At 37.6% G+C, this 103830-nt stretch overlaps 3 protein-coding genes and 1 long non-coding RNA gene across 10 annotated transcripts; 2 read left to right on the top strand and 2 right to left on the bottom strand.

The window, feature by feature from the left end:
- Positions 1-1054: 1054 nt before the first annotated feature.
- Positions 1055-7175, top strand: LOC121958221 (uncharacterized). The gene is made up of 2 exons (XM_088090079.1): positions 1055-1214; positions 2707-7175. The coding sequence occupies exon 2, from the start codon at positions 2748-2750 to the stop codon at positions 4092-4094; it is 1347 nt and encodes a 448-aa protein (XP_087946205.1). The 5' UTR covers positions 1055-1214; positions 2707-2747; the 3' UTR covers positions 4095-7175.
- Positions 7176-8589: 1414 nt separating this feature from the next.
- On the top strand, positions 8590-20028 carry LOC121958283 (uncharacterized). The gene is made up of 5 exons (XM_042507172.2): positions 8590-8748; positions 11955-12744; positions 15036-15230; positions 15363-15585; positions 18502-20028. Exons 2-5 carry the CDS (start codon positions 12057-12059, stop codon positions 18692-18694), a joined length of 1299 nt encoding a protein of 432 aa, XP_042363106.1. The 5' UTR covers positions 8590-8748; positions 11955-12056; the 3' UTR covers positions 18695-20028.
- A 19294-nt stretch (positions 20029-39322) lies between these two features.
- Positions 39323-48873, bottom strand: LOC148186646 (uncharacterized). The gene is made up of 2 exons (XR_015779384.1): positions 48623-48873; positions 39323-39582 (listed from the first exon to the last, which is right to left on the bottom strand). It is a non-coding gene; the product is annotated as an uncharacterized LOC148186646 (long non-coding RNA).
- Positions 48874-50098: 1225 nt separating this feature from the next.
- Positions 50099-91846, bottom strand: LOC121958192 (myocyte-specific enhancer factor 2D homolog). Of its 7 annotated transcripts, none has more exons than XM_088089990.1 (13): positions 91640-91846; positions 78903-79297; positions 76083-76286; positions 74134-74271; positions 71275-71491; positions 70052-70108; positions 69179-69360; positions 66025-66054; positions 61791-61920; positions 60243-60453; positions 58590-58658; positions 56326-56376; positions 50099-55821 (listed from the first exon to the last, which is right to left on the bottom strand). In XM_088089990.1, the coding sequence occupies exons 2-13, from the start codon at positions 78954-78956 to the stop codon at positions 55350-55352; spliced, it is 1815 nt and encodes a 604-aa protein (XP_087946116.1). In that variant the 5' UTR covers positions 78957-79297; positions 91640-91846; the 3' UTR covers positions 50099-55349. The 7 variants fall into 7 exon arrangements, with proteins under 7 accessions (XP_087946116.1, XP_087946117.1, XP_087946118.1 ...); XM_088089991.1 differs by having other exon boundaries at positions 71275-71488; XM_088089992.1 differs by lacking the exon at positions 56326-56376.
- Between the last annotated feature and the right edge of the window lie 11984 nt (positions 91847-103830).

Here is a 103830-nt window from a genome sequence, read left to right as displayed (position 1 = left end):
ATTCTGTACTCAGTACTAATTACTATCAACTTGTGTTATTTTTGTCATAACAAATTGTAACTAATCTGGAAAGAAATTAATAAATAAAATTAGGAATAAAAAATGAATGCCAGAGTGCACTTAAAAAGCATCACAATAGAGCTTGCACATTGAAAAACAATTCCAAGGAAGGATCCCCCTTGACCCCCCTGAGGTCCTCATGTCCTCATAGAAAAGCCCCTACTTTTAATCAGCGGTGGATAAAGTACCTGAAAGTCATAGAGTAAAAGTACCCTGCAGATTTCTGACCAAAATATTACTTAAGAAGTTAAAATCACCTATTAGAATATCACTTGAGTAAAAAATCTGAAGTATCTTATATTTATATAATTAATATCAAAATTTAATTTTACCATATTAAATTAACTTAAGCACTGAAAATAAAAGGGAGGGTAAATGCTGTGAATAAATTTGCAAATAATCCGAAATTTTAAAATTATTAACTTTACTTCTTCTTAACAAATAAGTGGAATGTACGTTACACTTGAAAAAAATATTGTTTTATTTTTTTTATTTATTTATAGATTTATGGATTTAAAGAACAAAATCCAGTTTTTCTCTCCCTCCCCCATTTTTTCCTTTGTTCGTCCATCCGTCCGTCCCTCATTCCCTCCTTCCATTTTGTATGAAGTTGCCTAAACATAAGGGGAATGTACAGGAGTAAACGTATACATTTTTATGTAGGAAATGTAGTGGAGTAAAACTGAAAGTTGACAAAAATAAAAAAAAACTCAAGTTAAGTACAAATACTCCACAAAAATACCCAGTTAAAGTACTGTAACATCGTGTAATTATCCTTCTTTGTTACATAACACCACTGCTTAAAATGAAGCATGTAAAAAGAAAATCCAACTGCATTAATTACTACACACACCAACATAAAGTCTGCAGATAGCGGTGTGAAATGCTTGAAAAAAAGCAGATATAAATATGCTGCGATGCAGAATACGAGTGATAAATCACAGTATCAGCCCGGGACTCAGCGGAGAGGCGGAACCAAAGTTCGCGCTGCAGTTTCCTTCAGAGCCTCCTTAACTTTAAGGACGGCGGAAGTGGTCTTAAATTTAAACAGCCATCACAGCAACAATAAGCGCGGACTTTCACTTTGCGGGCGGTCTGATGAACCAACAATTTACGAAAAAATAAGCTCAACTGTTACACGGGATTTCTTTAAGGTGAGAAATCCACTCTGATTTTTTGCACTATTTTACCCGCTGCACGCCGCGCGCCACTCTTTTCATCGCCGTCGATTTTGAGGCTGACTATTACCTGGAAAACAATCTGGTCCATAGTCGTAGCGATTGTACAAGGCCTTAAAATTCACCAAAGTGATTTTGATTCAGTTTCATTTAAGAAAAACAGCATTTGGGCTTTAGCGATTTTTAAAAATAATTTGCAATTGTCCAAACTTGAAAATATGCAGCCGAATAATAAGAAATGATTATATTTTGCATGTTATTGCTAGCCTCATATGCGCCTGTGTATCGCTGCGCCTTCCCGCCGTTGCAAGATTGTGATCCAGGAAGTAGACGCAGCCGTCCGAAAACCTATCGTTTTAATTTCGATTAAACTATAAAAATTCAGCAATCGCTTTCTAAATAATATTTAAAAATATGCACATATGTGTGCTATTTTACTCCGCAGACTAGGTTATTCATGCAGATGAACAATTTTATTTCTTCGCTCCGTTTTTTTTTTCCGCCATAGAGGAGCAATGTTATTTTGCAGCCAGAAATGTGTTTTTGTTTCTCTGAAATGGAAAACATTTATAAGCTGTTATAAGTGGATCTGTGAAACATTTTACGTGTTTAAACCTCGGATACTGATAAAATGCACATTTTATAAACACAATCTAAATTAAGATTGTAATTATTGTGCTTTGTTATAAGTAATAAGTTTGTAACGTAAGTGCATTAGTGTATATGCTTAAGCACGTTAGAAACAGACACGATTTGGAAAAAAAGTATATTTTAACGTATTATTTCAGCAGCACTAAAACTTGCAATAAATATTTTTTGATTACAGGTTTATTATTTAATTTAACCCTTTGTCTGTGAAACAATGCAAAAATGTGGAACAAACAAACAAAAAGAGAAAGAAAACATGCCCTTCAGTATATGTGAGAGCACAAGGTGACATCAGTAGGTGTTACCAAAACAAACATAAACAATACAATACACACACACATTTATAAGGCGCTTTTCAGGAAACTAAAAGACACTTTGCAAAAGTCAAGAAAGATCAAACAATAAAACACATTTAAATACATAAATAAAAATAAAATACACACATTATAATGTAATCAATCATCTAGTCAATATATGCCCCTGAATATAGAAACATTTTTCATTTTATCATTGCTTCGCCTTGCTATTATACAATGCACACACATATACGTGAGTGTGTAAGTAAAGTGTACTGTGGGATGCTCAGTGGCTCACCTGGTAGAGCGAGCGCCCCACGTACAAAAAGACTGTCCTGCCTGCAGCAGCAGCAAGTTGAGTGTTGATCAGGGGCCTTTAACCGCAGGTCATCCTCTCTCATTCCCCATTTTATGTGTAATTGATGCTAGGAAAAAAAAGGCAAACGCCAAAAAATAATCTTCAAAAGACAGTTGAATGTATACATCATCAATTTAATTTTTGATTGTGAATGTTTCATTTGCAGATACAACCCTAACAGAAGCAGTCCAAGCTGACGGCAGCAGGATGGAAGAAGAGATAAGGACGACTGAGTCGGAACAAGCAGACGTGGTGAGCAATGAGGCGGAGCCCAGTGCAGAAGTGCCCAACAACAGTCCCGTTAAAAGAGGAAGGGGGAGGCCAGCAAGCGCAAAGAAAGCGAAGGGGACAGACGAGCCGGTTTCCAACGGTGGGTCCACAGATCCTCCGAGGAGAAGAGGGCGTCCAAAGCTCCAAAAGAACACTGAGGAGCAGGGATCAGGAGAGGACGACGCTGCGCAGGAGTCGAAGGAACAGGCCAGTGATGAAGACGGTCAGACAACAGACCAGTCTCCGAAGAAAAGAGGCAGGCCAAGAAAGTCTGAAGCTAAAGACTTACCTAACGGTGGCGCCGATGCACCAAAAGGGAAAAGGGGTCGTCCAAAAGGATCCACGAAGCGCAAGTTAGAAAGTTCAGAGGATGACGGCAGTTCGGCAACACCTCAGAAACGAAGACGCTCTGTCAATAAGGTGGAGGGCAGCAGCGAGGGGGAAAATGGAACCCTAGTCTCAGGAAAAAAGAAGAGAGGTCGTCCCAGGAAGGTGCAGGATGAGAACGGTATCTCGAAGCCTCGTAGAGGGAGGGGAAGGCCAAGAAAAATTGTAGCGGAGGGGGATGGCGCCCAGGTAGTTAAGAGGGGAAGAGGCCGCCCCAAAGGCTCCTCAAACAAGAAACCCCGTGCATTAAAGCTGCACGTTAAGTTGGGCCGGCCTAAGAGAAGCAAGCCTGGAAAAGGGAAACGTGGTCGACCAAGACTTCAACCAGCCAAAAGAGGAAGACCCAGGAAGCACCCTCTGCCGTCACCCGAGGAGCTGAAAAAGCCACGAGTATGGAAGCCGCTGGGAAGGCCGAGGAAATACCCACGCCCTGATCCACCAGAGGGCGTTCCAGATGCCCCTCGCAGAAGCCGCGGTCGCCCTCGCAAGTCAGAGTCCAAGAAAGGCGCTCACTTACGCAAGAGTCTGTCGCCCTCTTCAGCGCTCGACCCCGACAACGCAGTCCCGAGAAAAAGAGGCCGCCCCCCAAGTGCTCAGAAAAGTGACACCGGCGCCCCGCGTAAAAGAGGCCGCCCTAAGGGTTCGGGCAACAAAAATAAAGGCGAAAAGCCGCTCGAAGGCGCACTCAACCATTCTGAGGTGGAGCAGGAAGGAGAGCTGGTAGAGGAGATGCAGCATGACGGAGAAGTGGTGGAAGAGGAGGTGGAGCAGGAGGAGCAGGTAGAAGAGGAAGTCGAGCAAGAGGAAGAAGAGGTGGAGCAAGTCACGTCCATCGAAAATACTGAAGAGTCCCTCATCGATCAGGATGCAAGCTATGAAGTTAGTAACCAGGCTTGATGAACCATCCCGGTCTGACCAAAAAGTTGCTGTAGTAGTTGCTGTTTAAATCATAGAATACAATCTTGTCGATGAGAACACGTTTTTAACATTTTGTCAGTCAGGTAGGCTAGATATTCAGCAGCTCTTCTGTTTTCCTGACTAACTTGTCCATCTTGTTTTATTGTGTTTTTCTTTTTTTTTTTTATAAACTACTTTATTTCTGTCATTTGAGTAAGCAGTAGTACTAATAATCTTTTACTAGAACTGGCATGTAGAGTTTATTATTCTAGACTGATTGTTCCAGTTTTCATTTAGCTTTCAGATGTAGTGTTTGTCAGTTTAACTGTAACTGTAAAACGGTTGCTGGGGAATGACTTGGAAGGGGGGGAAAAAAAGTCCAAAAAAAATGTTGAAAAGATGGAAAAATTGAAATTAAAAAAACAAAAAAAAAAAAAACAAAACAAAACAAAAAACTGCAATTTTAGAGAGCCGAAGTCTTGACGTCACATCCGGGCGAGCCTCTACTCCACTAGTTTCTGTAACTCAGTAAAGGTTGCAGTTATATACCGATTTCGAGGTATACTGTGGAATTAAAATTGAAGGTTATCATACCATTGCTTATCTACGGTATTGGAAAAAATGCAAATGGATGGAAAATCTCACCTTTATTAGTTATTTTCAAAAGGGAGACTTTTTACTCACTTTCATCAAGAAAAAATGTCTCAAGTTTCAATTATAGTAATAAAACTTTTAACTAAAAAAGCCCTTCTGTTTTCATTTCTCTTAAGGTAATCGTAAGTGATAGTGATAATTCTGATACCGCAATAATTTCCGAATTTAAAGTAATTTTTAATTGAGGTGTTTTGACCTTTTATTCAGTGTTGGGGAGTAACTCATTGCATCTAACAGTGTTCCCTAATTTCAGGGTTCAGACAAACGTAATGAAGATGGATGTGTCTCCACCGTGCAAAAATGAAGCCGAAATATCCCGGATATGGCCGCTGCCAACTTGCGCTGGTGACATCATTTTTTTTAAAATTTTGTGTGCGTCCCCTTTTATCATTCTGTGTCCAGTCTGTAAATTAAGACATTTTCGCGAGACCGCAGAGCAGGCAGAGCTCGTCTCGAGTTATTTTTTTCAAAGCAGAATAATTGATGTCAGAGATAATGAGATTGAGATTTTTTTCTTTTTTACGGTTAAGATTTACTATTAATGCACCTTTGTGTTCTGCTGCTCTGTCTGTGTCCAGAGCGCGCTCTGCTCTGCACTCCGAGATCATGGATTAATGCATAATTGAATTGCGAATATACTCCCAACAGTGCTTTTAATGAACGATCCAGCTCCAAAAATACATAATCAATGTGTGGCAGCAGTTTTTTTGTTCGTGGCGGGCCACCACAAATAAATGGGACTCTGACTGTTGTTAAAGCTGTAATTCGATCGCTGCTCAATTGGGAAAAATTGCATTGGTAAAAAAAAAAAAAAGACTTTGAGCAAATAGATTTCTGCCAAAACTGAGTTACAAAATAAATGTAAGCAATGCAATTAAATGATTTACTGATCAAAATGTTGGTAATTATGAAAGGGTAACATCCGACAGTTATTTTGCTAAGAAGCTGATGTGGAAAATAACATTTATCATGCTGTGCTGCATTTCTTCACTGTGCAGAAATGCCTTTTTTTTGGTGTATTTCTGGACAACGTGGGTCAGCAAAGCCATTTGGACGCTCCCTGGTTTAAACTGATGTTTGTTTGCTTTTTTTAAAAAGAATTTTCAGCTATATTAGCCAGTTTTAAAACAATTAAAACATTTTTTTAAAAACGTAATCGAAAAAAAAACAAGTTACATTACTTTGATGAAGTAATTAAAAAAAAATAGTTTTTGCATTTTTAACAGGATATCTAGTAATCTGTAACCTGCTTAATTTCAAAAGTAACCTTCCCAGTACTGCATGTTTTCGGCATATAACACGAGGTAGTTTGACCCAAGCACACGGGATTAGAATTTGGAGTTTTTTTGTTATGTTTTATTGATAACAAATTGTCGACGGCTGCTTTAAACAGGATACAGAATAAACCACAGCATTAAAACCACACATACTGGGGCGCCCAGTAGTTGAGTTGGTAGAGCGGGCGTCCCATGTACGGAGGCTGTTTCCTCGCCGCAGCGGCTGCACGTTCAACTCTGGCCTCAGTCTTTAGCTGCATGTCACCCCGTCTCTCTGCTTTCACTGTTACTCTGTCCTGTCAATTAAAGGCTTACACCCCCCCCCCTAAAAAATCTATTTAAAAAACCCTACCCACATTGTTGTCCTGTTGACTAAGGTTTGATTTTTAGTCTTTTGTGTTATTCCAAAACCTGGATGTTGTGATTTCACTTCGGCTCTCTAATGAGAATCTGTGAGGAGATCTTGAGGGCTTGTGAGAGAAAATACGTCTAAGTGATGTCACAGTTGTCTTTATGCCATTTCACAGTTTTATTATGTCTTTTTATTTTGCCTTAATTGCCAAAGCTTTGAATGTACCATCAGTTAGTCGAATGAGTTGTCCTGCTTTTCATACATTCCTCGACAGGACGTAAAGCTCGGTATCAAACATCTTCCCGCCACTCACAGTCGCCCAAAAGATTTCCTCCTCCACTTTTACTTTTTTTTAGTTTCAGCTGTCGCTATAGTTATTTCACTCGTTTCTCTTAATGTTTACATGTAGCTGTGAAGCCCTTTCATTTTTGTTTTTATAACTTGGGACTGTCATGAGATTAAGTTCAAGTGATTGGATTGATTTCACAAACATTCATTTACTTGTTTTTTTGTTGTTGTTTTTTTTTTTCCCAGCACCTTTTGTTAAACTTGTGTGACATGAATTATTCACCATTATTACTTATATTAACATCTCTCTAGGGTTTGGGTCAAACAATTGAAGTTTCTAAATGCCAAGTTGTGCTTCGGTGTGTCAAGTTATCAAAATCAGAATTCGATCCGGCATTGTGACGTCAAATCATTTTCAGTGGACATATTTGGATTTTGTGTGTTTTGAACAAGAAGTCAATAATTTGTGACATTTTGCTCTTGAAATAAAATGTTGATCTTGCTGTTTTATTTTCCAGCGTGGTGTGATGTTTGTATCAATGTACCTTTCTATTCCTGTTTGTTTACCTCCAGACAGTTTACATAACTTAATGATGTAGGCAAATATGTTGGCAGTATTATTTATTTGTTTATTTGTGTTTGTAGGTAGAAGCTCCACCCTCATCAGTCCTGTTTGATGACTTGACTTGATATGTGATGCACCTGAGTCAAAGACTGTGTGTTTTGACAGATGATCACTCCAAACTGGAAAACTTTGCAGCTCAATGTGCGTATATTGATTTAAAAAGAACATATTCTGCTAAATATTTCACAGGGAGCATCAGCATTATTTGTTAGTTGTGATGACCAACCCGAAACAACTGAGTTTGGTTTAATTTAGCTAATTTTACATTTTATTGTAGTATGGTATATATAGTTTATGCTATATGTACCTAGCTGTATAGTCTGTTAGTTCTTCCCCCACAAATATTCAAAATGTGCATTTGTCCCCCCTTACCACCACTGAAACCATGAAAGTAGCAAAAGAGTTTAATTTTGACAAATTCAAAGACATCTCACCATAAAGCAGGAAACTCTGTTTGATTTTTTTCTGCAAGAGGACCCCCCATGCAAACCTGCAGTCTCGCTTATTCAACCATTAAGTTGCAAGCACTAACTGATTAAAAAAATGTGAGTGATTATTTTTTCAACTTAGAGCAGAAATTATTAAATCAAGGGTGCTCTCATATTGACACCCTTAATGCTAGTTTGAGAACACAAATAATTTAATTGAAAGCATGTATTATGAAATCACGAATACAAATTACTAGCCTGATTCAAGAACACAAATGATTAAATTGTGAGCACAAATGATTTGAAGCACACAAATAATTAAATCTTGAATGCAAACTATTGAAATGAAAGAACTATTAAATCAAGAACATGGTTTATTAAATCAAAAAGCGCATGTATTTAAAAGAAGAGAAATAATAATAAGAAATTATTAAATCGAAAGCACATACTATTAAATCGGGAGCACAAGTCATTAAATAAAAACACATCCTGCTATTGGGGGCACAAATTATTGGATCAAAAACACTATCGGGAGCACAAATTATTAAATCAAAAGCATACTTTTACACTGGGGCCACATATTATTTGATCAAAAGCTAAAGAGCACAAATTACTAATTCAAGACTTTAAATTATTAAATTGTGAGCCAAAATCATTAGACTACTTTGAGTAGACTAAGTTATGAAACTGATAGCTACTAATTCAAGATTACAAATCAGAGGTATTTTCTCCATGACACCTTCTGGCTCCCAGAATAAGAGCCTTGAAAAGACGACCAGACGTTTGTGAACGTTGTGACAAAAAGACTACAACCCGACGTCACATGGTGACGTTTTTCTGTCCGTGGGGGGGAAAAAAAGCAGAGTGACACCTCTTTCCTGTAACATACTCCCCGTGCACCAGGAACCTGCTGGTCTCACCTGTCAAGTTAGTTTGTGTTGTATCTGTGAGAAACACATTGAAATAGTGAGCTCGCTATTTTAAGACAAAGTTACGGGTTGTTTCGATGATGTGACCGGAGGAAAAACAGGTACGTCAGCCAGTAACGTTTAACATTTTTATCTGTTTGAGTGTGACAGTACTGGGTCGACTTTAAAAAGTCGCTGAACAAGTTTTAGCTTCAGCCTGAAACTACATTCCTCTGTGCTCGGTCTGAAGCAGGCCGGATTAGCTTTACCTACAAGTGTATACAGTTAAAAAGCTTTGTGAAACCTTCACTCGTCAAAAAAAACAAAAAAACAAAACAAAACTCTGAACAACACAGCTGACAAACAAAATCTGTTTTTAAAGTGAAAAATCAGCTGACAGTTTAGACTGAATAACAGGCTGAAAGTGTTGCTCTCGCTGAAGAGTTTCAGTGTTAAGTTTTGCGTTATTTAGGCCTCATTCAAACTGAAAAATTAGACTGTAAAGTTAAGTTACTAAAGTAGACACCGAGGAGGAAATACAAAAGAAAATCGGGCATTTCCATGTTGCAATCCTCTTTTTTAAACATGTACAAATCTCTCCTGAAACCAGACTCAACACAGTGATTGAACAGAGCTTTCTTTCTGAGGGACTGAAAATATAAAATCTACCATTGAAAACCCCAAATCTCACTTAACTTTGAATTTACAACAAATCAAGCCATGTTTGATACCTGTATCTCACATTCACAACAACACATCACCTTCATTTGAAGGATATTTCAGCTGCTGTTAAAGTGGTAGGTGTATGTGTGTACTCGTCCCGTAGCAGACAGGCAAAGTCCACACTGTCTCATGTGTTTTCAGAGAGCTGGAATTCAGCCGTGTTTAAATAGCAAGTTACTCACTTTATGGCTGAAATGAATGTGTTTTCTGTTAATTATTGACCAGGTAGAATAATAAGAAGCTTATAAGAATAAGCTCTTTGATATTCAAAAGCACGCGTGAATTTTAGATGTAGTAGTTTGCAGTGGTGGATGAAGTGCCTAAAAGCCATACTTGAAAGTACAGATATCTTACAAATGATGACTTTGGCAGAAGTTAAAATCACCTATTAGATAAATAGTTGAATAAAAGTCTTACAGTATCAGATATTTATTGTCACTTTTTCTTCCCTTCCATTTCTTCATTCATTCATCCGTCCATCCCCTCCTCCCTCCTTTCCTGTGTTGTAGAAACTAAGATGCATAAAGGGAATATATTAGAATAAAAGTATATATTTTAGTTAGGAATTGTAGTGGTGTAAAAATGAAAGCTGACAGGCAAATAAAACTCAAGTTAAGTGCAGATACTCCCAAAAAATGCTGAAGTACTGTAGAAAAAAAAGTATTATTACTTCATTACGTTACACCACTGGGACTTTGTGCAGCAAGGCTGGTGTGAAAGCATTAATAGGGGAGTTTATGTCTGATTTAGTAAATAATCATTACTGAATTGTAAAATATTGTAAAATAAATAAATAAATAAATAAATAAATAAATAAAAATTAAAGAGGCTAAATGTTCAACATACTGTTGACAACCTGGGGTGTCAGTTTTAGAGAAATGTTTTTGTTGGTATGTTAAACTTTTAAAGGTGTAGTCATGTCCTGTATGTAACATTTTTTATTGTCTTTGCAGTATTTTATGTCTGTGATTTGTGCCTATTGAATTTCTAAGAGCAGAGCCAAGACAAATCCTCCAAAATGTGGAATTGAATTGATCAATTACAAGCCAATAATTTAAGTTATGTTTCAAGCAAAAATGCCCTATTTAGCTCCTGTAGAGATTTTTTTAATAATGTCTTTTGTTATAGTTAACTGAATGTCTTTGGGTTTTAAACTTAACAAAACAAGCAGTTTAAAGATGTTGTATATACAAGATATAGATATCAACTGGTTAATTGTTGAAGGTAGTTGTATCCCTTTTCTGTTTTAAAGGGATTGCTCACCCCAGACAGAGTTTATGCAATATATTTGTGCAGCTGTTAGCCCTGTGTGAGTGTGTGTCACAAAATGAGACAAATTCCACTCAAACATTGTATTTGTAACACACATTGTAAATATGCATCATCTGTGTCTTTGATTTAAGTCCCACCTAAACAAGTATGACAAACAAGAAATCCAGTGAGAGTGAATAACAACAACAACATTGTGTTAACAGAATGGCATCTTTTTACCACTTAATAAAGTCCAAATCATACACTTTAAAGGCAGAGTTCAGCCCAAAATCGAACCAACGTATTTTTCCTCTTACCTGTAGTGGTATTTATCAGTCTAGATAGTTCTGATGTGAGATGCAGAGTTATTGGACACACAGATGTCTGCTTTTTTCACCAATATATTAGGAACTAGATGGCACTCAGCATAAAAAAAAATACATTTTCAAGACTCAGTCACAATGTCTCTCTTCAGAAATCATTACCTGCTATATCTACTCATTTACATTTACCTGGTGCATCCACTCATGGATGAGAGGCTCATGTTTAGGAGATGTAAACATTAATTCAGTTCACTGGTGCTAGGTGAGCTAGTAATAGATGCACGCTTCCATCTGCACAGTGATAAAGCTGGTGTAGTTTGGTAGAGAGAAAATAGTTCCTACATGAAAACACCCACAACAAGGTTTGTAGATTATCCTGAGTAACCGGGTCATGATTTCTAGAAAGAGACATTGCTGGTGAGTTCTTAAAAAATTTTTTTTTTTTTTTTTTTTTTTTGCGCTTTAAGCACATAGACTGGAGTTGGTGGACCCACACAGCTGTCAAACAAGGCAGAAAAATCCACTTTTTGTTGAATTAAAACCTAAATTATCAGAAAAAAATGATCACTTGAACAAACATCAGGGTTTTAAGAACTACCTTAAATGATAGAAACTATCAGAAATGACAGAAATTTATTTGGAGGGTAATTTGAGTTTCTAGTTCAGCCTTCACTTACAACTTATCTCCTTAAAATAGCTGGACATAATGCTGATATATCCACAAGGTTGTTATTCAGTCTCACTGGATTTATAGTTTGTAATATTTGTTTTGATGTTAGGGGATCAGAGATTAAATACTTAAATTGAGGTCACAGGTGTAGAATATTTACAGCAATCTGACATACACTCAAACAGCCACAGACATGTTGTATACACTGCATAGCCTATGCAGAGTCAAGGCAAGCCATGCAAGGCAACACACCCATGACAAACAGTGAACTTTGATTTTTTTTTGTTAAGCTGGAGGCGGAGCAGGATGTTGTTTTAAACATTGTTGTTTTTAACTTTTATTCTCCCTCCCTCTCACACAGAAATCAACAAATGTGGCCCAAAATGACTTCGAGCAGCTGGAAAAAGCTTTGCTAACAGACTCTTGACATTGCAGTTATTGACTGAACAGAGAGATTTTAAAAATGTCTGGAGTAGGTGGTGTAATCACAGATTTACCTGAAGAGGTGGCACTTTCACCTGCAGAGCCTCAAATAGCAGGAAGTAAAAAGCCAGAAGAGAGCAACAGTGTCGAGGAAAGATGGGAGGACGGAGGAGATGATTCAAAGGAGGAGGAGGGGGAGGAGGAGGACGAGGAGGAAGTGACCAGCTCTGCTCATCTGGAGCCGAGCACTCTGCCGTGGCCTGGAGACAAAGACAAGAGGCCCCAGACGGCCACCGATGATGGAGTCCGGTCAGATAAAGGAGTCTCTGAGCCTGAAGAGAGAGACACAGGGATGAGCGGAGGAAGCCAGGACCTGTCAGAGCCGGCAGAGAGCGACAGAAAGAGCAAGTGGAGGGAGAGCATGCCTGAAGGCGAGAAGTGGAGGGATGATGAGATCGAGGTGCAGCGGGAAGGTAAAGAGGATGGCTCACTGGCAGATGATGAAGAGGAGGAGGAGGAGGAGGAAGAAGAAGAAGAGTCGAAATGGATCTCAGAGAAAGCTGCTCTGGGTTTCACTCCACGAGTCACGATTGTGCGTCCGACAAGCAAAGAGATTCCAGATGAGAGCAAGCTGTTCATAGATGGAGACGACGAGAAGGAGCCGCAGACGGAGCCTGACTCGGCAGCACAGTTTTATCCAGAGTGGACAGAACAGGACGACAAATACTGTGAGTACTAGACTTTACTGCGTCTGGGCTCATGTTGAAAAAAAGTTGTTCTTCTGAGTGTTAACTTAACTGTGAGTGTAGGAGTAAGATTTTAAGAGTCAAAACATGACATCTTATGTTTGCCTTGAGCAGGAGCAGCCAGTCAGAGACAGATTGACATCATCTGCACATTGTCCCAAAAGAATCCCTAAAATTGTGATTGTGATGTTATTCTAGATATTCTTATTCTCTTATTGTATGCCCTTGCTGGTGGTAGTCGAGGCCAGAGGGATTTTGTTTTTTCAAGTTGTGTGTTCGTCTGGCCATCCATCCCATTCCAGTGAACATAATATCTCAAGAACGCCTCGAGGGAATTTCTTGAACTGATAAGATTTTGGTGATGATAGGTTGTTGTTGTGTTGGTTTATTCATTAGGATAAACCCTTAAGATGAACCATCATGTTTTCGATATACATACAAATAAAATGAATAACAAGAAACAAAACAAAGACTTTAACGAAAGGAAAAGAAAATACAAAAATCAAGAATTCAACAGACACTGCAACAATCAACTCAAAATAATCAGAGAGAAGAGTAAATGTACACAACGCCTTGATGGCCACATGTTTGACCAGCGAAATATGATAGATACAGTCACAAGTCACATGTCACTATAGGGCTGTCTCTTAAAAATCAGAGATTCAAATCAGCAGTCGAAGGCCCCAGTTGATCTGATTTATGTTGTTTTGCTACTTAGTGCTGTGGGGGGGATGTTTGGGTTCCCAGCCTTTGCTGTGGAGTGAGTGCTCTTGACTTTCATGCTTCTCTTTGGTAGAGGCTTCAGCGGACGCGATGCAGCAGCACAGGGGAAGAGAAATTAGAAATATTACACTATCGTACCAGCGACTCAAAATAATTGCATTTTGAGAGAAATTATCGGATGCCTGTCACAATTACGAGAACGAATAGGTTAAATTTATAACCTCAAAGGACCATCATTGGTCTCATTTGGATACAGACGATGCTCCTTTGAGGTTATAAATTTAAGGTCGAGGTCACTTTGACATCATCAGTCTCATTCTTGTGAATACAATATCTCAATAAGGTCTGAGAGGAATTTCCTCAAATTTGCCAAAACGTCCACTTGACCTCATGTTTGTAAGATTCTCATGAACGCAAACCTGGAAGGCTTTATGGGAATCTCTTCAAATTTGGCACAAACGTCCACTTGGACTCAAGAATGAGTGTGAATAAAGGAGAATGAATAAAATCTGGTGATTAAAGGTCACTGTACTATACAAAACATGTTTTTGGCCATAAGTCAAGAATTCCTAACTTAAATATGACAAAATTGCAAACAAATATCTAATAGGATAGAATGATAAAGTGATGACATTATGTATCCAAAAGTTTAAAGGTCTTCACTTCACTGTGACATCATAATGCTCTGCAAAAACATTTTTCTTTGCAGTAACATTTGAAACATTGTCAGCTGTCATGGCTACATTTGAGTCTCGACAGAACTGGATGTAAACTGTAAGTGCACTTTGACTGGTTTACGGAGGCATACAACTGGCAGGCTGTAATTCTAGTTTGGGGTTTTTATTAGTGGGACAGTAGAGAGATGAGGGCAGAGAGATAAAGGAGTGACAAAGGTCTCTGTTTGGACTCAAACCAGGGCGTTGTGGCTCATGATTGGCGCCTTAAACCACGCGGCCCACCCAAGCATCAGATTTCTTAATCCAATAATCCGTCTTTACTAACTGTTTAGTCATTTCTTGGCCAAATATCCTATTTTAACGGCTTTTAGATCAAATTAAGGCCAGATTAAGTAAGATTATCATTAAGACAGATGCTCATAAACTACTCTGTCATTGTGGTTCAAATCCTGTTTTATTCTTTTTGAGAGGAAGAGAGGAACATAATCTCCTTGTCTCCAAATGTGTGTTCGCTGTGCTGTGGATTTTAAATCATTTTGTGCATGCAGCCTGGCGCAGATATGATTTTGAGTATTTTCCTAGAAGGAAGGGGTTTTAAATTAAGAACTTTAATTCGATTAACTGGTCACATCAGATTGCTGTGTTTGTTCTTGCAAAGGCAGTTTAATCTATTTTTCTGAAGCACATTTTCACTCGGGAAGTAAGTGATTCATTGCGTTATGATCTCTTTTCTCCTTAATCAGATGTAATTACATGTCTTGAGATGACTCGTGCTGTGATTACCGTCTCATTCTCTTTGTCTCGCTGTCACTGTGCTGTCCCAATAAGGACAGAAATGAGTGACTTCGTATTGAAATGATTTTTTTCCCTCAGACTTGTGTGAGCATCTGTGTAGTGAAAAACTAAGGCTGGCTCTGGCGACGGCGGCCGCTGCGATCCTTTTCCCTCTCCTGGTGTGGGGAGGTTACGCCCTCCTTCCTTTTGAATCCCCGATGCTGCAGAGCACCCCCCTCAGGGTGGTGTATACTCTACGCTGCTCCTTCTTCGCCACCATCCCCATCCTGCTCGGTGAGACCTCGTGTGTTTATCAGACATTGAAACAAACGCTTAAAATAATCCACAACAAACACTGTAAGCACTACCACATAAAAACTTCCCACAGAATATAACCTGCTAATACAGACGCTCGTCTCCCTGCAGGTGTGGTGGTGCAGGGCGTGGCCCGGCTGCGCTACAGCTCCCTGAAGCCCCTGTACCAAAGTAAAGGGGTGAACACAGAGGTGGCGGTGCACTGGCACTACATCAACGAATCACTGGCCCTCTTCCTCTTCTACTTCCTTCAGCTTGCTGTCATGGCAACCTACATCAGCCAGGACCTGGTCAAACTGGTGCCGCTGCTCACCATCATCTTTGTTTTTGGCAGGTATGTATAATAGCTGTCACACTTTAAATGTTTAGCATCAAGATCAGGGATGAGTGAAGGTGAACATTATTGTGAATTGTATTTTGGTTATATGTCTGATAAACTAATCATACTTTAATAATGCAGTTTATGGTAATAATAACAACAACAACAACAACAGATAGGACTTATATAGTGCTTTTCTAAGTGCTCAGATGCTTTACATGAAATGCAAAAAGAAAACAAATGCAATTACAAAATAAGGTGTAAAGACACTTACATTAAACAGCAGAACAAATACAAAACAGAATTTTGAGGATGTGGCAGTTCAGATTTGGGGAGGCAGGTTTTGTAGGCGTTTTGAAAAGGTGGGTTTTGAGTTTTTTAGTGTTTTACAAATTCTGGGCATAGGAGCGACTTTTCCAGTGTAACAGGGCTCGTCACTTGCAGTGACCATACTTCCCAGACTTTTCAGGTGAAATGAAAACAATAAATTACATCAGTGCTAAGTTGGTGCTTTAAGATAAATGCTAACATCAGCATGCTAACTTGCTCACAACAATAACAACATGTTGAGCATGACAATGTTCAGCATCTTAGTTTAGTGCATTAGCATGCTAACTTTTGTTAAAGCACGACTGAGGCTGATGGGAATGTCGATAGTTTTGTCACAAACCAGAATAGTTGACAAAAATTGCATTTTGTTATAATGATGCAAAGCCTCAGTGAGCCAGAGTTTTTATTTCCCTTAATGTGATGATATTTGACTATCTAAAGGTTTTTAGTGTTTCCTCCCTGCCCTGACTGAGTTGCCGTTTGATGCCTTAATCAGTTTTGTTTTTGGTTGCACTTTGGCTTAAACAACCTCTGAAGGAAATGTACTGTAAGTCTTCAGATCATTGAAACAGCTGTCTAGCTTGTGAAATCCTCCTGTAAACGCTGGCTTACTTTGATGTGGTTAAAACAGGCCAATGAATGTCAGCGATGGATACAATGTTGTTTCCTGCAGACTGCTCACGCTGAGTTTGTCAGTCAAATGAATGAGTCACTTAACTTGCCTGGCTGCATATTTGCTTTCTAACTGGTAAAGGAATGTATTTTTGTATTTTTAGTTGTTCATTTATAATGAACTTGGTAACACAATACACAGTAAAACCACACAACTGATCAGAGAGGATGAGAAAAATCCCCAGTTTACCCATACTATCTTAACATCTCACTGTGTGGGGGAGTTATAGCTACTTCCTGTTCTAACTTTCTATGCATGGCTACAGATCAAAGTTTCACAGTGCTAACGGACAGATGCAGCAGTCATTTTGAATACAGCCACCTTTTCCGCTTCCGCATAAACTGGTTAAACTGGGGATGTATTTTCAACCTGAGCTCATAGGGTTACATGGCCAAGCAGTTTTCAAATTCTATTCTTTTCCAGTTTGTAGTTACACAGGATTATATTTAAGCAATATCACACGAGGGGGAATGATGTTGTACTGTATATTATAACGCAGATAATCACAACCGTGATGATATTATTTCTCCGGTCTAAGGCTCAGTACTCAGTCCCAACAGACAGCCCTTTTCTAACGGGGAACAGTATTAAAAATTAAACTTATTTATGCTCTCCACAAAGCCAGACTCCATTGATAAATACAGTAATTTTACCTCGCTGAACACATGAGCTGCCTTGATCAGTGAATTAGTTTGTGTTATTCTGTGACTTTGGTGTTTTAAAGGGATAGCTCAAATTCATCAAAGTAATTGACCTACAAATGATCATTCAGGGGGTGATGAATTGATAAACTTCTACAACCTAAGTATTGAGGTATTAATATTGGTCAGAACTTGTCTTGAAATCCTTGTTTCCAAGCTAAAACTTAAATTAAGTGTTTTTTTCAGGAATAAATTCTGTTTCTCCCTCCAGGCAAGGAAACACTTGATGTCTGCAACTTTTTTTACCTTTATTGGACTGCGGTGATCTGCTCTTTATGAATGCATTGACCGGTGCCTAAAGAAGTCGTTTACCATTGTGCTTTACGTTTTATTACTGGCTGTGGAAATTGTGAACATCACTTAAAACTGTATGTTACTGCTAAATGGCTTTCTCTGTCCATCAGCAGGTTTTCACATTGGTTGGTTTTCATATATAAAAGTCTGCTTGGGCTGATTCCTTATTTTCTTTGTACGTACACATGAAAAAGCCAACACGGCCTGCGCTCTCACAATAATTTCTTGATGTTGGTACTGAAAGCTTTTAAATATGCTGTCCACTCTTCTTGGAATAACTTGCAGAAGAACCTGACATTGTCTGAGCTGATTACTATGGGGGAATTTAGGACATTTTTTCGAGATTGTTAAATTGGTACTCTTGGTCAGTACAGTACCACATACTTAAGAATTTTATTTAGGTATATACATTGCCAATCAGGTACCAAAACCATCTCTGATACTGACTCAAAAACAGTGTTTGTCATATTGCTTTAAACAAAAACACACTTTTAAAAAAGATTTTAACAAAAAGTTATTAATCCGTAAACCTTTCTCAATTGAATCCCATCCCTCAGACCTCTTTGAATGAGTGGACAGAAGCCAGTAGAGTAATGAAACCATAGAAATGTATGGGAAAAATTAAATAAAATGATGCGAATAATGCATACATGTTGTACAAACCATAAAGTAAACCTTATTTTCAGGTTTCACAGAACACACAAAGAAGTATCTATTAATGTGTTAATCTAGATCCTTTGAGTCTTCGAGAATTTGACACACAAACTGATGAAAAGCATGAAGAAGCTGATGTGAGAGAGGATGTCTGGACTGATGGGGGTTGCGATCAGATCTTTTTCTCATTATTTATCCAAATCAAGCTGATTATAAATCTACGTCAGACAGAAATGATGGAGTACATTTTAATAATTTGTGTGATTTTCTGTGCTGCAGGCTGATCTACTGGCTCTGCCTCTCGCTGGGCAGCAGCATCAGGGGCCTCGGCTTTGGCTTCTCCTTCTTCCCCATACTGGTCATGCTGGGGACCAACCTGTACTTCGTCTGCTCATCAGTCGGACAAGGGGCAATTTTTGACGTGGAACCTCCCACGACAGCTCCTCCTCCCAGGCAGCGCTTTTGGGGTTAAAGGCCGATGTCCAAAAAGCTGGTGAGGAGCTCAGAGACGAACAACTGCAAAACATTTTTTTTACAATCATGACACAACACTAAGACAGACAGCGAGGCTCGTTCGTTTGGTTTCCTTTAACGTTATAATCCTTCAAATTTCCATCCTAGTTGATTTGGTGACACCTGTGGTAGCCATGGTAACAGCAAATGCAGTTTAATACCTAGGCAAACTCCTTCAGCAGCTATTCGTAGATCTAAATTAATAATGTAAAAAAACCCCAAAAACAACAACAACAAAAAAACACTATGGCAAATACTTTGCATTTCCTGTGACTGTGTCACAATAAAAGCTACGCATGATTCTCCAGATGAGCGCTTTTAATTTGAAACAGCAGTCGGAATTGTTCAGTTTGCATCTGCAGTTGAAACAGCGACGCTTTTATCAATGACATGAAATTATATTGGATTAAACAGATGCATAATTTCCTGTGAATCCCTTTTGTTTATGAAGACAATCAGGAATGGCGGCCTCTGTCACCACAAAAATAAATAATACCAGAAGTTAGGATTTCATGAAGATCCTTAAGGATTATATCTTTAAATGTTCGATAATTTCTTTGGCCTTTGTTTACAAAAAATCTAAACATGAAGCAGGTTGTGGGTTGACTTGTAAGTTGAATCTTTGTATACATAAATGAAGAAATGCAACAACATTTACATGCTAGTTAAGAGAAGAAAAAGAAGAAAAAGTTTACATACAACAAAAAGTCTTCATGTGCATGCAAATTTTTTTAAAAAAGAGGTAGTCTGAAGAAGGGCTCTTTTTACAGTTTGTTTACAGTTTCTTCCAGATCTTTAAACATTACAAATCTTCCTTATCTTGGCTGATAAAATCAGGTTAGTGAGCGAGAAAAGTTTACGTGTGAAGCATCCAGTGTTAATATGTGATGCAATAAAATGAGACATAAAAGTAAGACATGAAAGTTGAAAAGTGTCAGTTTGTATGACAGATTAAAGTCAGTCGAATATCAAAATTAAACTTGAGAGCACTGTTTTGAATACATGATTTATTAAGTTGTTTTAGGAATTTCCTATTTTTATTTTGTTGTCATGCATCTGGCACTAATGGTAATCTTTAAACTTTATATTTATACTTGAGGCTGTTAAATGCATCTTTGTTTTACTGATCAAAAGCGTTTCTTTTGTTTATAGCATCATGAGCTGTTGGTCTGTTTTTGGATAGTCTACTTTCTTTCCTTCGAAGGAGCATTTTTCAGTGTATGAGTGAAATACTAAACCAATATTTGGGACTTTGAATGAGTTCAATAAAGCAACAACAAATATGATAATCAACATTGTGCAGCAGCTGATGATTCAAATCCAAATCATTGAGGAACAAGTTACTTTTCGCAGATTATCTCTCAGATAAAAACACAAAATTGTTATAATTAAAGTTATTAATAAAGTTAGAATTAAGTTGATGTGTTGATGAGCCATCAGGCAAGTTTCAACAAGATCAAATAGTCAGGGTCCAAATTCAAAACCTTAAAATGCAGTTAGTCTTGAACAACAAATGTGAGCAAACTGCGGAGGTGAAGAAACTGCTATGTCGAGGAAAAACTGAAAAAAATTAATCAGTCAACGGTGCTATCTGTTGTCATTTCCTAAAGTTTAAGTTTTGGAGAAACATGAAATGTGGCGAAATCCCACACCATTAACCTTTTACAATCCATGGTTTAACTACTGGTGAGACAAAAAGTAACATTATCATTAAAATTGAATATATGAATAAACAGATTAGACTCATCTTTTAGATTATTGTAGTTATTTACAAAACACAACAACACAAAAACCAACATGTGATGAAAAAAGTGGAGGTCGTATGAAGATGAAATCTTTAAAAATGGTGTCTCCAAACTTTTGACACGGCCTGAAAACATCTTAAACTTTTAAAAACTTTACCTCCAAATTCACTGCGACTGTCTGACAGTGACTCCAATAACATGCACTATATTCAGCTCAACATTTTATTACATACCACATTAATACCTTTGTTAAAAATTTAAGACATAGTAAAATACTAATTAAAAAAAAAACTTTTCAAGACATGACACTGCAGTTTTTATTGCATGCTGTGTTACAGTGCTGTGAACCACCATACTAAGATGTTTCTGTGACATTTGTTATCCTGTTCTCTTCTTTAACTTTTTAATAAATGAAATATTACATTATATGACATACTATACTATGATTTTTAAAAGCATTTTATGACAAACTATACAATAACTTTTAAAAAATGTTTTCATGTCACACTACAATGACTTCATTATTTCTATGTAAAACTATCCTATGATGTTTTTGTGACATTATTTATGCTATTATTCTAAAACTTTTTAATGCTCTTTTGGAGGACATAATATACTATGACTTTTTTATTTTATTTTGGAGGACATATAATATTTTCATGCCTTTTTGGGAGGTATACTTTAATATTTCAATTAGGAGAGACATATGTTTTAGAGGGAAAAATAATTTATTACAAAGTGGACGAATAATGGAAAGCTCTTGGATGATCAGACCCCATCCTGACATGTATTTTTAGGGGGTTTGAAATGCCTTGGATAGTTTGGGTATTTTCCCCACACTGAAGGCTCGACACAGGTGGTGGAGGTTAGAAGAAGAGTGGCTGAATGACGAGGATGATCGGATGAGTGAACTGAGCAGTGGATGAGGTGAGGGCTGGAGGTGAATGGGGTGGAAAAGTTCACATTTATTCATCCTGAAATGGAAACTGACAGCAGCAGAGAGGACATGTTTTATTTGAACTTTGATGGCAACAATATGCTTGGCTTAGGAAGATCATGACAAAATGTGGTTAGATTAATTTACAGTGATGCTCATGATCAGGGAAAAATACATTAAGCTTTATTTATGCCAAATGTGATGCTTTTATCACAAGCTATACCGCCCCACTAAATGTTCTTCAAAATGCAATACTATGACTTTTTCTTTGACATTTGGAATGATGAATTTTTCTACTGTACTGTTTTCTCCACTGTAAACTTCTTCAAAATGCTGTACCTTAAGTTTTATCGACATCTGGAACGTTGACTTTTTTGAACATTTTTAACATATGCTATAGTATCACTTTTTTCAACATTTTAAACGTTGACTTTTTGGACTGTTCTTTTGAAATTACACAAAAAAACTTCTTCAAAATGCCATACTATAAATTTTTTTTGTCATTTGGAGTGATTGATTTTTCAAACATTTTTTCACATATGCTATAGTATGGCATTTTGCAACATACTATAGTAGGACTTTTTTTAAAAATTTTAAATGTTGACGATTTGGACCATTCTCATGAAATTCTACACTAAACTTCTTCAATATGCTGTAACATAAGTTTTATCAACATCTGGGCGATGACTTTTTTTGACCATTTTTACCACATGCTATAGTATGACGTTTTTCAACATTTTAGTTGTTGACTTTTTGGTCCGTTTCTTCCACATTTTATATTATAATGTTCTTCAAAATGCTATACTATGACTTTTTCCGACATTTTAAATTTTGACTATATAGATTGTTCTTGTTCGGCACAGTGGCGTCGTGGTTAGCACTGTTGCCTCACAGCAAGAGGATCCCTGGTTCAATACCCGGTTGGAATGGGGTTCAATCTGTGGGGGGGGGCCCTTCTGTGTGGAGTTTGAGCGTGTGTGGTTGTCAGTCTATATGTGTCAGCCCTGTGATAGTCTGGCAACCTATCCAGGGTGAAGCCCGCATTCTGCCCGATGACAGCTGGGATTGGCTCCATTTTGGCCATTTTTGCAACATACTATGCCATGGTGTGTTTCGGGAAGCTATTTAATTCACTTTTTAGTTGTTTAAAGCTGTTTTTGGGACGTGCCATTTTTTGACATTTTTGTAAGACTATAGCCTTGCCTTTTGGGTCATTTTTTCCACATGCTGTATTACAGTGTTTTGTTGTGTTTTCGCAATATTCTATGCCATGGCGTGTTTCGGGAGGGTATTTAATTCACTTTTAATTTGTTTAAAGCTGTGTTTTGGACGTGCCATTTTTAAAAAAATTTTTGCCATACTATAGCCTTACCTTTTGAGTCATTTTTTCCACATTCTATATTATGGTGTTTTTGTGCGTTTTCGCAATATTCTATGCCATGGCGTGTTTCGGGAGGGTATTTAATTCACTTTTAATTTGTTTAAAGCTGTTTTTGGGACGTGCAGTTTTTTTTACCATTTTTGCAAGACTATAGCCTTGCCTTTTGGGTCATTTTTTTCCACATGCTGTATTATAGTGTTTTGGGGTGTTTTTACAATATTCTATGCCATGGCGTGTTTCGGGAGGCTATTTAATCCGTTTTCTAGTTGTTTAATACTGTTTTTGGGATGTGCCATTTTTGGCATTTTTGCAAGACTATAGCCTTGCCTTTTGGGTCATTTTTTCCACATGCTGTATTATAGTATTTTGGGGCGTTTTTGCAATATTCTATGCCATGGCGTGTTTCGGGAGGCTATTTAATTCACTTTTTAGTTGTTTAAAGCTGTTTTTGGGACGTGCCATTTTTTGACATTTTTGCAAGACTATAGCCTTGCCTTTTGGGTCATTTTTTCCACATGCTGTATTATAGTGTTTTGTTGTATTTTTCGCAATATTCTATGCCATGGCGTGTTTCGGGAGGCTGTTTAATTCACTTTTTAGTTGTTTAAAGCTGTTTTTGGGACGTGCCATTTTTTGACATTTTTGCAAGACTATAGCCTTGCCTTTTGGATCATTTTTTTCCACATGCCATATTATAGTGTTTTGGGGTGTTTTCGCAATATTCCATGCCATGGCATGTTTCGGGAGGCTATTTAATTCACTTTTTAGTTGTTTAAAGCTGTTTTTGGGAAGTGCCATTTTTTGACATTTTTGCCAAACTATAGCCTTGCCTTTTGGGTCATTTTTTCCACATGCTAGATTATGGTGTTTTTGTACGTTTTCGCAATATTCTATGCCATGGCGTGTTTCGGGAGGCTGTTTAACTCACTTTTTAGTTGTTTAAAGCTGTTTTTGGGATGTGCCATTTTTGGCATTTTTGCAAGACTATAGCCTTGCCTTTTGGGTCATTTTTTCCACATGCTGTATTATAGTGTTTTGGGGCGTTTTACAATATTCTATGCCATGGCGTGTTTCGGGAGAGTATTTAATTCACTTTTAAGGTGTTTACAGCTGTTTTTGGGACGTGCCATTTTTTGACATTTTTGCTAGACTATAGCCTTGCCTTTTGGGTCATTTTTTTCCACATGCCAGATTATGGTGTTTTTGTGCGTTTTTGCAATATTCTATGCCATGGCGTGTTTCAGGAGGCTGTTTAATTCACTTTTTAGTTGTTTAAAGCTGTTTTTGGGACGTGCCATTTTTTGACATTTTTGCAAGACTATAGCCTTGCCTTTTGGGTCATTTTATCCACATGCTAGATAATGGTGTTTTTGTACGTTTTCGCAATATTCTATGCCATGGCGTGTTTCGGGAGGCTATTTAATTCACTTTTTAGTTGTTTAAAGCTGTTTTTGGGACGTGCCATTTTTTGACATTTTTGCAAGACTATAGCCTTGCCTTTCCGGTCATTTTTTTCCACATGCCATATTATGGTGTTTTGGGGCGTTTTTACAATATTCTATGCCATGGCGTGTTTCGGGAGAGTATTTAATTCACTTTTTAGTTGTTTAAAGCTGTTTTTGGGACGTGCCATTTTTTGACATTTTTGCAAGACTATAGCCTTGCCTTTTGGGTCATTTTTTCCACATGCTGTATTATAGTGTTTTGTTGCGTTTTCGCAATATTCTATGCCATGGCGTGTTTTCGGGAGGGTATTTAATTCACTTTTAATTTGTTTAAAGCTGTTTTTGGGACGTGCCATTTTTTGACATTTTTGCAAGACTATAGCCTTGCCTTTTGAGTCATTTTTTTCCACATGCTAGATTATGGTGTTTTTGTGCGTTTTCGCAATATTCTATGCCATGGTGTGTTTCGGGAGGCTGTTTAATTCACTTTTTAGTTGTTTAAAGCTGTTTTTGGGACGTGCCATTTTTTGACATTTTTGCAAGACTATAGCCTTGCCTTTTGGGTCATTTTTTCCACATGCTGTATTATAGTGTTTTGGGGCATTTTTACAATATTCTTTGCCATGGCGTGTTTTGGGAGGCTATTTAATTCACTTTTTAGTTGTTTAAAGCTGTTTTTGGGACGTGCCATTTTTTGACATTTTTGCAAGACTATAGCCTTGCCTTTTGGGTCATTTTTTTCCACATGCTGTATTATAGTGTTTTGGGGTGTTTTTACAATATTCTATGCCATGGCGTGTTTTAGGAGGCTATTTAATTCACTTTTTAGTTGTTTAAAGCTGTTTTTGGGACGTGCCATTTTTTGACATTTTTGCAAGACTATAGCCTTGCCTTTTGGGTCATTTTTTCCACATGCTGTATTATAGTGTTTTGGGGTGTTTTTACAATATTCTATGCCATGGCGTGTTTTAGGAGGCTATTTAATTCACTTTTTAGTTGTTTAAAGCTGTTTTGGGATGTGCCATTTTTGGCATTTTTGCAAGACTATAGCCTTGCCTTTTGGGTCATTTTTTCCACATGCTGTATTATAGTGTTTTGGGGCGTTTTTACAATATTCTATGCCATGGCGTGTTTCGGGAGGCTATTTAATTCACTTTTTAGTTGTTTAAAGCTGTTTTTGGGACGTGCCATTTTTTGACATTTTTGCCATACTATAGCCTTGCCTTTTGAGTCATTTTTTTCCACATGCTAGATTATGGTGTTTTTGTGCGTTTTCGCAATATTCTATGCCATGGTGTGTTTCGGGAGGCTGTTTAATTCACTTTTTAGTTGTTTAAAGCTGTTTTTGGGACGTGCCATTTTTTGACATTTTTGCAAGACTATAGCCTTGCCTTTTGGGTCATTTTTTCCACATGCTGTATTATAGTGTTTTGGGGTGTTTTTACAATATTCTTTGCCATGGCGTGTTTTGGGAGGCTATTTAATTCACTTTTTAGTTGTTTAAAGCTGTTTTTGGGACGTGCCATTTTTTGACATTTTTGCAAGACTATAGCCTTGCCTTTTGGGTCATTTTTTCCACATGCTGTATTATAGTGTTTTGGGGTGTTTTTACAATATTCTATGCCATGGCGTGTTTTAGGAGGCTATTTAATTCACTTTTTAGTTGTTTAAAGCTGTTTTGGGATGTGCCATTTTTGGCATTTTTGCAAGACTATAGCCTTGCCTTTTGGGTCATTTTTTCCACATGCTTTATTATAGTGTTTTGGGGCGTTTTTACAATATTCTATGCCATGGCGTGTTTCGGGAGGCTATTTAATTCACTTTTTAGTTGTTTAAAGCTGTTTTGGGATGTGCCATTTTTGGCATTTTTGCAAGACTATAGCCTTGCCTTTTGGGTCATTTTTTCCACATGCTGTATTATAGTGTTTTGGGGTGTTTTTACAATATTCTATGCCATGGCGTGTTTTAGGAGGCTATTTAATTCACTTTTTAGTTGTTTAAAGCTGTTTTGGGATGTGCCATTTTTGGCATTTTTGCAAGACTATAGCCTTGCCTTTCCGGTCATTTTTTTCCACATGCCATATTATGGTGTTTTGGGGCGTTTTTGCAACATTCTATGCCATGGCGTGTTTCGGGAGGCTATTTAATTCACTTTTTAGTTGTTTAAAGCTGTTTTTGGGACGTGCCATTTTTTGACATTTTTGCCATACTATAGCCTTGCCTTTTGAGTCATTTTTTTCCACATGCTAGATTATGGTGTTTTTGTGCGTTTTCGCAATATTCTATGCCATGGTGTGTTTCGGGAGGCTGTTTAATTCACTTTTTAGTTGTTTAAAGCTGTTTTTGGGACGTGCCATTTTTTGACATTTTTGCAAGACTATAGCCTTGCCTTTTGGGTCATTTTTTTCCACATGCTGTATTATAGTGTTTTGGGGTGTTTTTACAATATTCTATGCCATGGCGTGTTTTAGGAGGCTATTTAATTCACTTTTTAGTTGTTTAAAGCTGTTTTTGGGACGTGCCATTTTTTGACATTTTTGCAAGACTATAGCCTTGCCTTTTGGGTCATTTTTTCCACATGCTGTATTATAGTGTTTTGGGGTGTTTTTACAATATTCTATGCCATGGCGTGTTTTAGGAGGCTATTTAATTCACTTTTTAGTTGTTTAAAGCTGTTTTGGGATGTGCCATTTTTGGCATTTTTGCAAGACTATAGCCTTGCCTTTTGGGTCATTTTTTCCACATGCTTTATTATAGTGTTTTGGGGCGTTTTTACAATATTCTATGCCATGGCGTGTTTTAGGAGGCTATTTAATTCACTTTTTAGTTGTTTAAAGCTGTTTTTGGGACGTGCCATTTTTTGACATTTTTGCAAGACTATAGCCTTGCCTTTTGGGTCATTTTTTCCACATGCTGTATTATAGTGTTTTGGGGTGTTTTTACAATATTCTTTGCCATGGCGTGTTTTGGGAGGCTATTTAATTCACTTTTTAGTTGTTTAAAGCTGTTTTTGGGACGTGCCATTTTTTGACATTTTTGCAAGACTATAGCCTTGCCTTTTGGGTCATTTTTTTCCACATGCTGTATTATAGTGTTTTGGGGTGTTTTTACAATATTCTATGCCATGGCGTGTTTTAGGAGGCTATTTAATTCACTTTTTAGTTGTTTAAAGCTGTTTTGGGATGTGCCATTTTTGGCATTTTTGCAAGACTATAGCCTTGCCTTTTGGGTCATTTTTTCCACATGCTTTATTATAGTGTTTTGGGGCGTTTTTACAATATTCTATGCCATGGCGTGTTTCGGGAGGCTATTTAATTCACTTTTTAGTTGTTTAAAGCTGTTTTTGGGACGTGCCATTTTTTGACATTTTTGCAAGACTATAGCCTTGCCATTTGGGTCATTTTTTCCACATGCTAGATTATGATGTTTTTGTGCGTTTTTGCAATATTCTATGCCATGGCGTGTTTCGGGAGGCTATTTAATTCACTTTTTAGTTGTTTAAAGCTGTTTTTGGGAAGTGCCATTTTTTGACATTTTTGCCAAACTATAGCCTTGCCTTTTGGGTCATTTTTTCCACATGCTAGATTATGGTGTTTTTGTACGTTTTCGCAATATTCTATGCCATGGCGTGTTTCGGGAGGCTGTTTAACTCACTTTTTAGTTGTTTAAAGCTGTTTTTGGGATGTGCCATTTTTGGCATTTTTGCAAGACTATAGCCTTGCCTTTTGGGTCATTTTTTCCACATGCTGTATTATAGTGTTTTGGGGCGTTTTTACAATATTCTATGCCATGGCGTGTTTCGGGAGAGTATTTAATTCACTTTTTAGTTGTTTACAGCTGTTTTTGGGACGTGCCATTTTTTGACATTTTTGCAAGACTATAGCCTTGCCTTTTGGGTCATTTTTTTCCACATGCCAGATTATGGTGTTTTTGTGCGTTTTTGCAATATTCTATGCCATGGCGTGTTTCAGGAGGCTGTTTAATTCACTTTTTAGTTGTTTAAAGCTGTTTTTGGGACGTGCCATTTTTTGACATTTTTGCAAGACTATAGCCTTGCCTTTTGGGTCATTTTATCCACATGCTAGATAATGGTGTTTTTGTACGTTTTCGCAATATTCTATGCCATGGCGTGTTTCGGGAGGCTATTTAATTCACTTTTTAGTTGTTTAAAGCTGTTTTTGGGACGTGCCATTTTTTGACATTTTTGCAAGACTATAGCCTTGCCTTTTGGGTCATTTTTTTCCACATGCCATATTATGGTGTTTTGGGGCGTTTTTGCAATATTCTATGCCATGGCGTGTTTCGGGAGAGTATTTAATTCACTTTTTAGTTGTTTAAAGCTGTTTTTGGGACGTGCCATTTTTTGACATTTTTGCAAGACTATAGCCTTGCCTTTTGGGTCATTTTTTTCCACATGCTAGATTATGGTGTTTTGTGCGTTTTACAATATTCTATGCCATGGCGTGTTTCAGGAGGCTATTTAATTCACTTTTTAGTTGTTTAAAGCTGTTTTGGGATGTGCCATTTTTGACATTTTGCAAGACTATAGCCTTGCCTTTTTGGTCATTTTTTTCCACATGCTAGATTATGGTGTTTTTGTGCGTTTTCGCAATATTCTATGCCATGGCGTGTTTTAGGAGGCTAATTAATTCACTTTTTAGTTGTTTAAAGCTGTTTTTGGGACGTGCCCTTTTTGACATTTTGCAAGACTATAGCCTTGCCTTTTGGGTCATTTTTCCACATGCTGTATTATAGTGTTTTGTTGCGTTTTACAATATTCTTTGCCATGGCGTGTTTTGGGAGGCTATTTAATTCACTTTTTAGTTGTTTAAAGCTGTTTTTGGGACGTGCCATTTTTTGACATTTTTGCAAGACTATAGCCTTGCCTTTTGGGTCATTTTTTTCCACATGCTGTATTATAGTGTTTTGGGGTGTTTTTACAATATTCTATGCCATGGCGTGTTTTAGGAGGCTATTTAATTCACTTTTTAGTTGTTTAAAGCTGTTTTTGGGACGTGCCATGTGGGTCATTTTTTCCACATGCTGTATTATAGTGTTTTGGGGCGTTTTTACAATATTCTATGCCATGGCGTGTTTTAGGAGGCTATTTAATTCACTTTTTAGTTGTTTAAAGCTGTTTTTGGGACGTGCCATTTTTGGCATTTTTGCAAGACTATAGCCTTGCCTTTTGGGTCATTTTTTCCACATGCTGTATTATAGTGTTTTGGGGTGTTTTTACAATATTCTATGCCATGGCGTGTTTTAGGAGGCTATTTAATTCACTTTTTAGTTGTTTAAAGCTGTTTTTGGGACGTGACATTGTTTGACTTTTTTGCAAGACTATAGCCTTGCCTTTTGGGTCATTTTTTCCACATGCTGTATTATAGTGTTTTGGGGTGTTTTTACAATATTCTATGCCATGGCGTGTTTTAGGAGGCTATTTAATTCACTTTTTAGTTGTTTAAAGCTGTTTTTGGGACGTGCCATTTTTTGACATTTTTGCAAGACTATAGCCTTGCCATTTGGGTCATTTTTTCCACATGCTAGATTATGGTGTTTTTGTAAGTTTTCGCAATATTCTATGCCATGGCGTGTTTCGGGAGAGTATTTAATTCACTTTAGTTGTTTACAGCTGTTTTTGGGACGTGCCATTTTTTGACATTTTTGCAAGACTATAGCCTTGCCTTTTGGGTCATTTTTTCCACATGCTAGATTATGGTGTTTTTGTACGTTTTTGCAATATTCTATGCCATGGTGTGTTTCGGGAGGCTGTTTATTTCACTTTTTAGTTGTTTAAAGCTGTTTTTGGGACGTGCCATTTTTGGCATTTTTGCAAGACTATAGCCTTGCCTTTTGGGTCATTTTTTCCACATGCTGTATTATAGTGTTTTGGGGCGTTTTTACAATATTCTATGCCATGGCGTGTTTTGGGAGGCTATTTAATTCACTTTTTAGTTGTTTAAAGCTGTTTTTGGGACGTGACATTTTTTGACATTTTTGCAAGACTATAGCCTTGCCTTTTGGGTCATTTTTTCCACATGCTGTATTATAGTGTTTTGGGGTGTTTTTACAATATTCTATGCCATGGCGTGTTTTAGGAGGCTATTTAATTCACTTTTTAGTTGTTTAAAGCTGTTTTGGGATGTGCCATTTTTGGCATTTTTGCAAGACTATAGCCTTGCCTTTTGGGTCATTTTTTCCACATGCTGTATTATAGTGTTTTGGGGTGTTTTTACAATATTCTATGCCATGGCGTGTTTTAGGAGGCTATTTAATTCACTTTTTAGTTGTTTAAAGCTGTTTTTGGGACGTGCCATTTTTTGACATTTTTGCAAGACTATAGCCTTGCCTTTTGGGTCATTTTTTCCACATGCTGTATTATAGTGTTTTGGGGTGTTTTTACAATATTCTATGCCATGGCGTGTTTTAGGAGGCTATTTAATTCACTTTTTAGTTGTTTAAAGCTGTTTTGGGATGTGCCGTTTTTGACATTTTGCAAGACTATAGCCTTGCCTTTTGGGTCATTTTTTCCACATGCTGTATTATGGTGTTTTGGGGCGTTTTACAATATTCTATGCCATGGCGTGTTTCAGGCTATTTAATTCACTTTTTAGTTGTTTAAAGCTGTTTTTGGGACGTGCCATTTTTTGACATTTTTGCAAGACTATAGCCTTGCCTTTTGGGTCATTTTTTCCACATGCTAGATTATGGTGTTTTTGTACGTTTTCGCAATATTCTATGCCATGGTGTGTTTCGGGAGGCTGTTTAATTCACTTTTTAGTTGTTTAAAGCTGTTTTTGGGACGTGCCATTTTTTGACATTTTTGCAAGACTATAGCCTTGCCTTTTGGGTCATTTTTTCCACATGCTGTATTATAGTGTTTTGGGGTGTTTTTACAATATTCTATGCCATGGCGTGTTTTAGGAGGCTATTTAATTCACTTTTTAGTTGTTTAAAGCTGTTTTTGGGACGTGCCATTTTTTGACATTTTTGCAAGACTATAGCCTTGCCTTTTGGGTCATTTTTTTCCACATGCTGTATTATAGTGTTTTGGGGTGTTTTTACAATATTCTATGCCATGGCGTGTTTTAGGAGGCTATTTAATTCACTTTTTAGTTGTTTAAAGCTGTTTTTGGGACGTGCCATTTTTGACATTTTGCAAGACTATAGCCTTGCCTTTTGGGTCATTTTTTCCACATGCTGTATTATAGTGTTTTGGGGTGTTTTTACAATATTCTATGCCATGGCGTGTTTTAGGAGGCTATTTAATTCACTTTTTAGTTGTTTAAAGCTGTTTTTGGGACGTGCCATTTTTTGACATTTTTGCAAGACTATAGCCTTGCCTTTTGGGTCATTTTTTCCACATGCTAGATTATGGTGTTTTTGTAAGTTTTCGCAATATTCTATGCCATGGCGTGTTTTAGGAGGCTAATTAATTCACTTTTTAGTTGTTTAAAGCTGTTTTTGGGACGTGCCCTTTTTGACATTTTTGCAAGACTATAGCCTTGCCTTTTGGGTCATTTTTTTCCACATGCTAGATTATGGTGTTTTTGTGCGTTTTCGCAATAGTCTATACCATGGTGTGTTTCAGGAGGCTGTTTAATTCACTTTTTAGTTGTTTAAAGCTGTTTTTGGGACGTGCCATTTTTTGACATTTTTGCAAGACTATAGCCTTGCCTTTTGGGTCATTTTTTCCACATGCTGTATTATAGTGTTTGGGGGCGTTTTTACAATATTCTATGCCATGGCGTGTTTCGGGAGAGTATTTAATTCACTTTAGTTGTTTACAGCTGTTTTTGGGACGTGCCATTTTTTGACATTTTTGCAAGACTATAGCCTTGCCTTTTGGGTCATTTTTTTCCACATGCCAGATTATGATGTTTTTGTGCGTTTTTGCAATATTCTATGCCATGGCGTGTTTCAGGAGGCTGTTTAATTCACTTTTTAGTTGTTTAAAGCTGTTTTTGGGACATTCCATTTTTTGACATTTTTGCAAGACTATAGCCTTCCCTTTTGAGTCATTTTTTTCCACATGCTAGATTATGGTGTTTTTGTGTTTTACAATATTCTATGCCATGGCGTGTTTTAGGAGGCTATTTAATTCACTTTTTAGTTGTTTAAAGCTGTTTTTGGGACGTGCCATTTTTTGACATTTTTGCAAGACTATAGCCTTGCCTTTTGGGTCATTTTTTTCCACATGCCAGATTATGGTGTTTTTGTGCGTTTTTGCAATATTCTATGCCATGGCGTGTTTCAGGAGGCTGTTTAATTCACTTTTTAGTTGTTTAAAGCTGTTTTTGGGACGTGCCATTTTTTGACATTTTTGCAAGACTATAGCCTTGCCTTTTGGGTCATTTTTTCCACATGCTAGATTATGGTGTTTTTGTACGTTTTTGCAATATTCTATGCCATGGTGTGTTTCGGGAGACTGTTTAATTCACTTTTTAGTTGTTTAAAGCTGTTTTTGGGACGTGCCATTTTTGGCATTTTTGCAAGACTATAGCCTTGCCTTTTGGGTCATTTTTTCCACATGCTGTATTATAGTGTTTTGGGGTGTTTTTACAATATTCTATGCCATGGCGTGTTTTAGGAGGCTATTTAATTCACTTTTTAGTTGTTTAAAGCTGTTTTTGGGACGTGCCATTTTTTGACATTTTTGCAAGACTATAGCCTTGCCTTTTGGGTCATTTTTTCCACATGCTGTATTATAGTGTTTTGGGGTGTTTTTACAATATTCTATGCCATGGCGTGTTTTAGGAGGCTATTTAATTCACTTTTTAGTTGTTTAAAGCTGTTTTTGGGACGTGCCATTTTTGGCATTTTTGCAAGACTATAGCCTTGCCATTTGGGTCATTTTTTCCACATGCTAGATTATAGTGTTTTGGGGTGTTTTACAATATTTTATGCCATGGCGTGTTTTAGGAGGCTAATTAATTCACTTTTTAGTTGTTTAAAGCTGTTTTTGGGACGTGCCATTTTTTGACATTTTTGCAAGACTATAGCCTTGCCTTTTGGGTCATTTTTTCCACATGCTGTATTATGGTGTTTTGGGGTGTTTTTACAATATTCTATGCCATGGCGTGTTTTAGGAGGCTATTTAATTCACTTTTTAGTTGTTTAAAGCTGTTTTTGGGACGTGCCATTTTTTGACATTTTTGCAAGACTATAGCCTTGCCTTTTGGGTCATTTTTTCCACATGCTAGATTATGGTGTTTTTGTACGTTTTCGCAATATTCTATGCCATGGCGTGTTTCAGGAGGCTGTTTAATTCACTTTTTAGTTGTTTAAAGCTGTTTTTGGGACGTGCCATTTTTTGACATTTTTGCAAGACTATAGCCTTGCCTTTTGGGTCATTTTTTTCCACATGCTAGATTATGGTGTTTTTGTGCGTTTTCGCAATAGTCTATACCATGGTGTGTTTCAGGAGGCTGTTTAATTCACTTTTTAGTTGTTTAAAGCTGTTTTTGGGACGTGCCATTTTTGGCATTTTTGCAAGACTATAGCCTTGCCTTTTGGGTCATTTTTTCCACATGCTGTATTATAGTGTTTTGGGGCGTTTTACAATATTCTATGCCATGGCGTGTTTTAGGAGGCTATTTAATTCACTTTTTAGTTGTTTAAAGCTGTTTTTGGGACGTGCCATTTTTTGACATTTTTGCAAGACTATAGCCTTGCCTTTTGGGTCATTTTTTCCACATGCTAGATTATGGTGTTTTTGTGCGTTTTTGCAATATTCTATGCCATGGCGTGTTTCAGGAGGCTGTTTAATTCACTTTTTAGTTGTTTAAAGCTGTTTTTGGGACGTGCCATTTTTTGACATTTTTGCAAGACTATAGCCTTGCCTTTTGGGTCATTTTTTCCACATGCTGTATTATAGTGTTTTGGGGTGTTTTTACAATATTCTATGCCATGGCGTGTTTTAGGAGGCTATTTAATTCACTTTTTAGTTGTTTAAAGCTGTTTTTGGGACGTGCCATTTTTTGACATTTTTGCAAGACTATAGCCTTGCCTTTTGGGTCATTTTTTCCACATGCTGTATTATAGTGTTTTGGGGTGTTTTTACAATATTCTATGCCATGGCGTGTTTTAGGAGGCTATTTAATTCACTGTTTAGTTGTTTAAAGCTGTTTTTGGGACGTGCCATTTTTGGCATTTTTGCAAGACTATAGCCTTGCCTTTTGGGTCATTTTTTCCACATGCTGTATTATAGTGTTTTGGGGTGTTTTTACAATATTCTATGCCATGGCGTGTTTTAGGAGGCTATTTAATTCACTTTTTAGTTGTTTAAAGCTGTTTTTGGGACGTGCCATTTTTTGACATTTTTGCAAGACTATAGCCTTGCCTTTTGGGTCATTTTTTCCACATGCTAGATTATGGTGTTTTTGTGCGTTTTCGCAATAGTCTATACCATGGTGTGTTTCAGGAGGCTGTTTAATTCACTTTTTAGTTGTTTAAAGCTGTTTTTGGGACGTGCCATTTTTTGACATTTTTGCAAGACTATAGCCTTGCCTTTCCGGTCATTTTTTTCCACATGCTGTATTATAGTGTTTTGTTGCGTTTTCGCAATATTCTATGCCATGGCGTGTTTCGGGAGGCTGTTTAATTCACTTTTTAGTTGTTTAAAGCTGTTTTTGGGACGTGCCATTTTTTGACATTTTTGCAAGACTATAGCCTTGCCTTTTGGGTCATTTTTTTCCACATGCTGTATTATAGTGTTTTGGGGGTTTTACAATATTCTATGCCATGGCGTGTTTCGGGAGGCTATTTAATTCACTTTTTAGTTGTTTAAAGCTGTTTTTGGGACGTGCCATTTTTTGACATTTTTGCAAGACTATAGCCTTGCCTTTTGGGTCATTTTTTCCACATGCTGTATTATAGTGTTTTGGGGTGTTTTTACAATATTCTATGCCATGGCGTGTTTTAGGAGGCTATTTAATTCACTTTTTAGTTGTTTAAAGCTGTTTTTGGGACGTGCCATTTTTGACATTTTGCAAGACTATAGCCTTGCCTTTTGGGTCATTTTTTCCACATGCTGTATTATAGTGTTTTGGGGTGTTTTTACAATATTCTATGCCATGGCGTGTTTTAGGAGGCTATTTAATTCACTGTTTAGTTGTTTAAAGCTGTTTTTGGGACGTGCCATTTTTGGCATTTTTGCAAGACTATAGCCTTGCCTTTTGGGTCATTTTTTCCACATGCTAGATCATGGTGTTTTTGTAAGTTTTTGCAATATTCTATGCCATGGTGTGTTTCAGGAGGCTGTTTAATTCACTTTTTAGTTGTTTAAAGCTGTTTTTGGGACGTGCCATTTTTGGCATTTTTGCAAGACTATAGCCTTGCCTTTTGGGTCATTTTTTTCCACATGCTGTATTATGGTGTTTTGGGGTGTTTTTACAATATTCTATGCCATGGCGTGTTTTAGGAGGCTAATTAATTCACTTTTTAGTTGTTTAAAGCTGTTTTTGGGACGTGCCATTTTTTGACATTTTTGCAAGACTATAGCCTTGCCTTTTGGGTCATTTTTTCCACATGCTGTATTATAGTGTTTTGGGGTGTTTTTACAATATTCTATGCCATGGCGTGTTTTAGGAGGCTATTTAATTCACTTTTTAGTTGTTTAAAGCTGTTTTTGGGACGTGCCATTTTTTGACATTTTTGCAAGACTATAGCCTTGCCTTTTGGGTCATTTTTTCCACATGCTAGATTATGGTGTTTTTGTAAGTTTTCGCAATATTCTATGCCATGGCGTGTTTCGGGAGGCTGTTTAATTCACTTTTTAGTTGTTTAAAGCTGTTTTTGGGACGTGCCATTTTTTGACATTTTTGCAAGACTATAGCCTTGCCTTTTGGGTCATTTTTTTCCACATGCTAGATTATGGTGTTTTGGGGCGTTTTTACAATATTCTATGCCATGGTGTGTTTAGGAGGCTGTTTATTTCACTTTTTAGTTGTTTAAAGCTGTTTTTGGGACGTGCCATTTTTGACATTTTTGCAAGACTATAGCCTTGCCTTTTGGGTCATTTTTTCCACATGCTGTATTATAGTGTTTTGGGGTGTTTTTACAATATTCTATGCCATGGCGTGTTTTAGGAGGCTATTTAATTCACTTTTTAGTTGTTTAAAGCTGTTTTTGGGACGTGCCATTTTTTGACATTTTTGCAAGACTATAGCCTTGCCTTTTGGGTCATTTTTTCCACATGCTGGATAATGGTGTTTTTGTACGTTTTTGCAATATTCTATGCCATGGTGTGTTTCGGGAGACTGTTTAATTCACTTTTTAGTTGTTTAAAGCTGTTTTTGGGACGTGCCATTTTTTGACATTTTTGCAAGACTATAGCCTTGCCTTTTGGGTCATTTTTTCCACATGCTGTATTATAGTGTTTTGGGGTGTTTTTACAATATTCTATGCCATGGCGTGTTTTAGGAGGCTATTTAATTCACTTTTTAGTTGTTTAAAGCTGTTTTTGGGACGTGCCATTTTTTGACATTTTTGCAAGACTATAGCCTTGCCTTTTGGGTCATTTTTTCCACATGCTGTATTATAGTGTTTTGGGGTGTTTTTACAATATTCTATGCCATGGCGTGTTTTGGGAGGCTATTTAATTCACTTTTTAGTTGTTTAAAGCTGTTTTTGGGACGTGCCATTTTTGGCATTTTTGCAAGACTATAGCCTTGCCTTTTGGGTCATTTTTTCCACATGCTAGATTATGGTGTTTTTGTAAGTTTTCGCAATATTCTATGCCATGGCGTGTTTAGGAGGCTGTTTAATTCACTTTTTAGTTGTTTAAAGCTGTTTTTGGGACGTGCCATTTTTGGCATTTTTGCAAGACTATAGCCTTGCCTTTTGGGTCATTTTTTCCACATGCTGTATTATAGTGTTTTGGGGCGTTTTTACAATATTCTATGCCATGGCGTGTTTCGGGAGGCTATTTAATTCACTTTTTAGTTGTTTAAAGCTGTTTTTGGGACGTGCCATTTTTGGCATTTTTGCAAGACTATAGCCTTGCCATTTGGGTCATTTTTTCCACATGCTAGATTATGGTGTTTTTGTTCGTTTTCGCAATATTCTATGCCATGGTGTGTTTCGGGAGGCTGTTTATTTCACTTTTTAGTTGTTTAAAGCTGTTTTTGGGACGTGCCATTTTTGGCATTTTTGCAAGACTATAGCCTTGCCTTTTGGGTCATTTTTTTCCACATGCTGTATTATGGTGTTTTGGGGTGTTTTTACAATATTCTATGCCATGGCGTGTTTTAGGAGGCTATTTAATTCACTTTTTAGTTGTTTAAAGCTGTTTTTGGGACGTGCCATTTTTTGACATTTTTGCAAGACTATAGCCTTGCCTTTTGGGTCATTTTTTCCACATGCTGTATTATAGTGTTTTGGGGTGTTTTTACAATATTCTATGCCATGGCGTGTTTTAGGAGGCTATTTAATTCACTTTTTAGTTGTTTAAAGCTGTTTTTGGGACGTGCCATTTTTTGACATTTTTGCAAGACTATAGCCTTGCCTTTTGGGTCATTTTTTCCACATGCTAGATTATGGTGTTTTTGTAAGTTTTCGCAATATTCTATGCCATGGCGTGTTTTAGGAGGCTATTTAATTCACTTTTTAGTTGTTTAAAGCTGTTTTTGGGACGTGCCATTTTTTGACATTTTTGCAAGACTATAGCCTTGCCTTTTGGGTCATTTTTTCCACATGCTAGATTATGGTGTTTTTGTACGTTTTCGCAATATTCTATGCCATGGTGTGTTTCGGGAGGCTGTTTATTTCACTTTTTAGTTGTTTAAAGCTGTTTTTGGGACGTGCCATTTTTGGCATTTTTGCAAGACTATAGCCTTGCCTTTTGGGTCATTTTTTCCACATGCTGTATTATAGTGTTTTGGGGCGTTTTTACAATATTCTATGCCATGGCGTGTTTCGGGAGAGTATTTAATTCACTTTTTAGTTGTTTACAGCTGTTTTTGGGACGTGCCATTTTTTGACATTTTTGCAAGACTATAGCCTTGCCTTTTGGGTCATTTTTTCCACATGCTAGATTATGGTGTTTTTGTAAGTTTTCGCAATATTCTATGCCATGGCGTGTTTCGGGAGGCTGTTTAATTCACTTTTTAGTTGTTTAAAGCTGTTTTTGGGACGTGCCATTTTTGGCATTTTTGCAAGACTATAGCCTTGCCTTTTGGGTCATTTTTTTCCACATGCTGTATTATGGTGTTTTGGGGTGTTTTTACAATATTCTATGCCATGGCGTGTTTTAGGAGGCTAATTAATTCACTTTTTAGTTGTTTAAAGCTGTTTTTGGGACGTGCCATTTTTTGACATTTTTGCAAGACTATAGCCTTGCCTTTTGGGTCATTTTTTCCACATGCTGTATTATAGTGTTTTGGGGTGTTTTTACAATATTCTATGCCATGGCGTGTTTTAGGAGGCTATTTAATTCACTTTTTAGTTGTTTAAAGCTGTTTTTGGGACGTGCCATTTTTTGACATTTTTGCAAGACTATAGCCTTGCCTTTTGGGTCATTTTTTCCACATGCTAGATTATGGTGTTTTTGTAAGTTTTCGCAATATTCTATGCCATGGCGTGTTTCGGGAGGCTGTTTAATTCACTTTTTAGTTGTTTAAAGCTGTTTTTGGGACGTGCCATTTTTTGACATTTTTGCAAGACTATAGCCTTGCCTTTTGGGTCATTTTTTCCACATGCTGTATTATAGTGTTTTGTTGCGTTTTCGCAATATTCTATGCCATGGTGTGTTTCGGGAGGGTATTTAATTCACTTTTTAGTTGTTTAAAGCTGTTTTTGGGACGTGCCATTTTTTGACATTTTTGCAAGACTATAGCCTTGCCTTTTGGGTCATTTTTTCCACATGCTGTATTATAGTGATTTGGTGCGTTTTCGCAATATTCTATGCCATGGCGTGTTTCGGGAAGCTGTTTAATTCACTTTTTAGTTGTTTAAAGCTGTTTTTGGGACATGCCATTTATTAACGCTTTTGTCACACTATAGCCTTGCCTTTTGGGCGTGTTGTGACGGGTTGGACACATTCTGACCCAAGCGCTGACATAAGACACAGACGAGGATGCACGTGAAACAATAGTGCAATTTATTTACAATGGTAATAGAGCTGAGTGGGGGAAGGTTGGGTGTGGTCGAACTGTCTTTCGGTAGTGATGTCAGGGGGAAGCTCCATGCCATCTCCACGTGTAGGACATATCCAGTCTAAAACCAAGGCCAGGATCCCTTTTGTGAGGCGTTGAGTGCTCGGATGAAGGTGGGAAGTGAGCGGGCAGGAACAGAGATGAGTGCACACCACGATGGCAGGAACAGGGAGCTGCGGTGACTCTGAGACAGGAGGTAAAAAGACACAAGAGAATGAGCCCAGCTGGCAACTGCTAGATAAAACTCCAAAACAACAGATAAGGCCATTTTTTGACATTTTTGCAAGACTATAGCCTTGCCTTTTGGGTCATTTTTTCCACATGCTGTATTATAGTGTTTTAGGGCGTTTATACAATATTCTATGCCATGGTGTGTTTCGGGAGGCTATATAATCCACTTTTTAGTTGTTTAAAGCTGTTTTTGGGACGTGCCATTTTTTGAATTTTTTGCAAGACTATAGCCTTGCCGTTTGGGTCATTTTTTCCACATGCTGTATTATAGTGTTTTGGGGCGTTTTTACAATATTCTATGCCATGGCGTGTTTCGGGAGACTATTTAATTCACTTTTTAGTTGTTTAAAGCTGTTTTTGGGATGTGCCATTTTTGGCATTTTTGCAAGACTATAGCCTTGCCTTTTGGGTCATTTTTTCGACATGCTGTATTATAGTGTTTTGGGGCGTTTTTACAATATTCTATGCCATGGCGTGTTTCGAGACGCTGTTTAATTCACTATTTAGTTGTTTAAAGCTGTTTTTGGGACATGCCATTTTTTGACATTTTTGCAAGACTATAGCCTTGCCTTTTGGGTCATTTTTTTCCACATGCTGTATTATAGTGTTTTGGGGCGTTTTACAATATTCTATGCCATGGCGTGTTTCGGGAGGCTGTTTAATTCACTTTTTAGTTGTTTAAAGCTGTTTTTGGGACGTGCCATTTTTGGCATTTTTGCAAGACTATAGCCTTGCCTTTTGGGTCATTTTTTCGACATGCTGTATTATAGTGTTTTGGGGCGTTTTTACAATATTCTATGCCATGGTGTGTTTCGAGACGCTGTTTAATTCACTTTTTAGCTGTTTAAAGCTGTTTTTGGGATGTGTCATTTTTTGACATTTTTGCCATACTATAGCCTTGCCTTTTGGGTCATTTTTTCCACATGCTGTATTATAGTGTTTTGGGGCGTTTTTACAATATTCTATGCCATGGCATGTTTCGGGAGGTTATTTAATCCACTTTTTAGTTGTTTAAAGCTGTTTTTGGGACATGCCATTTTTTGAATTTTTTGCAAGACTATAGCCTTGCCTTTTGGGTCATTTTTTCCACATGCTGTATTATAGTGTTTTAGGGCGTTTTTACAATATTCTATGCCATGGCGTGTTTTGGGAGACTATTTAATTCACTTTTTAGTTGTTTAAAGCTGTTTTTGGGACGTGCCATTTTTGGCATTTTTGCAAGACTATAGCCTTGCCTTTTGGGTCATTTTTTCCACATGCTGTATTATAGTGTTTTGGGGCGTTTTTACAATATTCTATGCCATGGCGTGTTTTGGGAGGCTATTTAATTCACTTTTTAGTTGTTTAAAGCTGTTTTTGGGACGTGCCATTTTTTGACATTTTTGCAAGACTATAGCCTTGCCTTTTGGGTCATTTTTTCCACATGCTGTATTATAGTGTTTTAGGGCGTTTTTACAATATTCTATGCCATGGCGTGTTTTGGGAGACTATTTAATTCACTTTTTAGTTGTTTAAAGCTGTTTTTGGGACGTGCCATTTTTGGCATTTTTGCAAGACTATAGCCTTGCCTTTTGGGTCATTTTTTCCACATGCTGTATTATAGTGTTTTGGGGCGTTTTTACAATATTCTATGCCATGGCGTGTTTTAGGAGGCTATTTAATTCACTTTTTAGTTGTTTAAAGCTGTTTTTGGGACGTGCCATTTTTTGACATTTTTGCAAGACTATAGCCTTGCCTTTTGGGTCATTTTTTCCACATGCTGTATTATAGTATTTTAGGGCATTTTTACAATATTCTATGCCATGGCATGTTTCAGGAGGCTATTTGATTCACTTTTTAGTTGTTTAAAGCTGTTTTTGGGACGTGCCATTTTTGGCATTTTTGCAAGACTATAGCCTTGCCTTTTGGGTCATTTTTTACACATGCTATATTGTGGTGTTTTGGGGTGTTTTCGCAATATTCTATGCCATGGCGTGTTTCGGGAGGCTATTTAATTCATTTTTTAGTTGTTGAAAGCTGTTTTTGGGACGTGCCATTTTTTGAAATTTTTCGCCATACTATAGCCTTGCCTTTTGGGTCATTTTTTCCACATGCTGTATTATAGTATTTTAGGGCATTTTTACAATATTCTATGCCATGGCGTGTTTCAGGAGGCTATTTGATTCACTTTTTAGTTGTTTAAAGCTGTTTTTGGGACGTGCCATTTTTGGCATTTTTGCAAGACTATAGCCTTGCCTTTTGGGTCATTTTTTCGACATGCTGTATTATAGTGTTTTGGGGCGTTTTTACGATATTCCATGCCATGGCGTGTTTCGAGACGCTGTTTAATTCACTTTTTAGCTGTTTAAAGCTGTTTTTGGGATGTGTCATTTTTTGAAATTTTTGCAAGACTATAGCCTTGCCTTTTGGGTCATTTTTTCCACATGCTGTATTATAGTGTTTTGGGGCGTTTTTACAATATTCTATGCCATGGCGTGTTTTGGGAGGCTATTTAATTCACTTTTTAGTTGTTTAAAGCTGTTTTTGGGACGTGCCATTTTTTGACATTTTTGCAAGACTATAGCCTTGCCTTTTGGGTCATTTTTTACACATGCTATATTGTGGTGTTTTGGGGCGTTTTTACAATATTCTATGCCATGGCGTGTTTCGGGAGACTATTTAATTCACTTTTTAGTTGTTTAAAGCTGTTTTTGGGACGTGCCATTTTTTGACATTTTTGCAAGACTATAGCCTTGCCTTTTGGGTCATTTTTTTCCACATGCTGTATTATAGTGTTTTGGGGCGTTTTTACAATATTCTATGCCATGGCGTGTTTTAGGAGGCTATTTAATCCACTTTTTAGTTGTTGAAAGCTGTTTTTGGGACGTGCCATTTTTTGAAATTTTTCGCCATACTATAGCCTTGCCTTTTGGGTCATTTTTTTCCACATGCTGTATTATAGTGTTTTGGGGCGTTTTTACAATATTATATGCCATGGCGTGTTTCGAGACGCTGTTTAATTCACTATTTAGTAGTTTAAATCTGTTTTTGGGACATGCCAATTTTTGACATTTTTGCAAGACTATAGCCTTGCCTTTTGGGTCATTTTTTCCACATGCTGTATTATAGTGTTTTGGGGCGTTTTTACAATATTCTATGCCATGGCGTGTTTCAGGAGGCTATTTAATTCACTTTTTAGTTGTTTAAAGCTGTTTTTGGGACGTGCCATTTTTGGCATTTTTGCAAGACTATAGCCTTGCCTTTTGGGTCATTTTTTTCCACATGCTGTATTATGGTGTTTTGGTGCGTTTTCGCAATATTCTATGCCATGGCGTGTTTCGGGAGGCTATTTAATTCATTTTTTAGTTGTTTAAAGCTGTTTTTGGGATGTGCCATTTTTGGCATTTTTGCAAGACTATAGCCTTGCCTTTTGGGTCATTTTTTCCACATGCTGTATTATAGTATTTTAGGGCATTTTTACAATATTCTATGCCATGGCGTGTTTCAGGAGGCTATTTGATTCACTTTTTAGTTGTTTAAAGCTGTTTTTGGGACGTGCCATTTTTGGCATTTTTGCAAGACTATAGCCTTGCCTTTTGGGTCATTTTTTCGACATGCTGTATTATAGTGTTTTGGGGCGTTTTTACAATATTCTATGCCATGGCGTGTTTTAGGAGGCTATTTAATTCACTTTTTAGTTGTTTAAAGCTGTTTTTGGGACGTGCCATTTTTGGCATTTTTTGCAAGACTATAGCCTTGCCTTTTGGGTCATTTTTTCCCCATGCTGTATTATAGTGTTTTGTAAGTTTTCGCAATATTCTATGCCATGGCGTGTTTCGGGAGGCTGTTTAATTCACTTTTTAGTTGTTTAAAGCTGTTTTTGGGACGTGCCATTTTTTGACATTTTTGCAAGACTATAGCCTTGCCTTTTGGGTCATTTTTTCCACATGCTGTATTATAGTGTTTTAGGGCGTTTTTACAATATTCTATGCCATGGCGTGTTTCGGGAGACTATTTAATTCACTTTTTAGTTGTTTAAAGCTGTTTTTGGGACGTGCCATTTTTTGACATTTTTGCAAGGCTATAGCCTAGCCTTTTGGGTCATTTTTTTCCACATGCTGTATTATGGTGTTCTGGGGCGTTTTCGCAATATTCTATGCCATGGCGTGTTTCGGGAGGCTATTTAATTCATTTTTTAGTTGTTTAAAGCTGTTTTTGGGATGTGCCATTTTTGGCATTTTTGCAAGACTATAGCCTTGCCTTTTGGGTCATTTTTCACACATGCTATATTGTGGTGTTTTGGGGTGTTTTTGCAATATTCTATGCAATGGCGTGTTTCGGGAGGCTATTTAATTCATTTTTTAGTTGTTTAAAGCTGTTTTTGGGATGTGTCATTTTTGGCATTTTTGCAAGACTATAGCCTTGCCTTTTGGGTCATTTTTTCCACATGCTGTATTATAGTGTTTTGGGGCGTTTTTACAATATTATATGCCATGGCGTGTTTCGGGAGGCTATTTAATCCACTTTTTAGTTGTTTAAAGCTGTTTTTGGGACGTGCCATTTTTTGACATTTTTTACAAGACTATAGCCTTGCCTTTTGGGTCATTTTTTCCACATGCTGTATTATAGTATTTTAGGGCTTTTTTACAATATTCTATGCCATGGCGTGTTTCGGGAGGCTATTTGATTCACTTTTTAGTTGTTTAAAGCTTTTTTTTTGGGATGTGCCATTTTTGGCATTTTTGCAAGACTATAGCCTTGCCTTTTGGGTCATTTTTTCCACATGCTGTATTATAGTGTTTTGGGGCGTTTTTACAATATTCCATGCCATGGCGTGTTTCGAGACGCTGTTTAATTCACTATTTAGTTGTTTAAAGCTGTTTTTGGGACGTGCCACTTTTTGAATTTTTTGCAAGACTATAGCCTTGCCTTTTGGGTCATTTTTTCCACATGCTGTATTATAGTGTTTTGGGGCGTTTTTACAATATTCTATGCCATGGCATGTTTCGGGAGGCTATTTAATCCACTTTTTAGTTGTTTAAAGCTGTTTTTGGGACGTGCCATTTTTTGACATTTTTGCAAGACTATAGCCTTGCCTTTTGGGTCATTTTTTACACATGCTGTATTATGGTGTTTTGGGGCGTTTTCGCAATATTCTATGCCATGGCGTGTTTCGGGAGGCTATTTAATTCATTTTTTAGTTGTTTAAAGCTGTTTTTGGGATGTGCCATTTTTGGCATTTTTGCAAGTCTATAGCCTTGCCATTTGGGTCATTTTTTCCATATGCTGTATTATAGTGTTTTGGTGAGCTTTCGCAATGTTCTATGTCATGGCGTGTTACGGGAGGCTATTTAATTCACTTTTTAGTTGTTGAAAGCTGTTTTTGGGATGTGTCATTTTTTTAAATTTTTGCAAGACTATAGCCTTGCCTTTTGGGTCATTTTTTCCATATGCTGTATTATAGTGTTTTGGTGAGCTTTCGCAATGTTCTATGCCATGGCGTGTTTCGGGAGGCTATTTAATTCACTTTTTAGTTGTTGAAAGCTGTTTTTGGGATGTGTCATTTTTTAAAATTTTTGCAAGACTATAGCCTTGCCTTTTGGGTCATTTTTTCTATATGCTGTATTATAGTGTTTTGGTGAGCTTTCGCAATGTTCTATGCCATGGCGTGTTTCGGGAGGCTATTTAATTCAATTTTTAGTTGTTTAAAGCTTTTTTTTGGGATGTGCCATTTTTGGCATTTTTGCAAGACTATAGCCTTGCCTTTTGGGTCATTTTTTCGACATGCTGTATTATAGTGTTTTGGGGCGTTTTTCCAATATTATATGCCATGGCGTGTTTCGAGACGCTGTTTAATTCACTATTTAGTTGTTTAAATCTGTTTTTGGGACATGCCATTTTTTGACATTTTTGCAAGACTATAGCCTTGCCTTTTGGGTCATTTTTTACACATGCTATATTGTGGTGTTTTGGGGTGTTTTCTCAATATTCTATGCCATGGCGTGTTTCGGGAGGCTACTTAATTCATTTTTTAGTTGTTTAAAGCTGTTTTTGGGATGTGCCATTTTTGGCATTTTTGCAAGACTATAGCCTTGCCTTTTGGGTCATTTTTTCCACATGCTGTATTATAGTGTTTTGGGGCGTTTTTACAATATTATATGCCATGGCGTGTTTCGAGACGCTGTTTAATTCACTATTTAGTTGTTTAAATCTGTTTTTGGGACATGTCATTTTTTGACATTTTTGCAAGACTATAGCCTTGCCTTTTGGGTCATTTTTTACACATGCTATATTGTGGTGTTTTGGGGTGTTTTCTCAATATTCTATGCCATGGCGTGTTTCGGGAGGCTACTTAATTCATTTTTTAGTTGTTTAAAGCTGTTTTTGGGATGTGCCATTTTTGGCATTTTTGCAAGACTATAGCCTTGCCTTTTGGGTCATTTTTTCCACATGCTGTATTATAGTGTTTTGGGGCGTTTTTACAATATTATATGCCATGGAGTGTTTCGGGAGGCTATTTAATCCACTTTTTAGTTGTTTAAAGCTGTTTTTGGGACGTGCCATTTTTGGCATTTTTTGCAAGACTATAGCCTTGCCTTTTGGGTCATTTTTTCCATATGCTGTATTATAGTGTTTTGGTGAGCTTTTGCAATGTTCTATGCCATGGCGTGTTTCGGGAGGCTATTTAATTCACTTTTTAGTTGTTTAAAGCTGTTTTTGGGATGTGCCATTTTTGGCATTTTTGCAAGACTATAGCCTTGCCTTTTGGTCATTTTTTCCACATGCTGTATTATAGTGTTTTGGGGCGTTTTTACAATATTCTATGCCATGGCGTAAACAGGGTTAATAAACTGTTTGCATATGTGTTCTACCACTAACAAAGTTTGATTCTTATTTAAGCTTACATGTTTTTAATATTTCTTTTTTCCATGTGTCAAAAACAACCAAAAGCATCACCTCGACAATGCTGGAGGGCTATATTACAACATTATAACATGACTCAGAAAAGCTGCAGCCCAGATTTCAGCTTTCAGACGCTGTTTAATTCACTTTTTAGTTGTTTAAAGCTGTTTTTGGGACGTGCCATTTTTTTACATTTTTGCAAGACTATAGCCTTGCCTTTTGGGTCATTTTTTCCACATGCTGTATTATAGTGTTTTGGGGCGTTTTTACAATATTCTTTGCCATGGCGTGTTTCGGGAGGCTATTTAATTCACTTTTTAGTTGTTTAAAGCTGTTTTTGGGACGTGCCATTTTTTGACATTTTTGCAAGACTATAGCCTTGCCTTTTGGGTCATTTTTTTCCACATGCTAGATTATGGTGTTTTTGTGCGTTTTCGCAATAGTCTATACCATGGTGTGTTTCGGGAGGCTGTTTAATTCACTTTTTAGTTGTTTAAAGCCGTTTTTGGGATGTGCCATTTTTGGCATTTTTGCAAGACTATAGCCTTGCCTTTTGGGTCATTTTTTCCACATGCTGTATTATAGTGTTTTGGGGTGTTTTTACAATATTCTATGCCATGGCGTGTTTCGGGAGAGTATTTAATTCACTTTTTAGTTGTTCACAGCTGTTTTTGGGACGTGCCATTTTTTGACATTTTTGCAAGACTATAGCCTTGCCTTTTGGGTCATTTTTTTCCACATGCCAGATTATGGTGTTTTTGTGCGTTTTTGCAATATTCTATGCCATGGCGTGTTTCAGGAGGCTGTTTAATTCATTTTTTAGTTGTTTAAAGCTGTTTTTGGGACGTGCCATTTTTTGACATTTTTGCAAGACTATAGCCTTGCCTTTTGGGTCATTTTTTCCACATGCTGTATTATAGTGTTTTGGGGCGTTTTTACAATATTCTATGCCATGGTGTGTTTCGGGAGGCTATTTAATTCACTTTTTAGTTGTTTAAAGCTGTTTTTGGGACGTGCCATTTTTTGACATTTTTGCAAGACTATAGCCTTGCCTTTTGAGTCATTTTTTTCCACATGCTAGATTATGGTTTTTTTGTTCGTTTTCGCAATATTCTATGCCATGGCGTGTTTCAGGAGGCTGTTTAATTCATTTTTTAGTTGTTTAAAGCTGTTTTTGGGACGTGCCATTTTTTGACATTTTTGCAAGACTATAGCCTTGCCTTTTGGGCCGTTTTCTCCACATGCCATATTGTGGTGTTTTTGGCCATTTTTGCTGCTTTTTATGCTGTGGGGTGTTTAGTGAAGCTATTTTATGTAGTTTTCAGCGGTTTAAAGCTGTTTTTGGGACATGCCATTTTTGACATTTTGCCATACTATAGCCTTGCCTTTTTGGTCATTTTTTCCACATGCTATATATTTACTATTTTTGGCCATGATTGCAATTTTTTTTTTGCTGTGGTGTGTTTCAGGAAGCTATTTCATGCAGTTTTCAGTTGTTTAAAGCTGTTTTTGGGGCATGCCATTTTTTGACATTTTTGCCATACTAAAGCCTTGCCTTTTGCGCCGTTTTTTCGACATGCCATGTTATGGTGTTAATGGCCTTTTTTGCATTATTCTATGTCATGGCGTGTATCGAGAGGTTATTCAATTCACTTTTTAGTTGTTTAAAGCTGTTTCTATGACGTGTCATTTTTTGACATCTTTGCCATACTATAGCCTTTTTTTCACATGCCATATTTTAGAGTTTACTGTTTTTGCAACAAACTATGCCATGGCATGTCTTGGCAAGCTATTTCATGCAGTTTAACTGTCTCATGGTATTGTCCGAATCTGCACCTGTGTTGTTGGTCTTTTTTGCGCCGATTCCTGCTCAACACGACCTTTTGCTGCCTTTATAATGAGTCATGCCTCCACTATCAATATATACATGGGACTGTTAGCAACACTTAGGATATTTACATGTAACATGAAATACTATCAGAAATTGCATTCAATTATTTAATGTCTATCACTTTTGTTATATGATATTGTTGTTACCATTATTGCTGTACATCTCTCCCTTTCTCTCTCTTTCCTTTATGAGAACATAATGTAATTTAATAGTTATTTACCTTTATATGTCTGTTGCACGTATGTCAGTACTGGAAGCGGGATCCCTCATCAGTCACTCTTCCTGAAGGTTCTACCATTTAGTAGAGTAAAAATAACAAGAGACTTTCACAAAAAAATGTACTGGAGTTAACATAGAAAACTGCAAGAAAAGAAAACACTCAAGTTAAGTCAGTTACAATCCACCAGTGGAAAATGATACAATCAAGGACAGAGCAGCAACCATTTTCCATTATCTTGTCACAACACTGATACCTACCACAGATACAAGCAGGTTCAATGTCTATAAAAGCAACAGAGAAGTGACCTGAATATGAGCTGTCACACATATTGACTGTCACTCTTGATCTCAATGAAAAAATCTGAAGTTTGACTCTTCTGTAATTCTAAGCGTTATATAAATGTTGTACTTTTAGACAAGCTTCTAATTTTAGACTGTAAACAAAACCATACATCTATATGAAAATGTTTACCAACCATCAGCAGTGGAATCTTAATACGCTCACTCACACACACACACACACACACGCACACACACACACACAGGCACATAGAGAGAGATTAGAGTGAGGACAGATTAGACAGATTAAGATTTTAAATAGAGACCCGTGATCACCTAAGTAATATTTATTTCTTTAACCTTATGTAGCCAAAGGTACTTAAAATTGGCACCAACAACAGTAAAAGGCGTGCACAGTCATGCTTTTATAGTAATAATCAAAAAAGGGGCTCACTATTATTTTCCTATCCATATTTGAATTCTGAGTAATTGGTTTGTAGCGTAGAAAAGAAAAAGACACAACAGAAAATCTTCACATTTGAGATGCAGAAACAGAAAATATGTCCTAGTACCTAAAAAAAAAAAAAGAGACTTTAAAGATTAATTGAGATATCAAAACAGTAGTTATATAATGCTCTCAGGGGTCTTTTCTTTTACTATTTATACATTAAGTAAATCTTACTTAAATATTAATCTTAATATTTAATACTTTAGTAATGTAAAAAAAAATGTACTGTATAAAGTGTTTTTCCTTTCATTTTATAATCTGTTGTTTCTTGTCACAGTTACAAACACGTGCGATGAAGCTTCATTTCACACATTCGGTGATAACTACACGGCTATATTTAGCCGATCTCTCATGACCTCCTGTGAGGATAAACAGCAACTGTGAGGCAACGACAAAGCAATAACAATCTTCCTCATGTTGTCTTTAACCAAACTTTCAAATTATGTTTTTGTCTGGTGGTGTCTTTTTTTAGTCTTTTTTGTTTTGTTTTAATAAAATTTGTTTGGGTTGAGATCCTGCACTTAAATAAAAGTAGCAATCTTACACTTCTGAAATGGATTGAATTAAATTTTGGTGAATTAAAAAAGATTTGTAGAGATTTTACTTATCTGATTTCATCTTCATGAATTATATTCGGGGTACTTTTGCTTTGCTACACAGTCAACGGAAAAATAAATTGACAAACTCAAATTAATTTCACTCAGTTTGTCTATTTAATATATAAAATACGGTAAAACATACGCAAAAAGGGTAAGGTTTCAAGGGACTTGGATACTTTGGTACAACAAACACTTTTTTGTAAAAGCGGTATAGAATTTCAATAACATATCAGTGCATACTTTGTATATGAAAATATACACAAATTGTATATCATTCTCAAAAAAAGAAACCAACAAAAAGAAATATTTTCTTTACAACAAAACCCAAAGCAGACTAGCTCAACACAATATATTAGCTATAAATTTCATCTTTAGTATTTCATATGCTACATTATTCTGAGTTGTTTAAAAACTCATTTGTGATGCATGTCCTTTATCATTACTGTACGTAACATAAGTTTTGTTGTTACCTGTATCCCATGCATTTACTTTTTTTTTTTTCAAATTTCATGAATTACTAATTTCAGTTGTTTCCCATTTTTATAAATATATTCTATATCTTAATTAAAATTGCAGCATTTAACTGGTATTTCCTTCATTGCATTTGCTAATACCACAATAACTGATCGTGCAATTTTCAGCAAGTTGTTTTAAAAAAAGGAAACCAGTACTATATGTTTATGATAAGGAAGATAAAATAAGAAAGAAAATAAAAACTATCCTACACAAAAATAGCAATAAAATAAAAGCTCCATAATAATATCATTATAATAATAGACAATGGAACTGTCACCAGCACAAATTAATCCAAAAATAGTGAGATTCTAAAAAACATTGTACACAACAAGTAACAGGGGTGCAGGTTTTCATTTCTCATATAGATTGTCTTGTGACTACACTGCTAGATTGGACAGAGAACCTTTTTGTACATGAACAAACCTGCACGAGGCAGGAAGCCAATCGGTGTGGTGTCACATTTCAGTCAACCATCAGCGCCCACAAACACAAAGAGTTTCCATGGAAATACGTTTTTGTAAAAATGCAAATGACTCATTAGCTTTGCCTGAGGGCTGGTAACTCTCATCAGTTGGATCTTTAAATGAAAAGTTTGACATTTGGAAAATGCGCTTTCTTAAAGAAAGTAAGGGTCGGGATACATGTCGCTTTTTTAACCGTCTGGAAAGCACAAGGTTGGACGCTGGGTGCTACCCTTGTCCTTCTCTGTGCCAACTTTCAAGAGCACAAAGGCAGGTTGTGTCTGAGGTCGCTAAGCAACCATAACCAGCATCGTATCATAGCCTTAAATGTGTTTTGCTAAAATTTAGCAAAATTTCTAAACAGAAATGGTGGTGCGTTAAACATCCTGTTCTGTTACGCAGATGCAGTGACTTTTTAATACTGTGGTGGAAACACATGTTTTGTTTGAAATGTAAACATATAAGTATAATAAGGAAAGGTCTACTAGGCATTTATTTACATAACTGTCGTTGCCGATTGGTGTGTGTGTGTGTGTGTGTGTGTGTGTGTGTGTGTGTGTGTGTGTGTGTGTGTGTGTGTGTGTGTGTGAGAGGTCTAACCCAAACAGGACAAAACATTCCTCAAAGCCTGTTTTACACCGCTGTGAACAGCTTTTAGGAAACACGTCAGTCAATCCCGAAACTGTAACAAAACGGTGCAGAACATTTTGTAATTTAACATGTACGAAGTGTAGTTTTTCTAAGTGTGTATTAGGCCTAAAGTATTTTTCATGGGACAGATGACAAGCTTTTGGTAGCACTAAAATCATCAACTTCTACTCTATATTTACGGAAGAAAGGGAAGATATGTGCTGGCTATGATTGGTTGTTTCCCGTCACCTGACGTGTAGTTAACACTTCTGCTTTCCTAAAGTTGAACTCTCAAAGTCTTTGCACAATTAATCCATTTTTTTCATCCGAAATTGTTGCATGTCTAAGACCTCACGTCATGTCAATCATGGTTTCACACCGAGTCCAAAACTTTTGTCTGTCAATCAAGTTTTCGGAACAGGTTCAATTTCCGGTTTTTCACATCCGTCAAAAGCCTAGAAAGAGTTGTTTTACCAAGAATCAAGAAAATGTGGCGGTGCGACACATCCGCGAGTACTCTTTCATAACTGAGATAGCTCACTTACAGCAGGTCAGAGAGTAATATTCAAGCGAATGATGATGAAGAGGGGGAGGATGTGGACCGCACACGCACATAAAAAGAGCAAAAGTTTGCAGAAAGAGAGGAAGACGTCTCACTCCCCTTCACGCAGCAGCTGCGTCAAATACAAGATACATGTAGAGCGCTGACAGAGTCACTTCCAAGGGAGACGTGCAAGTGTGCAAATGTCTCTTTAAATTTTGGGTCGTATCGCAAAATTCACAATGAATAGAACAATAAATGCATCGGACTCAGTGGATTTTTTTTTTTTTTTTTTGGATGACGGATCAAGAAAAAACATTTGAAAAAAATGGACTCAGGATGCAGCACTTGCGTCCTGAAAAATAGGCGCTCGGGAACACTTGCGCCTCACTCTGCCTTTGAGCGCCTGCCACGGATCTTTATCAAAAATAGTGGATTTGTGGGCGCAAAAAAACGCTGCATATGTACAGCCCCTTAGATGAGAAGCTTCGCATAAAGACCAGAAAAAGGGGCAAACAACAAGCATGGCTCTGTCAGGCTGTTTTTCAATTTTTTTTGCAGATTTTCTGAAAAATAAGGTAAAATTTTGAATTAAAATTATTCATTTATAACAGTCTTAACATTTCCTGAATGCAGCATTTGACCGAGCTTCAGTGGTGGTGGACGGCGAGTTTTGTTAGCTTTGCACAGAGCCAGGCCAGCTGTTTGCCCGATTCACTGCAGATTTACTGCACAAATGCAACTATCGAGCTTCTCATCTGACTCTCTTTAAGAAAGCGACAAAAGCGAATTTCCCAAAATTTTTAACTAGTCCTTTCACACAATTTTCTCCAACATGAGTTAATTGAAAGTGTTGGCTGTAGAATTTATGACTGAAAGAAGACAACAGTAATAACCTGAAATCATCAGAGTGAAAATCTGCCCACCACACTGTCGAGGGACGGAAAAAATGACCTGATCAAGGAAAACAAACAACAACACTGGCATGAAACTTTCACACACCACGATGATGTTTTTTCCGGACACTCTTCACAAACCCACAATGTTGTTGACAAACGCTGGTTTCACACTCTGCAGTGGGTTGCGACTAATCACACCAAAAATGGAACCAATTCATAAAAACCGTCTTGTCCACTTTGCCTACACTGAGTTTAAGTGTAGATTAGTTTAAGTAGATAATAAACAGTCAACAGCTGACACACCAGTCTGCACTTTGAGCATCGTCTTAAGGTAAAAAAAAAAAAAAGTTAGGCTATCTTGAAAAACTTTCTATTTGTGGGCTATAAACTACCTGTGTACACATACTCATACACACAACTTGAAATGGTTCAGACTAAACAAATTTGTACTAGAAAACATACAATTAAACAACCAACACAGCACTTGGTAGCCAATTTCTTGACTTAATTCTAAAGTGGAAAAAGGCATAATCTGTGTCTGCTTAACGTGGAAAATATTCTGTCAATCAAAATATGCGTCAAAGAAGTGCGTCTTAACTCTTAACTACACTATACGTGAATGGCAGTGTCCTAATCATGTTCAGGTGGTTATGGACAATTTCACTTTGATCGTGTTTTTTTTTTTTTCTTTTTTTTTAATGTGTGTGGTAAGAGAATATGATGACACCACAACCAAGCAGGCCTCTGTGAGTGAGACAGAAAGTGCACACACCATCAACACTAGCATAAAATAGGTTTACTGAAACAAGTCCGATCCGCCAACACTACCTAGTGTGGCGTAACCCCTGCACCTTAGCTCGAAACATATCAAATTCACACTCATATATGCAAACAGATCCACTGAGAATCAACACATTGCTTGTTTTTAGGGATACCTAGCAAAGTCTATGCAAATATAGTCATATGTACATACACGTCGTTGAAGCTGAAAAGCTATTTTACTTTGTCGCCAACTGAAGCGGTAGAAATATAGAAAATGTCTTTTTCCTTTCACTTTTTGAAACACGGCAAGGAGCTAAGGAGAGCTAGAGAGAGCTAAAGAGGACATCAAAGCTTTTGTATAAGGAGTGATTTTTATACAAAGTCAGAATTCCTACTTCTGGACAACTAACGGACCTTCAAAACAGTTTTTTTTCTTTTTTTAAATACCAACAGATAAAGAACACTTGGACTCAAAGAACCAAATACTTTCCCTACCCCCCAAAAAAGCCACCAGAGAGGCTCATAAAACTCATACTATGCATTTAACTGGATGGCATCTACTCCTGGTAATAAGCTGAGTGGCTGGCTGGATTTCTGGTGCAACAATTTCCATCCAGAGGAGATGAGGTGAGAGGACGGGAGGAGCGACCCCGTCTGAGGAGAGAGTGACGGCCAATTCAAAGCCTGAAAATGGACAGTTTTAGTTCTCGTGACAGTGCGAGTGCTAATTCATCAGTGTCCCTGCACCGTGTGCAAGAGGCATTTGGCATGTTTTTGTTGTTGTTGCAGAGAGGTTGGCACTCTGGCAAAGTGCTGAGCTCCACCTGAGGGGCCTGCCTGGGTGTATGAGGTTGGAAAATGTGGCAGCGAAATTCACGGTGAAGTATTTTACCTAAAGGACCCTGTTTGAGTCTGTTTGCTCAGTGCCAGATAGATGCTCAGTCCTAAAACTCGTCCAGATTAAGTTCTATCCAAAAGTGCAGTTTGGAAGTGATTTATGGAAGAATGGACAGCACACGATCCAAGCGGCGTTCAAAGAGCAGGAAGTGGTGAGTCATACAAGTCCCATAATGTCGACAAGCCACCAATCATATCGTGAACAATGTAGCAGAGCTCAATGTAAATACATGACGGTGAAACCATTTAAATGTTTTTATGGTTTTGTCAGATTGCAAAAAAGGTTCAACACCTCATTTCTACCAAAAGTAATTACTATACGGGAGTCCATTCAAGCAAGAAGGCTTTAAAAATCTACTGTCCCTCTATTTGTCGGATAAAATATCCAGCTGAGTCATCCTCTCCTCACTCAGAGTGTGATCCCCGAAGGATTTTTATTAATATTTTTTAAATGTTTTTTTGGCAAAGCCTCATAAGTCTGCAGCTGAGTTGTATAATTTTGGACAGAGGCAGATGTGTGATGATAGTGTCACATGGCAGTGGGGTCGGGGCAGTGGGGGGTTTAAGGATGAGTGCGAGTGTGTGTTGGGATCACCTAAACTTCACCTTGGGTGCAGAGAGGCGTGGCGGGTGACTTTATGTGACCCAGGCGTCCAATCTCATGCGCTTGATGTTACCTCCCTCTTGCTCCGGTTCGTTCGATGCCCTGAGGAGCTCCGCCGAGGGGCTGAAGTCAGGGCGGCTGCCGGGACCTACGCTACCTGTAGCACCAGCTGCGCTGCCACCACCGCTGCCGCCTCCACCTGCGCCTCCACCGCCAGCTGCGGTGGCATCATCACGATCGCTGCCTTCAAAGGAACTGGCGTTGCTGCTGACGCTGTCTGCAGGCGAGCGGCCAGTCGGGGGCTCCAGGCACAGCAGGGAGCCGGGGTACTGCGGCGGTGCGGTCAGGATGGCTCCCCCAGAAGTTGAGGACGGCGTGGTGGAAGATGGAGGAGGGCATGGGGTGCTGCGATCCCGGCCGGGCGATACGGGCTCCGACTTGATGCTCACGCTGGAGTTTGTGTTGACGGTCAGCATGGCGCCTTGAGGTATATGAGTCACAGGCCTGAGGACAGGGTCAGAGAGGACAGAGAGAGGGAGACAATGGAAGATAAGGGACAGAACAAAGAGGAAAGACGACAAAACAAACATATAAATGATTTGCAACTTCACAAACAGCGTGTGAGAAACTGGAATCGCGTCAAGACAAAAACCAACATTACAAGGCACAGCACCAACAGGGAAAAGCCACATTCGATTAATCAATAATCCAATCAACTCTGAGCCTTCAAAGCAGAAGTAACCCCTCCACTGCTCCCAAAAAGATCAACACAACAGCCCAGGAAGCATGAAATGATTCGTGTGACAGGGTGGTTCGCAGTGAGTCAGCTATGATGTGAAGAAGAAACCACAGATGACAAACAGAAAAAATAATCTCGGGTTAGAGAACATGGTGGAAACCGGAACTACGTCTCTTTCCTGTTTGACTGCAGACAGCACCAGACATGCTAAGGGGGAAGCCAGCCAAAAGCGCACAGACACACAGGAAAAAGGAAGTGTGATACAGTACCGGCCCAACCACTCATCTCTACCCAAGAGCAGGTTGGACGGAGAGCCAACACTGTGGGGAGAAAACAAAATGTTGGAGCCCAAACCAAAGGGAAGATGTGGGTTAGAAGGCATGTGTGGAGAAAAGTGTGACACATTATTGCGAGCAAAGTCTCTTCATCAACAGCAATAATGTTAATGTCTTAGCATCAGAAACACAAAGACCCTAAGCTGCTGAATTTTTGTTCCAGCACACAAAAAATCCAGACATGAAAATCTTGTTTTCTGATCTAAAAACAGAAGAATAAATGTGTTCATCACGACAAGGACGCTTTTTGAAATTTTGTCTTACTACAGGGTGCATACGGTTGCCCCTAGGGATAAAAAATGCATTAAAGACTCAATGCAAAAAACATTAACATCTTGCCCAGGTTTGTACAGTGAAGGACCTCAAAGGTTGCAAATACTAAAACACAAATAACATAAATGTGTAGCAAGAGAGGGAACACGGGGAAGGAATTAAAGTAAAAAATATTGAACCTCATTGTTTTGATATTTATATTGCTTCTAATCTCAGAGTGCGTTAGGGCCTTTGCACATCAGGTGCTTATTTTTGTAAGAAACGGTCTAACATTTAAATATAAATATGACCTCATGTTGTGTCCATCACATTTATGTGCTTTGAAACTTTCTTTCACAACTTTCACAGTTTTCAGGTTTCAGCTCAACAAAGAGAAGGCAGTGTTTTAGGGAACCTAGAAATGTGCAACAGCAATGGGAAACGCTTCGAGAGTGCAATTTACTATCTGCACAGTATCATAAAATAACTGTGCCAAATGCAAGACGCAGAGTGGCGACTGCCAGGGAGGTAGGAGAAGCAAGGGAGTAAATATGTGTTTCCAATTTTCCTTATTGCAAAGTTTTGCAATGACAAGAACAATAAAGCACCGGCGTTCAAGGTTTGTGTGTGACAAGATTTTTATCAGATGATGGACTAAAACATTGCATGCGAAAAATACGGACTTGAAGTTCAAAGACCTTTACACTTCATGTTTTTGTCTTTTGTATACATTTTGGCATTTGCAGCGTTTCATGATGAGAGCCACCATATTTACTGGTGTTCCAGGGCTGAAGCAGGAGGGGAAACTACAGAAATCAGGTAATTTTACATTTGATTTCTCAAAGCTAAGACTTGTAATTATTCATTAAGTGCACCCATGCGGGAAAAACATGCAAAATTCTAAAAACCCTGCATAGAATCGACCTTTGCGTCAGTGTTACAAAGTTATGATTAAATGGTTTGGCTGCAGAAGAAACTTTTACTTCTTGCTTCTTGTTATTTGTGCTACATAGAAGTAACATAGATTACTATAAAAAGAAGTTAGTACTTGATCCATCACAAAAACTACGCTGATTGCATGCAGTTATTTTTATATTTTTAAGTTTCTTTGAACCATTAAGTATTGGTACAAGTATTGTAAACTACCTTACAAGTTCTTGGAATACTTGCATGTATTATAGCTCTTTTACAACTTAAATGTACTAATGTTAAACAAATTACAAAACTGTTTATACTGTTTAAAGTACTTATTTGTAAAATGTTATTCAGTAAAATACAGCAGAAATATTTACAAAACATGCCGAATTGCACTTTCAGGCTGCTTACTCATTTTTTAAAGTTGATTTGTTTAGCATCAAACCTCAGATGTACCTTATTAAAAGATTGTGTCTCTATAATATTACTGTGTAATACCGTTGAAACCATTGATTACTCTTTACATCTAGCTTTCTCTCAGCATTATGAGAACTTTTTGAAGTTGACAAAAATCCTTGGATCACAATTATTTGCCCAGGGATTTAGAATAAATGTTAGTTTTTAATTAAAGGGGGGTGAGAACAGCTGGCGGTTATTCAAGATATATGTATGTAAAAGTATACTTAAAACAAATACATGCAGTGGATTTTAATAAGAAAAGTCAATGGCCTCTCATCTTTTATTAAAACCAAATATTCATATTTGATCTTGTCTGTGCAATTGTTGCAACAAAAAAGTCTGAATATTCTTTTGGAGTCAGCACAATTAATGATGACCTTAATTATTTGAAGGTTTAGAAAGTTTACATTTACTGCCAGTTCTTTCTTAACTAAATAAATGGCTGCCAACAATTACTGTCTTTAGTTTTGTTTCAGACAAATGCTTTTAAAATGCAAAGTGGACGACAAATCCCCCCCAACAGACAAGGTCATGACACTTCACACACGCACACACTAGTAGTGGCTGTTCACCTCAGATTGGCAGCCAGACTGGACACCTGGCTAGACAGCTCGCTGCTCTGTTTGTCCACGCCCCACATGCTGTGGACAAGAGGAGAGAACACACTTCAAGGATCTGGTGTTCACGCTACCAAAGACACAACTCGAACTCTCGCAGCTCTCGTCACACTGCAACTGCACTCAACAAGTCCTATAATCTCACACAGAGGCCTCTTTGTCTTACTCCTTATATAAAAGCTTTGATAAAAGAAGAAAAAAAGTGAAAAATATCAGGATGTTCTCAAAAAAACTAAACTTTAATAAACATTTTCTTCTATAACTAAAGGTTTCTCTTTGCGTCTCATTTCTATGAAATCCCCACATGCTGTGTCCACACAGCAAATAACATTACAGTTAATCGAAATTGTTGCGCACCAGTGGCAGAATATTTCACCTCTCCAGAGAAAAGTTACGTTTTAATTCTGAATATCTTCATGAATGTCTTTAAAAGTTGTCATCTCAAAGATTTCTGTCCTGGTCGTTGTGGCGACACGCGCAGATACTGATGGTAACAGAAATCGAGGTCACAGAGTTCTGGGGCAGCAAAATAAACTATTGTTGTCTTAATATGGAAGTCAGGCAATAATTGGGATTTATCCAAAATTCTGTGAGCAACTTTGATCTCATTAAATGCGGCACGAGGCATGATTCTGCAGACAGCAGAGGACAGTGAAAAGAGCCGGTCACCTCACCAAGTTGGAGGTGTGCAGCCTGTAGCTCTGTATCTAAAAACTTACTGTGGCTGCTACCGTACTCTGCTGCTGCAATATTTCAAGCTGATTCCCTGTCTTGTGAGTACTTCATAATAAAAGTAAACTCATGTTCTACCAGTTAAATGCTTAAAATGTTCAGCTGCAGTATGAGGAAGCAGCATTTTTTTCCAAAAATGTCACCTTTGACACCCTTAAAACCACAAATACATAAATAATGCAATACTTTCATCAGTGAGCCATATGCTCAATCACCTATGCGTTTAATTTGTTCATAGGAGTGTTGCAAATAATTGTACTTTAATAAAAATTAAAAAACTGAGTACACTCACTCTAATATCTGTCTATTTATTGGCAGTAAAATCCTTATTTGTGCGATGTTTTCGCATGTTTAGTGCAGCCCTAGTTGCCAGGTAGAAAAACATCTCTTGCTGGAGTCACTGAGGGCAAGTCATTAATAAAAGATGTTGATAAATTCTGCAGTTACAAATGTGTTATTATTGAAGGATCTTTAAGACGGTGAAATATTTTCATATAACTTAAATGCATAAACTCCAGAAAATACAAGAGATTGATGTTATGAAGAGGCTGAGATGGTGAGATGCTGGTGAGACACCAATTCACTAAAGAGAAATGTGAATTGCTTTCATATAAAGGTCATGGTATGGATATCATGCAAGCTGACTGGGAAGGTCAGTAGGAAAGTATTTCAGTGTTAAAGAGGGTTAAACTGAGAGCTTTTACACCACAAATACACCCGCCGCCATCATCATCATCATCATCATCATCATCATCATCATCATCATCACCATCATCATCATCATCATCAGACGCTGGATGTGAGTGATGGAGCTTTAAGGAAACAGATTTAAAACAAAAGACGCAGCACTGATGAGAAACTGAAGAAAAGACTTACACCAAGTTGCTGAGTGACGCAAGATTAAGTTGTTGCTGCTGCTGCTGTTGTTGGTGTTGCTGTGCTTGCTGTTGTTGCTGCTGCTGCTGCTGTTGCTGTTGCTGGGAAACAGCCTGCTGCTGTTGCCATGTTGACACACTGGTTGGCAACAAGCCACCAGGTGACGCCAGAGCGTGTAAAGCAGTGATGTCTGCACTGGTCAGCTGGTACTCTGAGAGAGAGCAAAGAATAAAAAATGTTAGAAAATAAAGCTCACATTTTAAAAATGTCAAACATATTTTTTTTTAAGTTTTTCAGTTTTTACATTTTTTTATCTTTATAGAACCATGGAGGTAAAACAACACACCCATGACTTTCTTAGAGCCAGTTTTTGTTTTCCCCGTTAGCTGAAAAGGATATTTTATATGAAAGAAGTGGACAGAGCTACCATGATGTCACCCTTGGGTTTGTGGACTACCGTGTTGAAAACTCGTTTTGACTGTTGCCATTATGTTTTTTGAGGTAAGAAAAGACCATATTTGGACAAGAGTGGATTTGTGGTAGCTGTGGCAGATACTTGTCAATCACAAAGTAGCCACAACTTAGAGTAGCATTGTAGTCAAGACCACCATAACTTTGGTACGTATCGTGCCAAAGTACGATTCCACCCCCCATTATTAAGGTTTCAAATGAATAAAAAGCCAGGGTGTGCTTGCGTTGTCATTTATTTGATATTTTTGTTGTGCTACAGGGTAGAAAAGGGCGCCACAGACAGATACTTCCATCTCAGGGACCGTCATTCACCAGGACTAGTGCTCTGAAGTCGGCCAAAAAAAATCAGATCTGACCTTACATGGATGCGCCCAGTTTCTGTCCAAACCGAGCCTGAACCTTAGCAGCAGTTTTGGACCCAAACTAAACACAAAAATTTCTACTGTACAAAACTCTATATTATATTTTATGTATTATATTTTCTAAATATCAAAACATTTATTGAAAGCAGCTAAGGGCTGACTTGTGTCCTCACACCACTTTTCTTGCTTCTTTTCCTCATTTTAACAGTTGACGTCACGCGAACAACATGTTCAGCAGAGTGGGCTGAGCCCGACAATCCGTCTATTGAACACAGTGGTCAATGGTGATGCAGCATACAGATGATAATCACCACTGTTCTCACATCTCTCCCACATCTGGGTTGAGTGTGCTTGGATCTCGCTTACCAAGACAGATCTTGAGTACTACAACACTGCCCAAGAGTCTACCATGTTGGTGTTTTACTTTACATGGGGGCATAACTTATAAAATGAACATCATGCTGTATTAAAGAAGATTCAAAACTAGCAATTGAGGCAAAAATTACTCAGAAAAATATTTGCTGAGGTAATACATCAAGTGAGAAGTAGGTTCGTTTTCTAAAAAGACTTGTATAAAATCTGACTTCTTTATAAACCAGTGGAGTCCTGCTGGCCATTCGTGAGAAAGCAAGTTTAAGGCACTTCTGCATTGTATTCACTCTTCACACCTCAAAGCTTCATCTGTGATATTTTCGCTGCTGTGTGTTCAGTTCACCTGTGTTGTACGCTGTGGGCATGGCGGAGAAGGGCAGCCCCTGTGCCAGGAGGCTCGGTGTGGCCACGGAGACCACCGGTGTGGTGAGGGTTTGTGCCACCTGGGCTCCGGCTGCCAGCCGCTGGGCGTTCTGTCAGAGGACACAGACATGTTATTCACCGCAGACACAACTTCTTCACATGTGGCCTCAAACTGAAGGACTTGTCTCGATAATGTGACTTCTGACATGCTGGGAATGGCGATGTGCATATGGCTGGATTCATCATGATGTTGTGAGTAAATCTCAAAGTCAAGTGGATTTACTGTGAGGAGACTTCTGATGTCATGCATCCTTCTTCTGAGTATATTACATTAAAGGCAATTTATTCAACCTTGAGATATTTTTATGTATCAGGGTGTCTGTGTTCAGGGATTTTTTTTAGGCCTTTATTAAACGATGACAGCAAGTGATGACAGGAAATTAGAGAGAAAGACACTAACCAGAGATATTGCAGTTAATAGTCAATGCCTTAACACTAGGACCCCTGGGTTTCTTTTTTAAAAAATCATTAAATAGGCAATGCTGTAACAGAACTGTGATTCATATTTGATCAGCACAGGTTTGACCACTGCAGTGACTGACATGATTGACCATTGTGTTAGAGACTCTTTTTTTTTTTTTTTAGAGATTATCTGTCTAATGTAGAGCTGTGTGGGTGAAGTGACTCTTTTAGCAAATATGATATAACTACAGCTTTAAGAAGGAAGAAATCAGCAAATGTTTTGCTTTTTTGCTTTAAAAAAAGGCAATAATTTGATGATCAAATAGTTGTATGGCTGTAGAATAATGGAAGTACCATGACACTATTTAGAAACAATATCATGATAGTTTTTAACCACCATGATAACATTTGTAAGGGCTATTTTGATTTTGACTTATAGTAAGTCAAAGTCTGCTCAAAAACTACAACCCAGTAATGACAAATCTTTAATTCTGTATCTCTGTAAAGGACCTTTGCTTTTGGTTTTACTAAACAGATCTAGGTCCTGTGTGGTGTTGTATGTTTTTTGTGAGTATTTACTGTCGTGTATAGAAGGTTGTATTTGGTATGGACGCCAGAAAAAGCAGCTGCTGCTTCGGCTACAGCTAATGGGGATTCTAATAAATGAGAAATAAGTTGCCAATCAAGGAAGTTGCCAAGTGATCAGGAGGGGAATTGCTGAGTCTGTAGATTAAAATGTATGGTCTAGAAGTGCTCTAAATAAAAAGTGTCGTTGTTGTTGTTGTTAGGCACATCATAAATGAAACTGACTTAAATTTCTGTCAAGCAACTAATCGACTGACTAATTGTTGCAGGTCTAAATGAGTTCATTGATCATTTCAGCTCTAATACAGTCTATTATACTCTATGACCAGTACAGGGTGCATTTTTAAACTCCTTTTATGAGATTAAAAACATTTCAGAATAAATTCAAATTCATATTCAGTCCTTATACAGTAAATTAAAAATTGTCAAGTCATCTATGCAGACTAAAACAAGCACTGTACAATCTCCCACCATGGTGACCCAGATGTAGTTTGACCTTTAACTGAATGTGCAGCTCATCTCATGTTTCTCCAGTGGATGTCACTACAGCCCTTATAGTACATTGCTTGGGTGCACTCCTGTTAAACATGCTGTTTAGGTTTCAATCACTCATTTTTAGAGAACAGGGTACATACCTGCTGTCTGCTCAGTGTTTGTACATTAACGCTGTCATTTAGATAAAAAATCCAGTGTTTCTGCAACACGTGCAACAGCACGCTGCTAAATCTATGAAACTGCTACAGTGAGGGTTTTATTATCATGTACTGTACCTGCACTGAAAGTTACAAATCTCTGAAGGGGCACAACACTCCAGAGTCTGGTTAAGCTGAATCATAACACAGATAAAAGCAAACTGAGGTCCCTTTGTTAGAGAAAAAAAATAAAAGGCCCCGCATACTAAAAGCCAAAGATGCAATAATTCTGGTCTGAAATTACTCTTCTGAATTGTTAGACCATGTGAATGCAGATCATACTGAGAGGAAACATTGGCTGAATTTACAGGGAGAGAGAGAAGAGATAGACCAGAGAGAGCGGCCAGATTCAATTAACTGCCTTTGTGAAGAAGTGTGGAGGGGCGGCAGGGTGAGAGTGATGAAAATGAATCACTATCCTCTGGAAAATGAGATTCTTGCCTGTCAACTTTGAGTGGAATTGTAAAAAGGGGGGCGAATGACAATCAGCACCAGCAGCACGAAGCAGCAGCCGTCATCCCTCTCTCTGAGTAAATTCAGCTTAAAATGTGGTTTCATTGGATAAGAAGTTCTTTTAATCAGAAAAAAAATTAAAATTTGATCTGTTGCAAATGATAATGTAGTTCTCTTTTGTTATATATCAGGACAAGCATCATATGTAGAGTTGTAAACTAAAGATTCGTATCATTACTGATTAATTGGTCCATTATTTTAGCAATTAATCAATAAATGTGAGAAAATAGTGAAAAAATGGCCATTATAATTTCCCCCCCAAAAAAACAAGGTGAACTATTAAATTGCTTGTTGTGTCTAGACATTTTCAAATGCAAAAGAGATTTAGTTTATTCTCAAAAATAACAGATAGAAGCGTCAAATCATCACATCTGAGAGGATAAAATGAAAACATTTTAAAAAGGCATTTTTGCTTAAAATTTGCAGACAAACTCCCACACACTGTCTTACTCGCATAAGACGTTAATTTACCATGAACAGACCTCCATCAGGCGGTTTGCAGTTTGTCTGCAAATTGTGTCCTACTTGTCCCTCTCCTATGCTCCTAGTTTGAAACAGATGTGCAAAGTATTTATCTGTTTCTTAAAAATTTAAAAACAGATTCAATTTTTGTTGATTTACTACTACTGAATAACAAAATGCTAGTTTAAACATGTATTATTTGATTTGAAAATAGAAGATTAGGAGGCACACAATCCTGAAATATTAAACTCTTCTAGTGACATCATTTCTGATTAGTTTAAGATTTAGAGATACATATAAAGACGTGACTGAGGAAAACTTGAGTGAAATGCCTTTAATGTAATGCCAGTTAGTATTTCAAACATCTCTAATTGACAATTTATGTGGAAGGTGAAAATGAGTGTCAGTGAACGGGGGAAACATGCGCCGCGGCACTCTGAACCACAATGTCAAGTGAAGAGACACCCATGCTTTAAAGTGATAGTTCAGATTTTTTGAAGTGGGATTGTATGATTAACTTTTCCAAAGTCAGTGTATAACCTACAATACATGGCGGTCAGCACAGTCCAAATTTGGAGATGCAGAAGCTCAGCAATATACTGCTGTGGATTGGGGCCAAAGCAAAATACATTATAGCCACCTAAAAAAAAAAATTAACATTAGTTTAAGTGCACACTGCATTTAGAGTGTTTTTACCACTTTTCCTTGGTTTCAGACAGCGAAACCCAACAGGGAACTGAAAACCTTATCTGTGCTCTCTTCAATGCCAGACACTATTAACAAAAAAAAGTCATACCTTACAGAGCACTACTTAAGCTGCCTTGATAATTACTTTGCGTTATTGTGTGACTTTGAGGAATTTGAACTAACCCTTTCAAAGAGCAAAATCACAAACTAGCCAAAAAAGGCAGCAATCAACCAACAACTTCTGTGTTCTGCAAGGTAAAATTATTGTTTTTGTTAATGGAGTCGAGAGCATTGATTACGATTTCAGTTTCCAGTTGGGAGGGGCTGTCTGAAAGCAACATAAAGCAGTTAGTTGACATTGCTTAGCTTCTGTGATAGTACTTCTGCATGTTTCTCCAAACTGGGGCTGTGCTGTCGCCATCTACTGTATCTGATACACTGACTGTGGATAAGTACCTCATCCAACCCCACTTCAAAAATTCAAAACTATCCCTTTAAGTGGTATCATATGATGAAATAAATGAGCCTGGTTCAAAACTGATTCACTCAAAGATAATTAATTAATTCTGCTAAAACACTGACAACGTGGAGGTCGGTTTTTCTAGATTATAACTGCAAAGATCATGATCCTAACAACACAACCATGAGCCCTGAACCACATGCAGTCAAGTGGGAACGAAAAATCCCAAGAAATGTCAGTGGAGCAAAACCAAAACAATGAGAAACTCTTGTACAGTATTGTAACCATGCTAATAATGTGCGGACAGTCGATAGCCATCGACTCATGCGAGTGACTGACGCGGGGAAAATCACCTCGTTTACCAATTCCAGCTCATCCTCTGTCTGCAAAGGGTGGTAACAGAGAGAGTTACAACTCTGATTCATACTTGTAACTAAAAGTAAAGAGAGCAACTGAAAAAATACACAAATAATGGCAGACTACTTTAAAGGACCAGTGTATAAGATTTAGGGGGATATATTGGCAGGAAATGAAATAAAATATAATGAGTTCGTTTGCTTTAGTGTATAATCACCTGAAAATAGGAATCATTTTGTTCTCCTTACCTTAGAATGAGCTATTTATGTCAACATAGGGAGCGAGTCCCAGGTTTATGAAGATCAACGTGTTGCACTGTGATGTTTCTACAGTAGCCCAGAACGATCAAGCCTATATTCCAGATTCGGCCATTGACGTTTTCATCAGCTTTTTATCAGCCACCATGATAAGAAGCTGCAGCTGCAATGAGCAGCTCTGGAATAACACTCTTTGTTACGTGAAAGTGCTTTATTCAGTGATCCTGGTGGTTTAAATCATCACATCCATTTGTTTTGGAGTGGAAGCAAAAAAAGGTAAAAACCTCCTGGACAGTTGAATCTTAATTTATCAGAGAATTAAGGTGACTTCAAATTAGCATGTGTTGGACTAGCCGCTTGCAGCAAAATGCCAAAGTCCATTGGAAGTACATGGATTTTTAAAATGAAACTGCTTTATTTGGGTTTTTGATCCGTTTAAGGTCTGTTTAGTTGCAAAGGAAAGGAGGAGACCCCGAAGAAAAATTCGGCTCACTGTAAAAACCTAAACGTCTGGATCAGAAAAAGATAAGCACACGCTAACTTAGAGCATGTGTTTGAGTAGCAGCCCGTCCCCAAGATGCCAAACCACATCTAGTATTAACAGACTTTTGTATATATATGTGTATAGCTGTTTCAATCTCCTGCTTTGTTTGTACTAGAGTGGAAAGGACCTCTGTGGATAATTCGGCCCTCATTAAAAAACATAATGAAAACTGAAGAAATTCTAACCGGAAGAAGTTTAAACTGGTTACAATCTACAATTCACCTCTATATGCCAACAAATCCCTCTAAATTTTACACATTTCACCTTTAAATTACCTATAATATATAAATGAACGTATGCTAATTGTTACAGCAAAGGTGTGGGACCAGATATCACAGGAGGGGCCATCACTCTGCCTCCAGCCATCAGAGGACAGCGCAAATCTAACCAAAAGGTCAATATAGTAGCTGCTCTGAAGCCTGATCATATCACAAGATCTTCCTCTGCAGTTTTCTATTGTCAATGAAAAACTTTAAAGCCAAAATGGACAACAAGCCCTTAAATCTGCAATAACTGTAACAGAGTGCAGTACTTTAATACATTTTTAATCTAGTTTGAAAACATGCCTAAAGGACAATCAGGTCTCTGAGCGAGGAGACACTGAGGGTGGTCAGCTTTGATACTGAGCGTCTGGTTGGAAATGTCTTGTATTAATGAACTGTCTGTTTTTTGTTAGCAGTAATTGCTTCTGGTGTGCTCCCCGTTGGGAATTTAGTATTGTTCTTCTGTTGTTTGTTTCGGGTTAGATGTTATTTCTTGTCTTGTTTTTAGTTTTTTGTGTATGTTTGTGTGTCTGACAAAGTGTAAAATTTTGATTTACCACAATATTTTTTTTTTCTCTACTATTTGCATTACTAGTGGCCTCGGGCAGATGAAACGACTATATATGAAAATTAGCTTTTAACTTATCAATACATACATTGCACAATGCCCATGCTAAATAAATAATTGAATAAATGAAATAAAATAAATCGTACAAGAGCTGTAAGCACAACACCAACATATTTTTTCTTATCAAGCTGATTTGCTGGCATCTTAATACAGCTAGCAAAAACAGAGCAACATTCGCATTCAGGTTTCTGGTTGTAAGCCCAGAATCTGCTTTCCTTTAAGCTCTCTTTTTTTTTTTTTGTCTTGGCCAACTCTGGAGGGAGTAATCAGGCTTTTTAGCTTCTAAGTGCCCTTCTATGTTTTTAGATGCTAGCTGCCAACTGTGTCTGTCAGCTGTTTGGGGCTGGGCAGGTAGAATTCAGCGTTTAAGTCATTTCTAACGTCCTTTTAATTCAACATCCTGAATCGGCTGAAAAAAAAGCTTACGAGGGCTGACTAGTACCAACAGTGCTGGTCACCCTGTAAATACTATGGCAATAAAAGCTCATCAAAAGCCCGACAGCCGTCAACTTGGTGAGTCAGAGCCCTTAGTTGTTTGGGGTTTGTGGTCTTGTCTTGCATTCTCTCTATTACGGCTTTATTGTATTACAATATGTATACCTTTTATATAACTTGTATTTCTTTAAGCTGTATTGAGGCTGATGCTTTCCCCTCTGCCTCGACTGAAAGACATTTGTTGTAGTTAAAAATGCTATATAAATAAAACAGACTTGATCTCACTTACAGGGAGTTTATAGGAGCTGTCTGCTGAAAAAATGACCCTGCCAAGTGCTGTTAGACTGAATCAAAACAGTAAAATTGTGGGCCGTAAAACCAAAATGTATACTATAGATATATTGCAGGTTTAAAGAGTTCATAAAAATGCAAATCTGTTGTGGGCAAGTCCATCTGTAGAGGAAGATTGTTTGATATGATCAAAAAGCTCCTGAGCCTGAAGTTATAGCTATAAGTTAACATGGGTGCATGTTTAGTTAAAAGGTTATGAGAAATCTCATCAGTATGTCAGTGGGAGTCGGCTGATTCATCCGAGACTTCACTAACTTTGCCAGAGTAAATAATGAGATGTTGAAGAAGAGCACAAGACTTACTGGTCTTTACTAAAAACACAAAAATTATGGCAAACAGCCTTAAACAGTTTGAACTGTTTTTATTCCATACAAACAATATGATTTGTAATAAAACTATGAATATATTAATTCCCGATGTTTTGCATTGTTTTCCATCTCATTCATTGGCTAGTGAAGGCGTGCATTTCTGAGAAAATTAAAATAATTTCTATCCCCTCGTGTTCTTCAACAAATCTTCTGGGTTTCAGGTGTCTTGGTTTTGTTATTGTTTGTAAGATCCTTACTCTTTTTCTAATCTTAAGTGTAAACTGAGGTATAACGTGCCGTTTTTCGGGTTCGAATGTTAACTAAAGGGACCCAGACGACACAAGTTCGGCTTGGTTAAGCTCACCATCTGCATGAGGCTCTTTCCGCCCTGTGAGGTGATGACTCGGAGGTCTGGCTTGCGGCTGTTGACCATCTGGGGGCTCGGAGGTGGGGGTGGAGACTTGGCCGGAACTACTTTCCCCAGACTGTTGCCGTTGGAAACGGTGAGGAGGCCTGGGGAGGCCCTGGCACTGGTGTATCCATTAGCTGCATGGAGAAAGGGGTGCACATGGTCAGAAATCAATAGGAAAATCAAACAGGTGAAAGCAGACGGCGGGGTACAGACACTGTGTGCTCGCAAAAGTTGTGTCAAAATAATCCTCAGCAGCTTTTCTTTCAAAACTCTTTTTCTATTCTAAGACGCTCTTATTTAAAGGCATGTTAAAGTCGACAAAGTAAAGTTGTTTGTAAAAGCAAATGTCACCTCATCTTGAGTAAACATCTGATCTCATCAAAGATTATTTTTGTGTTGATGATTATTGGACATGATGTGGAAAAAAAAAATCCTCACACTGAAATCTCTGTCTTTGATATTCAAATAATAGATATGATTTTGGAGCCAAAAGACTTCAAAAAGGTGTTCATTTTTCATTGAATATCAGATCTCATGCAAACATTTAAAATACAGAACCACGAAAAATGAATGGGCTATAACGTGCCATATTGTTAAACAAAAGAGCTACAAAGCTGCTGGGAATCCTGTGCATGTTTGTGGATGTTACTGGTGGCATCCGCTGATGCCTCAAACCACAGAGGGTGCAGAGGAGGAAAGAAAAAACCTTGGAAAGGATCTGAGATAAATACTGTAATACACACCAGATACCAGAGGAGCTCTAAGCTATAAAAAAGAAGAAATAGCTGAATAATAAGCCAAACAGAAGTAGAATAGAGTACTCACGGACTGGGCTTGGGCATCCTCCGTTTGAATTATTCAGGTCGCCTCCAAGAAGGGCACCTATTGAAAAGGGATGAAAAGGATAAAGAGGATGTAAATTACGAGCCAAAATGGCACTATAGGCTTTCACATTTTCAGAAATATAGTAAATTGTTATACAAACTTATTTTTAACATTACCTCTTTCTGACAAAATCAGAAAAAAGCAACGATGTATTTGAACTTGTGCTAGCATACATGCTGTAGCTCTTAAAAGATACAATATAAAACAATACAATCAAAATGCTGTTTTTCAAAGGTCAACAATAAGCTTTCGACTGCAACAAATTCTGAATATTTTATGACAAACCATCAAAGTAAACCCATAATAATTTAAATTTTAGACTATAGTGCACAACCCACCTATACTCCAGCCCAATATACACATCGGCATTTTAACTGCTATATATATTTTTAACCCTATGCAATTTCCATCTTTAATATTTCCTTTTCTTGTTCTTATTGTTATTCTTCTGATTCCAATCATTAGTCTTTACTGTGTATTAGCCTTTTTAAATCCTAAAAACACTGCATCACTTCATGGGTTTTGGGCAAATGGGATAGCTTACACCATTGCAAAACAGCTATGTGTAAATGCATCTAAGATGCATCCAGGAGGTAAAGCTGATAAAACTTTTGTCGACCTTGAAGTTCATTGATGCAATTCATTCATGTGTTTATGTTAGGTTTTGGCTAAGGTATGGATCTTTAATAATGCAACAATGCATTACTATTTGGGAAAATCCTGCATAGTATATCTTTAATATGTGGTTGATACAGTCACAAACTAATAATTTGAAGGTTATACAAAAGTGGGACATTTCTCAAAGTTGGAGGAGGAGAATAGCAAATGTCACACACTGCAGATTAGTCCAGCGCAGAGGAATGTGAACCACTCCCTGAAGAACTAATCAGCTCTTTACAGAAGGAATTACATGCAATATCCACTGCAAGTCTATGAAAGAATAACAACTGATAACAGCAGATATGACATCATGTTATCCTTGAGACCAAGCAGAAGTAGAAAAACAGCGAAATTGAGGCTGGAGGCCAAAACAACTAAGTATTCCTTGTTTTTCTTCATGTCAGCATTATCTCGCACTAAAAAGACGAGGCTGGTAGATGGTTTAGAGTCTTTTTCTTCTGGTGTTTATAAGTCTACTGATGACTTCAGTCTCACTTGCTCACCTGCACTGGCTGGTCGCTGTGGCAACCCGGGAGACACCGTATTTCTCTGAAGAGCTGGTTGCTGTGGTGACAGGAGGTGGGTATCCGTGAGCGACGATGATGTGACATAGGAGGTAGTTACCAGTGCGTTGCCAGGGTTACTGAACTGCAGTGTGCTTTGATTTGACGCCTGGACTGTGACTGGCATGGAGAACGTCTGGGGCGGAGCTGTCGACTGCTGCGAAGTGGGAGGAGAAAATTTTACTTTTAGTTCTCATAGTGCAACAACTGTCGACCGCTAAATCTCTGCTTTTCAAGCGGCACATCTGCACAAGTATACAGTGTCTTTGGGAAGGTCAAAGTGTCTTAAAAAGCTAATATCATCCAAGATGATGTGGCTGTTGTGCTCTAACTACAGGTAAGCAACACAGATTTCAGAATTTATTTTACTGTTCTAGCTCAGTCAAAGGGACAATTAAGCCTATTCCCATTACTTTATTTCTCAAAATTCATAATGTATAAACATGAAGAATCAAGTGACAATTCACAGTGTTTTCTACAGAGTTAGAATCTAAGTGCGCCAGTAGCTAACGATGGGGGTGTCAGCAAACTTTCCCGTTTTTTCAATCTTGTGTTTGTGTCTCCCTTTTTTAAATCATTCAGTGCTCCCTTTCTAAATTTAGAAGTTTTGGCCGGTCTGTGAATGAATGGAGCTGATAAGATTACAATGATGGATGAGAGGAGCAGCTGCAGCATGAATGCAAACTTTAAGACCCAGCATAATTCAAGATTAAGTTTCTCTTTGCCGGGCATTCTACTGCTCCATCTGTGCCCAGAGTACACTCTATGCTCCGAGAGTGTGGTGCAATGCAGAACCGAATGGTATATATATTCCAATAGCGCTGCTAATGAGCTGTCCAGCTTAAAAAATATTAAATCAATTCATGGAGGCAGATGTACAAATATATGTGTAGGAAACCCTGATTCGTGTTGAAATTAAAATAAATACGTTCTCTGTATTTATTTAGTTAGAGGGGGTTCTTAACATTAAGCGCAGATGAATCAATACAACTGGGTCAGATTGATTTAAAGAGAGATAAAGGTCATGATCACCAGTGTACAGCAGTAAAAAATAAAGCTGCAGCAGTATTGAGGTTTTCACATAAGACCTACAAAAGCCATTCATGAAGAGCCAGAAAGTCTAACTATCTGTGCCATCTCAATGGAAAAATAGCTGTCGCTGAGGCTGAAACAAATGCTTTGATATGTCAAGACTTAGGATTTGGGGGAAAATCTGATTCCTAGCTGTGTTACAACATCGATTTAAAAATGCAAAAACAAAAAAAAAATCAAATTTTTATAAATTTGATGTTGACGGAACAAAAAGGCAGAACTTAACATTGATGGCTGTGCAGCAACAGAACTGTCTACAATGCTGCATCACATGAGTCTGAAAAAAGGCAGCATTTGCAAGGAAGTTTTAATTTATTGTCTTAATAATTACATTTGCGAGACCAACGTTAAGTACATTGTCAATACTTTCTACATCATCATAAAGAGACTAACTTCAGCAGCATGGAGGGTTGATCAGCAGTAATGTTGACAAATGAGACCAGCTGACCAATACACACTGCAGCATTAGACAGTTCTGTTGTGAAGGAAATCACGCTGTGCTCAGTCTGTTTCACCTCAAAATCCCTGCAACTGCTCAGCGTCTTAGAGCTAACAGAGAGAGAGGCTGCTCTCCACTGCTAGAGACTGTAAAACAACACACAGGAGCACTCTGCCTCCCCCTCATGTTATTGTTCTTATTCAGACAGGAGACTGTAAAGGGCTTTCAAATTATTTCATTCAGTAATAATTGCAGTTCAATTTTTACAATAAAAAGGTTACGGATCATTTATCTTAATTGCCAGTTATGTTTCATACTGTATTTTAGTGAAATAAGGACACCAGTGAATGGTTTGGTACACAGAGGGTATACTGAAGCAAAACACTAAAGACTGTGCCCCCCTTTATTATTTATTTAATCGAGCATTAGAATCAAAACGGATCGTGGGAATCTCAAAGATTTCCATCACTATCAGAAATGTTGGTGAAGCTGGAATGACTTTGAAACCTGGATCGACATCAGTTTACTTATGCTGCATTTAGAAGCCTTTCACAAATTATCTGACCCTTTGAGATCTGAGCAAATTAGTTTGATTTCTTTTAAACTCATGGGGGCAAAAAACAATAACCAGATTGGCAAGAAATGCACCACAAACTGCAAGAAATTACCTAAATATTAGTTTTATTAGAAAAAAGTGAAAATGTCCAAAACTGTATTTAAAAATATAATAACTTTATATTTTTTTTATATTTTATTATTTATTTATAAATTATATTACAGAATATAGAATAAAATAGAATGTATAAAATAAATACTTTTTAAATATATTTTTGTATTTGCTTATTTTCAGGTAGTTTTCTTATAACTATTTTTACTATTTTTTTCTGCAAATTTTTGGGTCAAGTCTTTTAAGCTGCTTGTTGCCTTCTCCCCATGTTTTTGAAAGAAATCCTGTCAAAAGACCTATTGACTTAGGTTTTAAATGCTTAAAACATATTCTAGTCTCCTTAGCTGCTTGAAATTTGCATTAGGAACTAAAGCTGGCCACTGTTCTTGTTGTTATACGATGATCTAAAGTTGCTGGTTTTCTGCAAAGGACCCAGTGAAAGACGCAAGTGTGAAACAACCAGTTAGAGGAACTTCACACCAGTAGCTGTTTCCTGTGGGCACTCAAACCAAACCATAGAAATAACAAATGTTTGACCAACAAGTCTACAGTCATGAGAGAAGCTGCTACTAGTTACTTATGTGAAGGTTAGATGACCTACTCCATAGCGTTTGAAGAGAACATCCAGGTCCTCCGTGGTCTTGCGGTACTTATCGTCATTTAGCGGACTCTGGTCGATGGAGTCTTCACCATCCGGCTCTGGACTGTCACAACCGTTGAAGCCTTTCTTTCTCAAAGTCTGTGATAGTAAAAAAGAAATTAGAGCGCGGTGTAAAATCAGTCCATGTAGCTGTTTGAAACTAGGGATGTGCGATTAAGTTTTTTTGTTGCCCAATCCCTGTCTGAGTCCTTTAATCTTGGTCATATTGAGTCTGATCCGATAGTAATATCTACCTAATTGTTGATTAAATGTGTTTGATTCACTGAAATAACAGGGAAAAAAATCTGGAAAAAAGCTACTCAGTTCAATTTAATTTAATTTTATCTATAAAGCCCTTTATCACAAATCACAATGTGCTTCAAAGGGCTTTATAGCAGAGGACATCCCTCTGTCCTTAGATGAGACCATCTTGATGACGTGAGCTCAAATTTCTGTGTCCGTCTTTATCAGTCTGGACTTTCTGCGCTAGCTCATACGTTAGAAGAGTAAACACAGTGATATGTGAAATTAAATCAGTTATAGAGTCGATAACAATTAAACAAGAACCATTTTGGGTTGTTTTTTTTGCTGTTTTTCTGACTGGATTCAGAAAAAGGCTCTGTTGGTGTTGAAGAAGATATTCCCCGCTACAAATACACTTTGTATTGTTGTTTCGCCAATGACTGCTCTAACGGAGAAGCACATACAGAGGCTGCAAAGCTGGGTATCATGGCCGTGCATATAACAACGCTTTGGACAGACAACAAAGATGCTGCCAGCTGGTATTCGGCGGTCCAGAATCAGCTGGTCACTGAGTGTGAAATGAGGAAATATGCTGGGAAAACCTCTTGGAGATTGTTGTTGATAAGGAACATGTTACATACAAAGGGTAAATATAAACACAATGTATTTTTTAGACCGTTACTGTCATAACTGAAAATGTATTTGTGTAGTAGAGGAGCAGATGCAAGTGCTGATGTCAGGACTGGCTGAAGTAGTCTGTCTGTAAAAGAGAGTACTCCGGCCGACTGAAAGTGTTTGGGGCGGCAGAGAGTCCAGACTGATGCAGACAGTGAAACAGAATATTGAGCTCACATAATCAGGATGGTCTTACAGAGCTAAAAACACAATAAAGTACAGTGAAGAAAGGTTGGACATTTATTGGCTTCATTTTAGCTGATAACAATCCTTTAATCCTTTGATACTGCATATTTGTATATTGTACAGTGTTCTTCGTATACTTCATTTAATATTTTCATTTTTATTTATCTCTGGATATATCTTTTTTATCTTTTATCTATTATTTTCTTACACTGAATTTTTTATCACATTTTACACCTTGTGTTTGATTCTCAAAAAAGCATTCAGTGTGGAAGTAAAGGAGGAACTTCAGTGGAACTTGATTATAACTATGCATATAATGAGAAACGTCTTGACTTGAACTACCTTTATAATATGCCTAGACTGGCCCCAATACTGTTTCTATAGATTAACTGGGAACATCTAGTTGAAGCTTTGTGATGTCTTGCATTTCTCTAAAACTTGATTCTCTTTCAACTTCTTGCCACAGACCACTGGGTTGTTTTTTTAGCATCACCTGCAGCCCCCATCACTGTAGCCTAGACCCACTACGGACACTCAAATGATTGGGAGGATGCCATTTTTAGCTACAGCATCTGATTTGGCATGAATGCTAACTACGTTTACTTTTATATACGCTCATTAAAACTTGATTTACTGGCTTCCACTTTTAAGAGGAAGTTGTTATGGTCCATAAATACTAATGGACATCTTATCTTTATTTAGGGGCAAAGTTTCCCTTGAATAACAAAAGTAGCAACACAGAAACATCTGTTAAGATGACGTAAAACTCAAACAATGGTACATGTCAATCAACGTGATGGATTTACCTCAATGATGTCTGCATTGGTCCGGCTCTCGTGAGGCTCATTGTACTCTGTGTATTTGAGCAGGACCTTGTCCATGTCAGTACTGGCATACTGAAACAGCTTGTTCGCGTGGTTGAAGATGATCAGAGCAATCTCGCAGTCACACAACACACTCAGCTCGTACGCTTTCTTCATCAAGCCAAACTTTCGCTTTGTGAATGTCACCTGAGAGAAAACAGAAAAGGAGGTTGAGGAGAGGGAAAAACAAAAAGGTATGTGAGTATTCACCCTTTATTAAAAATTCACTCATGGTCAGAAATTCAGGTATACAACTTAATTTTTTTAGTAATGCTTCCTCTGATCACGATTCTCTTTTTTCCAGTCTTTTCAGGTCTCTCTTTCTCTTAGTGTTAACACTTTGTTACAGAGATAAATATTATTATAAAAAGATCCTCAGTGATTCACACACAAAGACGTCTAGAGTCGCAAATCAAAATCAAATTCACAATGCAGGAGAAGAAGCTGATGACCTGTGAATAATCTTTCAGTTGCCTGGTAATGAAGAAAATACATGCAGTCACATTACTTCAAGACACATTAACAATAACATATCCAACAAAAAGTGCTTTCTGATGCTCTTTGACTGTCAGAACAATCACTGAAACACAGCAGAGTCCATTTTCAGCATCAATAATGAAGCATCCTTGTTTTTGTGAACCTTTTATGACTCATAACTATCAGAACAACAATGAAATTATAGCGGAAGACGCTGGCTTTTAAGTGGTAACCAGTCTCTGATTGGTTTTTTTGAATCATGCTCCATCAATAGGTTTTGGTGCAAATACAACCAGTTAATTGCACTCAAAGGAAAAACTCTGAATGTTGACATTAGCTCATTATGGGGTGCAGTGTAGCTCACCTGGTAGAGCAGGCGCCATGTCCTTGCCACAGCGGCCGCAGTTTGATTACAAACTTGGCTCTTGCTGCATGTCATCCCCTCTCTCTCCTACTTTTTACTTTAAGACTGTGCTGTCCAATAAAGCTGAAAAGCCGCAAAAATAATATTAAAAATATAACTAACCCTTTAACCATATATCAGTGACACTGTGGACTTTGCATGTGTGTAACTTCTTTTAAATGTCTTACGTTGCAACAATTTAACTGATCGTTTAAAGTGGAGCATGTCGAGTATTTACACTACAAGCGGTTTCAAGATCTGTTTGAAGAGTTTACAGTCAGAGCTGTGAGGAGGTGGTTCACAGAAAGAAAAAAAAAAAAACAGTGATAACCGGGGAAAAAACAGCCAAATTAACATTTTTGTACAACTACTCATCTGACCCAGCCGAGAAAACAAAGACACTGGTCAGGGAGGAAACCAAAAGCCACTCTGGAGGAGCTGCTGTAATTGTAGATTTATCTAAAGAATAACAATCCGTGCAGCGTTTTACGAATCTGGGCTGCACGGCAGACAGGCCAAAAGAAAGAAAAAGACACATAACAGTATGCTTGTGGAGGACTGAGAGCATGAGGCAAAATATTCTGTGGTGTGATGAAGCCATAATTTCAACAGTCATACAAAGCACTTTGTTTGGCAGAACACAAACTCATCTCAACACCATCCAACACCACCCCTGCTGTGAAGTGGGGTGGCAGCCTCATGCAGTGAAGAGTTGTGAGGAGAAAAAAGAAACAACCAGCGGAGCTGAAAAAGGCAAATTCTTGAGGGCATCCTACTGTAGAGTATTTGAGACTTTCCACTGCAGAATATTTGTGTATTTGAATGGGACAACGACACAAGCATAAAGCCCAAACTACAATAGAGCTGCCTCAGAATGAGAAAAAAAATCTCTTATAAACCGTGTGAATGACTTCCAAACAGCTGAGTTCTCGCAAAGTATAAATCTGCCCAGGCTGGTTGTGAAAGATAACAAAAACCTCAGTACACAGTTAGACTCCAGTAAACTGCTCACATTACTCATGAATGAGATGAACATGAAGGCCATTTTTTTCTTAATAATTTCCTAAAAGGGGTCTTAATTTTAATCAAGCCATATAATAACTTTCACATTGTACTGCCTGAAGAATATCACAATTTAGTTTTAAAAGCATTTCAAATTATGAAAATGCATACAACAATACTACAGCTGGGTTTTTAACTGATCGCTTGACTTCTACAAAAAGGCGCTTGTGGCACATTATTCTGATTCAATAAATTAAATGAAGTGTGGCAGTTTATTATTTTTACAATACTCAAAAACGCAAAAATATTATTGGTGCATCATTCTTAAAGGTTCAGTGTGCAGGATTTAGGGGGATATATTGGCAGAAATGGAATATAATAATGTTCATTAGACTGTCCAGATCCATCTACTTGTAAGTCAACTTAATATGGAAACACGTTATTGCTAATATGAATTCATATTGCTGCACTGAGAAAATAGTTTGCTTTTGAAACCAACACTAATTGTTTTGTTTTTTTCAGATTATTTTGAGGGGATTTTTCCCTTTAATGACAGGGTAGCTAGAGATTGACAGGAAATGTGGAAGAAAGAAGAGGAATGACACACAGCAAAGGGCCGCAGGCTGGAATCGAACATGTGCCGCTGCAAAGGCCTCAACTAGGTGAGCTAGAGTTCACCCAAATACTAATTTAACGAGTGCCATACAAAAATGTGCACGTAAAGAAATAAAATTTGAACTTTTAAATTCCACAACAACTAGGCAAACTGTGTAAATGAAGATCACTATAATAACCAAAAAATAAAACACACTATGTTGCACCCCTCATTCATAAAAACAACCAGAATGAAAAGAAGGAAAATTCAAAAAGTTTGGACTCACCTGCTTGTTCCTTTCATCGGTGATCCGTTGGATCTGAATCTTTTTCCTACCCATGATGCTTTGCAGTTGCGGAGACAAACGTCGTGGTCAGTCAAGTGGAAAAGCGCCTCTCAGAGGATGAGAGAGGAAGTGCAGCCTACGACCTCTTTCTTCAGTCCAACAACATTCAGACACAGTCATGCATCCGAGGATACACGCACACACACATTTCTCTGCCCAGGTGTGGTGAGGCAACGCTGTCGACTTCCTCTACTGACAGGACGGCAAGAGCGAGGTGTGAATGCTGCGGGGATGTGTGACGTTAAGACGTGGAGGTCCTCAGTTCATTGTTCAACAGGGACAAAAGGAACAAACTCTTCTGCAGCTGCTGTGGTGAGGAGGACGTCGGTCCTCTCCTGCAGGAGACAGAGACAGAAAGGTTATGCAAATATCACGCAAACATAAAAACAAGACGTGTGACGAAAACGAATGTAAGTTGATGAGGATCATATATTCATAAATCAATATATCACCATATTCTTGTCACGTAGAAAATGAAATGACAGTGTAATCTATCTAAATTGACTTTAGAACAACAAAGACAACAATGCTGTCTGATTATTACAGCAGGGGGTCACAGAGACACAATCACAGGTTAAATGCACTTACATAATCATCTGGTTAATTTCAGCATTCACCATTAAAGGGATACTTTGCTGATTCTCTACCAGCTTTGTATCATAACAGTGTGGGCAGTATGTGTAGACGAGCTATAGTAAACTTCTCTCCTTCTTACCACTGCTCAGATCTCACACACAATGATGCAGAGAACCTGCAGGTGTAAGATGGTACTTCCTCATTTTCATATGCCCACCACCAAAGACACAAAGAGTATAAGAAAGGGATTGAGATAAAGCTTTTGCTTCTTTTTGTCTGTCAAAATCACTCCCTAGTGGACTACATCTAATTTACAACAACAAACTTGAGTGACCCATAGACTGTAAATTAAGATGGACAACATGACAGTTCCCCCAAAGTGTAACATTTCAATCTCAGTAACCCCCTGGTATCTGTCTGCAGTATAGGTCATAAAGCCCGCCCCTCCATGTTAGTGAATGGGACAAAGGCCAAGCTAAAAACTCAAAAGTACACACCAAATAAATGTTTCTGTCACTGGATGTAGTTCTCATCGCCCTTATGTTTGTTCAAATGATAGTTATTATTTTAAACTTGGTTTTATTGAGTTATTCAGTTCTACAAAAAGGGGACTTTCAGCCATGACTGACAGCTGTGTGTGCCAATCCATGCACCTGGATTCAACTGCTTGCAAATTGTGGGACGGGTGTTTTTGTGGGAACTCTCCCACCGCAGATGTTGCTACTGCACAGACTCACAGACACGTTTCTCAATGACATCACCATTACAAGATGGCAACACCCGTATCTCAGATATTTTAACCTCACTTACGCATAGCAAGGGTACGTGGGGGATGTCATCCATCTTTACAGTCTATGGAGTGACCAAAGTGTAAAAATATGTTATATATTGCCCTGTAAATATCTGACAAAGGAATGAAAGCATATGGACACAACTTTGTACACAAAGCCCAGAATACACGGCTTCACTTTTGCATAAGTTATACTTTTGACACAACCTACCAGTTAAAAAGCAGATCATGACTTATAACCACATACAAAACTACAGCAGCAAAAGCCTTTTGAAGACATCACTTGTGAAAATTCATGATAAAAACTTGTCATAATATTTTTAAAACACATTTATAGGCCAGATAATTTATTGATTGAGTAGATTAATTGATTATTAATGCTAAGACTAAACTTGTGAGTCAGCAGAGGGTAAAAGAAAACAGTCAGCATGTTTCTCCACACGCAAGATGCTGCCACGCCTTTAGGGCCATTCAGTGACAAAACTGAAACCATCATTGACATTTTTCTTTAGAGGAAAATCAGAGCAGGGGTACATCAAAAAGGGACGTCAGTGAACGGGACTATTTGTGTTTTAGATCATATTTACACAAGTAAGAAAATTTGAAGACACATGATATAAAACTAAAGGTTTTATTATTTACTTCACCAAGAGCAGTTAAAAAGCTGCACTTCATCATTAGGTGGGATTTTAAAAACTGTAAGGACTTCATAGGTCTGTGTAGACTGTACTGTCGGCTGGCTTTGTGCGCAGGCTGAATCAGTATTTGTATGCTCTTTATATTGGCCCTACTTTGAAATCCTTCCTGACATGAAGGCCTAAGGGTCATGAATAAGAGATGAATTTAATGAACAAATGATGAATCAGAAAAGTCTTGAGAACTCTGCCACCTCTGCACGACTTACACATAGATATGATGATACTAAAGAAACCAGTCACTTCTTAGGCTCAATGGCAAGTTGTGCTGTTTTAAACACATTTTAATGTATTAGTGGTGGCATGGATTAATATTTAAAAATACATATATAGCAGCAGTGACAACTTAGTCTTGTCAGCATGACATCATCATCATACATTGCTGGCTATTAGGGATGTCAACTGTTAACTGTTAAATGGTTAACCACCGAGAATATTTTTGACCAGTAACGCACGTCGTTCATTAGGTTAATTTTGATGCTCTTCAGTTAACTGCACTGCACCATCTGGGTCTGTTGAGAGGTAGGTTGCGGCACCGCTTACTCTGGAATTACAGCTAGCAACACCGTCCCGACCCAAAAGTGTTGCTGTGGAAACATTGTGCCCACCCTCCGGTCTCCCCCCAGGTTGCCCCAGTGAGCAAGCATCGCATAGCTCCGTTAGCACAATTAGAAGTGTCAGCATAGCCAGTGATGCTAACATAGTTAACAATACCGTCCTGCCACCAGTATTGCAATCCTGCCTCCGGAATGGCGTTACCAGTGGTAATTGCCGAATGAGCAGCATCGCTAGTTAGCTCTCACCAAATAACTGAGTTGCCCAGTTTGTGGCAAAAACATAATAGCTTAAATTTTTTTCACAGCTTTATATGTCATGTCTTTATTTTCTGCACCAAATCATAGAGTATTATCAATAAGAGTATCGATAAGTATTGATACCAAAAAGCAGTACCGGTATCGATAAAATCCTAACAATACCCGTTCCTAGTTGGCACTATGTTTCCACATATTAGCATGGCTAGCCTGCTGTCTGTTAGCAAAATAAAATTAAAGGCAAGATAAATACATGACAAAAATTTTAAATGTCACCACTTCTAAATGGATAGCACTTTAAAGGGCCTCTGGTATTTCACATCATTTTGCGTTTTTCTCTTAAAAATTAACTGGTTAGTTACCGGTAATTGGTGTAGGGCTAGCAAAAGCAAAATTTACTTAAACTGTCATCCCCGCTGGCTACACATTTGTGTATCTAATTCATAAATGAATACTAACTGTTACAGCTTCGCATATCCTTCCTTTAAATATCTCAACAATTGTGATTTAACTTTTCAGTGGCACTGCACAGTTATTCATAATGATTCAGTTCTCACAATTCACTCACAATTCTAGCTTCAACAATTAAAGAGTACAAATATAAATGTAAACATAACTGTGTAGCTGTGGAAGGAAAGGGAGGGGAAGGAAAGAAAAAGTAGGAAGGGCATTAGAAAAAGTGTATGTATGTCAGCATGAGAAGAAAGAAATAATGATGCCAAACAAGACTCATCCTGCAAACTCTTACTTGAAATGTCACTAAACCCAACCAATTAAAGCTTTTTTTCATTGTCCTTTGCTTGCTTAATCTCTTTTTTATGTTTTTTTTTTTAAATTATTTTTAATTAATTGTTTTAAGTATCTTTATATTCATTATTGTTGATGCTTTTTTTTTTTTTTACTTGTATCCAATATCATTGCTTTGTTGATTTTGTATTTGGTTATATATATATATATGCTGATCAGCATTTAGGGTTGCTGCTCTGGTGCATTAAATCAAGCGCTCACTGAAGCTGAAAAGAATGGCCGATTCATTTGCAATTAATTAGAAGATCGGCAGAAAGATAACTGGCAGCATTTTTATAAAACTGGTTGAGAATTTCATATTTCACACAGAGATGCCAAACATGACCTCGTTTCACCTTCTCAAAGGTAAAGATTTCCTGCTTTTCTGATCTGAAGATGTCATCTTGGGCTAAGGGGCATTATCATGATCTTTAGACAAAACAATGAATCATAACTGTCTGATTAAGTGTTGATGAAAATAATGGTTAGTTGCAGCTTTATTCATATATAAACTGTCTGACAAATCTTCGCCATTTGTTTCCACTATGACTCAACTCCTTTATTAAATTAGGGATCATTTTATTTAACTTCATACTTGATATTAATGTCATTGGTGTTTTTAATATCCTTTATTAAGGGAGACAGATATGAACCTGTTTAATGGGGCAACCAAACCTCTGGAGGTGAAAATGAGAAGGGAGAAACGGATCCCAGGCTCACTGCTGGGGTGAAAATTGGAAACAAAACAAGACTTAAGCATTTTATAAATACATTAACTTCCCTGGAACCCATTCTCCTTTCTACCCGGGCTCAGCCCAATCGTGTTAAGTTTTCCCTCCTGTCTTGACCCTCCATGTCCTGTGGGATTGTTGTTAGGCCAGATGGAAAAAACTGAAAAACGCCAGTGGAGTGCACATGGGGCCTTCACAAACCACACTTCAACACTTGAGAGTGTCCAGCTTGAGAATTAATCAGAAGTTGTAATAAAATCCAGTATATTAGGTTCAGCTCTGAAAATCTCAGTGTCATTTATCAGTGCCATGTATTACGTCAATGGTAGTTTATGAAACTTCAGCCTTCTGTATCAGGCGTTTATTTTTAGCAATCCATTTGGACTTTTCTCTGACTGCTTAATAGTTTTTTTTAGAAGGGTTACACCGATTCGATGCGGGAGATGAGTATTGGTACAAATACTGACCTTATTAAGTGGATCAAGTGTTGGTGATGAGATGACAGATCCACAGTTAATACAGTTTATTTGTCTATAAAGAGTGACTGTTTTAACTATCACTATTCAGTCAGTCACCACAGCAGTCCCTGGTCTCATGTTACCCTGCATAAAAATTATTCCAATGGTTTCTATTTACTGAGTTAAACAGTCAGTAATCAGTAATAGTATCAGGAGAGAAAATGTTTGATTGATGCATTTCCAGCTTTTACATAACATTTAGTTTTAAGGTGTTACAGCTGAGTCAGGTTGGTTGAAAACAGGCATTTCCTGTGAAGTTATCATATTGTATTGTTACTGGTTATTTTGACCATAAGGGCTGCACCTGGAGCTGGAATGACTGGTCGATTAATTGATCGATAGAATAACAACAAGTAGCTACTTTTGTTAATCGGATATCAGTTTTTTGGTTTGTTTGTTTTTCTCAAAATAGTGAAAGATTAAAAATATTTTCAGGTTCCCACTTCTTAAATGGCAGAATTTACTTGTTTCTCTGTAATATATGTTAGAAAACTGACCAACTTTGGGTTTTGGACTGTTGTCCAGACTAAACAAGACACACAAAGACGTCACTTTGGGTTCTACAGTTGTGGCTGGCATTTTTTCCACACAATTTTGTGATGTTTCAAGGACCAATCACGTTTTAAATTTTGTTTATGTTGCCACAAAAATTCCCACAGCCCAACATGACATCTTTAGAAGTCTTTTTTTTGTCTTCCAAACAGTCAAAACCAAAAGATACTCACTTAAGAGAAGAAAGGTTGCAAACCCCCATATTTGAGAAGTGAATCATTGGCATTTTACTCCATATATGACTTATATAATTATTACATTTGCCCTCAATTTTTTTAGCAGTATATGATAAAGCTGAGGTGATTTTAAGGTGATCGATTACAGAAATACATTGATATGCGATGCACAGAAGCTTAAAGCAAAAGCATCCCAGATGTTTTGCAAGACAGCAGCAAGACAACACTGCCCTGTATACTTTTTGTCCCAAACAAAGAATTATATTTCTATAATATTATATCCTTTGAGTAGCATATTGATTTTCTAAATCTCTCTTCCTCACCCCCTTGTTTAAAGTGATTTCTGCATCACTGCTAACTGCTCCGTGTGTCATGTTATGTTGTTATTCCGCCGTTTTAAAATTTCTGAGTATTTTGAAAGCAATGCATGAGAGACAAAATGGCACAAACTGACTACTTTTACAATCTGTAAATTGTTTCAGTTTTTGCTGTCCCACACTGATGCAAAAATACATTTGCTAGTGAATCTCTTAAATGTATTTACTCCAGTGATTAAATAAATCCATGTCGTAACCATTCAATATAATGTCATAACAATCCTTTTAAATTTGAGGTCAAACATTTTTCTGATCAGCCATCTTAGAAAAATTATCATAAAAGCTATGATGTGGAAGGCAGACTAATTTTGAAATATGCAATAATTATCATTATTTTTCCAGAGAGGATGACAGAATAAATTAAGTTAAAGTTTTGAATATTTATTTTAGGTAAATTAATCATTATATTTGTCAACAAATTAAAAAAAAACTAATCTTTACAATAATCAATATTTATTGGAATAATAAATTAACCGAGAAAAAAAAAAGACTCATCTGATTAATCAATAAACAATAAGATGAAGTCCTTTTATATTATAGCTTCTATTAGCTCAAATTAGCGACAACTTTTCAGGGTAACCCCTTAGTAACTGCGTAGGTCCCCTAAATGCAAGCATGTTCAGTTGGAAATCACTGCTGTAGAAGAACCTACTTGGTCAACTTACAGGATAGCATAATGATGTCAAAAAAGTACATTCATGTTCAAGATACTACATACTATAAGATGTTTAAACAACAAATGTTTTCTGTAATGTCAGCAAAGATAATAGACTTTGAAAGTGGTGAAATTCTCTTAATAACGTCCATTATCAAACATTACAGACAAGCAATTAATTTGGACAGCCTGTACAACAAACACAGCATTCTACAGACAGAAACGTGTATAAAGTGGTTTCATACATTATATACTCTCTGTACTCACAGCAGCTCTGGACGTTACCATAAATAATTCATTAGCTGCAACTGTAAGGCACCAACTCTAAACAATTACCACAACATGTAGAAATATCCCACTGCGAGAGGGAAAAATGATTAGAAACTGCCCTTCCCGACTAACTTTGCCACTGTCAAGCTCCAATATTATCTTTGATTAGTCGTGAATTGACCAGAATGGGGCTACACTGCAAGGTTTCTGTCTAGCCTCGCTCTGCCTGACTGCCCTCTGCATGGCTGCCCTCTCATTACTGTAATTGACACGTTCATCCCTCCTCTTCCCCCTTAAGGCGCTGATGGCTCAATTAGGAGCTGGCCTGAGGACTGATTGGACGCCAAGATAATGAGGTCGCCGCTTGGCTAAAACTCAGCCCTGCATCCAGCCAAACCAAGCTCACTGTGTGACATACGGTAAGCCAAAGAAGCAGAAAAGACAGTTTACAAAACAATCTAAAGAGATAAATGTATAATGGTGGGAAATAATAACTTTTGGTTGGACCAGGTTGGCCTAACTATCTTAAGTAAGTATGCTTTTGGTGACTCTGGTTAAAGTGAGCCTCGCACGTTATGAGAATCATCCAAGTGTTATGCAACCCGTGAATATTCTTCTGATGAAGGAGAGCACAATCAAGCTCAGGGTAGGCATCTGTCCGTTTTGGAGGAGTGTAATTAGTGGCTGTGACCTTTACCGGATTATGCACTAGCCAATGAAATGTGCCAAAGCCCTGAGATAAATGGTCGGAGCCTCAAACGTGACTTGCAGTGGGGTTTGCCCACCCACAGCTCTGACAGGGGTTTAGGGCAGCCTTAATGGCTCAATCTCCAATCCGCAAAGATGGACAGCGATGATTTGCACTCACGTACTCTTGTGACTTTGCATCAACCTTTCACCTGACAACAGGGAGGACCATGTGGTGATATGTCACCGCCAAGCATCAATGAGCTGAAACTAACCTTCGTTTTCATTTCTGATGAACACGCTGATTATTTTCTTGACCATTTTCTCTAATTTCCTGGTGGCATCTTCAAATTCTTTTTTTATCCAGCCATCACTCCAAAACTCAAAAGATGAGTTTAGTCAAAAAAGTTTGTTAAAATTTCCATCAGTAACCAACTATTCATTTCAGTTCTACATGTTAATTACTTTCACAAAATAAGCTATGCAGTATCTTCCTAAAACAAATTGCAGGATTTACCCACAAATTTATTTATTTGTGGCATCCCTCCACAATATATGCATTTGCCTCCACTTATTTATTTTCTTTTTTTGTTGCTGTATCAGAAAGTAAAATACAAGGCAAGACATCTACATCACATACGATTAAACTTCACCATCTCTAAGATCCAGTTCAGACCAAAGATTCCCAAGAAGAGACGAGTTGAAACATGCCACTACTTGGTATGGGCCACTCTGCAATGTATTGAAAACCTGCCAGTTTACACCGATGCAAGTAGGTGAGACATCTCCATAGCAACAACTCTCTTTACAGAGTTTCCCAGACATTCATTTATTTGTGGCGTTCTGCCACAGATCAGCATTTGACAGTATTTATTGATTTTCTATTTTTGGTGCTTAACCATTATTAAAAGCACTGTTGGAATACTTATACCATTAAGTTATTCAGAGCTCCAGACTCCAGGATTGCAGAGTGTACTCAGGGCACAGACAGAGCAGCAGAACACCAGGTGCAGTGAAAGTGAAACTAAACCACTTTCTGAATATATCTAGAACTAGAAAATCTGTTTCTCAGAACATGCTGCTTTAACCTCATGGTCCAGTCCTGGGTCTGAAAGGTTGCTTTCACTTTACTCTGCAGTAGCTGCTCCTCTAATCTAATCAATTGATCTGATCTAATCTGATCAATGAGACCACAAACTGATAGACTGATCAATTCTCTACCCTGCGATTCAAACTCTACAAAAGGGCAGCAGAGGAAAAAATAAATTAAGCTGATTTCCGCCTGTGCTGTGCTGTTTTCACAGACCTGCTAAAACCTTTGATCACAAACCTGCACTATCTTTTATTCCTTTCCTTTTAACAACACAGTAGCACTATGGCAACCTATCGTCATGCATGTTTCGTTTTCACCTCCTCCCATTCTGTCATACTGTTCGTTTGTTTTGCCTTTTCCATCCAGAAGGTGTTGTCCGTCTGCTGTCTACCATCTGCCTGATTCCATGTAAACCCAGCATAAATCTCACAAGTCCATAGAGTGGTGGAATAAAAGAGAAGGCCTCTTGTAGGTCTAATTTTATGTCATTCAGCATTTTGTTTTTAAATTTAACATTTAGTTGCGGGTTAATTGGTGTTGGGCTATGGAAAGCAAAATTAACCAAAACTGACATCCCTAATTCAGAACACTCCACGACACAGCGGTGAGGTTGGGACTTATAAAAATGTAGCGACCAGGTGCCAGACTATAAGCAGCACCCATCCAAGAGAATGCTACAAAAATTGCCCAAGTAAAAGCCTAGAAAAAAATGCACATTTATTGCAAACAACAGTGAATCTGGGGTTGGCTTTTACTTTTGCTGGTGATACTGTTTACGAACAATAATCGACAATTTCTGCATGGTATCGTTTTAAGTAAAGCTGCCTCTTTTTACAGAATACTGCACCAACTGATCGTTCCTTAAACCTTTTTTTGACCATACAAGAGTTTGAACTGTACAGTATTTTCAGTTCTGTATAACTGGCAATTTTTTCGATGTTGGTGTTCTGTTTTTGCTCATTGTAGTTTCCGTCACAGTATGTTTTTTATGTTGATGTTGTGTAATAAGTTTCCTCTTGATAATAAGCTGCTGTGACCACCACAGAATAAACAATATGGGATCAATTGACTGCTCAAAAAACATTACCTCAAAACATAATAGCTACCTAATTAAACAATTTTAATAACACGTCTTTCATGTCTCATTTAACTCTTTTGCATTTTGGATTATTTTCCCCTCATGCCTTGCTATAAAATTACCATTAGCAGACAAATCAAGTGAAAGCCTCCAGTGAAAGCCCCAAGGTCCCACTGTAAGTCTTCCACTTGACAAAATCAAAAGGAGAAACAAAGATAGTAAATAATATCATTGTGGAAAAACTTTGAGAAGTTGGGAAAATAAATTACAACTTTCTGCAAACATCTAAAAATATTTCAACCAACACAGAGGAATGAAACTTGGAATAAAAGATGTTGCAACTGCATTTACTGCCAACTGCACATTTAAAATGTTTACTTTCTGTTTCTATGTCTATTTCAATCCTTTAAGAAAATCCCATCTATTCTGATTTTTTCTCTCTGACTCTCTTTACATTGGTTGCAAATGAAAAATAAAATACTTCTGTTTTAAATCAAACGTGTGTACTCCTATAATAGACATTTGTGCTAGAGCAACAAATATCATAAGTCCTTTATCCACTGTCTATCTTGTTAGGCTTTATCTTGCTCAAGGGACAGAAGTTCAAACTCCCAAACCCAAAAATGAAGCTAACAATTCAAGATCTGAATCGGTCTTAAGGAATTGCTGCTGTGGACTTTGAAAAACCCCCGGTTGATTTAATTCTGTTCATCTTGGCAACCACTCCCAGCTTTGTCAGCTCAATGTCCTACCCATAGGAACTGCAAGTTTCAACAAAGCTGTTATTTCAAGCATTTTAATAAAATACTTCTGCTCATGATACTGTAGCATACTGTAGGTTTTGGGGGTAGTTAAGTTGTTGATCCTGCTTTGAGGCAAGTAGAGAAACAGGAATCTTTGGAACATGGAGAACTTGGCTTTGACTTCTAAAAAATATGGATTCAGCAGTAAATCCAAAACACGAATTAGACCCACAATAAACACACTGCCGGTAGAGAACTGATGAAATGTGTCATCTCTGCTCTCAATCATTGGGACTGTACTACCTTCAGATGTTGAAATGAATCCATCTGCAGGGATGGCACACACAGTATCACCCTGTAAAACTGGCCTGATTCTTGCCCCACAGCTTTGGTATCTACGCTGGGATGGCACCAAAAAATAATGGCTCCTGTTTTCCACTGTACTAAATGCACATAAACCATATTCTGTGCCCTAATTTGACTATGGTGACTCATGTGGTATATTTTAAAGAATACAGTAAATAGAGACAGGAAATGCCCTTTGCCCGCCATCAGCATGGCTGCTTGGCACATGGCAATATTAGTATCTTTTAGGGATAGAGGAAAAATCCACATAGCATGTGGCAATATCATATCAATACAAAGACACCAAGTATCGATTCTTTTAAATATACAAAATCTAAAGCTTTTGCAATGCACTAGATACAATTTACTGCAATACAAATTTAGTGAGATGAACAGACTGAAAACTTCATATTAGATAAAACAAACATTGACAAAGTTTTCCTTTCGGAGCAAAATTCACTGTTCAAAAAGTCGCAATATATGTTAGTGCAATGCTCAGAATATCGCATCAGGATTAACCCTGTGAAACCTGGAGCAACATCACTTTTCTTGTGCTGCTTTCAGACACCTTTCACAAGTATTTAAACAATTAAACCCTGAGGAAATTTGTTGGATGTCTTTCAAAAACATGGGGGGGAAAGGCAATGTGCAATTTGGTGAGACATGTTCCACAAATTGCAAGAAATTAGTCGATTTAGAATTTCTTTCTTTTTTTTTCTTCTTTTTTAAAGCTAGGGGACATTTCTAGGGAAAATATACAAAAGCAAAGGGAAACTATGTTTTTAATTATCAATATTACATATTTAAGGTAAATGTGACAAAAGAAATGTAAGCAAATTTTTTCCAATCATTTTCTTTGCAATTGTTTAAGTATTTTTCTTATACATTTACTCCTAATTTCTTGCTAATTCTTGAATCATTTCTTCTTCCATTACTCATTGCCTTATACCATGTTTTTGAAAGAAATAAAGCCAATTTGCTCGGGGCGGAAAGGGTTAAATCACAATAATATTGTATCATGACAAAAGTATCATGATTATCTCGAGTTGCGGAGCCTCTGGTGAGTCCCACTCTTTGTATCTTTTAAACAAAATCTCATCAAGTCATTACACACCACACAAATTAAATCCAGTGCAGGAAAATATTTTCATTTTTTCTTGAGGCTCTGGAAAAAAAAATCAGCTGGGTGAGCTGCTTTGAACAATAGGTCTCTTATGTGATTTTCCTTTAATGTCATTAAATTACTGGCCATGTTAGATCTGGTATGTTGATGCCACATGAGATTAAAATGATTTTTTTTTCTATCAAAGTGGGAGCATAGCTGTATCCTGCAAACATGACAGATGGAGTGTGGAGACAGTAGGCCCACTGACGGCAGACAGCAGGTACCCTACAGGGTCTCATTTGACAGGTTGGAAGCTAATACCGCTATCAAAACGTGTGTCCTGATTATTAACACAACAAATACCCTCAGTTAAGACATCAAAACCTGATAAACAGAGCAAAGGAAGAGCAACTCTAAACAGGCCATTTCACAATTTTCAAGTTACGAGTCGACCGACAGCCATTACCTTCCTGACACTCTCCATATAACTCGGCTGTGCGAGCTGTAGCACGCACTACTTTGAACCACATTACGGACATTTTGTATTCAAATTAACACAATTCTTCTGAGTAACATAAATCAGGTCAGTGTTGCTTGATTACTTTGCTATATTTAAATAATAAAGCTAGCAGATCTGCTCCTATGCGAGGAGAAAAGACGCAGGAAGGAAATGTATCACTCCACTTACCCTGAAATATTGCTGATAAAAAGCCGAAAATAGACCTGCCGTGGCGCGCTCCGGCTGTCCTAACGCCTAAATTAGCAACCGTTAATTAATTAAACTGAGGCGACGTCTTTATTTACATGAATCCGCGGCATTTTAATCCATTTAATGTTGAAGTAACTATACTGTCCACCCAGGCGATACACCGTACCCAGTGTACGACAGACGTCATTGACATTAGCCCGTGATTGACCCGTTGGAAATCCAATAAGAAGCTGACGTGCGAGCCTCTCGTCCAATCAGAGCGCGGTGTCGCAAAAGTGGGCAGGCCTCAACGAGAGGACATGACGGAGGTGACGGCCATGTTCTGCAATAGTGTTTGTATCCCTCCGCTTCAGTATTTACCTTTTGCATGATTTTGCATGTGGGGAAAATGTCACTGTAGCCCCACTGTGCCCTGCCTGCTTTCCATACGAGAGCCCGCTAGGCCATTTGTTTTTCACGTCTGTAACCACCGCAGCCCTGTAAAGCGGCGAATAACCGCCCGTTAAGGCCTATTATGGCTGTTATGCAGAAAAATGTGGAGTGTTGTGAGGTGTTAATCGTCTGAAATTGCTCTCCCAGACCCTCTTTCATCATGCCATCAGACGTTATGGCATCATACAATAGCCTGCTGGAATGATTTATTTCCAATGTCGCCTTCTGAAAATGTGCATATGTAGAGTAAATAGAGGAACACATGAACGCTAAAAAACAGGAATGAGTGATCTAAGATATGTGTGAATTACATCACAATATAATCAAGCACTACTATAATATAGTGCAACACACATACATTATAGCCTGTTACTTTCATATGTTATATAAATAGTTGTTGCATGTTATATGTTATATAATATGCATGTATACATGTTATATATGTTATATTATATATACTTATATGTATTATTATATATGACTATAGGCCTACTGTAGCTACAGATATTTTCTCACCTAATGAACAACCTCTGCACAGGCACATTTATAATCTATAACATTTACTTCCAGGTGCCCCCCTATTCCAACCCACCCAACTAGCAATTTTTGGATCTGAAAAGGTGCAATGCAACCAATGCAATGTTTTAGTAATGTTAAGCAAGTTTTTTTTAGTCCCCATAACATTCTTCTTAGTAAAGCTAACATTCTCTAAACATCAGAAACTTTTAAAAACTTTTTTTTTCTAGTTAACACATTGCATTACATTTTTCATTTTAAAAAATGGACTGTCATTTCAGCCCTTAATAACATGTTCTGAATGTTAATCATTCTTCTTTTGTTCTCATGTAACATTGTGGGAACATTTTAGAAAAGAACATCCTATGATCTGTCACCTCTCAACATCACCAAAATATCCTCAGAATGTTGCGGTTATAACGTTAGGTCTTAATCTGCATTTAACCTTAAAGGAACATTATTTGCAATGATAAACATCCTTAAAACGTTCTTTGAACATTAGATTAAAATGTTTTCTCTAAAACATTTTTACAACTTGTAGGTAACGTTAGTCAATATTGTGGAAGTGTTCCCTGCTAGCTGTGTACCCCAAACCGCCTGAATCCTCTTCCCAAAGTAGTTTTCAATGTTTTGGTTACACAAATTAATTCTGGAGATGCACAATATCGGTATGAGTCAACTGATCAATTAAAATAATTCAAATTTGAGTTTGACAAAGGGCCTTAGAGGTCAGGCAAAAATGCAGCACACACATTATGGAACCCTACTATTTCAGCCTATACAGTGTTGCACAGATCTTTTTGTAGGCCAACGCCAAAGTTAGTGTCCTGATTCCCTCGTAAAAAAAACCCAATGGGATTTTCCCATTAGATTTCGTATTATTGCATAAATTATGTGGCAAACTAACGTTGATGGCACTAGTATTTTACTGAGATAAGATCATCTCCACAAATTTACACCACTTCTGTGTCGTCTCATTTAACCACTTATTAGCAACCAAAAAGACAAAAAAAAAGCTTCAAAATTCAGGAGTGGGGTAATTATTAGTGATTTTTATGCTAAAACATGAAAGTCTCTTGAAGTTGTGTTAACCAAAGACCTTAATTCAGGCATCTAACCAAAAGCTTATTCAAAAAAACGTATTGACTGCAAGACAAGGGAACCAGGAGAGCTAAAATTTTAACTCATTTCTGGATTTTAGGACTCATGCTCGCACAACTCTGCACTACCAAACAAAATTTCAAATAAATCGAATTACCACAAAGTAATTACCAAACCGTGGCACTCAGTGGCTCCAGGACAGCTGCACTACTTGTAACACAACCCACGCTATAAACAATTATCTATATAGTAGTTAACAAATTCACCTGTTCACAGATACCGTAGTTTGCTGTCAAGCTCTTACCACTATAACTGTAAGCATAAGCTTACATATATCTGTTAACTGTAGGTTTGTATTTGTATCCTCCTGTAAATCTATTCTCTGCATTATGTGTAAGTATAGAGCATTCACAGCACATGTGCTGATCTGATCATTATGGATGAGCAGTTTGTGACATAGTATTGAAAATTGTCTGTTGTCCTTGTAAGCCACAAAACATCTTATTATCACGCCCAATTTCATTCAAATGGGTTCAGCAGCCACTGAGTGACTCTAGCTTGTTAGCTTGTTGGCTGCAGAATCCATCTCATTCTTTTCTATGAGAAACACTGACAGGCATTTTGAAGGAGTTTTTCAGTGTGGAAGAGAAACCTAGCTGGCATACTAAACTTGTCAAGTTAATACTGTTGTCTCCCAGAGCTTTGAAAAGGTTTTTTTGCAATTGAAATGGAAAACACAGATACTTTGTGATGTATTTTCTTTGACACTTCATAATTTAACAGGAACGTCAGAGCCCTGAGAGGTTATTTTATTCCACAACAGGAGCTCTAGTTGGTCTCTGGGTGCACAATGAAGCTGCCACATTTTATTTTTTTTTGTCTGCTACGTGCATTATGCTTAAGAGAACAGTTACACATTTTGGAAAATTATTAGTTGGATGAGAAGATCAATACCACTGTCGTGTTTGTATGCTAAACAAAACTTCAGCCAGCAGGTGGTTTATCTTGGCATAAAGACTGAAATAAAGAGGAAAACTTGGCCTGAAATGGTCCAAAGGTAATTTTAGAAAAAATGCCCACCAACACCTCTAAAGCTCACTAATTGCCATAGCAGAAATTCTTGTTTGTTTAATCTCTACAAAAGCAGAAATGTAAAAAATAAAATTATTCCCTTGCAGTTGTATGTCTCCGTGAACCAGTCAAGTCACACGTCTGTCCAGTACAACCTCGAGTCTTAGTGGTAGTTTTTGCCAAATTTGAGGAAATCCCCCAAGGCCTTCTATTGCATTCACAAGAGTGAGATGGACTCAGGGTCATAGTGGCCTTGACTTTTGACCACCAAATTCTAATCAGTTTTTTGTTGAGTCCGTGTGGACATTTGAGTGGAATTTGAGGAAATTTCTTCGAGGTGTTCTTGAAATATTGCAATCAGAAAAAAGATCTGACAGACCTGATCACAGAGACCTTGACCTTTGACCACCAAAATCGAATCACTTCATCATTGAGTCCAAGTGGACATTCGTGCCATATTTAAAGAAAATTCATAAAGGCCTTCTTGAGATATCACGTGTACAAGAATGGGACAGATGAACACAAAAACATACTGCCTCAGGTCTCTGCTATCGCCAGCAAAGAGGCATAATAATTTGTGTTTTTGAGAGGAGTTATGTGCTCAAACTGTTTCTTGGCCGCAGCAGTGACTCTTCTCTTCTAACTCTCTATAAGTGTATTTCCAAAACTATTTCCTTATTAAGGATTCTGACATGACAAAGTACATAAGTTATGCACAAAGGTAAGAAAAATTCAGTGTGAGCTCATATATTTTTTCAAGATAAAAAAACCTAGTCATGACAGTTCACCCTAAAAGCTACCAGTGGGAAACCAGCAACGTTCATCCTGTAACTGAGATCACACGAATCTCTGATGTGCACCGACTCTCCAAGGAGTTAAAAAATGCTTGTAAAAAACATTGCATCTCTAGTAACATGCTGCCTGCATTGTTCTTCTTTCCTCTGGGTTTCTAGGCAGACTTGTGTCCTAGTTTAAAAACAAATGCTGTATCAGACCCAGTGCTGTGGACCATTGGGAATAAAGCGGCTGACAGAGATAAAACACATGACATCTTGGAAAAATGCCTCATAAGGGACATCTTGGATTAGAAACACAGTATCAAAGGCTGGCTTCATTTGTTGGATTCAAACCCACAAGCTACAAATAGGCATAAAGATGAGTCACGGACACCCAGCACAGACATGGGTATCACTACGGACCAGGAGAACTGTGAGTTTAGCAGCAGAGGATAAAAAGAAGCAGGTCTGCTCTTGTGGACGCAGTAAAGAAACCATGTCGAACGACCTCAATGCCCCTAAAGAAACCTGTGATGACTTGGAAGTTTTGAAATGTTCACAGATTTGAATGAAATCCAGCGGTAAGTAGAAACTCAAATACTGTAGCATAACAGTGTCCAGAGGCAGACATAAGATATGAAATACTCAGTGTAAAGGGCAGAGAGATCAGGCAGCAAAGGAAGGAAGAGTTCAGCTGAAGAAAGGATTGGCCTTCGGCTCCTCAAGAGAAAAGAGTGGGCATCTGTTAAATGTTCCACACCCGCTGAAGAAAAGTCTAAAGTTAAATTGCTTGAACTATTCACTGTTGTGGCTGTAGATTAGCTGATAGAGCTGGTTACTTGCATGGTTGGTGGTTTGATCCTTGAGCTATTGAGGCGTCCGTGAGTAACACATCGAACCCCAAAATGCAGAAGTTGGAACTGTGAGCAGTGAAACTGTACAGACATACGGTTGAATCACACAAAGCTACAAAATGTCAAGGATGACTCAATACAGACTTATTTCCATTGTGGAAACTCTCTTTACAAGAAAGAGAGTAAACTGCAAAGAGTCCATGGACTCTCTGAAAAGAGATTTTGTTAAGAGATGTGCTACATGGGTGAAAAGTATATTTTATAATGCTGTTCAGCCTGTTTTTTTTTTTTTTTTTTAAATCGTACGATCCCGTACAGCTGCTTCTAGTTATCAACATCCTGCCACTGTGACTACAACCAGCTCCATGCTGTCTGCATTAATTCAATTTGAAGGGCATATACAAACAATATGTATATTAGGCACAGACTGGAAACACTTCACAAAACAATAATGCAGTGTGACAACACACCACAAATAACAGCCTAAAGTTATATCCAGGTTGACATTAAAAAAGCCTCCGACACACTCAAATCAAAAATACACATTTTCCTCCTATCTACAGTGCTATTTATCAGTCTAGATCAGTTTGGTGTGAGTTGGGGGCTGGAGGTATCAACTGGCAGGTGTCTGCTTGTGCAGAGTATCATACGGATAAAATCCTCAAACTGTAATTCTATATAATGCATTATCAATATATGAGTTGCGACCTGTGTGAAGCCATGTATAGGTAGGTAGGGTAGTTATGTATGCGTAGGTAGGTGGCAGGGTAGACAGGTAGGTAGGATAGGTATGTTGGTTGGTTGGGTAGGTAGGTAGAAAGAGTAAGGTGGGTAGGTAGAAACGGTAGGTAGGTAGGTGGATAAGGCAGGTAAGGAGGTAGTTATGTAGAATATGTAGGTAAGTTTGTCAGTCAAGGTTCAGTACTGCATTGATGACAAACAAATAATATCTCACAGTATATTGCCTACCTATATTGTCATATTGCACCAACCTAAATCAAATCTCACATCATTATCATTATTCCACCAGTTTACAGCAATATTTCAGAGGTTGGAGTTGCGTAGCCACCATCCATGATCAAACTCATCAAGTCATCCTCTTCACATGTGCACCCCCAGCACAACAAGCAAGTTGACAAAAAATGTATTTCCATCCTCAGGTGCAGCCAAACCTGCCTGGAAATGTGCTTTGCAGTCACTGTGGTAATGAAAAAAAACAAACCAAAGTGCTCTCCATGCAGGTTTACCCCACTCCGCTGCCCACACACACTCCAATGCTGCCTCCTACCTCCACTGCACTCCACCATCATTTTACTCTTTTATGATATCATTTTATCATGGAGACTAGAGCTACTTGTCACTCTTATTACTCATGAGGGTGCTTTCTAGTGGTAGTAGGCTGCTTTTGAGATTCATATTTCTGTGAAGATAAATAGGTCAGTCTTGATCCTGTATTTTTATCAGATAAAATATACCTAGAAGTTATATTAAATAAAATAACACGTCAATATGTGAAGACTTCTCATACAGTAAAAAAAGTTAATTCATTAAAAATAGGCACGACAGTTAATTCAAAGGGATTATGAGAGTATGTCATTTAAGCTATTTTGAAAGAGTTAACTTTTTGCAATAATTTATTTATGTATGTTTGTTTGATTGATCTAGGAAAAAAACAGGTTAACAAAACAAACCAAAATGAACTAGCTACTACTACCTACAAAACTAGATTTTTTTAGATTTTTGGATGAATTCATAATGTCTACTGAGCTTGCATGCCAACAGATCTATCTCAGTTACAACTGAGCAAACCTCAGAAATGATGAAGATTTCATTGTGATGTGGTTGAAAGTTCTGGAAAAAAATAGTTGTCTGTTTGTCCACCACTTGTACAGATATTTATGGTCCTCAGAGGATGAAAGCTACATACTATGATGGAATTTGGTTCTGATTTCTCCTCTAGCGCCGCCATGAGGTTGACATTTTTGCTTTTACTTTTTGGTGAATTGCCGTGTTATTCAAGCTCTGTGAAATTTGACTGTGCATAGGTGCAAGTCGGCCTGTGCCCAGATTAATGTCCGTTGTTGTTGTATGTTTCTGCGTCATTGTTTTTGCTTTTATGCATTTTTTCTATGATTTTACACTTGCTGCAACATAAATTGCCCTCTTGAATGAATAATGATACAACTGCATTGAATTTTAGACATAAAACAATGTCCCTCTTAGGATGAATTGTCAATTTTAGTGATGTTCTCACATTCTCTAAAGTGCTATAATCACATAAACATTTCATGTTTGGGAGGAGCAGCCATACAGACATCTTGTTGGGGATACATGGATAGTTAAATCATTCCCCAAATAGAAACCACACATTACCAGAACCAACAAGAAACATGGACAAATATAAAACAGCAGCCATCAATGTAAGAAGATGTAAAAAGGTTTAAATTAGTGCGCACAAGTTAAAGGAGGTGATGGGCATTGAAGTCAGACTATGTATAATTCCATATGACAAATAAAATATTTATTAATACTGTTAAATAGCTAATGTTATCATGCTAAAATGCTATTCTACAATGGTGAGCATAGTCAACATAACATCTGCTAAACCTTATCATGTTAGCATTGAACTGTGAGCCTGTTAACATGTTGACATTAGGAGGCAAGAGTTACAGGCCCCTCTGTGCCCTAACCAGCAAGACCACACCCAAATTAAAACATAACAACCACGAAGAGACTCAAAATGACAAAAAAAGACACACAAAAAACTACATGGATATAAAGGAACTGCAAAGAGACAAAATAACTGCAAAGAGAAACCACTGTTATAAGACTACTTAAGTATATACAGCATGTGAGTAGCCTACTATTTCCACCCACAACTGTCTATGTTGGGACTATTGTTACCGCTAAAGAAACTGGTTTGAGAAACAATAAAAAAGTAATTTGACCAAAGTAATCAGAGGGATGCAGCTTGACACAATACAACAGCCTACACATTTTTAATGTCCCCTTTGTCCCTGTGTGGCCTTTCCTATTCTGGACTTATATTCTTCTCCCTCAATCTGCCTTCATTCTGTTACTGCAGGGACTTTGTGTTTTTCATGAATGTATTTTCACTGATAAATGTGCCCGTAAATGTGCAGACCTACAAAGAAAGGAAAACTCATAATTCAGCCGCTCGTAATTTCACAGATAAAGAAGCAGCCGTGTTTAGCTCAGTCCACTGAAGAATATTTGAATATGGACCAAATAACACAGACCAAAAATAAAACAAGATCACTAACAGAAAATTCACTTTGCTTCAAAGGAACATTTCACCCAGAAAATCCAAAATTCATGTTCTTCCTCTTTCCTGTACTGTTATTTAGCAATCTAAATTGTTGTGGTGTGAATTTCAGACAGTTGGACATATCGGCCGTAGAGATGTCTGCCTTCTCTCCAATATAATGGATCAAGATGGCACTCAAAAATACATTTGAAAAACTCAACAGTAATGTTTCTTTTGAGAAATCAGGACCCAGTTACTCAAGATGATCCACAGACCTTGTAGAAACTATTTTGTTTTCACCGACTTACACCCTGCAGCTGTATCACAGTGCAGAAGGAAGCGTGCATTTACTCATGGACAAGAAGATCGTGTTCATGACAGGGTGAGATGTAAACATTAATGGCGTCCCCCTTGGTTGATGCAAGCTTCCCTCTGCGCAGTGATGTGGGTGGTGAGTGTAGTTCGAGAGAGGGAAAATAGTTCCTACGTGAAACTGCTCACAACAAGGTCTGTGGATTATCTTGAGTAGCTGGGTCATAATTTCTGAAGAAGAGACATTGCTCTTACATTTTTTAAAGGGTATTTTTTGGCCATCAAGTTCCATTATATTGGAGAAAAGGTGGATATCTCTACAACCACAATCTCCAACATTCGGCAAATCACATGAAAACAATCTAGACTGAAATAGCACTACAGGTTAGAGGAAAAAGGTGTATTTTTGATTTGGGGGCAAACTATCTCTTTAATTTTCACTAAATTGGAGACACAAGGGAACTATTTTCACATAATGATGTTATTTCATATACTTGTGGAAAGTTAAAGAAATAGAAAAGCTGTTTCAAAGCTGAAGCACTTGAGACCTGTTACATTTATTTATTTATTTTTGCCTCAAACGGCTATTAAAAAAACTGACAACAAAATAACAATAATATAAATATAAATATTATATAATAACAGACTATAAACTATTCCTCAGCTCCTATAATAATCATAGCAACCCCATCTGTAGGGATAAAGGGAGAACGTATTTACGTTATGATTGATGTTTGCATTAAAGCAAATGGGATGATTGTTCAGCTTTGGCTGTCCACTCTTTCGCCTGAAGGGGCAGCAGATAGTCAGGATTCAACAATCCACAGTGGTGTGAATGTATTACACCAAATGTCCTCGTGATGGCAGCAAGAGAACACAGACACGTGCATCCCGCCGCGAGTCTGTTTCCTGCACCGATCGCCTCAGGCTGCTGCAGAATCAGCATTAACACCTCATCCAAACAGCTACGAGGCCAAATATCTAAATCATATTTTCTTTTTTATCAGTACTCGGGAAAAAACGTGTTAAATTAAAGGACTTCAGCGAAAACACTGTAAAGCACACCACATGCTGAAGCAGAAGATTTGAGGAATTCAAACCTTTTTACCTGTTTGATTTTTGAAGCTGAGAAAAAAAATACAGTTCTGCTTATATTACCTAATGACTGCAAATAGACCAGGCTGGATTACAGGGTGCATTTAGTGGATGCACCCCCCATAGTAGGCTAAATGCATTAAAATATAAAAGAAAGAAAACACGTCGCAAGAAAAAAATGTCCTGTGCTACATATCACATAAGACCTGCGCTGAATTTGAACCCTGATATAGAAAATACGAGCTGAGATTCATCATGTGATCGATAGGTTTTAATTCGTGGTGCTTATATTTTTGTTTGTTTTGTTGAAGAAACAAATTTTCTTGACAGTTTTTTTTCGATTATAACATAAAAACTAATGTCAAAGCCTACATTTTTATAATTTTCATCAAGCCTAATACAGTGTCAGTCTTCGTATTTCTTCTGCCAATATTTTAGGATAAAATGAGCAGTCGATCATTAAAGCAGCTCTGTCAGTCGCATCTACCTCTGCAAGGCGTCAGAAACTATTTAACATTCATGATTATTGGATATCAGAAAAAACGGACGAGACTATAAAGCCAAAAAATGTGAGCAACCCCTGACTGAAAATGTTAATCATCGTCAATTTCAGCCATAAGACTGAGAATACAAGAGAATGTAGTTTGTTTTTTTACGGTGTTGCAATGCATTTGATAAGGTGTTGGCCTTTTTCTACTGTAACTTCTTGGCCGGAGAAAAACATAAAATAGCCTTAAAAATCCAAAATAATACGCCTATTAGGAAAACTTATTCAGGAATGCGGTATTTAAAAAAAACGCAAATAAGAAAGACATGGCTTAAAACAGAGCTTAAGACTTTTTGTATGTAATTTTAACTGAAAGTTTTTTTTCAATTTCAAATGGACGGTATTAAAAATGCAGTTGCGCATAAACATTAGAAAATAAGACGAAGTTTATTTCGATATGTGGAGTTACAAAATAATCCTGAAATACGCCCTCCCATTGCACTAAACCTTTGATGCATAGGCTATAAGCGTAGAGAAATAAGTATTTTTCAAAATACTAATTCATATCGGAAGAGGACTTTTTAAAAAAACGTTTTGATGCACAGATCGTGCAACACAAACAATTTGAATGTTTCTGTGCGCTGTTTATATGAACTAGTTACGCAGTTGTCCAGTTTAATTGTGCCTGAAATAAATCAACCTGTGGGTCAAATAACAAAAAGTATCAGTTTGACTCTCAGAAACTCACCAAGGCCACAGATATCCTTCTTGACGAGCTCAAAATAAAAAGCCTGTTGAATCTCGGCTCATAACGACATTTAATTTCACTCACTGCGTCTGTCCGCTTTGTTTCTGTTAAATATATACATTTAAATTAGGCTTATTTCTACAAAGTACAAGGGGAGAAAAGCAAAGGAAAATAGATTTTGTTAATATTAAATGTTTCATACAAAGGGGTCTATTCTTTAAAAATGCAAATACATCACAATTATTTTGAAAATCATTCTTTTTGGAGGAGTTCATCCAAACAATACTAGAAAATCTATCCATCCATTTATCTAGACTTTTATCTGGATATCTGGGGCATATCCAGTGAACTTTTTATCTCAGCTGTAGGCCTATAAGTGGCTGCTCTGTCAATCCTCCCATCATTCAAATGTAGGTTGTCAGTGGTTGACAGCAGAGTGATTTTATTTTGTCTTTTCCTTTAATTTTTCAAAATCATGCATGCAACAAAAAATCTTTTAGTAGTCATGTCTATTTCACTTAGAGCATGGGACTGTAAAACTATCAGTGTTTGCCATTTAAATATTTCCAGACTTCAGTAAACAATTTTACTCACATAAATCAGGGAAATATTTTGGTTGTAATTTTATTTAGCATAACTGTTTTATATGTTCAATGTAGGTTAATTTGCGTTATATGGGCTCCAAGGAGACTAGCTAGTTGTTTCTGTAGGCAGAACCCTTAACAACAAAATAATAAACAACTCTAAACAAAAACGTGCTGTGTACGGCCTTATGTGAGGGGTTACATGTAGGCGCTTTTGTTCAGCGTTCATCCAAGATGTTTAATTGAAGATTTATTGGTGGGACTGTTCAAACAAATGTTAACAAAGCAGAAAAGATAAATCCCATTTTGCTTTCCTGTCAAGGTGTCAACTAAATCATCACTCTTCCTTAAATCAGGAGATCACAAAGAAAACCACTAAGTTCATCATGTCACAGGGATGTAAAATGAGGGACTGGATAATAGACCTTTTTAGCAAAATCTTAAATTTAACTAAAATTTAACCTGAAGCTTTAAAATATGTAGCTTAAATACCTCAAATTCACTGTCCCAGATTTAATTAAATTACAGTTTTTTAGTGCAAGTTCACCAGTTTCTCACGACAGCAAAGATCTGCAATCACTTTGACTGTTCTGCAAATCATGGAGGAACATTATGTAAATTTTCTCCTACATGTCTCAAGGGGTCCCCTGACCCCTGAGAGAGATGGAGAGCTTGCTGGTGGTCCTTATTCATAAACCACTGGTTGACTCCATGCAATCCTCTGAGGAAGCTTTGGCTGTCAGACAACATGTAACATCCAATTCACTATAAAATATACTGTTTTAACAGTTTATATATTCTAGAAGTATAGTCTTTTCATTTGGCTGTTGTCAAAGAAACTATCACTATTACTTGACTTTTTTTATGTGTTTTATATGCAAACTTCTAATTTCTTGCAAAATTTGTGAAATAACTCTGCAGCATGC

This window comes from Plectropomus leopardus, chromosome 17, assembly GCF_026936395.1.
Source record: "Plectropomus leopardus strain MGB_pleo_1.0 chromosome 17, ASM2693639v1, whole genome shotgun sequence".
In the NCBI taxonomy this organism is placed as follows: Eukaryota; Metazoa; Chordata; class Actinopteri; order Perciformes; family Serranidae; genus Plectropomus; species Plectropomus leopardus.
The sequence above is the reverse complement of the archived record's forward strand: the minus strand, read 5'-3'. Positions and strand labels throughout refer to the sequence as shown.

What these genes read in the sequence shown, in the direction of transcription:
- LOC121958283 (XM_042507172.2), top strand. Translation starts at nt 12,057, where the DNA reads ATGTCTGGAGTAGGTGGTGTAATCACAGATTTACCTGAAGAGGTGGCA. An exon ending in AGAACAGGACGACAAATACT is followed by an intron (nt 12,745 to 15,035) that starts GTGAGTACTAGA and finishes TTTTTCCCTCAG; the next exon opens with ACTTGTGTGAGCATCTGTGT. An exon ending in ATCATCTTTGTTTTTGGCAG is followed by an intron (nt 15,586 to 18,501) that starts GTATGTATAATA and finishes TCTGTGCTGCAG; the next exon opens with GCTGATCTACTGGCTCTGCC.
- LOC121958192 (XM_088089990.1), bottom strand. Translation starts at nt 78,956, where the DNA reads ATGGGTAGGAAAAAGATTCAGATCCAACGGATCACCGATGAAAGGAAC. An exon ending in GCCCACAGCGTACAACACAG is followed by an intron (nt 60,454 to 61,790) that starts GTGAACTGAACA and finishes GCTCTCTCTCAG; the next exon opens with AGTACCAGCTGACCAGTGCA. An exon ending in GCGTCACTCAGCAACTTGGT is followed by an intron (nt 58,659 to 60,242) that starts GTAAGTCTTTTC and finishes TCTTGTCCACAG; the next exon opens with CATGTGGGGCGTGGACAAAC.
- LOC121958221 (XM_088090079.1), top strand. Translation starts at nt 2,748, where the DNA reads ATGGAAGAAGAGATAAGGACGACTGAGTCGGAACAAGCAGACGTGGTG.